This window comes from Bufo gargarizans, chromosome 2, assembly GCF_014858855.1.
Source record: "Bufo gargarizans isolate SCDJY-AF-19 chromosome 2, ASM1485885v1, whole genome shotgun sequence".
Lineage (NCBI taxonomy): Eukaryota > Metazoa > Chordata > Amphibia > Anura > Bufonidae > Bufo > Bufo gargarizans.
The window spans coordinates 168,600,560-168,744,738 of NC_058081.1; the positions used below are offsets into that span (position 1 = coordinate 168,600,560).

The 144,179-nt window shown below is 40.8% G+C and overlaps 1 protein-coding gene across 1 annotated transcript; it reads right to left on the reverse strand.

Moving 5' to 3' along the window:
• Nucleotides 1-205: 205 nt before the first annotated feature.
• Nucleotides 206-111,006, reverse strand: PRTG (protogenin). Its single transcript, XM_044277081.1, has 20 exons — nt 110,931-111,006; nt 101,826-102,128; nt 59,673-59,817; nt 57,513-57,646; nt 56,228-56,365; nt 54,718-54,876; nt 53,248-53,407; nt 52,557-52,804; nt 49,882-50,046; nt 46,271-46,576; nt 44,009-44,197; nt 16,014-16,109; nt 14,630-14,816; nt 14,185-14,312; nt 13,459-13,629; nt 8,474-8,656; nt 3,984-4,098; nt 1,033-1,198; nt 626-724; nt 206-535 (listed from the first exon to the last, which is right to left on the reverse strand). The coding sequence occupies exons 1-20, from the start codon at nt 110,998-111,000 to the stop codon at nt 206-208; spliced, it is 3,492 nt and encodes a 1,163-aa protein (XP_044133016.1). The 5' UTR covers nt 111,001-111,006.
• Between the last annotated feature and the right edge of the window lie 33,173 nt (nt 111,007-144,179).

Sequence of the window (144,179 nt, forward strand, 5' to 3'; positions counted from 1 at the left end):
ACCTTCAATGTCAATAGATTTACTCAGTGGAACGTTCTGCAGAAAAGTGATATATTTGATGGGAGAGACCAGATTTGACAAACATTTCTTTCTGTCATTGTCCTTCGAACAGACATCAATGGCTGGAATATCTGGCTTGAGGGAATTTTCTTCTTGAAATGTTCGGGGAATATGGATCATCTGACATATAGCAGAAATGAGCTCCTCAAGAACAGACAATGGAAGGATTTTCGTGTTTGTTTAAGGCAGGCTCCTTTTCACATTCCAGAACACTGAATGATTCAGCTGTGGATGGCGAGGTACTGATAACAGAGCAGAGGTGAATTTCATCAGTAGACTCGTGAGAATAGCGCCCAGAATCACTGGTTTCGTGGCTCTCTTCACTGTTCCCAGAATGCTCTGTGTCGGCTGTTATGCTATGTCGCATCTGGAAAGTGCCAGGATGACCAGGCGAAGTTGGAGACCCATCTTCTCCCCTCAGTACAGTTGTGCCGGGCTGATATAAACAAGCAGACCTAACTATTCTTCTTTTGGACTGTGTAATAAAAAAAATAAGGCATTATATTCAGATATATTCAGATAAACAGGAAAATGTTTATTTACCGCTGATATCAAAATTGCATACCTGTCCTGTATCCTCTTTAGAATTGTCCTTAAAAAACATCTTCTTTGTGTTTTTCTTTACAACTGGTCCATGACCATTAATGATAAGATCTGAACCACCCTAGAATAAAACAAGATATGTTTCACATAACTCCTAATATTAATCTTTGAGCAGACAGGGTCCAACCTGCAAATGACATGCATACTATAGACCAGAGGTCCACAACAAGTTGCTGAGAAGCCACGTGTGGCTTGTCATCCCCAACTTTGTTTCTTGCCATTGTGACCTTGAAGATCTCATTTATGACCATATGCTCTGATTACAGTACAACATCCACCAAAACGACACTGCATACAGTGCTTCAAAGCTATTAGCGTTAGACCGTGCTAAAAAATTGCTGCATTCTTTTTAAGAAATCAGACATTTACCTTTGTATCTAAGTAGTTATTTACTTGAACAGTAGGGATTAAGGGATCTTTATTTTCTTCCGTTTGATGTATGGCTTTGCTCTCTTGAGTCTCATGAGAAATTAAAGTAGCTGAACTGGGTATTCCATTGGTTCCTTGCTGAGCAATCTTTGCAATAGACGCTTTCCTGCAGGTCAGAAAGATACAATACCTCTTACTAGTGAAAGACCAGATTTTATGTGCGGACTACACCTAGACTTTTTGCAATACTTTAGATTTATTTCTATTATTGTGGCATGACAGCAGCAGGCACAAGATCATATACAAGTCACTTTACTGCTTTGGACTGCAGCTGTAGCTCCATAGTTAGAACCATTTAAAAGTGCTACAGAAAAGTAAACGTAGTTTTAATGGTATCTGGAGATCTGTCTCCGTACAGCATCAAAATGTATGGGCTCCAGCGAAGGAAATTCATTATATATAACTTGGGGATTTGATTTTTCAACTTGAAAACCGTAGTCGGCTTCAGTACCGATGTACCAGCTGGTACCGAAGCCAACTTCGGATTCCTTCAGAATCTCCGTACGGTATTCAAACGATGTTTGACCGAAATAACTTTGCTTCGCTCATTATTAATAGCCACCGCAGAGCTTTCCTTTCAGCTTTCAATAGACTCAAAAATAACAATAAATTTAAGGCTACTTTCACATTAGCGTTCGGGGCTCCGCTTGTGAGTTCCGTTTGAAGGCTCTCACAAGAGGCCCCGAACGCATCCGTACGGGCCCAATGCATTCTGAGTGGATGCGGATCCGCTCAGAATGCATCAGTCTGGCAGCGTTTGGCCTCCGCTCCGCTCAGCAGGCGGACACCTGAACGCTGCTTGCAACGTTAAGGTGTCCGTCTGGCCGTGTGGAGGCAAGCGGATCCGTCCAGACTTACAATGTACAATGCCTTTCAATGTAAAGTCTGGACGGATCCCATCGTCTGCATTATATGAGCGGATCCGTCTGTGCAGACCCCAGATGGATCCGCTCTGAACGCAAGTGTGAAAGTAGCCTTACTCTGTAAACCCTGCATTATGCCTTTGAGTTGGTTACCATCTAGAATATCAACCTAATTTGACATGAGGTTAAAATGGCTGATTAGATTAAAACACATAGGACATAGTGGGCAGATTTACCATTAAAATGCAAAATAAATGGCGTACATGCTGTGCACTGCATTTATAAAGTGTTATCGACACTTTTATAACCTTTTTACGCATAGTCCAACAATGCGGTGTGACTTAATGAAAGGGGAGTGGTTTCACTGGAAATGCGGTGTGATTTAAATGCACAATTGTGCGTCAAAAATGCTCCAAAATTTTGGCGCACTTTTTGATTAAAACTAAGCCAACTGATAGGTGGCATGAACTTAGACTAAACAGGTTAAAGATGCAACGGATTTATCATTTGGAATCAGCCACTGTTTAAGACTAGGGTACTTTCACACTAGCGTTTCTATTTTCCGGTATTGAGATCCGTCATAGGGTCTCAATACCGGATTTTTTTTTTCCATTTTGTCCCCATTCATTGTCAATGGGGAAAAAACGTAACTGAACAGAATGCTCCAAAATGCATTCTGGTTGCGTTCTCATACCGGAGAGCAAACCCATAACATTATGAGATGCGGATCCATCATGACCCCCAATGCAAGTCAAAGAGGACGGATCCGTTTAACACTATCTGACACAATAAAAAACAGATCAGTTCCCCATTGACTTTCAATGGCGTTCATGACAGATCCGTCTTCGCTATGATAATACAACTGGATCTGTTGTATTATCAGTAACGGAAACATTTTTGCTGAGCCCTGCCGGATCCAGCAAAAACGCTAGTGTGAAAGTAGCCTAAGTTTATAACATCTTACTTTTAGACAGCAGTAAATTTACCCAGTGTGTATATTTTCCTTTTTCAAACTGAGAAAAAAATAACACTAACCTAGAAAATAAATTACATTACAGATTTTAACCTAGGTACAAAGAGATTTTGGGACATTTGTAAACTTATGTATGGTAAAACAACTGCATCTATATTTACAATAAGGCTACTTTCACACTGGTGTTTTGGCTTTCCGTTTGTGGGATCCGTTCAGGGCTCTCACAAGCGGTCCAAAACGGATCAGTTTTGCCCTGATGCATTCTGAATGGAAAAGGATCTGCTCAGAATGCATCAGTTTGTCTTCGATCAGTCTCCGTTCCGCTTTGGAGGTGGACACCAAAATGCTGCCGGCAGCGTTTTGTTGTCCGTCTGATGAAACTGAGCCAAACTGATCCATCCTGGCACAGAATGTAAGTCAATGGGGACGGATCCGTTTTCACTAACACAATCTGGCACAATAGAAAACGGATCCGCCCTCCATTGACTTTCAATGGTGTTTAAGACGGATCAACATTGACTATGTTACAGATAAAACAAACTGATCCATTCTGAACGGATGCAGACGGTTGTATTATCTGAACGGATCCGTCTGTGCAGATCCATGACAGATCCGCACCAAACGAGAGTGTGAAAGTAGCCTATCCTATAATTGAAATGACACTTTATGTTACATGTTTAGGCAGCTATATTAGTGTAACATACTCTCAACAGAAGTTGAAGATGTTTTTTTATATCATATTGGAATATCTCGAAAATCATCAATTGCACATAAAAATGTTATTCTTAGAAGAACGTTAATAGCAGACTTCACTAACCAACAAAGATGTCCATTGCACAAAAAGCTTAAGAAGCCATATTAAGACAGTTGGTTTATTTCTGTATGTGATTTACTTTGTACTGTCACTGTTGGCTATAACGAGGTAAGCAGTGGAGCATGACCCTACAGCATACAAAATACTCATACATACAATCATTCATTCATTACACTGAAATGGGACAAGGCCATAAGATTCCATCCAAATAAAATTATTTTTCAATATTGCTCATACAAACCTGGCTTTGCTACGGTATATCAATATAAGCACACAAATGAGGATGCAAGTCAGCGCGATGCACACTCCCACAACAATCCCTGTCATTGATTTCTGGTCCAGGTGATAAAAGTAATCTGCAAGAAACAAATAAATTAAAAGCGTTAGGCCTCTTGCACATGAACGTGTGCGCCCCGTGGCCGTGCAGCGGGCCAAAATGCACTAACACAGACCGTGGGGCAGCCGCAGTGGACCAATTCACTTTAATGGGTCCGCAATCCGGTCATTCTGCAAAAAGATAGGACATGTTCTATCTTTTTGCGGAACGGAAGTACGGGACGAAACCCCACGGAAGCACTCCGTAGGGTTCTGTTCCGTGCTTCCGTTCCGCACCACTCCGCATCTCCAGATTTGCGGACTCATTGAAATGAATGGGTCCGCATCCATGATGCGGAATGCCCGCGGAACGGTGCCCGTGTATTGCGGATCCGCAAATGCGGTCCGCGATACGGCCACGGGGCGCACATGTTTGTGTGCAATAAAGCCTTAATCAAACAAAAGTAGAATTATAGTACTGTGCATCTCTACAGTGTCTATTACTTAGTTCAGAATCCCTGCAAATGCTGATGACAAAAATACTCCTGAAAATGTACTCCTAGGTTTCAAATAGTTTTATAGTACAGTATCTTAACATATGGAAGAACTGTAAGTTTTTCAAGTAAACTAAGACGAAGTAGAGATTCTCATCCATTCTGTTGTATTATAATATTAGACACAAAAATATGGACCAGAAATGATACTCAGTATGTAAATAACAGGAACGTGTGACATATTTTAAAATGTTAGAATATTCAGCTGCCCAGTGTTACCAAACAAAGGCTGGGTTTTCTCATTCAGGATTCTTGATGCAGTTTTGAAGCCAGAACCAGGAACAGATACAAAAAAGAAGACAGAGGCCCAAATTTACTAATGTGTCTGCACTGAAACTCTGTCTAAAAAGTGGTGCAAAATGGTGCATCTAGGGTTTCTACACTGTTTTCTGACATGCTCAACAAGGGGTGTTAATTAGCCAAAAATAGGCAGGACTTCATGGGAAAGGGGGCTCTGACTAAGGGTCCATTCACACATCCGTATGTGTTTTGCGGATCCACAAAACACGGACACCGGCAATGTGCGTTCCGCATTTTGCAGACTGCACATTGTCGGCACTATAATAGAAAATGCCTAATCTTGTCCGCAATTGCAGACAAGAATAGGACATGTTCTTGTAATTTCACTGATGTATAAGCAGGTATTATCTGATATTTCATGAATAGACGGAGGAACAAGAAGATTGGCCAACAAGTTTTCGAGTATTAGTATCCTCCTTTACATTTTTTCTGTTCCTCTGGCTTTAACCTTGTCTAGTACCTTGAGGTCCTGAAGTTTTTTGTATTAAATAAATTTGCCAATCCTACATAGTGGGAGATGATCTGGGGACATTTAATTTAAGGTTCCATATAATAACCGTAATCAGATAGTCTCTTACTATTGGGAGATCCTTATTGGATTTATCTAAGATTCTTTGAATTGTTGAGACACCAATATTATTGTAATCCTGTTATTAAGTTCTGATATGACTACGCTTTGTACTTAAATAATTTGTCTTAAGGTATAGGGTTAGGGAGACACTATTTGTCTGTGTTAGCAGACTGACCTTCAAGTTATTTTTAGGATTATCTACTTCACCAATAATCACCCTCACTTGGGGGTATTAGATTATTTGAATGTAAGGCCCCTTTCACACGGGCGAGTTTTCCGTGCGGGTGCGATGCGTGCGGTGAACGCATTGCACCCGCACTGAATCCTGACCCATTCATTTCTATGGGGCTGTGCACACGAGCGGTGATTTTCACGCATCACTTGTGCGTTGCGTGAAAATCGCAGCATGCTCCTCTTTGTGCGTTTTTCACGTAACGCAGGCCCTATAGAAATGAATGGGGTTGCGTGAAAATCGCATGCATCCGCAAGCAAGTGCGGATGCGGTGTGATTTTCACGCATGGGTTCTAGGTGACAGTCTATTCACTGTATTATTTTCCCTTATAACATGGTTATAAGGGAAAATAATAGCATTCTGAATACAGAATGCTTTGTATAATAGTGCTGGAGGGGTTAAAAATAATAAAAAAGTTAACTCACCTTCTCCTCTTGTTAGCGCAGATGCCGGTCTGTTCTTTATCTGTGGGCTAAAGGACCTTTGATGACGTCAGATCACATATAAAACTTACATTTACAAGAATAGGACATGTTCTATTTTTTCCAGTAACGGAATTGCGGACACGGAAGTGCGGATCCTCATTTCCGGATCCGGACAGCACATAGTGTGGCCCCATAGAAATTAATGGGTCCGCAATTCCGTTCCGCAAAAAGTGTGAATGTAGCCTAAGATTCACAATTTTGCACGAAAAATGCACCATAATTCTGGCATAAAAATTTGCCTTAAAATATGCCAACCAGTAGTTGGTATAGAGACAGAGAAAAGTGTCTAACCTGCACCACATTTATCATCCAGTCGGAGCCACTGTGTTAAATCTGGTGCAGGTCTAGCCGGCCTGTCTTAGCTTATGCCATCGATGTGACATCAGGGGAGAAAGCCTTGGGAGGTTAGGTGAGGAGCAAACAGTGGGGTTGGGCAGCAGGCTTGGGCACTGCCTAGCTGGGCATTCGGGGGCTATTTTTCATAGGAATAAAAGTGCTTTTCCTGGACGTGGCATAAACACCCAGATGACAGGTATGGCTATAATGCTTTTACAATGTTCTTATGGTCATTGCTGGTAGTTATATTAGTGAAATTTACAAGACAGACTCCCTTTAATAGAAGAGTATGGCAACAGTAGGAGAGAATGTGGAGTGACCATATGGGTGTGAGCATAGCAGGTCTAGCACAGGCAGAGGCAGCGTGATGAGGAGCATGAGATGAATGCTGCTGTATGGCTCAATGAGCTGTCGGTGGACCAGAGTGAGAGACTAGGGGATCCATGGTAATGCTGCACAAGTAAGCTCAAGTGTTGTCATTGGGAATGAAGTCAGTGAGTGGTGAGAAAGACAGCTGGTTAACATTTGGGAGCTATTGCTGGGTCAATGTAGACTGTGAAAGTGCCAGACCACAGTTTGAGAGTGAAAGACTGGCATCTCTGAGGCACAGGAAGAGGCCAGCAGAGTCAGTAGGCTGCTGTTGTAAACAGGCAGGGTGACAGTCCGTTTGAGTTCTTGCAAGCTAAGCCAAGTGATGGATATGAACTCCCTCCTTCCGAATCACAAAGTGAAGGTTCAATTGTTTACTATACTAAGTTCTACAAGCAAATGTTTACCACTTTTTAAGGTAAAATGATATGGTGGTTATTGTAGCTCTTACAAGATAAATTGAGCAGTCCACAAAGAGCCCTTTTCTAATAAGGACTTAGACTTGAATGTGATAGGTACATTGCATCCCAGGGACTGAACTGTTTTATATGCACATAGTATTGGGGGGAGGGGGGGGTGCACACAGAGCCCTCAAAGCCATGGGTAGTAGTAGGAATCTCTGAAAGGTAGTGGGGTAGCAGCGACAAGGACTCATGGAGGTTTGACCGACTGGTGGAACCCTATGAATGGCATATTGGCAGGAAATGATGTGACAGGGGGTAGCCTCCCAGAGACCCACAGTGACGCAACAGGGTTGGCATAACCAGCCGCTTTGGCAAAATCCAACCCTGGTGTGACCTCAGGCATACTGTGAGCTTCTTGGCCCCAGTCTAGGACCACTCTGAAAATTGTCAATCCACTTGTTGTGGTGTGAAAATAAAAATAATTGATTATCTGTAACAATCTGTGTGATTCCACCAATACTTCCCCAATATTTCTAGGACATTAGGTCTGGCTCAAACGTTCATGTTACACACAGCAAATCACTTTAAAACGATGCAAGAGGGAAACCTAGAAATTGGTCTGTTTCTTCTTTGCTGTATGTCATCTATTGCTTTGAGTTCAGATCACTATTCTACCCATAGGAACAAGACCAATCAAGCCAGAGCAGGAGCAGAAGTATTCTGCTGTGTAAATGTCGAGTTTAACAGTACCATAAATTATGGAAGAATACAAGGTTGCAAATAAAACATCTAAAAATTCTAAACAAAACCTGAAAAGTGTATAAAAATCAATAAGGCGTGGAATAAATTAGAAAGCTTTCCATTCACCACTGCTGATCTGTAACATGCAAATTCTGTGATGTACGATTTAGACTTCCACTTTCATCTACAAATAAATCACTGTCATTATTTGTTTATTTTAAGTTTATTACAATGACAGTGTATCACCTCCATACAGTAATTCGGAGGCAGTACGGTTCTTCTCAGTCTGTGGTTTTTTGTCTTTGCTGAACAGAGTAATGCTTTGCAGACACAAAGCCACAGATGGGTGTCTAAAAGAATTTACACTCTCAAGTAAATAATGAAACAGTTTCGCTTTGTTTACTGTAAGTATTCCAAACTGACCTTGACTGTTGGCAGAGTTTAACTGGTTAGACTTCATGCTGCTGCGCATGGTCTCCTTGGGTTGAACAGCCAGCTCCACTGTATTCGAGAATGGGCCTTCTCCTACTTCATTGGAAGCCGAGATCTTGACCAGATAGGTATTTCCAGGTATAAGATTTTCCAGCAGAGCCATAGTGATCGCCCCTGTGAATTAGCAGTTAGTTTAGCTTACATAGGTAATACAACCCCTTACAATTTATGCACAACCTTAACTACAAATGTACTTCATTGAGTATCTTAAAGAGGTCCATACTACTGGCATGAGCTCGTATAAATGAGAACAAAGCATTATGGAACTTTGCAATTGATACTACATATCTATGCAATCATAAAGTTGTATGCTAGTTTGATCTTTTTTGTTCTTTTCCCCCCCACATAAGACAGTTTTAAAGGTGCCCATACACCATCAATAGATTTCGGCCAAACAGCTAATTCTCTTGACTCCTGCATACACATACATGATCAGTTCAGCCAGTCACCATGTATGCAATGTAATCTGGCAGCAGCATGCTATAGAGTAATAGGAGCTGGGCAAATGTACATATTGTTTTGTGTAAAAAGATTCAGCATAACTTGTATTTTATTCATTTAAATTGCTGCTCATACTGGGCTGTGAAGTCTAGGAGACGGTCCTATCAGTGACTGACAGCTGTCTGTATACACAGTCATTGAGGTAATGCTGTAATCACTGATAGGACCGTCTCCTTGACTTTAAAGACTAGAATGAATTTAAATGAATGAAATACAGGTTATACTGAATCTTTTCCCACAAAACTATATATTAATCTGCTCCTCAACTCCTGCTCTATAAAATGTTGCCTACAGATCTGACACCACTTACAACATGACAGGTTCTCTTTAACCCCTTCCCGACATATGACGTAATAGTATGTCATGACGTCAAGTGACTTGCCGCTTTTTGACGTACTATTACGTCATGGTGATCGGGCGGGCACAGGAGAGATGTGCGCCCGATCACTGCAGAGGCCTGGCAGTCCCTAATAGCTGGGCCACTACTGTATCCACCGGCATCGCTGTAAAAGTTGATGCCGGTGGATTAACCCCTTCTATGCCGCGGTCAGCCGGTGAATTAACCCATTCTATGCCGCGGAGTGCGGCATAGAAGGCGCATGCGGCGGTTGAGGGAGCCTATCGGGTCCCCGCGCTGCTGTGGCGGGGAACCGATGGGTGACAAGGCAGCACAATGCCTTGCACGGCATCAGGACCTGCCTTCTACGGGGGCCGAGGAGATCCAGCCTCAGGCTGGGTCTCCTAGGCAACCTGTTAGTATATTATTCAGTGTAATACACTAACAGGCAATGCATTACAATACAGATGTATTGTAATGCATTGCAGAGGGGATCAGACCCTCAAAAGTTAAAGTCCCAGAGTGGGACAGAAATAATATTTTTTTTTTCTAAATCAAAAAAGGTGTTTTTAATAAAAAAAAAAAAAGTTTGAAGTAAAAGCTTCTAAAATTCTAAGCCTTCTAACGTCCTAAAAAAATTAAATGACATTTACAAAATTATGCCAACATAAAGTAGACATATGGGGAATGTTAAGTAATAAATATTTTATGAGGTATCACTTTCTGTTTTAAAAGAAATTTAAATTTTGAAAATTGCACATTTTTCAAAACTTTTGGTAAATCTGGGATTTTTTCATGAATAAAGGTGAACTATATTGACTCAAATTTGTGACTATCATAAAGTACAATGTGTTACGAGAAAACAATCTCAGAATGGCTTGGATAAGTAAAAGCGTTCCAAAGTTATTACCACATAAAGTGACATATGTCAGATTTGCACCAAATGGCCTGGGCAGGAGGGCGAAAACTGGCCCGGGGTAGAAGGGGTTAAAGAGATATTCCAGTTTTTATTTATTTATTAATGTGTTTATATAATAGGAAATCATACAATGTTCTAATATGGCCTCATGCACACAACCGTTGTTTTGGTCCGCATCTGAGCCGCAGGCTCCGCTCTGTTCCGTGGTGCGCAAAAAATATATAACCTGTCCTATTCTTGTCCGTTTCGCGGACAAGAAAAGGCAGTTATATCAATGGCTGTCTGCGCCATTCCGCAAATTGCGGAACGCACACGGACGCCATCCGTGTTTTGCGGATCCGCAATTTGCGAACTGCAAAACACACAACGGTCGTGTGCATAAGGGCCTATACATGTATTTAAATTCTGCATACATACCTTTTTATATCAGGCAGTTGACTCCTATATGCAGTAGAATGGTATAACCCATGTATCAGTCCTGTATAATACATTCATGGCCTAACTGACATTCAGTAAGCAACACTGTTACAGTGTGGGTCGGCACACAGGACACATACATGTGATAATTAAATAGGACTAGTGTTGAAATACAGATTTTATTGTGGTTACTACAGTAACTAAATTACTGTGTGTATTCACATGTCCGACTGACTCTGGGTGATGTAAAATGGCTGCCTGTCTCTAGGTGATCTTAATATGTTGTTATTAAAGCATAGTGTTTAAAAAACAACAACACACATATCTACTTATACACAGGCACTGACAGACATGATGAGATACTGCTGCAGGTAGTAATACTGCATATACTGTATATGTTCTGCTCCTCAATACACTACTATTCACCTGTTAGCTATCTAGGCAGTAAACTGAAAGCCAGGTCACATGATACTTATGAGCGTCACATGACGGTTCACATGACTGATGCCATGTGTAGTCCTATCAAGCTCTCTTATAGATGCATTTTACAGGACTATAATGGGTTTTACCATTTTTTTTCATTAGGGAAAGGCTACTGTATGGAAATAATAAAGGTCTGCAAGCTAAATTTTAAATTAATGTATATTAGAAAATTGTTAAACAGCCTATTCTCTACATAATTAATTGTAATAATTAAAAGCAGAATACCTTAAATCATTAATCGTTAAATACTGAATGTGCATATATGAACAAAAAATGTCAGAAGTACAGAATCCTTTTGAATGTTATAATGAATGATCTTGGTAAAACTACAATTGTGAAATTAATTGGATGAATTAGTATGATCATCATTAATAGACTGCACATTATTGGCAGCCACTAAAATCAGGTGACCCCTGGCACTGGTCAATAATTAGCTTGTTCTCTGTCCTGATCGTTTTTTATTCAAGAACTAATGTTTGCCTAACAATAAAGATAGGTCGCACACACTACAGGTTTGTATTATTCTACAGGGCCAAAGGTTGACACATTCCCAAGAGCTGCTCACAAACTTCCCACAATCATGTAAATGTTTGAAGACACTCACAAGCTATTGAGAATTACAGCAGTTAACACCATGCAGGCCGCACAGGCTCAAGCTTACTAAAGACAGGCTGATCTCTTGCTGGTTTGAACACAAGGAATGAGCAGGTTACAATACAACCTGTTTTACTTTTGTAACCCCTTAGAGCAGACATTAGTAGGAAAGTAAACCAGGCCTAGATAAAATCTACTTCATTTTGCCTCATTTTCAGGGGCGCATCTAGCTTTTCTGCTGCCCGAGGTGAAAACTGAAACAGCGCCCCCCCTCCCCAATAGCAATTTCTTAACCTAACCACTTCCCTTCAGCCCATGGCCATTCGGCTGCCCCCCCCCCCCCTTCCCCTACCTGGTGCTGCCTGAGGCGATCGCCTCACCTGGCCTCATTGGTAGTGCACCCCTGCTCATTTTCTAAACAGTCAGAAAAACACACAATTCTTTAATAAATATACACAGGCTCGGACTGGCCCACAAGGGTACAGGTGAATCCCCCGGTGGGCCCCTAGTTTCCCATCCCCTGCACAAGTAGCACATAACACAGTACACTCATTGCACTACATATATATATATATATATGTAATGTACAGTACCTCAACCTGCCTATGTTCATATACAAAACTTATAGATTATTAAAGAAACTCCCCAGTTTATTGTTATAGACACGATCAGAGCTGAGATGACTTCTAGCTATAGAGGAAAGCTACCAGTGTCCTCTTCTCACCAGGACCTACCTGCTCAAAGTTGCTGCAGGGACCCCCCATATTCAGTCATCTGGTAGCATCTTGCTGCTGTGTGAGCAGTTAATATTTGAATGTATCCAAAATAAATTTTAATGGTGGGCCCTAAGCACCCCAGTCCGACACTAAATATACACACCTTACACAAAGAGTACATTTTCACTTTGGACTTTTATCATGTGTGCAGCATTCAGCACTATATTTCAAAGACATCTTAGTGGAACCTAATGAACTGCAGTGAAAAGTCAATGGGGACCGCTTCCATAAGATGGGGACTGTCCAGAGAACTCCCCATGTTACGAGGTGCTAGCTGAGCGTGGCTCTCTTTGTAGCAGCTGTGTCTTGTCCTTTGTGACATAACCTTTGCGATAGAGTTATAAAGCTGTCAAGGTTCTGGATACTTCACAGACTTTCACACTATAAAACACTGATCAAATACTAGTAAAGAGACGGCAAGTCTGATTGACTCTCAGTGAAGTCAGATTTAAGGTTACCATGCATAACTTTTAAATGAAAAAAGACGCATGTGTGCAAACCTCCAGAGTGTTTCAGTCCACAGGAGTCCATTAATTCATTAATGAATTCACCGATCCAGCATTAATGGCTCTTAATGACCTCACATCCTAATGATTTCAAGACCAAAAGCCAGGGAAAGTAGCAAAGTAATAAATATTTAATAATTGGTGTAATAAAGCCTCTTACTAATGAGGTGTTATATATGCTCCCATTCACCGTGTCAAAGCAGAAAATGAGCTATGGTGAATCTCAATGCTAAATCTGGAGTATAGCTGTCTTTTTTTCCTTAATGCTATTGCTAAGAATACATGGACATACTGCTGCTGGCCTCAGCAAAAGGAGCAAGACCCAGGCATGTATATAAAATATCATTAGTACAGATACAAGAAGAAAGCAGCAAGTAAATTACCTTCTCTGTGCATAATCTGCCACTGGTTAGCAGCCCAGTCTCTTCTAGAAGCATATAATATTGTATAACGGGTAATAGTTGACTCCAGGTCCTCAGGAGACTTCCAGGAGACCAAAGCAGTGTTTTCTTCAATCAGTGTCACCTTGATACCCACAGGCGGGCTATTTGGAGCTACATGAAAATAAAAGCATAAATCGCAACATGGGTATAGTTATCAACAGCTCACAGTTTTCTACAGACAACATCGGGACGTTCCCATACGAGTCAAAGATAAAGATTACTCAAAATGCGTAAACGTAAAACAAATACTAAAGACGGGCACATTTCACATATGGGTCCATCTATGTTGACCTTTACATATTAATATATATTACCCTGTAAAAACCTCTTACTGAGAGTACTAGGGAAGCAATGGAAAAGGCTGTGTCTGCTGACCTATGCTATGTCTGAGGCCTGTGATAGATTTGCATTGCAACAGCCTGCTATCCTATTATCATTAATGAAAGGTAAAATGACAAATATTCTGTGCAATTCCAGTGAAAGAGCTTCTTTACCCCTTACACAAGTAAATCTCTTGATCCTCATATCACACAACAGTGTTCAGCTTGTATACTTAAAATAACTGCTCTATGTCAATGTAGCCAGCAGCCAAAGGAGTCACACTTTTACAAGGCCTGTGGGACTATTCAATACGCTCTAAACGTAAATGGCTTTCATAATTCATACCTTCTGGAAGTGTGGAATGGTAAACCACAGGGCTCCAGGGACTAGACAACTGGTCTACATGCAGCCTCACAGCAAACTCATACTTGGTATTTGCTTCAAGATCTTGGACTAAAATATGAGGCTGAGACCTGTGGAAAGGAAAAAGAACAGAATACATATGGTTATAGCTGGAGATGATGTGGGAAATCACATTACCAGCCTGTATGTACAATGTGTGTGCATTACTTCATGAACTGTCATGCAGAAACCATACTGGAGAGTCTAACTCTTCAGCAGGCGATATCAGGCAGATATTATATGACAAATCTAAGATACCATTATATACTGTAGCATAAAGGTTGTATTGCTAAATATTAAGGCGGTACACCATTTCCTCCATGTAGTTATAGACGTAACAGAACCTACTGGAAGCAGGTTACATAGACAATCTCAATGCTTTACTTACGTTTGGAGATAAAGAACTAAAGAAGCATTCTGCAGGCCCACTGGATTGCAGCGCACAGTATAATTAATAGCTTGTCCAGAGGAAAATGCAGGTCGCCCCCAGTATAGGTAGATGGAAGAAGAGCTGTTTGCTTCGGCATAGAGATGATGAGGGGGAGGAGGAGGGGGAACTATTTGATCAGGCACAGCTGTTGGAGAACAAACATACAACATTATTTTTGCTTTAGATATAAGAAAACAACCAAATTGGAAATTTTGAAATGCTATAAACCCCCTTTCACCACAAGAGGATTCTGAATTCCATTGTTGAATTTTGTGAAATTGTCAAATTCTTTCTAATTGCGTAATGCCTGTTAATAAGATGATTTATGTACACATTGCTACCATCTTCTCCACCTATCCAATGTCAAAAAGAATAATACATCGCCTAGTAGTCGTGAGGAGTCTTATAGGCCAGTCACTGTTCTTCTGGAATTCTGGGAAGAAGGGATGCAAATGAGCTCTTATCAAGCTCTGCCTCTAATGCCACCAGATGTAAGGTAGCTATCCTATAAGTCAACGTTCAACCTTTTAAAGAGGCCTTCAGGCATGCCTTGGACAATAAGTAAGCCAGCACCTCAACTGCAGACAGCTTTTCGAGGAGATTGCCACTCATCAGTAAAGAGCAGAGAGTACTGGTTTAACTGGGTAAGAGGCCTCTGTCAGGATTTGGGGGGCACTATTATTTAGAGCACCTATTAGGTGTGAGGAGTCTTATAGGACAGGCCTCTAGATTCTGGGAGGAAAACATGCAAATTAGCTCTCTTTAAAAAAAAATAAAAAAAATCTTTCCTAGTACTGTTGAGGCTAGGTAAAAGCTAGAATAACTAACTAATAATAAGTATAAAAAAAAACACTGTGACAAATGTAAAAATGTTACAGCAATACAAAGAAGTGGTACATGATCTTTCATTCCAATAACTGTTCAAAGGAACAGGGAACATTCATGTGAAGCAAAGAGATTTTAGGAGCTACTTACAGTTAGAGAATTCTGAACTATGGAATGGATGTATAATTGATCCGAGAAAGGTTGAACTTGATGGCACGTATCTTTTTTTAACCTAAGTAGTTATGTAATATTTTTAGTGTAGATTTTAAGGCCATCCAAAAATGATGCCAAAAAAGATTTATGTCAGACAGAAGCATTTGCTACCAGATATGTGCCCATTATTTGCTAAATTCTTGGTACCATTCTCCAGTACCAGTGTTTCACATAACCTTCTCTTAGATGCTGCCTTCTAACACTAGCTGCTGATGGAGTAATATACTGCTTTGTAATAAAAATATACAGCCCATTAAATGGCTGCCACTAAAGAGTCATGATGACAAATAATTAAGTTACTTACAAACACAAACCGGTGTGCTGACTGTTTGGTCTGCTTGATACCCTTCATCCAAATTGTTATAAGCAAGTAACCTCACGTGGTACTTTTTTCTGGGATCTGAGGATTAAACAAATACAACATAAGTATAGAGAACTGAAGTTATGGAAGACAATAAACATACCCATTTGAAACATATTTCTACGACTGCAGTAATTCTATTAATAAAAAATAGACAGTTTTTTAATAAGAACTTAAAGTGGCTGTCCACTTTTTTTATACCAATAACCTATCCTCAAAAATCTAACACACCATACTCCACCGGGAGCAGCTCCTATGTTGGAAGTAGGAGTTGGAACTGCACATTCCATTGATTGTGTAATAGATGGAGTTGGTTACTATAGTGTTGCTTCCATTCACTTCTGCTCCCCAAAATCTGATACTGATGGCTTATCCTGAGGATAGGCCACCAACATAAGAGAAGTAGACAACCCTTCAAGCTCTATAATACCACAAAAATTGTATTTGTCTTCTGCTATAAGGTTTTATTTTGTTTTGAGGGAAATAATTTGGAGCTGCTTACTGGTTTCAAATATGGACATAAACAAGATGGTGAATGAATTGATTATGGGTTTGCATAGAATCTGTGGGGAAACAAATATGAGGCAAAGAGAGATATGGTTCAAGCCCATTTGGGTGCGTCTGAATGAGGCCTAAGGGTCAGGAAAATCTGCGCTGATTCTGCCCCAAGATAGGGCATGCGGCTTCTTCTGTACACGTGCAAAAAAGAAGCAAGTGCTGTTTACAGACTTTTTTTTACGTGTTTTACATGCATAAAACGCATCAAAAAAACGTGCAAAAATCAGACGTGTGAACTGACCCTTAGACTGTAAAACAGCTAACCATGGGAAACAGATTACTAGGTTTATATAAGCGATTACACATTCATATTCTCGGCAACACAATCACACTCAATCATGCCATTGGCAAGATGATATATCACGAAGGCAGACATTTCTTTACACGCAGTCACAGCTGATGAACTCACTTTGCTACTCATAGTCCGTGTGAGGAAACCGAGAATTAATCATGCTGCCTCGAACATTCATATGGAGAATTCTTAGCCCACACCAAGCCCATAGTGTGGAGAAACATGTTTTCTTAACCTTTTGATGTCCATTTATCAGCACTTCTGTTATCTTTCCACACAACTGCATGACATATAACATACCCAGTTATTGTTACGTCCCTGTATCAGTCCAACCTCCCCCATATAATTCCAACCTCCCATGGAGATCCCTGCAGATCCAGTGCTTCAGCATTCTGGTATAATCATTCTGCGTATTTGTGGTGTCTGTCAATATCTCCCAGGTTGTTAATTCTCAGTGATCAGCTACATAGGAAGTCAATCTGATCAATCATTCTATTTAACTGGACAATTACGGTAGTTATAGTTGGATGATCAGAACAATAAGAAATAATGAATTTATGTTCAATCAGAACAGTCACATCTATTGACAGCTTTAATGGGTTGCTAAAGGTGGGCAATAGTTTCATCACTCTTCAGATTTTTCACAGAGCCAACTTGAAGACACAGATTAACGTTCGGCAAATCCTGCAAACAGGGAATGGGAACCCAGTTGTGCTGTTTCAATGTCTATACCATGCTGCACAGCAGTGCACCTCCGGGCTCCCTGTAAAATCAATCCTTATTTATAAGTTCCAGTTGAGTGGCTCATCATTACCACAGGTTTAATCATGGTATCTCTGAAACCTGGAGACAACCAGGGTCCTACTTATCTGAAGCCCCCTGCGTACATAGCATTGATAGAAAAGTGTAAAGGGTTCATTGCTTGGGTTTCTGGACTCTTCTCTCAACAAACAGCTTACTTCATATTGAGGATGACAGCTGAAGGTAATTGAAGAGCATACCAAATGCCTCACTTTTCTTTTAAAAATCTCCCCTGGGGTAAGTAACAGTCAATCAGCACGAGATGGAAAATGACAGACATGATTAATATTAGCAGCAATGCTCTTCAAAATGCCTCCTCATCCTGGGGAGTTTTAATTGGCTAAAGGAAATCTTCGGGGCAGAGACTTACAAAAACGAAAAAAGTAATAATAACAAAAATGCAAGCTGTGTGCAGACATTTCATTATCTATATCTGAAAAACATGTTTATAAAGAAATTGCTTATCAGATTCTGAAGGGAAGACAAGAAACCCATAGGTACATACCTACCACTAGATGTCACTGCAAACACACTGGTCAATAGACATTCAGGCTGGTGTTCAGTAATGATGCTTATGGTGAGAGGGAGTATATTTGGGTGTCAATTACACTATTAAAGCTCATAACTTTACTAACATTTGTAGACGCTTTTCACAGGGACTCAAAGCGCAGAGATACTTGAGGGGCTAAGGTGATTCCTAGGAAGTCAGTGGCTGCCTTTAGCTGCTAAACCCCAACACAAAACGCACACTAGGGCCAATTTCATAGGAAGCCAAAATAGACAGTTTCTTGCTCTTGAGAGTCAGTGAATATAAGATGCTTGCTGCCATGCTGGGACAAAGCCATTAGCAATGCTGTAAAGTTAATGCCGCTCTTGTAATTCTTAAGTCCAAGAACCTCTGCAAGCAGAAAACCCATTTTTAATTGTATGGATCACTGTTCAATAACCGCTGGAATCAAGGATGTTCTACATCAATTTATATTTATATCTAATTTACTGGACCAATTCTGCATTCATAAAGCGAAGTGCTTTCAAGCAGACTGGAAGTGTATACAATTCACTTCAGCTCTATAAAGATCTACAATGCCTTGGGATAGAGTCATAAATAATTATGCATCTAATCCATAATTCACATCATTCAAAAATGTATTTTCTTTACTTCTCTTCCTATTTCTAGGAAAAAGCAGACAGTGAAAAATATAAAGCTTGCTTCATTTCCAAGTACTCTGGTCTTGCAGAGCAAATAGCAGTGAAGACTCTTTCATAATGATGCCCATTTGCTAGATAAATCTAGCAAATCTAATGGACTGGACTGCTAATGTATTATCTTTCACTGGCACTTCTTCACACTGTAATGTGAACCAAGCTACGACTAAATATTTCATGTGGACCTTTATCTCTAGTGGCCTAGGGGAAGCTGGAATGTCCCAGCTACGACTTTTAACATAAATGAAATAGGATACTTGATTTCACTTCTGATATGTAGTTAAAGTTCTGAAGAAGAACAAGGTAGAATGATGGCTCCATACTGACCCAATGTAGCAAATCAAGACCTAAAAGGTCTCTATGGAGAATACAAGTTGTACAGTAATACTATAAAATTCAGTGGTCAAATACAGGACTTCTTTTTCCTAAAGTGTTTTCCTAAAAAGAATTACTTTTCATTCTAGAAAATGGGTCACTGGACACTAACCTTGAGTATATATCTAGTTTCTTTAAATGTATGGATTCATAATTTCTACTTAATTGCTGAACTCTAAGTTGAAGAGTTGACCTGAGGTGCTAAGGTTAGACGGATGGTGTGGTCAAATGTACATTTTTTACAAGCTCTTTTGTATTGTGCAGTTTTTTGTATGTCTTACCAACTCATTGTTCTCCAAGAGTCCGGCTGGGAAGCTCATGGTCCCGATTTCTAGGTTGAATGCACTGCCTTCAAGACCAACCCCTCAAAACAATAAAGTCTACATCATCATTCAGCCAAAGGGGGCAGCAGTATGGGCCAGTGTGACATCTGGGTCAAGACCTTTGCCATAAAACCTGGGGTTGACCAAAGTGTGCTTGGAGCAATTGATGCGCAGAGCAACTGATACAGGGGGATGGGTGGGAAAAGTGAAACTCTGCAGGCACCAAAATGTAAATGATAAAAAAAACAAAAACAAAGAAAGACAACAGATGTAGCAGTCTCGGAAATTAGATAACAGACACAGCAATAAGAAGTCTGCATAGTATTATTTCCCTATGTTAATAGTGGCAAAAAAAGTCTCTAGGAAATAGCCATGCTTTCTGTGTCCACTGCAACCTTTATTACCCATAAGGGCCCATTTGACACATGTTCTGCCCGATAAAGAAACTACGTTCCAAGTGCTTCATCTACTAACAACATGGAATAAAAGAGAAATCTGCTGGGCCTAAGCATTTATATGAATTTATATGACCATGTCCTGTTAGGCAAGCGGTAATTATCACACCTCTCTAGCCCACATTTAACCTCTCCAGTGCCAGAGGGGAATCTCATGCAGAACAGATCAATGCATTTATTTTCAGGTTGGCTCTTGTAATAAGGAGTAGTGTCTAGAGGTTGATCTAATATACTGTGCAAGCCTGGGGCATTGTAAGGTGCAAATACAAAGAAACAGGATGTATTATTTTTCTGATTTAGTGGCATAATCCGACTTCCAATACACCATCAATCCAATGCCATAATATTCAGGGAGGTCAAATGCAGGATACAAATGTCTATTATCTGAAGCACATTTATACTGTGCTATTAAAAGCTAAAATGGCTAGTCCATAAAACGATCAGTGTATGAATACTATGGCTCATATGGCAACTCTTCACTTTCCCTACAGGCTTATGAACAATGTATTCTTCTTCTAGTCTACATACTGTACAAGGTATATCTCTTAAATAGTTTGCCTCATCATTACTTCCACTTTTTGGAGTGAAGCAATTCATTTTTAGACAACCCATGTAGTATCGACATATGGAGAGGGGCTGTTCTTGTCAGACAGCCACTTTACCATTCTGATGACATACAAGTGTATTGTCTAGTGTAATGAAATACCTACACTTTTTTACACCATTAATGTTATATGATGTGCATTACCCTAAGCAGTAGGCTTCTAGATAGCCTTTGAAGTCTTGGTCAGAATACATAGTCATTTTATTTGTAGGACACCACTGTTCTAAGGTTCTTAAAAGTTTGAACAGGAACTTATAGGGAATCACTTCCAATAGGTGGCACTAGAAAAACGGTTCTCTTTCTCTGGAGATATCTTGTTGCATAGGACACCAATGAAAATGTCTACAGAATGCATTCCTTTACCATTGTAGGAAATTCCAGTTTTCCTTACCAAATATCGAACTTTAAAGTGAATTTTCATTGAAGATGCCTTTGATGCACAAGAACAGATTGATGTGAAGTTGATGCTCTCAGAGATGATTAAAGAAATACAACTGCCAGTGGCTAGATTTATTGGAAGCCATTCACTAACCCTCTGCAGTTGCTATGTTACGTGATAGTGTCATTGTACTAAAGTATGTAATTATGTTCTTAGAAAAACGGACTCTCCTCCTGAGCTGTAATTTTCTAAATCATCAGGTTAATAACAACATACTTCACATAGACGTTTAGGTAAAGGTGTCCAGTCAAAAAACCTTGCATGTAAAGCAACTATACACGTAAATAATGGATAACTATGGCTAACGTGTTCAGCCCTGTGGATGCATCCTCTAGACGGTACAATTACTGATGATGATAAAGACAGTCATGCCATGAAAGGCTGCTGACTGTTTCTTATTTATGGATTGCTTTTTAGTCCACGTAGGGAAAGATGATTATCATGATTACCTTTTCTTGTACTTACATACCCATGTCTATACATAGAATGCACGCATTCCATTGACGTTGAAATGGAAATACACTGAATGCTTAGTTTTTAAACCAGTTAATACGAGGCTGGTGATTTTTTATTTTATCCTGTGGCTAATGGTTGAGTTGCATATCAACTGATGGAGATGTCCTGGTCTAATAGTTGGCATAAATTATGTAATATTTTGAAGATGACTTGTATGCACTGGAATTACAGTATATTATCCCAAAACAAGCAATTCTCTGGCCTCAATGATTATATCTGAAAAGTTAAACGCTATCAGACTGAGCAATCATTGTTTAAATTTATAAAGAATCATTCCAATTTGAGAAATTACCGCAGTGTGTAATATCAGCAATGGAACAATCAGCAGCAAATAGTTTGCTTTCTGTGGATCGGACAAATCTGCCTTAGTCACCACCACATGCCCTCTCCTAATCAGAATTCTGCCAGTCATTAGCAGTGCAAATGCTCTGACTGCAATAGCAAGCAAACAGTGAAAAATATGTAGGCTACTTTCACATCTGCGCTTTGGTTTCCAGTTTTGAGAGCCGGCAGAGGACCTCAAAACCAGACCAAAACGGTTCAATTTGGTTTCACACATCAGGATGCATCTGTTCCATCAGGATGCGGTTGTTTAAAATTGAAATGGAACAAACCGTATCCATCACTAAAAACAATGTAAGTCAACGGGTGACGAATCCAGTACATACAATGCTACCGGAATGGAATGGATCCTGATGCATCCTGAACAGAGCATATCTGTCAAAATAAATTGGCCCTAAATGGAACTGTTGGGGCCTGTTTTTGAGGATCCTCTGCCGAATCTTTTGAACTCAAGCGATTCGCTAAATTGCCACTAGTCGCTCATTAATGCGAAAAAAATGCGGCCCGTCTAATAGGACCCTTAAACATAGGTTTGAAGTAGATGCTGACTCCCCCATAAACATCAACATTTAGATCAGCCAATCACATCATTTCGATAAGGGAGTTGGGGACATTCAGGCACCCCCATAGACTTTGGATTGTTGCTGGATCACTCCAGCTTGCATTCATATAATTCTGTCTAAGAATTTGAATAGATGTTTTAATTGCTGCTCCTCCTTTATTTTACGAAAAACTATTTCCTAAAAACTGGAGATCAGAAGAAATTTCTTAAATCATTCACAAGCTATAGGTGCACTTCTATGCTGTGGACACCAGAACGAAGCAGAGAAATATTGAATTTACTGCAAATACTAGTGCATAAGAAAACGATATACTTCACCAGTTTTAAGACTGACTGATTTTAATTAAAGTAATATTCTTTTTGCTGGTTTCTGTAGAGCTTTCTGCAGAGTTTCAACAATTTTAAATGTACAGGAGAAAAATAGGTAAACTACTGCAGTTTCTTTAAATTCACCACTACTGAACTTGCCATTCTTCTTAATGTTTTTCTTTTTATTCCCAAATTTTAGCAAAAAAAAAAAAACAGGAAGAGGTTGAAGTGACTGATCCCACAGCTGAAGGTGCCTGGCTGCTGGCAACTAGTGAATATTTATGATAACTCTCCGATTTCCCGTGGTTTCCTAAAATAAGAGCTTTTTTCTTAGAGGGCATGACATCAGGAAGACAAACGCCACAGCAATTAGTTAATATTATAATACTACAGCAGCCAAAGTAAATTCTCATCATCATTATGTTAATCTCCAGTTTGTTCTCAATGGTTCCCATGTAACTCAAAGAATCGGGTCTTCTAAGACTCTTTTTCAGAATATGTTGTGCTTTCCAGGATCTCAATGGAGCTGGCAGATGCTGCCATTACAGCAGCTTACACAGGTACAATCAGCAGCTGCCAGTGCATTTGTAATGATCTGACCTTCTTCTGAGCATATCTGAGAGCCACTGATCTAGGACTTTTAAGTTTTACCAACTGGTCTGTGACTGTCTTTGTGATTGTCTTTTTTTTTCTTTGCTATTTAAAACACCCCAATATTTTTGTTAGAATAAAGAAGCATATGGACACATCCTCATTGCACCGAGCTGATATTGTACCTTCAGACTTAGTAAGGAATAAATGTATTGTCTTTCTGCAAAAAAAACATACCAACTTGTATTTTTGTAAATCTTTTCGTACTGAGAAAACGTGAACGTGTCTTATACGGGCTGCATGTAGATTATCATGTAAAAGGATGTATGAGCAAAAATAGATGCAAATTAGATGGAAATCAACACAAATCCACTTTATCCTTAATTTCAGCCCTGCAGATATAGTCTGGCTCTTGTTCACATGCAGACAATGCATCTATGTGACTGCAGCTAAAAGGAAGAAAAAAAAGTTCTTTCTGAACATGTCATAGTCCAAACTGAGGAACATGCAGCATTAGATACTCTCAATAGTGTCATGTAACAATAGCATCAGACACTCTTGTTGTTCCATACTCCATGACTTTGTAACATATCTATAAAATGTCGTGCTCAATTTTTTTGCAATTTCCAGTGCCGGTAAGCCAAAACATTGTGACTGGGACATTTGCACCACTTCTTGCCATACTTAAATTTAAAGAAATCCTGTCACCACAAAATACAATGCAATCTGAAAGCCCCATGTTATAGAGCAGGAGTAGCTGAGCAGGTTGATATAAAGTTTTGTGGCAAAAGATTCAGTAAATCTGTAATTTATACATTTATATCTCTGCTTTTTCTACCTCATGTCAACAGTTATCAGTACAGGAGGGAGGAGTTACCACTGGTAACCCCTCCTACCTGTACCAATGGGTATTCACAGGAAGTGGAAAAAGCTAAGATATAAATGTATGAATTACACATTTTACTGAATCTTTACCCATAAAACTATATATGAATCTGCTCAGCTACTCCTGCTCTATAACATAGTGTTGTCAGATTGAATTGCATTTTGATGTGACAGGTTTTCTTTAAATTTGACTCCTGCTTTGTCAAAACTCATATATGTGCATTTTAGATAACACTGGCTATCAGAAAAATGCCAGATAACAAGTATCTTCTTTTGAGACATTCAATGAAAGTAAATAAATGTATGTGTTTGTGGAAACTTCTAGATAAACATATGTGATCGACCACAATACTATACACATACCACTGCAGATAATGAATGGAAAAAATAAAATAAAATTAAAAAGTATTGTTTTCTGCAGATGTTTTTGGGATTTTTGATCAAGGGTGCAATAATTCCACAAAATTAGGTGGTTGAAATCAGGCACTCTCAGTCAATTTTCATCTAACGTTTGTGAGTAGTTTTAAAGGGAACCTGTCACCATGAAAATGCAATGTTATCTACAGGCAGCATGTTATAGAGAAGAAGGAGCTGAGCAGATTAATATATAGTTTTATGGGATTAGATTCAGTGTAACTTGTTATTTATACATTTAAATCCCTGCTTATTCTGGGCTGTGAAGTCTAGGAGAGGGTCCTATCAGTGATTGACAGCCTTCCCTCTATGACTGTGTATACAGAGACAGCTGTCAGTCACTGATAGGACCCGTCTCCTAGACTTCACAGCCCAGAATGAGCAGCAATTTAAATGTGTAAATAGTGAACTTTTTCCCACCTAACCATGTATCAATCTGCTCAGCTGCTCCTGCTCTATAACCTGCTGCTTGCAGCTCAGACATCATGTTCAAAGTGTGAGGCTTCCATTAAGCTGTTGAGACATTAAATGAAACCCTGCCATCTAGTGTATGACCATTCTGATACAAGACTGCAGTTTTACCTGATACTACTACAAACATTTCCAAAATCATGATACAACTGAGCATTCTAAAATCCAACCTTAAAGATCAAATATTCTTTTGGGAGTTAGCAACTAATTTAAGGGGGGAAAAAAGACCTACAGCATGTACGGTGTTAGTCATGCAACTTGGCTTATAATTAGAATATCTTTCAGCAGTTTAAAAAGGTACCGTATGTCATTTTCAGAAAACCCTTCTCAAATTACTTAAAGGTCAATATTCTCTCCTCCCCGTATAGCACTCGCTCCAATGAATGCCGACATGCACATATTAGTCAGAGCACATTTAATAATGCTGAACCACTGTTCTGGCATGAGAAGACAAGGCTAAACAAGATGTCTAGCCCTGTTCGCATACAGTATAAGGAGGGGGGACTTAATAGAGCACGGGGGAGTGGCAGTACCAGTGCTCCAAGTGCTGCAGCTGGACTCTTGGTGCTCAAAATTCCATATTTGCATAAGTATAAAAAGTATATACTTGGCAGCAATTCAACCCACAGACAAATGTAAATTTAATCAGCATGATCAACCCTACCCCCTAATATGATTGGTTTAATAGGGTTCATCATGCTGACAGATGCTCTTTAAGGTCCTATTAGATGGAGCACTTGAATTCTGATCAAACAACGAACGACTAATTGTTTGTTTTCTGTGGATCAGTCACATCCTCTCATCTAATCAGAAATCTGACGATAGTTAGCAGTGTAGATGCTACAGGGGTAAACAAGCAACAATCATAGTAACGTGCAGACAGCAAAAAATATTTAGCAATCATTGTTTTGTGTAACTGAATATTTTCTGAATGCAAACAACTCGTTAAATCTTTAATCGTTGCTTGCTAATGAAAAAATATCTTCCTGTCTGGTAGGAGCCTGTGTCAAGAACTATCGTTATTAGCTGACACATTAAAATTCATAGATTATGTTGTGTTTTCTATAATTTGACAGCAAGACTGGAAGCGGAAGCTCCTTACAGTGGGACCTGAAGATCATAGGTTGCAGCTCTTGGCAATAATATTTGGAGCCAAGATTTGAAGGGAATGTGTCACCTATCATTTTTTATTTTACAAATTAAAACCAAACAGTGAAACATATTTCTCTTTCTAATAATTTTTTTTTTTCTGATTGCAGATTTTGTAATATATATATGAGGCAGCAACTAGGCATATGCCTTACAGCAGCCACAAGGACATAGGCCACAATGCATTTTGCTCAGTGATCATCTTGCTCTGTGATCTGTACAGAGGTCATTGTACAGAGATGGGGAGTGACCATTATCTCTTGTGATTGGTGGATCCAGTGTTATCTATACAGGAGTCTCTCATTGTAATCCTGCCTGTGATAATGAGATGACTGTTGAAAAGTGATCTGTACAGAACAGAGGTGCCTGCCCATTATTAGGCTTAGTGGCTAGTGTGGGAACTGCCACGTTTAAGTTTTTCTTTTTTATATATAGATTGTGACAAGAAAAAAGGAAAATAACTCTAAAAAATACGTTTAACATTAAAACTTAAAGGGGCTTTCCAAGACTACTACTAATGATCTCTCCTTTGGATTGGTCATCAGTATCTGATTGGTGGGGGTAAGATACCCAGCCTTTTCTCAGTTTAGTCTAGCCCACGTGTCATCACATTCATGGGGCTGAGCTACGATACGAAGTACAGCCGCTATCATCGATAGTGCTGTGCTTGGTGAGCATGGAGTAGGCCTCTGCATTACTGTGAGCACTGCTGCCTTCTCAAACAGCTCATTGGTGGGAGTCCCAAGTGTCAGATCCCCACCGATCAGATACTGAAGACCTATCCAGAGGATAGTAAAAAAAAGTCTCGGAAAATCCTTTTAAGGTCTTTTCTGGTGACATATAACCTTGCACATTTTCAGACACTCTGTAAAATTCCTCCAGAGGTAGCGGCTTTGAGTAAAAGCTGTTCAATGGACAATTCTTCATAACTTTGTACATTTATGTGGTGATATGGAAAGCTATAAAGATATGGTATATAGAATACAGTACTAATATATCAATTAAAGAGGTTGTCCGGGCTTTTAATATTGATGACCTATCCTCAGGATTGGCCATCAATATCAGATCGGCAGGAATGGCGGGTTTCGGACCAGCAGGGGTGCCGGGTGTCAGATTAGCTGTTTGAGGAGACGGTGCATGCAGTGTGAACTTGCCGTCTCCCTTCTCTCTTCCTGCTCTGCTGCTGTATGTTTATGGAAGAGAAAAGGGAGACAGCGCGTGCAAACTGCATCTCCTCAAACAGCTGATCGGCAGGGGTGCTTGGTGTCAGACCCCCACTGATCTGATATTGATGACCTTTCCTGAGGATAGTTCATCAATTTTTAGGGCCTGGACAACCCCTTTAAAGCAGCTACAATGGAAATATATGAATAATATCAAGAGTAATCTGTCTTCTATTCCTTTGGGTCGATCTTCACGTTATACATCTACCTCTTAAGCTTCATAAAATCTAAACCAACAGCATGTGTAATATCCCATAACTGCAAATATGCATATTAGCATAATTAAGATTGCATCAGCAACAATGTGCCTTATCAGTTATGCAGATCCCTGCAATCCAAACCCTTCTGATCTTAAGCCTGTGTGACATAATCTCTTGATGACCATTACAGAGGTCAAAGACGCAATGAGATCATGCAAGACTACACTACTTTTTCCCAAGCACAGTAAATGTTTTCCGCTGTCCACTCTCCATGCTTTCATGTGGTAATAGTACTGTTTTTTCAAGTCGTCCCCTTTGACTTTTCAAGACCTTAGAAAGGCCCCACACATCTAAATGGTGACTTCCATTCACAGAGAACAATTGATAAAGGCCTAAGGTCTGGCATGCACTATGATTAATGAACAATACTGATTTAAGGGGATTTTTGTTAAAAGTCTTCAGCAGAGATGTCTCAAGTTGCCATTCATTATTTTTTCTTACATTTTTTTGGGGTCCATTTCAAGTTTTATGTGTTTTCCCACTGGGAAATGAACTTCAACAAAAAGTGCTTTAAATGTTATATGATGGATTAATATTTTTTTTTAAATGTGCATAGCCTGAATATCATTCTTAACCCTGTGGGTGTGATAAGTTATTTTATACCACTATAAATTACATACTTTAAGCAATAGGGTTAGGGATGACTTGGAAAATAATTATACTAGTATTGTAGAAAAGATCACAGCTGCAAATAGCCAGCACTTCAATGTTATCTGTAGGCTATATTTTTCATGCTTACAGTATGTGGGCGAAAAATACAGCAATTTATAAAGAACATGTATTCTGGATGTACAAATACTTATTTATCTCACATTTATTAAATGAAATATAACATTGTTTGTAAGGCTTAAAAAAAAAAAGACATCAGTCTGTCCAGTTCAGCCTGTTCATGTAACTAACTTATCGAACTTAAATGGGTTATCCCATGAAAAGTATTACTATGCAATGAATGGGGCATTTGAAAGTTTTATTGCAAAATACATGTAACAAAAATATTCTTCTTCTCTATGTTCATTACATTTTCCTCTCTGGTAGGTCTGATCAACCTTCCGCATTCAGAGGTGGACAAACACGCATAGTTGATTTCCTCCTCCCTTCTCAGTCCCTCATTCATTTATCCCTACTTCTAAATGCCTAAAAATCTAAAGATATATCACTCTCTAGAAAAGGGAGAAGAAAATTGTGGTTGAGCTGCTGCCCAACCATAGAAAGGTGAGAAAGTTAGCAAAAAAGCTGATAAGTGTATTAAAAAAACAGATGTAAATTTGTGAGATAACCCCTTTAAATTTCTATGTGTTGTTTAAAGGAGTTCTAATCTTTGGAGGATACAGTTGAGTTTTAAATGGGTTGTCTCACTTCAGCAAATGGCATTTATCTTGTAGAGAAAGTTAATACAAGGCACTTTCTAATGTATTGTGATTGTCCATATCGCCTCCTTTGCAGTCTTGATTCATTCTTCCATCACATTATACACTGCTCATTTCCAGAGGTTATGACCAACCTGCAAATTATAGGACAGTGATGGCTAACCTCTGGCACTCCAGCTGTGGTGAAACTACGACTCCCAGCATGCTCCAATCATTTCTATGGAGTTCTGAGAACAGCCGAGCAAGTGTACATCTTGCGAGTTTTACAACACCTCAAGTGCCAGAGGTTAACCATCACAGCTGGCCTTTCACACATGCGCAGCAGCTTCCCCCCCCCCCCCCCCTTGTATGTGCTGCCGCGGTGGCAGTAACCCCTGGAAAGCAGTGTATAATGTGATGGAAAAATGAATCAAGCCAGCAAAGGAGGCAATATGGACAATCACAGTACATTAGTAAATGGCTTGTATTAACTTTCTCTACATGATAAATGCCATTTGCTAAAGTGACACAACCCCTTTAGAGCTTATTAATAATATATTTCCACGGCAAAAAAAGTATATAAATTATGCTGTCATTTATATGTACCCCAGAACAATGCTAAAAATATCATTTATCCTGCATAAAACAAGGCATCAGGCAGCCACGTCAATGAAAAATTAAAAAAAGTTCTGGCTGCTGAAATGCAAAGGTGCAAAAATGAAAAGATTTTGCCAGTCATTAATGCATTTTCAGGTCTGGTCAGCTCCAAACAGAAGTTGTGCATTTATTGTGCAAAATTAGAAACTTGCATCATGAAAATGTTTCCTCAAAAATCATTCCCAAAACAGGATCCAATCCATTTTTGGCATGAATAATCCAACTAACAGAACAATTCTACTGTATATTATGAACATTCCCCTGCAGAACTCAAGGATCCCCTCACATACTTTGTTTACATCTTCATAATCACTTGCCCACGCAAAGAAACTGCCTCTTGAGATATGTACAAAAAAGTCAATTATACGTATCATGTTCAGGGATCTGCTCTTTGTGGACAAGCAACACTGCTGGGAATAGAGCTATACAATAATGACTTTGCACATAAGGCATAATATGACTACCGTATTTTCCGGCGTATAAGACGACTGGGCGTATAAGACGACCCCCAACTTTTCCAGTTGAAATATAGGGTTTGGGCTATACTCGCCATATAAGACTACCCCTCCAACAACATTTACTTTGGCATCAAGATCTGCAGGTAATTGTTGTGCAATTTTCGTCTTTTGCCTCAGTACCATACTATGCCTTTCCAAGAATCTAGTACACCAGGATGCAGTGGCCTTAAATCTGTTGCTGTGATCTGGGTTAGATTTAGCTCACTGAAGTGCAAACAAACGTATTTTATTTTGTGTCACTACATAACCGTTTTGGCGATGCTCATTCACCATGTCTGCTACATGTTTTTCAAGTTCTGGCCAATGTGGGGTGCCTCTCCTTAATGCACACTTACCCTTTGGCATACTCTTTAATGCTTTTAATTTGCTTTCCAGTCGCAAACCATCTTTTCTGTTACTCCATATTGTCTTGCAGCAACGCAGTTATTATGTTCCATGGCAAAGTTTACAACTTTAAGTTTGAAACTGACTTCATATTTCTTTCTTCTTGCTGGTAGAGCCATGATGGGGTCTTGACTGTTAGCCATTTGTATAATGTACTGTATGTACTGGCGCTATACTGTATGAACCGATGCAGATACTGGTGCTGTACTGTATGTACAGATACTGGTGTTGTACTGTATTCACCACCACATGTATCTGCTCCCCAGATAGACTCTGCTCCCCAGATAAGATGCACACCAAACTTCATTAGAGATCCGCCAACATTAGAATTGGCTGAAGTGCAGATGCTCCTGCTCCCCCCCTGCCTTCCCTCAGAATCGCCAATCCAACCCAGTATACAACAACCAGCCAATCACAGCAAGCGATGTACCAGTATTTTCTGTGCACACTGCATACAAAGCCTGCTTGGATTGGGTGGGTCAGCTCTCCCTGCCTGCCCAGCCCTCCCTGTCTTCAAGGCGATCTGAGCGGTAGTACGCAATGTGATACTGCCGGCATGAGAAAACCACTGAGAGCAGGAAGAGGGGGCTGCTTCAGGAGCGGCTGGCCGGGATGCAGCACACGGTGGCTCAGCTAGAGGGCGCCTGTCCCTGAAGCTGGAGAAGGACAGCTTCTCCAGTCTTGCTAGGAAGTAAGTTTCAGCACGCTGTATACCGGCATATCAGACGACACCCGGCGTATAAGACGACCCCCGACTTTTGAGAAGATTTTCATATGTTAAAAAGTAGTCTTATACGCAGGAATATACAGTACTTACTACTGAAAGTATATCTGTTACAGAAATTATACATACTTCTTGTACTTTTAACTAGGCCTATACATTACCGTAATAAGAAATCGGTGAAAACTATGGATTATAGGCAATAGGGTGTCTTTACTTTAAAATCAATTAGTACCACTATCAGGAAAGTTGATGAGAGCCTATATATGTCCATACACATTCAATAGCTGATGTCTGACCACTTTTCCACAGTCAGTTTTCCCCAACTCCCACATACACACACACATTCAGGATGGCCGAGCTTTTAATGGGGAAAGATAAGAAAGATGTTGCCAGAGACTTTTGATGGCGGTGTATCGCCCAACAGAACTAAAGCATCAGGTGCTTTGAATTTTAATGCTTGGCTTTTTGTTTCAGCCAAACCTAACATGTGAAGAGGAGTTGGGAGACATCATCGGCCTTCACTGGCTGGATTCAATTTTCCATCACATTATACGCTGCTCGTTTCCATAGTTACATCCATACTGCAATCCAACAGTGGTGGCCGTGAGCCAACAGAGAGGCCGGCACTTTTTCCTACAGTGTGCAAGCACGGCCATCACTGATGGATTGCGGGGTGGTCATAATCATAGAAGGGAGAAGTGTATAATGCAATGAAAAAAATTAATCAAGCCAGCAAAGGAGGCAATATGGACAATCACAATACATTAGTAAGTGCCTTGTATTAACTTTATCTACATGATAAATGCCATTTGCGGAAGTGAGACAACCCCTTTAAGGATTTAGCATGAACATATTTCCTCTGTTGTTCAGCTTAAAAAAGTGCCACATGACTGGTGGGCCCGGAACATCGCTGTATCATTAAAGACGCGTTTTACACAGCTGGAATAATAAATATTCATGTGCATTTGTTGAGTGCTGTCTGAGAATCACAGTAAGTAAAAGTACAGAGCTGCTGACAGGCAGTAGCTATCGATCTGCTGTACTCAACCCTTCCATGTATAACATGGCCACCACTCATCTGAAAACCACCATGCAAAAGTACGGGATTCCTGTAAGTAGCCATGATACCAGAAATGTATGTTGGTCGGACCTTACCCTGGCAAAACCAGCTGTTTGCTAGGGGGGTCTCAGAAGCTGGACACCTATCAGATTAACGTGCATATCATAATATGCATTAACTTTTAATATTTGTCAGGAACAGTAAAAAAAAAAAAAAAAAAAGAAAGCTTTAACTTGATAGATTCAGTCTGTGGCTAGCATGAAGTGAAATATGTCTACATTAAACTGTCTCATGAGATATAATAATATTATGTAACAGCAGCGTACGGGACCAGTGCCACAGAGAACTGCACTGGAGGAATGGGTTAGTATACAGTATAATGTTTTTTTTTAGATTAATTTAAGACATAGTAGGGGCTGTCCGAATTTTAGAATTATGTTGCAAAACCCATTTAATGTTGCAATTGTACAGACAAAAATTAACACTGAGCCAATGTGATATGATGAATTGCCATGCTAAGTTCACTTGAATATGTACAACAGGAGTAAACTAATTACATTTAATTGAGAGATAAAGCACAACAGAGGTGAAGGGGAGGGGGAATAATGCATGTTTAAAATTCTGGCCACCGCTAGGTAAGAAGCTCCATATTTTGCTAGCAAAATCATGACCTTGCATTTAATTTAAGTAAGCCTAGAGCTTTACTCAATTTTTTTTATTATGCGTGTTTGTCATGTTCTGTCACGTGTAACCCTTTGATCAATAGAAGCATAGATATGTTGCCTGTAGAGATGCCTACTAAACCTGATTACTATCTAAGCCAGTAAATTATTGGAAAGGCCACTGCTCCATAATTTAAAAAATTGACCCAGTCGCTAAGTCTTCATTAGTTCACTAGTGCGATTATATATATATATATATATACACACACATATACTCCGTATATAACTTGGTCAGATAGTTTTTTACCTTAAATGAAATAACACTAGGTACTTAATTTTCACATTTGCCTCATTATGTTAATTAAACCTGAGGATCATTGAGGGTTTTAAGATTGTACAGATTCTCATGCATGTTAGCAAACATGGACGAGAATCGTGTGATGTAATAAGCATGAACAATTGAAAGATGAGCGATAAATCGCTTGTTACTCGTCCATTGTGATCTTTCAGCATGCTAGAAAATTATCGTTCCTCATTAATAGATCTGTTTGTATAATATGGCGTCGTCTCGTGGCTAACGATCTAATACATGGCTTTGGGAGTGGCAATGTGTGAATTTACATGCTCTTTTCCATTGTCACACCTACCGTTCCACCTGAAGACCAACCTCTTGACCAAGCATCTGTCCACCATATTCACATGTAATAACAACAAACTATTTAAAAGCAAACGAGTAACGACCGCATGTACGAACGATTATCCATGTCTATGATAAGCAACATTTTTGTCGCTAACGAGTTGCTAAATCTTCGATTGTTTATCGTGATCTGGATGAAATCTGCTAGTGAAATAGTATATATACAGTAGGAAAACCATGGACTGTTATATTACTGCTTACAAAAACAGTATAACCAAAATCTACCAAATTATTTGCATTATCTGATGATTCATCTGCATAGTGGTCTTAAAAATAGTCAACCTTGTAATCAGACAGTGGTTTAGCCTCATCCCACTGACAGATATGTGACCAAACAGTATTCCTGGTAAAACGATACCACTAGAATTATGAATTTGGCTTTGGTTGTTAAAACATTCAAAAAAGGGGGGGTTTGTCTCGTCTCAGATATTGATGGCATATCACTAAGATATGCCATAAATGTCAGACAGGTAAAGGTTCCTCCCCTGGGACCCATACTTATTTCCAGAAGGGGCCCTGAAAGTGAAGAAGAGCACAACAAGCAAGTGCTGCCACCCTCCATTCACTGCTATGAAACTGAGAAGCTGATAGCATCACGATGCAACACGAACTCCAGTATTCTTGTAAGGATGTGGGGCGCAACCCTCGGTCTTTCAGTCTGCTCCCTTCCAAACAGCATAGCTGGATACTGCTACAGACCGGCAGATCTCTATTGACTATAATGGCATCCAATGGGGATCCAGGTGTTTTCTGACATAAATGCATGCAGTATTTTTTGTCCGGCCAAAAGCCATCGGATCCCATTGTAGTCATTCATCTCTGCTGGAATAGAATACCAGAGTTTTTGCCTTTATAAAAGATCAGGAGGTCACAGAGAGCTGATAACACACATTTAGCGGTATGTCAACTACATAAAACCTGTATAGTTCTTTCTTTCTGAATTCAAATGTTACATGAAAAGGTAAAAGTCTGTACTCCCGCTGTACTGCAGTCACAATGTGAGGTCTGAGAATAAACATATGCTTCACTGACTACAGAGGTCAATGTATTAAATCAGTCAGTGGCAAAGGCTTCTCATCCAGCCAACCAATACCCTACTCTGTACTGAAGAGGGGGCAAGTACCACAACACAACTCTCTAAAAGTGTGTACCTCTCCTTTTTGGGGGAGATTCTGGTTTGGTTATAAGGAATAGTCATAATTTAAGCCTCTTTACCAGGTTGGACATTGACTTACAGGGTTTGAGAGTAACATTTAACATAGTTTGTAAGGTTAAAAAAAATATAGACGTCCATCCAGTTGGCCAACTATCCAAAAAAGTTGATCCAGACAAAGGTGAAAAACCCTATGAAGTAGAAGCCAATTTTCCTCATTTTAGGGGAAACAAATTCCTTCCTGACTCCAATAAGAATAACTCCCTTTGGAAAAGCTAATCGCCTGCACGACTTCCTAGTCCAACTAGTGGTCTCCACAAAGAAAACCCCTAAGAGCTACGTCAAAGGCTTCACACCCAGCCAACCAGTACCCTGCTCTGTCCTGACAGGGGGGAAGTACCCCCAAACAGCTGACTACAGATATGTGCCTTTTTATTTTTGCAAGAACTAAATAAAGGTTTGGCTAAAATCCATAGTTACGCTTCAAGGCTCAGTAGCGGGTCAGACACTGACTTACAGAGTAGCTCCGCACAGGTGGATTTTCTTCCTTCTGGAGAAGAGAAATTTGTTGTGGGACATGTCAGTCATTTTTATATTCAGCTTTGTTGTTCTCAGGTTTAAGTTTATTAGGTAGCCTGCTCTAAAGTCCCAGCATATCAGCAACAGAAATGCTAGAAAATCTAAATAGGAACATTTCCCTACTACAGTAAGAGGAAAAATTTAATTCCAGAGCCTAGATTATTACTGACTTGCCTCACTGATATTTTGCCATCTTTATTGTGTAAGTATAAAACCAGGGTGGGGGGCCAACGATACAATGGCATTTGGTTAACCAGTAACTGGGAAATTAAAGGTTAAGCCTTATAGTCCCTCAGGGGACTTAAAATATATTTGCATCATTGCAATCACTTGTAATAAATAGCAACTTTGTGTTCCTTGCTATTTATATGACATGAAGACTTGGTGTCTCACATCATGTATGGCCATAGCAACAATGACCTATTAGTAACAAGCACATTTACATTTCACAGGTTTGGAAAATACATCCAGAAGTCTTTTCACAGCTCCGCAGTTACTGGCATCTTATAGATGGAAGGACCTTACAGCTTATCTTTTTCTAAAGCAGTGGTCTGCTATTATTATACAGGGGTCACTGAGTTTAGCTCTTAAATTCCAGCTGCTCAAATATAAATCATCTCAGGTAGGTGCTTTGTCTTTTTAGGTCTTTCCCTTTTCTTACAGTGACAGTGTTGTCCATGAATACGGAAGCCATATACTACCCAATATTATACCCAATACAATCAGTCTGTCTCGAAAACGGATTTAGATATGTTAAGCCATATATGAGAAATATAGGGACAGGGGCAGACTGGGAATTTAAAGAGGCCCTGGAAAAAATAAAATATTGGCCCCATGCTGTAGACTGACAGATGGTAGGGTGATAATAAGTGGGCAAGGTCAAATCAAGTAGGTGGGGCCAGCAATAGAGGGGCAGTATATACAGGTTTGTATTTGGTTCTGCAGCAGAACCAAAGTGCAGCACAATATATTGCCCTAGCAGAACTAAATACCAAAATGCAGCACAATATACTGCCCTAGCAGAACTAAATACCACAGTGCAGCACAATATATTGCCCTAGCAGAACTAAATACCAAAGTACAGCACAATATACTGCCCCAGCATAACCAAATACCATAGTGCAGCACAATATATTACCCTAGCAGAACTAAATACCAAAATGCAGGACAATATACTGCCCTAGCAGAACTAAATACCACAGTGCAGCACAATATATTGCCCTAGCAGAACTAAATACCAAAGTACAGCACAATATACTGCCCCAGCATAACCAAATACCATAGTGCAGCACAATATACTGCCCCCGCATAATCAAATACCATAGTGCAGCACAATATATTACCCTAGCAGAACTAAATACCAAAATGCAGGACAATATACTGCCCTAGCAGAACTAAATACCACAGTGCAGAACCATATACTGCCCTAGCATAAGCTAATACCAAAGTACACCACAATATACTGCCCCAGCAGAGCTCAATACCAAAGTACAGGACAATATACTGTCCTATCAGAAGTTCTCCTGAGGCAGTATATTATGCAGCACTGTGCTATTTAGTGCAGTACTGTGATATTTTGTACTGCTGGGGCAGTATATTGTGCTGTACTTTGGTATCTGGTTTTGCTGCTGAACCAAATACCAAAGTGCAGCACAATATACACTGTGAGGAGCTAGTAGTGTTATACTATACACTGTGAGCTCCTGCTCCGTACAGTATTAGAACAAAGTTTAATGCGAATCGACTTCTGATGTTTTATCCAAAGTCGATTCGCTCATCCAGATATATATAATATGACATAAGTCATGACATCACAAGGTGACGTCAGAAGCTGGCCAATGACACACTAACCACCAGGTCAAGTCCTACACAGAAGACTTCACTATGCTATAACCACTACTTACTCTTTCCCACCACCACTTTCAGCCCAGATGGCATAATCTTCTCCTGCCCCACCACATTCACTAAACTATGGTCCCCTGAATTTTCAGTTACTTCCGCATAGTGGCGCAGCAGGGCAGGCGGCTTGTGATGTGTATTACAGACTGTAACACACATAGCAGAATGCGGCTATCATCATTATATACAGTGTAGCATAATGACAGCAGAGCCAGTGCCGGGCTGTCGAAGACACAATGGGGGAGATTTCTTAAAACTAGTGTAATGAAAAACTGGCTTAGTTGCCCAAAGCAACCAATCAGATTCCAGCTTTAATTTTTCACAGCACCTCTAGAAGATGAAGCTGGAATCTGATTGGTTGCTATGGAAAAAAGTGAGGTCAGGTGCCACCGGCCAACTGAACAGTGAAAGACAATCAGTGCCCCGGGGAAATTTTTTGATGGGGGCATTCTTAAGTCTAAATGGTGCAATCTGTACTTAAATGTTTATGTCTTAAATAATGTCTTAAGATGTGATTGTGTTGAAAAAAAAGTGCCACAGGCTGAAACTAATGAAACCTTCACTGCATATTGGATTACTACCCTGTGTGTTAGACGCAAATTAAACTTCATCAAAAATACAGATAATTATTATTATTGGCTATCTGAAACAAACCTTATTAATAAATGTCAATGGGTATTGATGTAAACCTATCCATATCATTTTTCAAACGATTACATATGCAAAGTAAAATGCCCTGTCTACTTGACATTCACATTCTCATTATGGCAAGAGCGATAATGGGAACAAGTAACAGACAGAGGAAGGGAGGTAAGAGAAAGAGAGAGAACGTAGCAAGGAGATAGACTGAAGAGGGAAAAGAAGACAGACAGAGGGAGAACCTGGCTCTACACATTGGGATATTGTGTAGGATACTTTACAAAACACAGTACTTCACTCTATAATACCGCCCAGTTATAATGTATTTCCAAGTGGTGATTATTAGATTTTGCCATCCACAATACATCATTGTCACACAAAGCGCTGCAGAAAATGTTGCCGCTATATAAATAAGTCATAAATAAAATAAATCTCTTTCAGACGACCACCCAAAGTGCATTGAAAAGTCCAGTATATATTATATATGGTGAAACATAAAATCTGTCATAAAAAATCTGATCTGGGTAAAAGGGAGGTGGTCTTTTGGAGGTTTCACTGTGTCTTTTTTTCTGGGCCCTACGCAAGACCACTGGGCAATTGCATTTAGACACCATCATTTTATGATCTTCAATCAAAATCTTTAGCACATCAGAAGACTTGTGATGGTAATTTCGACAATCTGAACCAGTTACAGTGGTCCCTCAAGTTACAATATTATTTGGTTCCAGGACGACCATTGTATTTTGAAACCATTGTAAGTTGAGTAATCGGTTCCAAAGCCCCAAATTGTCATCGAAGATAAGAGAAAATGAAGAATTAAGTAAAATAAGCAGATAACTAAGACAGATAAAACGAGTCCTTACATATAACAGTCAGGAATAGCTGCTAACCAGCAACTAATACAGTTATTTTACCAGAGAAGTGGCCTTCAATGGTTGGATCTGAGTCTGAGACATTGTATGTTGAGTCTAGTTTCAACTTACGATGGGTCAGAAAAGACCACTGTATGTTGAAAATATTGTATCCTGAGGCCATTGTATCTTGAGGGATCACTGTACATGGCAATGTTAACACTGCTGAGAGGGATAGTTGTAATGAATCAAATCATATGCAGCATCACAAAATTTTAAGCCATACTAACTTCAACGGGAAAAAAAGCACATACGCAGGCTCTACACAGATTATTCTGTGGTAGTCAATAGTTGGGACATATATACGGTAGTTATCTTACCATGTTTGCTAGTGCTCATTCAAAGAGGTATTAGCAAAGTTTGTAAAATGAGGCTTAGGTTTTATGACTAAAGCACATGATTTGTCCTTTAAGGTAAACCAGATTTAGGGGACATGAGAGACTTCAGTCTGCCTACCCAAGATTATCATCTGCAGAGAAGGAAGAACGAATGCTTCCAGCCAGGAAGCAAAGCTGCACTTTTTCTTTGCTGCCTCTCCATCACCTTTCACCTACTGGCCTCTTCAATCCCAGGAGATTTTACCCTTCTTTTAACAAAAATGTCATTAAACTATGTGCTTAATATCTGTTCCTGCCCTGAAGGAATAAAGGAGGAGGGGGCTTCCCAGGCCCCTCTGTAATCACAAAAGAGCAGAAGCACAGCCTGCAAACAACACAGTCATAATTCAACTAAATGTTCAAGGCTAAAAGGGATTAGATCCAAATTATTCTTGTGGAGAAGTCTAATGATTTAGAATGACTTATTTTTTTTTTACCAACAGAAGCTTTACATAGGAATAAAGGAAAACTGTGAAATTTGGACTAGTTTGCTGATACAACCTGTAGATCTAGGTTGGCGATTAATGGCAATGTATCTAGATATGTCTATGGATCTCTAGACTCTGCCACCAGCCAGCTGGATTTAGTAGTGGAAAGCCTAGATATCAAAGGACACTAAATGCACAAAGGCCCCAAATTCTGACTGAGATTCCTTGATCACTTGATTTTGTTCACTCTATTGTACCAGGCACAAATGGATTCTCTACATTGCACCCACTAGATAGATATTAGATAGATAGCTAGATAGATATGAGAAAGATAGATAGATAGCTATGAGATTTGTGTAGATAGTTAGATAAGACAGATATCAAATAGATAGATAGATAGATATAAATATGAGATAGATAGAATATCTATAAAATAGATAGATAGATATTAGGTAGATAGATAGATAGACTACATTGTGCCCACTGAGATTGTTTTATACTGATTTGAAAATAACAATTTCTAATAGTGCTACATATGTTTGTGTACATAGATAGAGAAGATAGATATGAAATAGATAGATAAATAGATAGATATATAGATAGAATACACTATATAAGCAATAGAGCCTAAACAATGCAGAATGCTACAATAGAAGCCTTTCTTCCCCTAATCCAACTTAAGAAGCACTTGAAATAGAATGCATTTTTTAATTGGCAATCCCCAATGTTTCACTATTAAGTAGTCTTTTTCTGGGGTCATCAACCCACCTTCTTTCCTCTCCCTCCTCTGAGTAGCACTTCATGACCTCTGCTTCCAAGCTCCCACCTGACACTGAGAACTCTGCATAAATTCTCCAACAACAAAAGCTATCTTGAACCTCATGAAAATGGCCACATAATTCATTTTCCTCTAAACCATTTAATGAAATCCGGACAACTCGATCTTCAAAGTGCTTGCCACAAAGAAACCCATTAAAACACTGACACATTCAAATTGAAATGAAAGAATGAAAAACACAACTTCCGGAATCTGTAATAAAGGTTCCTGGTCCGTCAAGTGGAGACTTCACATCACACTTCAAGCAAGGGACTAGAGCTTATTCTGTCATATATTATCGCCAGCACAAGACATCTGCTTTATATTTAGCAAAATCAATTCATTTTGATTTCATACTAATAACATTTACGAGAATGAAGAAACTGCTAATATTTTTGGCACCACGTAAGCAAAAAGAATAAAAGGGGATTTTATTGAGACCTGCACCCAAAAATTCTGGCATAAAAAAAAAGTGAAAATTGAGCTTTATGACTTCTTGGGCTTATTTGGTCACACAACATGTTGCATTTTTACACCACTCACTCTATCCATCTCATTTATCTAATAACCATCCATGAAATGTCTGTTTTTTCATCAGCACTATATACCGAGAACATAAAAAATCTTTACATGCAAATTAGGTTTTTCATTATTCACCACTCTAGACATTAAAAGGTAACGTGCTTTTGATATCAGCCGCATGTGCAGATACTCTCAATAAAACATGGTCCTGCTTTGAATCTGGGCAATTATAGAGAGCTGACAGATCTGACACACAAAGTCTGTATGTAGACGAGCACAATCAGGCTTTCCATAAATCAAGGTCATGCTGAACATCTCTATAAGGGTTTTTTTTTGTCTTTCATAGGCAGCACATGAGAAACAAGAAGGAAGATCCTGAATAATAAAAAAATCACAAAAATCTTGCACTTTGTTTAATTTTCCTATTAATCTAAGGCTACTTTCACACGAGTTTTTTTTGAGGATCCGTCATGGATCTGCAAAAACACTTCCATTCCAATAATACAACCGCATCCATCTGTCATGAACAGATCCGGTTGTATTATGTCTTGTATAGCAATGAACTCCATTGAAAGTCAATGGGGGATGGATCCGCTTTCTATTGTGCCAGATTATGTCAGAGAAAACGGATCCGTCCCCATTGACTTACATTGTGTGCCAGGACGGATCCGTTTGGCTCCGCTTCGTCAGGTGGACAGCAAAACACTGCAAGCAGCATTTTGGTGTCTGCCTCCAGAGCGAAACAGAGACGGAACTGAGGCAAACTGATGCAAACTGATGCATTCTGAGCGGATCCTTTTCCATTCAGAATGCATTAGGGCAAAACTGATCTGTTTAGGACCGCTTGTGAGAGCCCTGAACGGATCTCACAAACGGAGACCAAAACGCCAGTGTGAATGTAGCCTAAAATCTTTGAAGAGTAGGACTTACTGTGTGGCAAGCATGCTGCAGCAGAAGGTGGAAGGTGCATTTATGAACTGCAGACCTTGTGGAGGAGCTAGGCATTACCAGGGATATGGAGTTAGAAACCTTACTCTTCTAAATGTAATATGCTTTGGCTGCAGAAATCCCTGCCATGTCATCCCTTCAACATGTGCAGTCATCTCCTCTTATTATCTCATAATCTAGTATATTTGGAAATGGCGTAACAATTGTAAATTTTTTTTTTTTTAAAGGCCTAACTAATGTGGAATTACAGAAGTTCCAATTGCACAGATTGCTATAAGAATGCAGCATGTAGCCTGAAGAATGCTCTTCACCGCTGTGAAATGTAAACATAAGGCCTCATGCACACAAAAGTATGTATTTTGCAGTCTGCAAATTGTGGATCTATAAAACACGGGCACATCCATTTTGCATCTGCATTTTTTGTGGACCCATTGACTTCAATGGTTCTGTGGTCCACACTTTGCAGACAAGTATAGGACATGTTCTATCTTTCTGCAGACTGGACATATCCATGTGCTTTTCTGATACATATGCCCATTCCCAAAAAAGATAGAATAGGTCCACAAATGGAGACTATGGACACACTGAAGTCAATGCGTCCACACCAACAACAAAAAAAAAAATCCGTATTTTGCGCATCTGCGGGTTGATGACTGCAAAACAGACACGGTCGTGTACATGAGGCCTGAAGGTGTAGATTTACTATTGCAAACACGCCAGAATTCTGGCACACAGGCCACATTAAGTGTTGCAAACCCTTTTTTATCTCGGCTGTCAAGGGAAGGGAATGAGGCATGGCTCAGTGGCAGAATGGCACAGCTTTAGAGGCTTAAAAATTCAGGCGGCAAAATTCAGGCCACTTTCTGGCAGAAAGTCAGCCACCTAACAGGTGATGTAAATTAAGACTAGACAATCTTAAAATGCACCAGATTTTCCCCCCAGCATCAGTCCCTCTGACACATCTGACGCTTTTAGACTGTTCAGATTGCACATAGACAGTAAAAGTAAATCTACAGAAATATGCTCAGGATTTAACATTTTAGAAATAAAGTACGGTCGGATGCTTGTAGCCCAAAACATTAACTGCCCACATCTCCATTTAATAAAGTTCAGAAACCCACAGACGACTGTTGGAAAGCTGATTAATCGTCACCACTGATTTTCTATGATAGTAATCCATCAAGCTCAAGTTTGTGTTCGCTTGGCCATTTTTCCTGTAATGTCCATTGACCGGGGTGGCATCAGCCCCATTAGTCTTTAATAAAGATTTGTGATTCACACCTTCTCAGTCTCATTACTGGGAGAATTCTACTTCACAACTCTGACCTGCAATTCTCAAAATTTCAGCACAGAATTAAAATGCCTGCTGGAAGTTAATGGAGAAACAATCTCAGGATCCCCAGGTTTGTGAAGGCAGAGTCTTCTTTAACGGTAGGATGCAGGAAACCAATCATTTCTTTTAGATTATAGATGCAGATTCTCATAGGATAATATCCAAAAGACAAATTCTCTACTGCAATCTACTACTGTACTCTACTACTACTCCAATGTCAAGATTTTCAGTGTGAGTCTATATTAGATTCAGGGGTGCGCCACCAATGAGGCCAGGTAAGGCGATTGCCTCAGGCAGCACCAGGTAGGGGCAGGAGGGGGGCAGCGGAAGGGCCATGGGCAATGAGAGCTTTCATTGTGGCAGAGGGGTTAGGTTAAGAAATTGGCATTGGGGGGGCGCCGTTTCAGTTTTCGCCTCAGGCAGCAAAAAGGCTAGGTGTACCCCTGATTAGATTACGTGGGGGAAAAAAACAGACCATTTAGTTTACCAGTAAAGTTATATGCACTTACCTAATCCACCAATGTTGTAATCAAAGTCTTTGACATCCAGAAGTATAGGCCCGCTCTCCTGCTGCCCTTCCTCCTTATAGTACAGTTTGTAGCCTTGAATTGTTGCGGTGTCCTCCGGATCCTGTTGCCACCTGACAGCTATGGTTGTGCAGTTCAATGGATCCAAGCGTAATTCTGGAGATCTTGGTGCTATAAAATAATGTTATATTTTCAGTACTGGTTTATTACAATGTACTGCTGCTGAGATTAATACATTGTGCAATATATATTTCATGTAACTGTAGAGGTACATTCCTTATGGAGGGAATTTATCATTCCTCCCACACCATTTTTCGGCATTAAAAAGTCTAAAAACCTGTTTTTTAAACCCCATTTCAACTTTTTTAGATGCAACAGGCATTTTTATGCCGCCGTTGGCAGGTTTCCAGAAAGCGGCTTGGCGAGGGCAGAGTGTGGGGAGGGCCATTGTAATTACAAATCTACAGCAGTTCCAAGCTGCCGTACATCTCCGTCTGGAACACGGACTGCCGCAGGAGGCATTTAAAGGAAATTTGTCAACGAAAATGTTTTCTGCTAGTTAAGACCAGATAATTATCAGTTTTAATTTCATGATCGTAGATGATTATGGGGGCCTCCAGCTTGCCTGATCTGTTCTTAACAGCATTTAGAGATATGCTTTACAGCAGCCACCATGAGCCTGTAAATGGACAGGAGCGGACTCACTGACTTCTATGGGAGAGTTTTCTGGGCAAGCTCTGTGAGAAGGTCAGGAGTAGATGAGCCATGATATCACCTATTTTCAATAGTGGATATCTATATATATATATATATATATATGTATATATATATAGGTGATATCTGTCATTGTAATCCTGTCTGTAATGATAAGCATATAACTACAGTACAGTGATTTGTATAGAACAAGACGTACCCCAACTATTAGGCTTAAGGGCCCTTTACAAGGGCTGAGAATCTGCCAGATAATCGCTAATGAGCGTTCATAGGAACGCTTGTCAGCGATAATCTGGCGGTGTAAAGGTGCCGCTGATTACCCAATCAACAAGCAAAACACTTGTTCATCAGGTAATAGAACAATCGCCTGCTGTATCGTTCCGCCTTTAGCGGCCAGTGCAAAAACTCCAGGCATTTCGTGTTTTTTTTTTAAACAGTGTATAGATCAGAAAATGAAAAATAACATCACCAAAAATTCTTTCAAAATATTTTTAACATAAAGACGCTATTTAAACAAGAGGTAATTTTCTGATAACACATTCCTTATTCAGGAGAAGCTGAGAAAATATGTATAGTTTGATTTGAAATAATTTAGCAAAACTTGCAATTTATTCATTAAAACCACTGTGGGGGACAGCTATCTCCATATACACACTTATAATGGGAAGGCTGGCAATCATTGAGAGGACTGCCAACTTGACTACTGAGCTCATAAAGAGCTGAGATTTTAGTGAATGAAATACAAGCTGAAATATACGCCATAAAACTATGTATCAATCTTTTCGGTCCCTCCTGTCCTATAATATGCTGCCTGCAGATTGGACTGCATCTTCGTGGTGACAGGTTCCATTTAAATGGTCTGCAAATTGTTTCAGGCTACTAAATCAGACTGCATGAAGTCTTGGGAACTTCTCATACTGGAAATGTATTAATTTAAAATTTTACAGATACATACTCTTTTTAAGCCATATGAACTTTACATTCCTACCAGATTTAAACATGTAATTACAAAGAAGGAACCGACTGGTATATCAAGTCTGTCCACTTGTAGGATTCTCTGTAAAAAGTGAAAAAATTGAAGCTACGGTCTTGTCTGCTCAGGCTATCACATAAGAGTGGCTCCAGTTTAACTGATTTCATCTTAATAAACAGACATCATGGTTGTGTATTTCTGTACTGCATTATCTCTGTAGACTTCTCTCCACTTCTAGCTTTCCTTACCATAAAACTCTTACAGGACAAAATTGAAACCCAATAGTGCATGTGACTGCACCAATTTTAACATTCCCCCTCTTTAGGTCCATGAGACAAATTAAGAAACTAAACACAGAAATTAAACTTTCAGAACTGAAAATGTTCTCATGAGTGGGGTGAGGAGATTACACTTGCCCTATGTCTACTGACAGGCGTACATAGAAACCACAGACAGTTTGAATTCACTGCTGAAGCAGAGACTGACTCTCCTAAAAGAAGCATTAGAGAACTGCTTGTGGCCAGGCAGAGTGAAGAATGTTTCGATAAAGCACTTGCCTCTAATGCTGCTTGCTTTGGGCGTCCTGTGCGAGGTCCAAACTGAGGATTCTCCCCAGCCCACTTTAGTTGCTGCTGCGATGCGAACCAAGTAAACACTGTCAGGGTTCAGGCCTTCCAGGAAATACTCATGTGTTGCCCCTGGAAGTTCTAGAACTTGGACAGAGCTTTCAGTGCTTATTCGGAAGGATAAGCGATACAAGATGATTTTTCCCCGCTGGAATTTAAGTGGAATGGGAAGCCATGAGATCAGAACATCTGTTGGACTGCGACTTGTTAAACTGATTTCTGGGGGACGGAGTGGCACTGAAAAAATAATAACATAATATTGTAAAGCAACCTTCAAACTTTATTTTCATATCTATGTACAGTGCAACCTCTTTAAAATGACCACCCAAACTTTAGTGATAAATACAGTGGTCCCTCAAGTAACAATATTAATTGGTTCCAGGACGGCCATTGTATGTTGAAACCATTGTAAGTTGAATAATCGGTTCCAAAAAGTCATCCAAGATAAGAGAAAATGAAGATTTAAGAAAATAAGCAGATAACTAAGACAGATAAAACAAGTTCTTACATATAACAGTCAGGAATAGCTGATAACTAGCAACCAATACAGTTATTTTACCAGAGAAGTGGCCTTCAATGGTTGGATCTGAGTCTAGTTTCAACTTACGATGGGTCAAAAAAGACCATTGTATGTCAAAAAATATTGTATCCTGAGGCCATTGTATCTTGAGGGATCACTGTAGTCTTCTAGAGGTGTCAATTTACATAAGATATAAGGGAAATATAAATTTACACAGAAAAGTCTAGTCTACAAATGGGAAGATTCACTTGGATCATATTCTAATAGGATTAATTTAACACAAATTGTGGTCGGCTTTAGTGAGTTCAACTATTCCAAGTGCCAAATGAATTTTGTGTAGCCAGATTTTAACAACTCATAGACATCAATGCAATAATTTAGGCAACATTATTTGTGTGCTTCCTAGGATCTTCCCTGATTTATATCGGGCTATACATTATATATACAGTTGTGCTCAATATAATAGCAGTGAAACATCACTAACCTGATCAATCACTGTTTTTGGTAGAAATTATATTTCTACATGGCAAATAATTTTCTAGCAGGTGTAGTAGAATAATAGAAATCCAACAGACCCAACAGTCATGACATGCATGCTGCTGATTCGGTGTAATTGAATCACTAATTGAAAGGTGCAAGTTAAAAATAATAGCAGTGTGGAGTTCAATGGGTGAGGTCATTCATTCTTTGAAAAACAGGTGGCAATTATTGCCCTTATTTAAGGAAGGAAGGCAGCAAATGTTGTACATGCTGGTTACAGTGCATTTCTCTCTGAAATTCTGAGAAAAAAGGGTTGTTCCAGACATTGTTCAGAAGAACAGCGTACCTTGATTAAAAAGTTGATTGCTGCAGAAAATGATAGGCTGCTCAGTTAAAATGATCACAAATGCTTTAAAATGGCAACCAAAACCTGAAAGACGTGGAAGAAAGCGAAAAACTACCATTTGAATGGATAGAAGAATAACCCAAATGGCAAGGACTCAGCCAACAATCAGCTCCAGGAAGATGAAAGAAGGTGTAAAGTTACCTGTGAGTACTGTTACAATTAGAAGACACCTATGTGAAGCCAAGCTATCTGCAAGAAGCCCCCAAAAATTCCCACTGTTGAAAAAAATACATATGCTGAAGAGGTTACAATTTGCCAAAGAGCACATTGACTGGCCTAAAGAGACATTTTGTGGACTGATGAAAGTAAGATTGTTCTTTTTTGGGTCTAGTGGGTTTGTCAGACGACCCCCCAAACACTGTATTCAAGCCACAGTACACTGTGAAGACAATGAAGGATGGTGGCGCAAGCATCATGATATGGGGATGTTTCTCATACTACGGTGTTGGGCCTATTTATCGCATACATGGGATCATGGATCAGTTTGAATATATCAGAATACTTGAAGAGGTCATGCTGCCTTATGCTGAAGAGGAAATGCCCTTGAAATGGATGTTCCAAGAAGACAACGACCCCAAACACACCAGTAAACGTGCAACATCTTGGTTCCAGACCAACAAGATTGACGTTATGGAGTGGTCAGCCCAATCCCAGATCTTAATCCAATAGAAAACTTGTGGGGTGACATCAAAAATGCAGTTTCTGAGGCAAAATTAAGAAATAGAGAAGAACTGTGGAATGTAGTCCAATCAACCTGGGCTGGAATACCTGTTCACAGGTACCAGAAGTTGGTTGACTCCATGCAACACAGATGTACAGCAGTTCTCAGAAACAGTGGTTATACAACTAAATATTTGTAAAGTGATTCAAAGGAAAGCAAAATCTTTAAACACTTTTCAGTTTATAAAGTGAATGTGTAAGTTTGTAAAGAAGAATACAAACACTGCTATTTTTTTTTAACAGTCTAATATTCACTTTTCTTCAATTTTTTTAGAGGAACAACACAAATTTGATATATTTTTCTTCATGTTTACTGGTAGGTTGTCACAGGTATCTGGAACCATGCTGACTGAATTGCATTCCACAGCTGCTGGAGGGTGAATGGGGGAGGATCCACAGAACGGACAGGACGATTGAGGTGGTCAATTGGGCTCAAGTCTTGTGAATCCAGGGTAGTACTTGCAAGTCTTGGTCATGCTCTTCTAATTAATGTGGGACATTTCTAGCCATATGACATTTCACATTGTCTTGCTGGAAGATCCCATCTGCTGCAGCGAAGACAATCAACATGTATGGGTGTTGGTGATCTTCAAGGACGGATTCATACCCAAATCGGTTGAGAGTGCCTTCAACATGGATGAGTGGGCACAGACAATGCCACAAAAACACTCCCCTGACAACAATGCTGCCACCAATGGTTTGTGTTCTTCCAGCAGAGGTTGCAGGGTGTTCGTTCTCTGATGTTTCTCGTCTGACATGCCAACATCCATCCATTTGATGAAGCAAAAAACATGACTCATTAGAGAAGGCAATCCTTAGCCAATCAGTGAAGGTCCAATTCAGATACTGCCGTGAAAACTGAAGCCTTTTCCACTGATGCAACTGCGTCTGTTTCAGAGCCCCATAAACATTAGGGTTTGCCAAAATGTTGTTTTAGACACATCTGGTAGCCCTCTGGTTCATTTTGGTGGTGAACTGCTCCACTGTAGCATGTCGGTCCGCTCTTGTTCCCCTTTGTAGATAATCAATGGCATATGGTGCTCTGCAGTTTCCATGTCGTTTATTCACAATAGTGGTATTTGTCCGCTGGGCACACTAACTATACACTTTCACCACAGCAGCAAGTGAACAGTTCACAAACTGCACAGTTTCAGAAATACTGCCACCCTTGGTCCGAAAGGAAATAATCATCCCTTTTGCAACTTTGATAAATCCCCCCTTTTACCTATGATGGCAATCACACACCTTATATACCCAAGAACCCAGCTCACCACACGTGAGTTCCTTCATGAGCTACGTGCTGCCAAGGGTGAACGTAGGAAGTGGTCATAATAATGTTACTTACACTGTGTATATAGTATCATTATGTGAAAATTGTGTGGCATTAGTATTAGATACTGTAAAAAAATATCTTACCATCTTCAAGTGTATTCTGTGTTACATGGTCTGACATCTGGCTTGCACCCATTGGCATATAGGCAACAATGTAAAACGTGTAGTTGCTGGCAGGTTCCAAATCATCAATAATATAATGATTTGTGTCATTTCCAATAACCACCTGATATTCCTCATTATTTAAACCTATAGAATGACAAAATAAATACAGCATGTAATCTCACATATGTATTTGAGGTGAACATGAACTAGAACATATTTAATCTAAATCAGTTTTTAATATTATATATCTACTTTAAATATAATTTTATGAATTCTCACTGCAGTTGAGCTATGAATGATGAAGTGATAAATACTTGCCTCTGATTTATATTAACTCTACTCAAAAATCCAGACATGTCAATTATTCTGTTAGGAATTTCTATTTAATAGCTATAGTGATATAACCCAGTGCCCTTCACATACATATTAGATGGTAACTGTTCAGGCACCAGCTATCAGCCACTAACAGGCACAAACATGAAGAATGTGTCTGAAAATGGAGGAGATAAACAGCTGCCAAACACTCTTGGATATGATAAAAGGGTTGTCTGATATTGACAATCTTTTTTTGGTTGAATGGTTTCTTGAAAATTAGCTGATCACAAGGTGCCCTGTTTCTGGAATCCCCAATGGTCATCTTAGACTGAAGAAGAACCTGGGAAAAATAGTTTCTTCTGCAGTACCATCACAGGGCACATAAAGCATCACATTGTTTCTAATTCAAATGTCATTCAAGGACATGCCTGACTAATAGATAAGTGTCTATTAATAGGGGACCAAATCTATTAAATCAGAGTTCTCAAATTGGGTAATTGAAAATGGGTTTTCAAATTCAGACAGTATATTTTAAGACCCTATCTAATTTAGAGAATTGTCTAGCATCCCCCAAAGACTTTATGTTATTAGCATGATCTGTGGACTAAAACAAAATGTCAGTTTAATGTCAAAAATCTGCAACACAATATGTTCCTCCTCCTAACTTTTGTGTTATAAAATTGTCAGGAAGTAGAACAGATGGTAGCTGAAAAAACAATGCCTACAAAGCGTGGTACTAAACCAAATGAGCCCAAAACCCTTGATGGCATCTTCTCAATACAACTGCTAGACAGAATAATGACACACAGGATGCTTACTGTGTCCCCGAATCATGTGTCCTGTTACATTTAACTCAAGAGCATTACAAGTAACAATCGGCTTGTGTTCCACAACTAGTCACAACAAGTTTTAGTAAACTGTTTCATTGAAGGGGAAAAAAACATGGCTAATCGATGGACCATTTACCCACTTATAATTCCTTCATCCTAAATCCTTGTGATTAAACGTTGGGAAAAACAAACCACGTTTTCTGAGCCGCGCCATTCAAGAACAAGCCGTTTTATAAGAAACAACAACTACACAGAAAGCTGCATTGTAAAAGGGGCGATTATATAGTTGAAATCTATTCTAGACATTGGGTAGGATGAAGGCAAGGGCACTGAGGGAGAATGCACTCTATAAATGTGTTGTGTCTTAATGAGCTTAGGAAAAATTTCAGCAATTCATATTGAAATATACAGAGGGTTGCATTGCTGTGATTCTCTTTGTTGCGCTTTAATTCCTATACATAGAAACTGGTAAGCGGAATAAGGATGTTCATGGCTGTCGTGGTTCAAGTCCATTTCACACCAAAATGCATGTCAACTTATTCAAAACTCCCCCACCGCCCATTACCATTAAATTTATAAACAATACCCAAGACCAAATTCCACTATTAAGCTTTCCCACATTTCTGAATTGACTAAACAGCATTTTAATTAGACAAGATTACTGGCATCTCACAACAGAGCCGTTGATGGTTTGTTAATTAGGAATGTCGTGGCACGATTTTTGACCCGCTAAACAAGATCCTTAAGCTCAAATTAAAAGGCCTTGTTCTTGGAGTGAATGAGCCACTGGGCCTCATGCGGAGGCCTGATGAAATGGTCATAATAGGGGGTGAGACCAGCCTACAAACAGAATCACTACTCCCTTTGTAGAGCTCCCAAATTGCTAACAAGGAATTAATACACTCATGTACTCTCATCAGACCTTTCGTTTACCCGATGCTCTAACCCGCTAATTTAAATGCAAGATCTGTCTCTTTTTAAAGAACACCTGTTGGTTCTCTTTGAACGGCATCTCTTTCTATTACACACTAACTACTTCTATATTAAGTTGCCTTCATCTCTATAGAAAATATCATGATGCACAAGTTCACTAGACAGAGTTACAAAAGATGTTTGCTTTTTCCTTTACATATCTAAAGAAACAACCATTCAGCAGATAAAAGCATTGTAACAAAACAAGGCCATCTGTATACTTTTATATACTGAATGCCATTACTTTACTTTACAGTCTCTAGCAAAGACGCAAACCTAATGTCTACAGCTAAACATGCATGCAGATCAGGGTATGAATATATCAAACGTGATATTACAAATACAAAGCAAATGCATTGCTTGGTTAAAATCAAGTATGTGAAATATTTGATATAATAGCACAGTGAAAGCTAAGCTAGAAAATCTTATAAAAAGGAAAAAAGGTATATAAATAAATATTATTATTAAAAGTCCAGTGCAACTGTCAGAAACCTATTGGCTTTTCATAAAAGCAAGCTGCAATTCACTTATTTTTACCTTCCGCCTTCATGTAATGCACAGAATAAGCAATGACTTTTTCTGAGTTATACAGCGGCCGTTCCCACGATAGTATAATGGCTGAACTGGACATTGTCTCCGCTCGGAGGTTACGAGGAGCACTAGGCCTGTCTTCAGACATCACAACATGCAGCCTAGCCCGGGACATGGAAGAGCCCTGACTATTTTCGGCCATGCACTGATACACTGCATCGTCTTCAGGGATAATCTGATTGATTACAAGTTTACTAGAACAGAAAGAAAAGATGAGAATCAGTTGAAATACTATATAAACTATCATGCTTCTAGCAGTATTTGCAGTAATTGTAATAAATGTACAGTCATACTCTATGGCAGGCATGTCCGAACTGCGGTCCTCCAGCTGTTGCAAAACTACAACTCCCAGCATGTCCTAATAGCTGTAAGCTGGTAGTTTTGCAACAGCTGGAGGGCCGCAGTTTGGACATGCCTGCTCTATGGGATACATAAGCAATGCTCTAAAGTAGCATTACCCCAGCCCCAGTATTAGCTAGGGCAGACCTGATCATTTTTTTGACCAAGGCAAATTCAATGTCCTTATCCTTTGTCCTTATCTTTTCCATTTCAACACTAGCTGCAGCAAACAATTTCACTGCTCGATGCGAAAGAACAGTACTTATACCAATCAGCCCAATACTGCGGCGGTATTTACCTGCTGTACATTTTTATTCTCCCATTAGAATGCATCTTTCTGCCATTCTTCAGCCAGGTGATTTTGGGGGTTGGAATTCCTTCTGTCTGACATACAAAACGAGCGGTTCCTGCACGCGGTCTTGTCAAACTTTCTGGTCGCTCAATAAATGAAGGTGGTGCTGTAAAGACACAGAAGTAGACCCATGTAAGATATTCTGTGAACCCTGCTTTTAAATCCACTCTCCCCGAGTCATCAGAGTGTGAAGACTAAAGATCTGACAACGGATGCTGTGTGGCTCAGTTCAGTGTTTCTTTAGTAATCTTAGCCACGTGTGCTCTAGAATTCATTTGGTGGTCTAGGAAGTAGATGGCTGACCAGTGTCATGTTAGCTCTCATCTGAATGCTTTTTATTACTTGGTCACCAATAGACCTCTCTCCCCATTCTAAAGCGAGTCATGCACTTTAGATTGTTTGGCCAACAGCTATTCTTCCTTGTGCACCCGTGCATGTGATCTGAAGGGGGAGAGTGAAGTGGCAGCTGGCCACCTCTGGTAGCAGTTTATCTCCCTTAAAGGGGTAATTCCATGACTAAAGTAAAAAATCAAAATCAGATATCATATAGTACATGACAATCTCTTTCTACCACAGCTAGAACCAGCCCTGTACCTCACATGGAACCAGAGATCTCCCCATTCATTGCTCTGCTAGATTTATATCCAGCTGAAAACGGGAGTATATTTTCTGCTGTAGATAAGGGGGCGTGTCTCAGCTCTCCCTATCACAGCTCAGAAGGAATTTGAAGGATGAAACTGAGCATGTGCGGCCATCTCAGTGAGCAGGTCAAAGAAATAAGAAAAGAAAAAAAAACAACAGGTGGTGCTATACAGATACATTTTATTGAATAAGTGGCTATACGAAATTTTGAATTACATGCAATTACAAAAGTATTCAGATCTAGGTGCTGTTTTAAAAACTGAAGAATATTTTTCATGGGACATCCCCTTTAAGAACAAAAGGATCACACAGGTTGAAATCCCAAAACCTGATCCTGCTTTCTCCCAAGCATTGGGAAACCTTGATGAACATTGAAAACAAAACTGGTGGGTTCGGCCCTCAAAATTGGTAGGTTTTGCTGACATTATTGCAATGCATATGGACACCTTAAAAGGGTACTCAGGGAATAATGTAGTTTACATAATGTCTGCAATCTGTAAATAAAAAAATGATACTTACCTGCTCCATCCATTTGACTGTGAAACATGATCTAGTATTAATGACCACAGTTTGTTTGTTTGTAATAAATGCATCAGGCGGACTAGAGCCATCACTATGTTTTATTATAACATATTAAAAAACGAAAAATGCTGGCAACCAAAATGGTGAAATTTAGTGGGAGAGCAAATAATTATTTTCTGTCCTCCTTAATATACTATGTCACACAGAGAATACACACACAGCCAATGACAGGGAACCAATTTTAAGCCTTACCCAAGACTATAACATTAGCCATTGCTACAGTGTAATTGCGAGTTCCTGGTGTAGTTGCTCGGCAGATATAGACCCCTGCATGTTGCTGCTTCACATCAGATATAACAAGATTTCCATTTCCCACAACTCGCGTGTTGAAGACGTCAATGGGTTTTTGGTCTAGAAAATAAATTTTGAATATATATATTTTTTTAATTAACATTTAATCTGATGTTTAAGCAACTTTCTGCAATATCATTTACAGTGGCCTAAAACATAGCAGTTTTTGAGAACAATTTTTTGGGCCAGATGTCTAATTAATATCTACAAGGAAATGCTTTTTGTGGTGCTTTGATGGGTTTATTTTGATGAGTGGCATTTTTTTTTTTTTTTTTTCATTTTGATGAGTGGCATTTTTTTTTCTTGCAATTTATTTCCATAAGCTTCCATATACAACTTGAAAAACAGCAGAACACAGGTAATAAACTGAACACAGCACCACCACAAATACTTTTTAAAGAGGACCTGTCACCTTTTTCCCTCTATTTTAGTAACTACTTGCATTCCCTATACAATAATAATTCTGGAGCATCTTCTCTTATTGCTGTGTGTTGTGCTACTCCTCTATTATTTCTACTAGGAAAGTTATGAATAAATTACCAACTGGGTTATACCATTACACTTGTCCTGGGGTGTGTCCCTGCACAATCTACAACTGCCAGAACAGACAGCAGAGTGTCAGTCTGTGTAGGGACACACCACCAATTGGTAACACTCAGCTGGCAATGTATCCATAAACTTCTAGGAGGAGAGACACAACATAGAGCCATAAGAAAAGAATTGCTTAAAGGAAACCTGTCATCAACTTTATGCTGACCTCACTGAGGGCAGCATAAAATAGTGACAGAAATGCTGATTTCAGCAGTGTGTCACTCATGAGCTAAAAGTAAGTGGTTGCTGAGAACCAGCATCATAATTATTGCAGCCAAGGCCTTGAAAAGAGTCAAATCTACCTGAGAAGAGTCCTGGTTATACATAATCTCCTGCTCTCCTGTCCATCTGCTGATGATTGGCAGTTCTCTCCTAGAGAGAAAGGGAGAAAACTAGGTAGAAGACTGTCAGCCATCAGCAGGTGGGCAGGAGAGCAGGAAGTCATTAATAACCAGGACTCTTCTCAGGTGTCCGGGACTCTTTTCCAGGCCCAGTCTGCATGTTGGTTCTCGGCAACCACTTACTTTTAAATTATAAATGACAGACAGCTGAAATCAACTCACCTGTGTCTACTTTATTCTGCCATTAGTATGGGCTGCATAAAGTTGACGACAGGTTCCCTTTAAGAATTGTCATTTCAAGTAGAATACATTTACTAAAACAGGTATGTCATGAGAGGTGAGAGATCCTCTTCAAAAATACAATTTAAAAAGCTTGAAATTCAAGACATTGTATACAAGCCAAGAAAATGCTAAAAAAGTGTATGTGAAGGCGGCCATATGGAGAATAATTTTTTTAAATTTAATAGTGAGGTGCTTACCCAGCCGGCTCCAGGATACTATTGGTTTAGGGTTGCCTCTAGCTATGCACTCCAGTGTAACAGTTTGATGCACAGAGGTAGTTGTATTCTGAGGGGGTGCAATGATGACGGGCTTCTGGAAGGGCTCTTCCTCTATGGCTACAAAAAGGCATTAAAAAACTTCAAAATTTGCTGTCACAGGGGCAGATCAATTAATAAATTTGCCCATACACTTCAAATGGCACAGAAGAGTTACAACTTAGGAACGTGTAAGTTGCAGAAATGTTTCTTCCAACTAGAAGTTATTTGGATGTTATACTACTACTTTTCTACACCTGGCTCGTGAAAATTTCTTTCTTGTGGCTACCGCCTGACATCCATATTAGGTCTATCCAATTGTATATTCTTAAAAGGTGTTATCCCATCTTGCCATTTCCATGGGTCTAGATCGGACTAAGTGCAGGCCCTAGGTGGCCTGGCTTACGGAAACAGCCGAGCAGGGAGTCATGGAGGCCTTGTAGCTTCTTCTGCTATGCTGCTTGAGTAGCGCCCATTCACTACAATGGAAATTACAGAAACTCTCCTAGCCCGCTCATTTGTTTCCATAAGCCCGGCCACCTACGGCAAGTGCTTATTTCCATCTCTCCCCAGAAACAGTGACAACCCCTTTAAAGGCAATCAGTCACCAGTTTTATGGTACCCTATCTGAGAGCAGCATAAACTGGCAACAGATACCCTCAGCAAAACACTGGGTTACTCATTTACTTGAATTAACCTAGTTGCTTTGCTAAAAATCTGCACTGAGGAGCTTCAGCACAAGCCTAGTCCTGGGGTCTGCTCAGTACACAGCACGCACTAGGAAGTCCTCATATTCCAAACCTTTCGAAGAAAGATGTCAATCAGCAGTGTGGGTGTGGGGGGGACATAGAGACCTGGGAGCTCATGAATATGAGGACTCCCTAGTGCGTGCTCTGTACGGATCAGACTCCAGCTCTCAGCATGAGTTCCTCAATACAGATTTTAGCAAAGCAACTGGATCAATTCAAGTAAGTGACAGCGTTTTTACTCATGGCCACTTGTTACCAGTCTATGCTGATCTCAGATAGGAAAGCTAAAAATTTGGCGATGGATTCTCTTTAAGGCAATGACTTCACGTGTTCAGTATAACTGGAAATTCACAGTCGATGTGTAGTTTTAGTCGATATGATTTTGCTCCACTAAACAAGTGTTGACATCCACTATTTCAAGGGATTATTCAGAGTAAGATTGCAGAGCTGTTCATCAATATAAAAATGTTAAAACATACCTGATAAAACTGTCAATGTGGCTTCGGCGCTCTTCCGTCTATTTAGCTGGTTGGTGGCTATACATCTATAATTTCCACCATCTTTTTTAGTGATGCCGTAGATCTGAAGAACACCTTTTGGTAGCACAGTAATCCTTTAAATAATACATGAAAAATATAGTAAATAATACATCATGCAGGGTTGTATGTACAATGTGTAAGGCTGTCCCTATACTAAAGAATAAGCATGACTATTTGTATATTCAAAAATGCCTAACTGAGCAAAAATATAAGCGCAACACTTTCGGTTTTGCTCCCATTTTGCATGAGCTGAAACATTTTCTACATACACAAAAGACCCATTACTCTGAAATATTGTTCACAAATCTGTCTAAATCTGTGTTAGTGAGCACTTCTCCTTTGCCGAGATAATCCATCCCACCACACAGGTGTGGCATATCAAGGGGTTGATTAGACAGCATTAATATTACACAGGTTTGCCTTAGACTGCCCACAATAATAGCCCACTCTGAAATGTGCACAGTTTTGCCTTACTAGGGAGGCGGGTGGGGGGGGGGGGGATCAGAAAACCAGTCAGTATCTGGTGTGGCCACCATTTTAGAGTTGATCAGGTTGTTGATTGTGGTCTGTGGAATGTTGGTCCACTCCTCTTCAATAGCTGTGCGAAGTTGCAGAATATTGGGAGGAACTGGAACACGCTGTCGTACACGCCGATCCAGAGCATCCCGAACATGCTCAATGGGTGACATGCCCGGTGAGTATGCTGGCCATGCAAGAACTGGGATGGTTTCAGCTTCCAGGAATTGTGTACAGATCCTTGCAATATGGGGCCGTACATTATCATGCTGCAACATGAGGTGATGGTCGGGAATGAATGGCACAATGGGCCTCAGGATCTCATCAAGGTATCTCTGTGCATTCAAAATGCCATCAATAAAATACACCTGTGTTTGTTGTCCATAACATACGCCTGCCCATACCATAACCATACCGCCACAATGGGCCACTTGGTCTACAACGTTTACGTCAGCAAACCGCTCACCTACACTACGCCACATACGCTGTCTGCCATCTGCCCTGAACAGTGAAAACTGGGACTCATCCGTGAACAGAATGCCTCTCCAACATACCAGGCACCATCAAATGTAAGCATTTGCCCACTCAAATTGGTTACGATGACAAACTGCAGTCAGGCCCAGACCACGATGAGCACGCAGATGAGCTTCCCTGAGACGGTTTCTGACAGTTTGTGCAGAAATTCTTTGGTTATGCAAACCGATTGTAGCTGTCCGGGTCGCTGGTCTCAGACGATTATGGAGGTGAACATGCTGGATGTGGAGGTCCTGGGCTGGTGTAGTTACACGTGGTCTGCGGTTGTGAGGCCGGTTGGATGTACTGCCAAATTCTCTGAAACGCCTTTGGAGACGGCTTTTAGTAGAGAAATGAACATTCATTGCATGGGCAACAGCTCTGGTAGATATTCCTGCAGTCAGCACGCCATTTGCAGGCTCCCTCAAATGTTGCGACATCTGTGGCATTGTAAAGTGTGATCAAACTGCACATTTCAGATATGCCACACCTGTGAGGTGGGATGGATTATCTCGGCAAAGGAGAAGTGCTCACTAACACAGATTTAGACAGATTTGTGTACAATATTTGAGAGTAATGGGTCTTTTGTGTATGTAGAAAATGTTTCAGATCTTTGAGTTCAGCTCATGCAAAATGGGAGCAAAACCGAAAGTGTTGCATTTATATTTTTGCTCAGGGTATATTGACAACATACTAGACAGTGTATAATATAATATATATATAAACAATATATATGGAATTTTGGCAAAAACAGCAATAACCATATGTTAACTTGATATTGATCAGATCCTGTAAGAAGCAGGCACTGAAAGAAAAAGCAATAGTGAGGGAAAAATGTATTATAGCCTATTAGTGATCACATGAACAAGTCAATGGGGCCATCTGTGGTCATAAGACCACTAAAAACATTCTATTGATTTTTACAATGCAAAACCTCCAACATCAATACTCAATACTGTGTTGCCAGCCTGACTGATCTCAGAAAACAAATTTATGACATGTCAGCCTTAGCAGTACAATTATGTTACACCCTGTATCTAGATAAAACCCTCAGAAGGACTGTTCCGTTACCTGTCCATAGCAAGAGGTAGAGCTGTGCGATTCACTTCCCAAGTAATGACAGCCTGAGGGTGTGCAGTAATTTTACAAGAGAAACGTGCCATCCCTCCTTCATGGACCTTTATGGAAATTGGTTGTTCTTCAAAGCCAGACATAGCTAAAATGTAAAAACACAGTCTTAAAGAAAATGTGTCACCAAAAACTTTACCAGACAGTTAAAACCAGATAGCAACACATATCTTTTTTTTTTTTTTATCTGTTTTATCTGTTCAGTTATTACAGATTTTTTATTCTATTTCCTGAATATGATTATGGTGGTGGCCATCTTGCCTGAGCTGTTCTTAACAGTACTTAGAAAGCATTAGGTAAATTGCTTTATAGCAGCCACATGGTTCATAGACAAAATGGACAGCAGGGGACCCTATTGAATTATATGGAGAGTTTTCTAGGCATGCTCTGTGACCTGTGCAGAGGTCAGGAGGAAGTAGATAAGCTTTAACAATCACCTAATGTGAATGGTAGATCCTTATCTATACACAGAGGTGATATCATCACAGGCACTATTAGGATGACAGATAAGCAGATAACTGCAGTAAAGTGATCTGTACAGACCAATAAGTGGTGCTATTATTAAACTTAGTGGCCAGTGCGAAAACTTCAGAATTTTATGGGTTTTGTTTAAACATAGATACCGACATGGAAAATTAAAAATAGCATCACCAAAAATACAATAGGTCATTTTCTCATGATGCGTTCTCTTTAAAGGCATATTCTGCCCCCCAAAAGCCCAAAAATATATTATTCAAATATTTGTGCAAGATTCATGTATTTCACTGTTGGCGGTATTTTTAGAACAGGAACATTCCCAGTGGCAAGTGGAGATATTTTCATTGTACTGTTGCAAATGGCAAATTTGGTTGGCTCGGAATTTATTATCTGACCTATAAGTGTGCGGTCTGACTCAGTTCACTGAGATGGAAACGTGAATGGTTACAAATACTAATTAGAATACTGTGTACAATGGAAAGTACCCCGGTGAAAGGTGAAAAGTGCATATACGTAAGAGCAAGATAATTTACGTGCCAGCGCCATGAACGATAACATTGAGTCCTTAGTGGAGTATTAGCAAAATGTCTTCATGTATATTCAACAAATCACAAGACACAAGGTTGATACATGTCACGTGTCACTGGTCTTGGTTTCATACAAGCATTTATTTCTGCAATTCCTGGATAATGGATATTGTTGACAATGGGCATAAGAGCAAACAAAATTCTATTTCCAGGGAGATGCACAAATGAGGTTTCCAAAGAAAAATATGGTTTTCCTTATTCACAACTGATCTAAACAGTCTAGGAAAAATATTCCCATACTTCTGTTATTTGGGATCAACACTTTCCGTTTGTCAAAGAACAAATGAACGGCAGTAAAATAAACTATGGGGCGAGCATGTATGTGTATCCTCTGGAAACACTTATCTCTTGGAAGAAAAAAAAATGAGCATCTTAAAACCAAACATGTATGAATTTCACTTCCTTCAACATCTGCTGACAGTCTGAGGTCTCCATACACTTTATACGGTTGGATCTGCAGGACTGCCAACAATAGTCATGTAGGGGCTGCCTATACAGAACAGATTTTTTTCCCCCTAAACTTGAGGGAACAGAAAGCTAAAAGACATTTCATTAACTGGTCTTTTTTTGTTTTGTTTTTTTACAGATGGAAATGCTCTTTCAAGGAAACAGGTAAGAAGGACTCACTGTAGACTTACACAATCATAACATATGTCGGTAGAATATTCCTAGATGGAGTTCATGTTTATCTTCTGCTGCATTTCCCATTTCAGCCTAGGACTGTTGGCTCATCAGCTGTAATGTCATTTCCAGAGCCACTGTTACCTTTTGTAGCAGCACAATCTGTTTCTGCACCTTTTTAGTCAGTGCTAATGTCAATTTAAAACCCAAACTGTAAAAGCAATGCCGTGATGGGAGGAACAAGCCATAAAAAAGCCGACACATCAAAGTCTAACAGAGGCTTCTGTTGTTCGAGAAAACAGGTTCCTCCACAACACCATAAATGTAATTGCCTTTTTATGAGAGGTTCACCCCTTTCTATTAGTATGTAGATTGTTCTCAAGTTTACAACTTGGCAAAAACCACACCGACTACTGTGTTATACACAACCTCAAACCTTCTGAAATGATGCTCATAGCAACCTGTGTTCCCACTAGTCAGGACTGGGGGTTCCCACTGAAGTGACCCAAATAAGCTCTCTGCTAAGGATAGAACTGTGATGATGATACAAGCATTAATACTACACACTCGAGTCACATTATTATGACCACTTCCTAATTTCAATGTCTGCAGCATGTAGATCATGAAGGAATATGTATGTGAAGGGCGCTGGTTTATACCGCTCTAGCTATTAAATAGAAATTTCTAACAGAATGATTGACATGTCTGGATTCATATAAATCATAGGTTAGTATTTATCACTTCATTGTTCATAGCTCAACTACAGGCGTGATTCACTAAATTACATTTAAAGTAGAAATTAGTATAATATTTTTTTTTCTTATAATCTTTTTATTTTCAAACGTGTAAAAGTATACATTGTTTCTTTTCAAATTACAAAGCATTTTTGCATCATACCATCTAGTATTGAATTTCACTCTTATTTTTAACCCCCCATCCCTCCCTTTTTTTTCCCTTCCGTGGAGTCACTGTCGTTGCCTTTTCATTACATCAGATTTTTTCATTCCCACTTGCCCCAAATCCGCACCCAGGCTACCTTTTCCCCTGCAGTTTGGGCGAGGATATGTTCATATTGCTTAACCCTGTTCATCTGTTCCTTCCACTCCTGAAGACTGGGATATTTTCCTAGAGCCCCAATACTTAACTATTATTATTTTGGCCAGGGCAATGCCCCGAAGCCAAAGTATCTGATCAATTTTGTTTTGATCTGTTTCTGGGAGAGTGCCCAGAATAGCATATTCAATACACGTTGCATATTTCATAGGCGAGCTATCCCGTAGTTTTCGAATATTTTGGTCCAGTAATCTTTTATCCCTGGGCATTCCCACAGCAGGTGTTTATAATCTCCTCTACCTTTACTGCATTTATAACAATTCTGTTCTCTATCCTTGTATATGGTATGTAGTAATACCGGAGTGTAATAAAGACGGTGTATGATTTTCAAAAGGATCCATACATGGGCGGGAGAGACCGTCGATCTTGTAATATTTCTGTAAACGATATTCCACAAAATGGGTTCCCCTTTTAGCAAAACATTTTCCCATTTAGCCTCACCTCTAAATGTGATTTTTTTTGGTGTATTCAAGTTTAAACTTTGCATAAATGTGTGATATTGATGTATTACCAGTCATATCCTGACAAAGATCCAAAAACGTGTTCCGTGCAATGTTCAAATAATTCTTATTCTCCGTGTAGTGTATAGCATGTCGTAATTGTTCATATCGAAATTTATCCATAAATCCTAATGTAATGTCTGGTAGGATTTCATTAAGGGGCTTAATCTGTCCCTTCTGAAAAACCTGTGAAATTAAGTTTATCCCATATTTCTCCCAATATTCCCCATCACCCAGTAACATAACTTGTGGAAGATGTACATTCCCCCATAATGGGGTATATTGGACTGCTTGGGAGACTCCAACCATCAATCTAAGGCTACTTTCACACTTGCGTTCGGAGCGGATCCGTCTGGTATCTGCAGACGGATCCGCACCTATAATGCAAACGCTTAGATCCGTTCAGAACGGATCCGTTTGCATTACCATGAAAAAAAAAAAACTTTTTTTTTTTTTTTGTTCATGATAATGCAAACGGATCCGTTTTGACTTTACATTGAAAGTCAATGGGGGACGGATCCGTTTGAAAATTGAGCCATATTGTGTCAACTTCAAACGGATCCGTCCCCATTGACTTATATTTTAAGTCTGGACGGATCCGTTTGCCTCCGCACAGCCAGGCGGACACCCGAACGCTGCAAGCAGCGTTCAGGTGTCCGCCTGCTGAGCGGAGCGGAGGACAGACGGAGCCATACTGATGCATTCTGAGCGGATCCGCATCCACTCAAAATGCATTAGGGCTGGACGGATCGGTTCGGGGCCGCTTGTGAGAGCCTTCAAACGGAACTCACAAGCGGAGCCCCGAACGCTAGTGTGAAAGTAGCCTAACTTGTTGCCAGATATACCCAAGCATTCTACCGAATGGGTTCCGTGTTCTTCTCTTCTCCATACTACCAGCTTCAAGGATATGAAAAAGATCCTCCCATGGTCTACAATACTTCCCAAAAATAAGCCGAATGCATTTATTCTTTCGATTCCTCACACACCATCTCAGTTGGGAAGCTATATAATATCCTTTAAGAAAGGGGATAGAGATTCCACCTTCTTCTTTATATAAATATTGTATCTTGATTCTGACTCGTTTGCGCCCCCATATTAGTTCGTTAAATAGAGTCTCTAATTTATTAAAGAACTTATCTTCTATGGTGATTGGGCTGGCATTAATTATGTATAGTAACATTGGTAATAGCGACATTTTTATGAGTGCTATGCGATTAATTTGTGACAGGGGGAGTTTTAGCCATGTTTACATTTTCTCCTTAACTCTATCCATTATTGGCAGAACATTTAACTCCATATAGTGCTCTAGTTTAGTCCCTATCTGGATACCCAGATATGATAGGGAGTCTACTGGGGTCAATATGTTAACGTGGGATTTGTAGTCAGGCGGAACCGGACGTTTTAATGGGAGAAATTTTGATTTTCCCCAGTTTATCTCGTATCCAGATAGGGATCCGAATTCGTCCAGGCTGTCCATAACCCTGGGCAGGTTCATATATCCTCTCCCCAGGAACAGTAGCATGTCGTCCGCATATAGACTTATTTTGTCCACCTCTCCCTCGCACCCAAAGCCTGATATTTCCCTATCTGCTCTAATTTTACATGCCATTGGCTCCAAAAACAGCGAGAAGAGCAGGGGGGAGAGGGGACATCCTTGACGTGTTCCTCGAGTCAAGGGGAAGGGGACTGAGTGTTCACCGTTGATTCTGACCCTTAGTAATTAACCCTTAAAAATTAGTATAATATTAAAAGCATCTACACACGTCTGCACACATAACCCTTGTTTCTGTCATGGAAAAAAGGGGCGATTTATCAGAGTTGCAAAAAGGAATGATTATTGGCTTTCAGAACAAATTATGGCAGTATTTCTGAAACTGCGCCGTTTGTGCACTGTTTGCGTGCTGCTGTGGTGAAAATTGTTTGGCCCCATTATGGATAAGCGACATGAAAACTGCGGAGCACCACATGTCATTGATGTACCAGGTGAAAGGCAGCTACAAAGGTGCGCAAGGGCGGACAAACACGCTACAGTGGAGCAGCTTACATCAAAATGAACCATGGGACTAATCATTGTTCGCAGCCGTATCTAACTTGGACCTCCACTGATTGACAAAGTATTGTCTTCTCCAATGAGTCATGTTTTCTGCTTCATCGAACGTATGGATGTATGGGTGTCAGGTGAGAAACATCAGAGAACAAACACCCTGCAACCACTGCTGGAAGAACACAAGATAGTGGTGGCAGCGTTATGGTCTGGAGAATGTGGGGGCCCAAAGAATACCATCAGGCACTCTAAGTAGATTTGGGTATGATTCCTTCCTTGCGGATCATTTACAGCCATACATGCTGATTGTTTTCCCTGGGGTAGATGGGATCTTCCAGCAAGGCAATGTCACATGTCACAGTGCTAGAATTGTCCAACACTGGTGGGAAGAACATGAGCAAGTCTTCCAAGTACTACTAATTCCCCAGACTTGAACCCAATTGAGCATCTGTGGGACCACCTCGATCATTGTGTTTGCTCAATGGATCTTCCCCCACTGACCCTCCAGCAGCTGTGGGTGCAATGCTGTAATCATGGCTCTAGATACCTGTGACAACCTACCAGGACCTTACTGAGTCGTTCCCAGCCATCTAGCTGCTGTCCGTGCTACACACGGCAGTTACTCTGGATATTATGTGACTGACTATTATAAAGGACCAAACAAAACCAACATTAACTGTTGGTTTTGTTTGACTGAAGAACTGCCAAGTGTCTACTGTAGTAGATGATCTATAAAAGCCTACATCAATGTTGAAGCCATCACTAACCTTTCATCTAACCAAATTTTGTATCCAAAGGAAAAAAGAACAATATGGAGGCAGAAATACAGAGTGAGAAGACATTACATGTAGGTGTAATGCATAAAATATCTGCTGTAATGTATTAAAGTAGCACGCCAGATGCTTTTACACTCAGTTCTGGATAACTGATGCATGGTATATTTCATTTCCTGGACACATCTTGCTAATTTGTTCTGTGGTTTACAAATCAAAATAACCTAAACACAATTGTTACTTCCCCAAGCTGTCAGGCTTTATTACTATCAAGTGTTTTCAGACCATGTGTAACCCCAGCACAGCCTTAGGGAATGAATCAGCCAAGATGAAAGTTTATCAGATTTCACATTCATTTGTAGCCTCCGCTGATAATGGATAGTCACCTATGGCTTCCTACAGGAAATTGGTTAATCTCTGCCTACAAGTGTGTATGTATGTGGCAATACTAAACTGCTCATGTTTAGACACATTTCTGCAGTTCAGTGGTAGGTGGTGTATATATATATATATATATATATATATATATATACACACACACACACACAGTGCTATCGGTAAGTCTTTAGACCTTTTAACTTTTTTCACATTTTGTTATATTGTGACCTTCTTATACAATTTTAAAAAGTTCACATTTTTCCCTGTTATTCTGCTTTCATAATGAGAAAGTGACAACGGAATGATCAAAATCTATGCCAATTTATTGAAAACAAAAATCAAAAATACTGCATTGATTAATATTCAGACCCTTTACTTAGGATTTAATTAAAGCACCTTTGGCAGCAACTGCAGCTGCCAGTCTTCTGGGTATGATGCCATAAGGTTTGCACAACTGAATTAGGGCATTTTCTGCCATTCTTCTCTGCAGATCCTCTCAAGCTCTGTCAGATTGGATGGTGACCATCAGTGGACAGCCATTTTTAGGTCTCTCCAGAGATGTTCGATCAGGTTCAAGTTAGGGCTCAAGGACATTTACTGAGTTGTCCCTAAGGCACTCCTGTGTTGTCTTAGCTGTGTGCTTAGGGTCTGGTTGGAAGGTAAACCTTTGGCACCATCTGAAGTCCAGAGCATACTGGATCAGGTTTTCATTAAAAGGGTTGTCCGAGTTATGGAAAAAAAATATATATAGCACTAAAAATCTGATGGGCAGCAATACATAACTAAGCTAAGCAAGTTTTATGCAAATATTTTTTTTATATATTTCCTCATTTCCCTGGTTCTTTTCTGGCCCTTTGTTTACATGCAATAAAAACAACCGCTGCCCCTCCCCCTGCACTGCTAAGGGAGTGAATACAAGAGCTGCCCTGGCAGACTCAGCAGCATGTTGTATGTGTAGGACTACAAGTCCCAGCTGTATAATGACACTGCTAAGGGAGTGGATACAAGAGCTGCCCTGAGTGCTAGGAGAATCAACAGCAACTTGTGAGTGTAGAACTACAAGTCCCAGCTGCATAATGACACTGCCAATACACACAGGATCTTCCCCCTACCTTCTTCTGCAATACTCTCTCCAGTCTGTCAGCTCCTGTGCCCAGAATTGTCACTGCCTGCAGCTACCCAGTCTGTGCAGCTGAAGGGGTTAAGAATCCTAGGAGAGAGCAGACAGCCGGGCAGTGAAGGGGGGTGTGGCCAGCACAGTGACTTCTAGTTTACAGGCTTGTAAACAAACTTTATCAGAGCAGGGAAAGAAGCTGACATCACAGGTCATGTGACCCTCAGTCAAATCTGATAAACCAGGCACTGCATATAAAGTGAGTTAATTAGTGAGTTAATTGTAAAGTTGTTATATTTGCCTAGTTAGGAACATAGAAAGAACAAAAAATAACTCGGACAACCCCTTTAAGAATATCTCTGTACTTTCTCCATTCATCTTTCCCTCAACTCTGACTGGTCTTCCTGTCCTGGCTGCTGAAAAACACCTCACAGCTTGATGCTGCCACCATCATGCTTCACTGTAGGGATGGTTTTCCATACATAACACTTACAAGTGAGGCCAAAAAGCTCAATCTCAGTTTTATCAGACCAGAATCTTGTTTCTCACAGTTTGAGAGTCCTTTAGGTGCTTTTTTTGCAAGCTTTCATTTGTCTTTTACTGAGGCTTCTTTCTGGCCACTCTGCCATAAAGTCCCGACCGGAAGAATGCTGCAGTGATATTTGACATTCTGGAAGTTTCTCCCAGTTGCAATCATGGTTCATTGGAGCTCAGTAGGGACCATTGGGTTCTTGGTCACCTATCTTACCAAGGTCCCTCTTCCTTAATTACTTAATTTGGTGGGGCAGCCAGCTCTCAGAAGAGTCCTGGTTGTTCCAAACTTCTTCAATTTAAGAATTATGGAGACCACTGCGCTCTTGGGAGCTTTCAGTGAAGCAGACATTTTTTTCTACCCTTCTCCAGATCTGTGCCTCCACAAAATCCTTTCTCGGCAGTTCTTTCCTCCTCCTGGCTTGGTTTTTATTCTGATATGCATTGTCAACCATGAGGCCTTATACAGATACTGTTTTCACTTTATCTAGAGGTACAAACAGCATCAACCTGTCCCTAATAGGGCTCTATCTAAGGTCCGTAACAGTATGTCTTTGGAGTGTGGGAGGAAACCGTACCCTAAGGTTTCAGAAGCTCTACAAGCTAAAGACACATTTGCTATGTCAATCACCAAATTCTTTCAAAGTTCAGGAAGTGAGGAGCAGCCCAGCAGCCATTACAACAGAAAAACATTTCCAATGAGCAGCTAAACACCCTCGCTCACATGGCAGTAATTAAAAGGTCAAGGAGCAAACAGCAAAATGTTTAAGGAGAAAATCACAAATAATAACCTGAAAAATAATTTCCACAGCAGAAAACAACAAGCAAACAAGAAAGGGGTTAGGGTATGTTCGTAGAATTTGGGGGGGGGGGGGGGGGGTTTCAGCACGGATTTGGTGCTGAAAACCAGGCCGAATGTGCTCTGAAATGGCATTCCATTGTTTTCAATGGGAGGCCATGCCACAGTTCATGCGGGCAAGAGTTTTTGCCACATAATTTTCAAGACTGCGCCAAGAATGTGCAGGTCTATTCTTGTTGCAGTTACAGTTAGGCTACTTTCACACTAGCGTTCGAGCGGATCCGTTCTGAACGGATCCGCTCATATTAATGCAGACGGAGGCTCCGTTCAGAATGGATCCGTCTGCATTATATTGTCAAAAAATGTCTAAGTGTGAAATTAGCCTGAACGGATCCGTCCAGACTTTTACATTGAAAGTCAATGGGGGACGGATCCGTTTGAAGATTGAGCCATAGTGTGTGATCTTCAAACGGATCCGTCCCCATTGACTTACATTGTAAGTCTGGACAGATCCGCACGCCTCCGCACGGCCAGGCGGACACCTGAACGCTGCTTAGCCTGCTTGTGGTTAAGCTTCATTCAAGAGCATGAAGAGTGGATCTACATACAAACCACAGCAGAAACTGCAGCACAGCAGAGAGGTTTCTGCTGTAGGATACGTGGCAGATTTTGTTGTAGCCAAAATACAACGGTCAGAACTGCAAAAAATGCGCACAAAAAATGGAAGTAACACGTGTTTAAGGTGTGTATATGCAAGGAAATCCACACAAAAAACTGCGCTCTGAGTTTAATTTCTATTTTGAACTGGTGTGTAGTTACCCTTAAAGGGGTTGTCTCACTTCAACAAATAACATTTATCATATAGACAAAGTTAATACCAGGCTCTTACTAATGTATTGTGATTGTCCACATTGCCCCCTTTGCTGGCTTGATACATTTTTCCATTACGTAATACCTTGCTCGTATGCAGGGGTTATGACCACCCTGCAATCCAGCAGCGGTAGCCATGCTTGCACACTATAGGTAAAAAAGCGCCAGCCTCTCTGGTGGCCAGGACCATGGGAGTTCACGTAGGCATGCATGTGCAACAGATCCCATTCCAGCCACCACGTATCGGTGCTGCAGCAGTGTCCGTAACCCCTAGAAACAAGCAGTGTATAATGGGATGGAAAAATGAATCCAGCCAGCAAAGGAGGCAATATGGACAATCACAATACATTAGTAAGTGCCTTGTATTAACTCCCTCTACATAATAAATACTATTTTGCTGAAGTGACACAAGCCTTTTAAAAGCATCAAGATTTAATCTCAAGTACTGTCAGTGTCACCCGGTGCTAAACTATGAACCAAAGAATGATTGCCAGTGAACCAAATAATTTATAGGATTGATAATTCTATACATTCCTACATTTTTATGTGGGTTTTCCTCTGGTTACCATCCTGCATGTAGCAAATATCCCATGTGGCGTCCTATAACACTCTTTTCAGTAACAATTCATAACTACAAGAGTGTGTTTTAATGTGTACAGTCGGGGAGACATCACTGTGTAATGACCGTGACGACTCTACACAGTTGGTAGTTATCTCGTATTTCTTTCTGTTAAGAACATCAGCAGTACATTTGCATAACTAATAATTGGAATAAGCCAATATTGCCAATTACGGTACGTGTTTCATCAAAGAAGTGAAACTAATCTCTATAATGACACTTGGGTCCGATTTTAAAAGGCCAGCATGTCTGATGGGCTTAGGGAATGGATTAAGTTACTACCAAAGGTGCTACAACTAAGTACTGAGTAAAGGATCTGAATACTTTTGTCAATGTCATATTTTAGTTTTTCCTTTTCAATAAATTAGCAAAGATTTTGAACATTCTGTTTTCACGTATATATGTTTTTTTGTATTCTTTTAGCACAAAGCCAAACATAACAAAATGTGAAAAGTGTAAAAGGGTCTGAAGACTTTCCGAATGCATTGTCATTTTGAGGCACCTCACAAGACAGAGGGTTCACATACAGACAAAATAACATAACACAGTAATGAATTCATCAGCAAATTAAGCAATATGAATGTGGGCTCAGCCTGCTTACAATCTAGAAGAAAATAGGGGTGACAGAAGAGGTCCACTTGGTGCTTGAATTGCACAATAGTCCAGCCATTTTTTTTTACTCTTGTGAGTTAAAACACTGGGTGATGGATAAAATGCAAGTGATAAGTGCTCCTGGACAGTCAATGTATTAATTTCCCACCAACCAAATGTATAATGGCTATAGTGGTTGGGTTTCATAAGATTTAATGCCGTCTGTGCCCGTTCTCATGGTTTTGCCAAATACTTTGTAGAATTAATATCCTGGAATATCAGATTGTCAATCCACCCAAAAACCAATGATCAGTGAATCTCAATGATAACTGCTGCCACATAATGCAAGTACAATGCTAAATTCTGTCATATTACATCTAAACATACTGTTCTAAACCAATCGCTTAATAGATATGTCACATACTAGTGTAGACAGTCAATGGGTTAACAGTTGTAATTAACAGCGAGAGCGTCATGTGCCCCATCGCTTATTCCAAGTGCTGTTGACAGAATGTATTTGATTTTGCGAGCTTAGCAAGTGCGATTTGATCTTCTCACTTTTAAAGCATCCCAGATGGGTTCCCCTTCTCAGATCATCTATCATCCAGGCTGCAGTGTGTGGCCAGAGAAATGCACAATAAATGCTAATACACTTATCGAGTAGCTTCCCTTGGCACCTTCCAGTTTTCAGCAAAGGAGAAAAAGTACCAGGAAGGCAAGAAACAAGCCACATTAAACAGCTTCAAAGCTCTTCATCCTGTGTGGCCACAATGCTTTTAGGGGCCAAAGGGCACATAGATTCCCCCTTGCCAGGGGTGCTTTTCCTGAACACTCTGCCAAGTGATTGGCTTCTTGCGTTGATAACTAATCCTACACATACCTTTTCCCAGGGTTTGCTTCCATTCCATAAAGTATTAGCACTAATAAGTAGCTAAATAGTCACATGAAAACCACACAGAATCAAAGCAAGTATTCACAAGCAATTAAATGTTAGGGAAATAAAATATGGGAAATAGATTTTCTTCCTCTCATCTGTCTGCAGCCTTTGGAAATGTGACAACACCTATTAACTTTCATTGTATCGAGTCTACAAACGCATCTTTTGGAACTGTTGTGTTGTCCGATTAGCTTATTAATTCCAATCGAAGTGACAGGGTAGTTATTAAATATTCTAAGTCAGGTCTCTATTGCTAAGCATCTATTTCATCAAACTGACTACAATTAAATGTAGTCATAGATTTAACTTATAAAGGTCTCGGGGTGAAATATTTTTTAATAAAAGGCCAGAGTGGTTTATAAAAAAAAAATATATATATATATATATATATATATATGAGTTTTACTCACCTCAGCAAATCACTGGCCATACCACTGACTGCAGCAGCAGGGAATCGGTGAGGTGAGGAATGTTTATTTTTTTTAACACATTCTGCTCCTTTTTGCTATAATGTACAGCATGAGTGTAGTCAAACTGTATCAGTGTAATCCACACTATTCCTTTTACAAAGGATTGCATAAAACTGTCAGCTGAGGGAAGCATTAGGTCTGCATCAGATTCAGCCTCGGAATATCAATAAAGATTTGCAGGATGTCAACAAAAATGTTCACTGACAGCAAACAGAGATCTTGAAAATTATGAAGATATACAGAAATGTGTAAGGAAGTTGCATAGCATTTTATTACCCAAATATACATGAAAATGGAAAACTCCTGTAAACATTTCTTGTGCTCATATTGTTGAGTTGCCCCTACACCTTCAACAGCTAGTACGCTGAGTTCAGCTGAATGGGCATGAGATGACGGGAAGTACACCGCTGCTAGAAACCTCTGGTGGCTTATCTCCCTTGGGAAAAAAGGATTGGGCGTACTTAATATACTAGTGATAACTGGGGAACCTGTCACAGTGCAATCTGCAATTGATATTGACAGTTTTGTGGGGGAAAATTCAGTAAAATTTGTAATCTGTATTTACATCTCTGCTCTTTATATGCTTAGGAGTCACGGGGGATGAACAACTAACTAACTGACAGCCTTCCCTATATACATAGGCATGCAGAGTTAGTTGTCAATCACTAACCCCCCACATGACTCCTAATCATAGAAGAGCAGAGCTTTAAAGGAATACACTACAAGCTTAACTGAATCTTTTCCAGTAAAACTATGTATCAATCTGTTCAGCTTCTCCTGCTCCATAACATGCTGACTGCAGATTACACTGTATTTTCATGGTGACATGTTCTTTAGGAGTTAAAGGGGTTCTCCGGGAATTATTCCAAATGGCTGCAAGAAACTTGTCCTAGAATATGAGTAGAATGCATTGCCTTCACTTACAAAACTGCCTGGAGGGCTGAGACACACTATGCTATGGCTCTTGCATATACTACACATTGACTCATCCCCTCACTCCCCTAGACACCTCTGCAAGTGAAGGCAATCAATCCTGCTCACATTCTAGGACAGGTTGCTTCGGCCACTTTAAATTATTCCTGGAGAATCCCTTTAAATACGAATGACCTATCCGATTAATATTAAATGCCAGAACACTCCTTGGTTCTTTGTCTTAAGATATTATCTTGGGTTCCTACAATCTACTAACATAAATTCTATTGCCAGATTCCAAGAATAAAGACAGCATGGGGGGAAAGTTGACTTTTTTACATCCCTCTGACAGGGTAATTTGAAGCCTAAAGGTGCTCATTTACATTAGATAGGAGTTGGTTGATGGTTGCACAGCAGGTGAACAAAGTCATCTGGTGAACGATCATTTCCTAGACACGGCCATACATATTTTAGTCCATATTGGCCGTTACAGTTACTTAAATTGGCCATATATGTTCAATGAAACCAGGCAATGAACAAATCTTGCTTGGAATGATCTTTCAAAGAAATATCTTTCATCCACAATCTTTCTCTGAATGAAAGAACTTTTGTCTTACTATTTTACGAAAATATTAAACACGGCAAACTTCTTTTCAACTGATAATAGTCTGTCATTGGTCGGCTAAAAAATTTACTCCGTTGTTAAATTTCAGCCAACAAAAGTATCAACCTTAGATTAATATGTATGACCAATTTAAAGAAGAACTCCCGCCAAAAATGTTATTCTCTGACCTGTTAGAAATGTACATGATGTAATGTAATCTTTCAACTGACTTCCTGTCCTGTATAAGTTGGAGATCAGAGTGTTGGTCACATGACATCACTTTCTAGCAGGTCAGAGAATAAACATTTTGCTGGGAGTTCTACTTTAAGGTAAAGTATCAGTAGAAAGAGGGAGGTGCTCATGCCGCTCTACAGAGCACTAGTGAGACCTCATTTGGAGTATTGTGCGCAGTACTGGAGACCATAACTCCAGAAGGATATTGATACTCTGGAGAGAGTTCAGAGAAGAGCTACTAAACTGGTACATGGATTGCAGGATAAAACTTACCAGGAAAGATTAAAGGACCTTAACATGTATAGCTTGGAAGAAAGACGAGACAGCGGGGATACGATAGAAACTTTTAAATACATAAAGGGAATCAACAAGGTAAAAGAGGAGAGAATATTTAAAAGAAGAAAAACTGCTACAAGAGGACATAGTTTTAAATTAGAGGGGCAAAGATTTAATAGTAATATCAGGAAGTATTACTTTACCGAGAGAGTAGTGGATGCATGGAATAGCCTTCCTGCAGCAGTGGTAGCTGCAAATACAGTAATGGAGTTTAAGCATGCATGGGATAGGCATAAGGCCATCCTTCATATAAGATAGGGCCAAGGGCTATTCATAGTATTCAGTATATTGGGCAGACTAGATGGGCTGAATGGTTCTTATCTGCCGACACATTCTATGTTTCTATCATAGGTCTGCTAAGGTCCCTAAGAAATATATGACATCATCTTAGATGCTGAGTCTCAGGCATTTTTAAATTCAACATGTGAAAAGGAAAACGAGACATTCTCTTTTTACTTTACCAATGCACAGACCTTTTACATTTCAAATAACTCAAGTTCTTTGACTGATGCAGGTTACATATGAAGCTTCCCTAAACTAAGTTTTATACTTCAAAGGGCTCTGTCTGTGTTTTTCTTCCAGCTGAGTAACGCACAAGCTCTCCTTCTGAGCAAGGACTTCCTGACACATGTCCAGGCAAAACTCTTCTCAGTAAAGTTCATCAAAGTGACATTTTTCTAGACCTCTGCACACACCATGTGGACCTCAAGCAAGTAATGTTACTGGTAACTAGATTAACAGACAATTATTTGCATTAAATGCTCGTATCCACAGAGCTAAAGGTTCCCTTATAAATGAGTCATTTTCTAATGTCAATTTTTATTGAGCTTCTATCATGAATACTTTTCTGTCTAGCCGTATGCATTGTGGTTGCAGAATGAAGCACTAAGAGACATATCAACCTTTGTAACTAAATTATGGCCTGGTCCATTAGATACTCCATCGAAAGAAAAGAGCAAGTTTGGTGGGGGGATTTACAAAGGATTAACTTGAGCAGAAGAGAATGGGTCACGCCAGTTTGAGAGTTTCAACTATACCAAATACTCAAATTGTAATCTTGTTATAGGTCCTGTCATTTAGGCTAGCGTTTTAGTTTTCCGGTATTGAGATCCGACATAGGGGCTCAGTGGGTTCAGTACCGCAAACGCAAAAAAATGCTTCAGTTTTGTCCCCATTCATTGTCAACGGGGAAAAAACTGAACTCAACTGAATGGAATGCTCCAAAATGAATTCCGTTCCGTTTAGTTGCGTTCCCATACCAGAGAGCAAACCGCAGCATGTTGTAGTTTGCTTTCCGTCTTGGGATGCGGAGCAAGACGGATTCGACATGACCCTTACTGCAAGTCAATGTGGACGGAATCTGCCACAATAGAAAACGGATCCGTTCTCCAGATAATACAACAGGATCCGTTCATGACGGATGCAGATGGGTGTATTATCAGTAACAGAAGCGTTTTTGCTAAACCCTGCCGGATCCAGTAAAAATACTAGTGTGAAAGTAACCTTAGCTGGTCAATTTGACTGAATATGTGAAGAACAAATATGTATAAGAAATACATCAAAGCTGAACTCTGGATCCCCTAGTCACACACTATCTTCACTTCTTAGGCTACTTTCACACTCGCGTTTTGTGTGGATCCGTCATTGACAGATCTGTTCAGATAATACAACTGTCTGCATCTGTTCAGAACAAATCTGTTTGTATTATCTTTAACATAGCCACTGAAAGTCAATGGGGGACGGATCTGTTTTCTATTGTGCCAGATTGTGTCAGTGAAAATGTATCTGTCCCATTGACTTACATTGTGATCCGTTTGGCTCAGTTTCATCAGACGGACACCAAAATGCTGCAGGCAGCGTTTTGGTGTCCGTCTCTAAAGCGGAATGGAGATTGAACGGATGCAAACTGATGCATTCTGAGCAAATCATTTTCCATTCAGAATGCATTAGAATGCAAACTGATCCATTTTGGACCGCTTGTGAGATCCCTGAAGGGATCTCACAAACGGAAAGCCAAAACGCGAGTGTGAAAGTAGCCTTACATATTCGAGAGTACTTATAGAAGTACACCAACCACAAAACCAACAGCAGGTTTAACTCGGTCACACATAAGACTCAAAGTGTGACATACTGGCCCTGAGCCAACTGGAAATCAACCATAATGCTTGGAATAAGCCATATCAAAACAATTTGTGGTTTATACAAGGGCAAACATGAAGATCATATTTCATCTGTGAAGTTACGGTATGAATGTTCAGACAGTGGCAGGAGGTTAACCATGAGATCTACATCCAAAAGCTTATTATTTCTAGTGCAGTAGAAACCTCTCTCAACACTTCCCAATGATCATTATCAGGGGGTGTGAAATAAAACCACATTGAAGAAATAAAAGGCAACAGACACCAGAAAAACATAGTCAAACACATCACATCTTAAAGTGAAACTGTCACCTCCCACAAGGACTATTAAGTACAGTACTACATAATACTACTGCCATTGACTCCAGATCATATGTCTATCGCTACTAACCTGTATCCTCACTGTGTGCCCGAAAACCGGCTTATAAACAATGAGAGGACTTCTCCTGGAGTTATTCCATGGCCAGTCTGTAGGGGTTGGCCCATGTCAGATATTGATAGCATACCACTAAGATATGCGGTCGATATCAGATAAGAGTGGTTATAACCTTTGGGACCTGGTCCTATCCCCAGAACATGACCCCCGGAGTGAAGGAGAGCATGCCGTGCATCCCCACTGTGCTCTTCATTAATAGCTATGGGAGATCTGAAAATAGTCGAGCAAGCGGGCTCTGCTATTTTCAAAAGTTCTATTGAATAGAGAGCACACTGCACATCAATGTCTTGAATGGGAATACCCTTTGAATAGGCTTGAAGAAGGTGACAGATTCATGTTAAAGGGGTTTTCTCATCTCAGACAATGCGGGCATATCGCTAGGATATGCCCCCATTGTCTCATAGGTGCGGGTCCCAGCGGTGGGACCTGCACCTATATGGAGAACGGAGCTCCAAAAGAGAAGGAGAGCGCACTGCGCATGCACGCTCCAATTCACTTCTATGGGAGAGGCGGGGATTAGCGCTTAGTGGTGGACGGACCCCGGGAAATCTGGGGTCCTCCAGCCACAGCGCACCCCGCTCCGTTCTCAATATAGACATGTCTAAGATGGGAATACTCCTTTAAGGAGAAATTCTATGTGTTAAAGGGGTACTCTCTAAATAACTAATGCCAACTTATTGTATGCCCATCGTTGCTACTGGACATGTCCACCAATAGTTCTTTACTTTGTTCCCTTCTTTCTTCCTATTGAATTGCTGTCTCTCCCTGAGCAGATAAACCACACATGTGCAGTTTCCCTATCCTCTCTGCTTTCAGTAGTTGATGCACAGAGGATGACACAGGGTGCTGCTGGGAAATGTAGTTTCTCTGTGTAAAAGGGCAGTCACATGGGGAGCAATGCAGGACTGCCCACTGTCCTCCATGCAGATAGGCAGGTGAACAGAGGTAGGATAGCAAAATGAACAGAACTAAAGTTATTTAGCAACACGACTTTCTAAAGAAAAATGTTTTATTCTAGGATACCTCCTTTAAAGGGGTTGTCCAGTATTTAAAAAAAAAAAAAATTGGGAAAAGAGCTATACTTAACTGCCCCCCGCCACTCCATTTGGGCTTTGTGTCTCCCAGGCTGTCTTCACCATATTTCTGGTCCAATATATAAACTTTGTGCACAGTTGGGGTTTCATGTACCACTGCAGCCAATAACTGGCCTCAGCAGCGTTGTGTCCCAGTAGTGACATGCCGTTCGGGGACATGTCAAAAAAGAAAATCCTGGACAAACCCTGTAAGGGGTTCGCACTGATGTTAATGGGGTCTGTCAGGGAATTGATCTTACCCTATGGAATTATGATGGCAAGAATAGTGCAGTCTGAAGCGCTATGCTTGACATCTAAAATACTGAAACTGTGAACCAATGGAGGGTCAGGATTTAGTGGCATCAGTTTGAAAACAGATCCCGCATGGGTGTCATGGCCCTGCTATGAAAAGGAAGTCATGGTGCTTTGTGTAATCATTCTTATAACAGAAAAGCCCATGTACAGTGGTATCAAATAAAGTCCAACAAAAATGATCTTTTTTCTAGAATGTGGGCAGTAGTGATTACAAGAAATAAACACACGTCTATACATAGTACACATATACACTAGATGCCACATAAAAAGTACAGATGTGTTAACCTGGGAAAATCAACAACAATAGGCCTTTAATTATTAAAGATAATGTTACATGACCTTTGCAAAGGCACAAGTCCGTGGGGGAGCAGAATGACCACTGCAGCAAAGCATGGTTAGAGGCAAGTGAAACCTCCTAAAGTTACTGTATTTGGGGATTTATCAAATTTCCAGTCCTGGGGGGAAAGCAATCTGCCTTTGTAGTGACCAAATACTTGCCTGCTGTGGAATTAAATTACATTTTAACGCAGCATGACTGAGATGTTAATGGATAGGTCTGAAAGCCGGCGCAGAGGGAGCTGTAATTTTAAAAAATTAAAGGGTTATTGCTATCATTTAGAAATACTGCTGAGTACCTTAATCTAATGATAGGAAACTAACATTAACCCATTAGTCACTAACAGTGCATTCTCTGTTTTTCATGTCGGTGCTTTGTAAATTAGGAATTTCTTGAGATTATATAAGTGATCCTAAGTCCTTTAATACTGTAGCTGTTACAGTGAGTCAGGCTATGAAAGGGAAATCCTCAGGGGAAACATGAGGGATAGGAATTAACCCACAGCAAGAAGTAGTGCAATTAATACACTGCCTGGAAATGGCTGTTGTAAGTCATTATGACAAAACTCATTTATACACTAACCGGGTTATTGAGAATCTGACCTTGATATTTAAATGAGCAGGAGGGGACATGAGGAGGAAATGTGTCTTTTGTTTGCCAGGGCCGTTTTACAATGCAGATCTTTGTTTGAGGTGCAAACACACAAATTCAATAAAATCCATCCCACTGCCACCAGATGCGCCAGGAGGAAAGCAATGCAATTTCTCAAGTATTAACCTGACCATAAAAATAAGATTATTTGTCAATGGATCCAAATCTCATGTCAGTGAGGGCTGCCAGTCAGATGTTACGTGTATGGCAGCCACTTATTATCTGACCGCCACAGTAACATAGCTGTCACCAAATCATATGGCATACATTAGGCTTCAGTTTGAGAAGGAATATGTGGTGATTAATCCAGCTTCAGATGAGGTCAAAATCTAAAGTATAATCCCAATATTGTGTGCTACTAAACTAGATGGTTACTGCAGGGCAGTACTCTTTTAAAATGTAAGGCCATTAAGCGATTGCATTTACACACTTGATTCATTCATGATCTCACTAGGTGCCTGTGAGTCTTTACATGTTAAGACAAACTTAGTTTTTTGGCAGAAATTTTTTGAAAACCCTGTGTATGACACTTTTTAAACACCTTTGCAGGTGGCATTTCTATGCCACCCGCGACACTTTCCAAGTAGGAGTCGGGGTCAGCAGGATAGACACATTTATCTTCTTTCACAGGACAGGAATCCGCGAGGGAAAAAACGCACAGATTCCGGTACATGTGCAGGCACCATAAGGCTGATTTCACACGGGCGTTGCGGGAAAAGATGATGGTGCGTTGCAGGAACATGCACGATTTTTCCCCTCGAGTGCAAAGTGTTTTAATGCGTTTTGCATGCGTGTGAGAAAAATCGGCATGTTTGGTACCCAGACCCGAACCCGGACTTCTTCACAGAAGTTCAGGTTTGGGTTCAGTATTCTGTAAATTTTATTATTTTCCCTTATAGCTTGGTTATAAGGGAAAATAATAGCATTCTTTAATACAGAATGCTTAGTAGAAGGTTAATTAAGGGTTAAAAAAATTATTTTAAAAAATTAACTCACCTCCTCCAATTGATCGCGTAGCTGCCGATCTCCTGTTCTTTCTTCAGTACCTGTCAAAGGACCTGTGGTGACATCACTGAGCTCATCACATGGTCCATCACCATGGTGATGGATCATGTGATGAGCACAGTGATGTCACCACAGGTCCTTTGACAGGTCCTGAAGAAAGAACAGGAGACCGGCAGCTACGAGATCAATTGCAGGAGGTGAGTTAATTTTATTTATTTTTTTAACCCTCAATTGACCTTCTACTAAGCATTCTGTATTAAAGAATGCTATTATTTTCCCTTATAACCATGTTATAAGGGAAAATAATAAAAAGGTACCTGTGTTGCGTGAAAAACGTACAATATAGAGCTTGCTGCGATTTTCACGCAACGCACAAGTGATGCGTAAAAATCACCGCTCATGTGCACAGCCCCATAAAAATGAATGGGTCCGGATTCAGTGCGGGTGCAATGCGTTCACCTCAAGCATTGCACCCGCGTGGAAAACTCGCCCGTGTGAAAGGGGCCTTAAGAGTCTAAAAATCATTCAAATTATAAAACACTAAAACACCAATTAAACAGTGATATAATGAACATAACAGAACATAAACTTCCAAAGGGGTGAATATCTGTATGTATGTGTATACAAAAGCACAAACCCCATGGACCAATTTCATGAATCACGTTTAGACAGCCAAAAGAGGTTACATTTATTATATTTAACTTAAACTTGTAATATCAACATTAATAGAAGGCATGTAAATTATGTAATGCTTTTTAAACAGTCTACATATAATAAAGAGGCAACGCCTTTAAAGTTTTCCAAGGCTTAGACAGCTTCAATTTGGAAAGTAATTGTCCTTATAGAATGCAATAATTTACTCCCGCCTTGAGCAAACATTTTGTAGTTTTTGCCTAAATCCGTCTTTGATGGCTAGTCAAATTAAAACCCGGCAGCAAAGAGACGTCTTTTGACCCAAAAGTAATCCACTCAATCATATAATACGTTGCCTCCATTTTAAGGAAATGAATGGCTCTCCATAGAGCTGTTTTGTCTCTTGACAGGCTCTTCTCTGAAGAATGTGGGGCTGGATATCTACACAAATCAATCTCCAGCTGCTAGCCTGTGACCTATATGGTTAGCAAAAATGCCTTTCAGGGTTCACTGACCAGTGGTCAAGCTCTTGCAAAGCTGCAGACCTTCTGAATAGACCAGTCACCCTAGGGTCAGTGAAGATGCCCCTACAAAGATGTTCACATTCATTCTCCTCAGATGTCCTCCAGCTAGGACTATTTGGGGGTTTCCTTATTTTTGCATCTATTGATCTAATGTTCGACCAGACAAAACAGACTTGAATCACTTTTAGAGCATGAAAAAAACATGATCTTACAGATAGTGTGAAAAGATGTACATTAATAGTGATATCATAGCAAAACAGTATAGTCAATACTGGACACAATGTACAGACACTCAGAACTGATAAAGGAAACTGAAATATGCTAAAATCTTGACAAAAAGACCAACTTTCTTAAAACCTGAGTCTGCCAGAGAAGATATGTATGTCTTTATGAAATAAGCTGATGCCAGACATCTCTAGCAGTGGCTTATCCCCCTGAGAAGAAAAGGATTGGTACTGAACATGCCCAATTCTTGTTTCCCAGTCTTGGGTTTTGCCAATGTTACTTGTCTGTATGGGCACCTTTAATGTTTGTGTTAGACTATTAATTGTCCGTTTCTCTGTCTATAAACCTTACTTGACTGAGGAGTCATAATGAGCGTTTTCCATGATCTTTTTACTAGTGAAGACCTTATTGAAAACTACAAGTACAATGTTAAATGGCCATAGGGTTACATAAGCCAGGCAAAGATCAAAAGAGTGCTCTTTTGCCCTCCATTTGGCCAGTATGTCTCAATATACTAAAAAATGGAATAGCATAGTAGACTATACTATTCCATATTATGGCAGTGAAAAAATGTATGTGATAAATGTATACTTTTTTGTCACAACAGGACCCTATGTATGACAGATACACCAATTTTCTGCATTAGGTCTCAGGCAAAACGGTGATTCCGGAAAATATAGATACCGGCCAATTTTCTCACTCCTTTTTGTCCACAAAATCGACAATTATAAGGTATGTTCTATACTTTGCATAATAGCCATACAAATGTGCTCATGTCATCAGTGTGCTGTCCGCATATTTTCCGGACTAAAAGAAATGAATGGGTCTGCGTGTGATTTGCAAAAAATGCGTATTGCACACAGACCAAAGGTACGGTCATGTGCATGAGGCCTAAACCAAACATATAACTTTGCAGATCATCAAATTTACAAGATTAGACAATGTATCCCACAGCGCAGTACTTTTTCAGAGGTCAATTAACAACCTATGTCTTTAATGATCAATTTTCTTCTTGTCATAATGTAAAATATATAGCAGCTGTCTGGGTAAAGGGTTAAATCTGGTTGCCTATATTCTTTCTGCCCTGTTACTCATGGTCGATAAGATGCCCTACAATTCCCCCTGTCTGAACATGGGCATTGAGTGATAATGTGTGAAATGAAATTGTTTATTGAACAGTGGATCTTGTACAACGGTATTATTATTAGACCCGCTGATCGTGGAAACCTACATAGTGATGAGGAAAGTAGGACGTATCCTGTCAGAGAAATCCAATCATTTGCACTGCCTTACAGCGCATTTATTTGCATTTCCATGACATACAAAGATTGGGAAAAGTAAATATCACTGGCTATTGAGCAGCTTTAGGCAGATTACCATGAAATGAATGAAGATAAAAGGGAGCATATGTCCCCAGCACAAAGGAGATGCCCATTTCCCGTCTATAGTGAATCAGTACCAGTGAGCTGTGCAGCATACAGCTAAGCAATGTCATCCAGGTCTGAAAAAACCTGAAGCTCAAAAGAAAACATAGCAGAACCACAAATGTTCTGATGTAAAGGAACATTACCAACAATAAAAAATAATAAAAAGGGAAATCACAAGCAATGCTGTAGCTGAACTAATGAACTATGTCCAACTTAAAGAGGACCTTTCACTACAATAAAAAATCTAAACTAAGAATACAGACATGGAGAGCGGTGCCCAGGGATCTCCCTGCACTTACTATTATCCCTGGGCGCCGCTTCGTTCTCCCGGTATAGGCTCCGGTATCTTCAGATTTTCGGCTCAACTGGGAGGAGCCTGCCGGCGTCTCCTTCTCCCAGGCTGTAGCGCTGGACAATCGCAGCGCTCAGCTCATAGCCTGAGAGCAGGGCCGGTGCAAGGATTTTTGCCAACACAAGCGAAGCTACATTTTGGCGCCCCCCCTCGCAGCTCACTTGCGAGGGGGGGCGCCCACCTCAGGTCAGACCAGCAATCAGACCCCCAATGTTAATCAGACCTCAGCTCACAGCCCCAATCAGACCCCCAATGTTAATCAGACCTCAGATCAGACCCCCATGTCAGCCATCAGCCCCCATCCATCAGCCCCCCATGTAAGCCATCATTCCCCCCTGCAAGCCATCAGGCCCCCATGTCAGTCATCAGCCCCCCATGTAAGCCATCATGCCCCCATGTAAGCCATCATGCCCCCATGTCACATTTCTCCCCCTCCATGTCAAATCACCCCCCTATGTCACATCAGCCCTCCATGTCACAATAGGCCCTCCATGTCACATTTCTCCCCCTCCATGTCACATTTTTCCGCCCTCCCCCAGGGTGCGCCCTAAGGCAGCCGCTTGGTCTGCCTTATGGTAGCACCGGCCCTGCCTGAGAGAAAAAAAACCTCCCAGTTGAGCCGAACATATGAAGATACCGGAGCCTATACCGGGAGAACGGAGCGGCGCCCAGGGATAACAGTAAGTGCAGGAAGATCCCTGGGCGCCGCTCTTCATGTCTGTATGCTTAGTTTAGATTTTTTATTGTAGTGAAAGGTCCTCTTTAAAGGGTTTCTGTCATCAGATTTAACCCTATTAAGCTAGCTGACATTAGCGATGTGCTAATGTCAGCTAAACCTAACTAGCCTATTCCTACTTTTATCTATGCCCCCGTTATGCCAGAAATCTAATTTTTATAATATGCTAATTAGCCTCTAGGAGCAGGGGGGGGGACGTTGTTCATGCTCCTAGAGGCTCCCTTCTCCCACCTTTGTCGCCTCCCTCCAAGTCCTGATTGACAGGGCCAGGCAGCGCTTGCATCTGTCTGCCAGCCCTGTGCTCTGGTGAAATCTTGCGCAGATTTCTGGCGTAACGGGGGCAGAGATAAAAGTAGGAATAGGCTAGTTAGGTTTAGCTGACAGCACATAGCTAATGTCAGCTAGCTTAATAGGGTTAAATCTGGTGACAGAAACCCTTTAAGTACAACGTAAACCATATAAAATATAAATTGTTTCAGTTTTGGTGCATTGTCCCAATCTAAATATCTAATGGATATCTCCCTTTTGATTGCCTCTTCGGGGGGCCATTCACGGGTGCAATTGCATAGAACAGATTAAAGAGGACCTTTCACTGATTTTTACACTGTGAACTAAGTATACAGACATGTAGAGCGGCGCCCGGGGATCTCACTGCACTTACTATTATCCCTGGGCGCCGCTCCGTTCTCCTGCTATTCTCTCCGGTATCTCCGGTCACAAAGTTATGGTAGGCGGAGTCTGCCCTTGTTCTTCTGTAGCGCTGGCCAATCGTATTGCAGAGCTCACAGCCTGGGAGAAAATAACCTCCCAGGCTGTGAGCTCTGCGCTGCGATTGGCCAGCTCTACAGCAGAACAAGGGCAGACTCCACCTACCATAACTTAGTGACTGAAATCTCTGCCTACTATAACTTAGTGAGCGGAGATACCGGAGGGCATAGCGGGAGAACGGAGCGGTGCCAAGGGATAATAGTAAGTGCAGTGAGATCCCCGGGCGCCGCTCTACATGTCTGTATACTTAGTTCACAGTGTAATAATCGGTGAAAGGTCCTCTTTAATTTTGATTGAACATTTTATACATATCCCAACCTAAAAGTAGTCTATTCTTGAAAGTATTTTTGCAACCTTCTGTTCACCCCTTTTTTTTTTTTTTTTTTTTTTTTTTTTATAGACAAAGAAAATTTAAATTGCCTTATTCCTGTCAGGCACAGTAGAAAATTGGAACAGCAAAGTAAAAAAAAAAAAGTGGATATATAAAAACAAAAGATCAAAAGCATCAAAAGAAGAAAATACATTGGTACAGGTCACTCTTTATTATTACACTAATATTTTTATAGTATGGCGACACTTATAATACCTAAATATTGACTGCTATGTATGTACTGTAAATCAACACAATATAAAATAATCAGAAAAAGATATTTTTGGCTTTGCTGGACCTGTACAGATTGTGAACAGGGAATGATGCATTTTCAGCAGGTGCTAAGTTCTTCAAAAGTTGTATTCCCCAGGCAAAATGTCATGTCCAAACTCTTCCAAAATATTTCTATCATTAAGATGCCGGATGTCAAAGATAAGTTTAATGAAGCGAGAGATAAATATCTGTGTACTGGAGTTAGGGCAGCAGATATAATACATGAATATGTTTAGCCCTAGGCGGTTGGTACTGTCATTAAGGTCGTTTTGGAAAGATAACAAAACTAAGCAGAACAATTTAACTAATTGTAATACTTAAACTAGTGTTAAGCTATTATATGTGAAATGAATAGTTCTGCAAACTGCAAAGGCTAGGAAATTGTAAAAGTATGTACACATGAAGGATGTAACAAAATCATACACATACACAAAAGAGAAAATATGTACACATAAAGGACAGAACACACTCAATGCAGACATACACAAAAGGTTGTCCAGGACCTTCATATTACATAGTTACATAGTTAATATGCTTGAAAAAAGACTTAAGTCCATCAAGTTCAACCAAGGGATAGGTGGGGACGTGAATCCCAGAACGAAGTGAGACTCAGATTTCTACACATTTTCATAAGCATTATTGTTGTTTACTTTTAAGAATTCATCCAAACCCTTTTTAAAACTGTCCACTGTTTCTTCCGTGACCACATCCTGAGGAAGTCTATTCCACAGATTCACAGTTCTTACAGTAAAGAAGTTTTGACACTTCTGGAGACTGAACTTTTTCTACTCCAGTCGGAGACAGTGCCCCCTTGTCTTTTGAGGCCACTTTACATGGAACAGTTTTTCTCCGTATTTTTTGTATGGCCCATTTATATACTTGTATAGGTTAATCATGTCCCCCCTTAGACGTCTCTCAAGACTAAATAAATTCAATTATTTTCATCTTTCTTCATAACTAAGACCCTCCATGCCTCTTATCAGTTTAGTTGCTCTCCTTGGTACTCACACCAGCTCCAGAGCATCCTTTCTATGGACTGGTGCCCAGAACTGAACTGCATATTCCAGATGAGGCCGCACCAACACTTTGTAAAGTGGTAATATTACATCCCTGCCCCGCGAGTCCATGCCTCATTTAATGCATGACAATATCCTGGTGGCCTTAGAAGCAGCTGATTGACATTGTATGCTGTTATTTAATCTACCATCTACAAGGACACCCAAATCCTTCTCTATAAGTGACTCTCCCAGGGTTACATCCCCTAGGACAGTGATGGCTAACCTTGGCACTCCAGCTGTGGTAAAACTACAACTCCCAAGATGCCCTGTCTTGCTTGGCTGCTCTGAGAACTCTGTAGAAATAAATGGAGCATGCTGGGAGTCGTAGTTTCACCACAGCTGGAGTGCCAAGGTTAGCCATCACTGCCCTAGGACATATGAAGAACAGAGATCATTACTACCAAGATGCATAACTTTACATTTATCCACATTGAACCTAATTTGCCAAGTTGGTGCCCAATCACTCAGAGTGTTCAAGTCAGCTTGTAGTTTATGGACATCTTCCATAGACTATACAGTACTACATAGCTTAGTGTCATCTGCAAAAATAGAAATGGTGCTATTAATCCCATCCTCAATATCATTAATAAATTAAATAGAGGACCCAGCACTGATCCTTGGGGTACACCACTTATACCCGGGGACCATTCTGAATAGGAATCATTGACCACAACTCTCTGGACACAGTCCTTCAACCAGTTTTCAATCCAATTACAAACTATACTTTCCAAGCCTATAGACCTTACTTTACCTATTAAACATCTATGAGGGACAGTATCAAAAGCCTTTGCAAAATCCAGAAACACTACATCCACAGCCACTCCTCTGTCCAGGCTTCTACTCATCTCCTCATAAAAACAAATCAGGTTAGTCTGATAACTTCTGTCCTTGGTAAACCCATGTTGGTTTCACTTAAACTAACTGGTCTATAATTACCTGTGAAGGACCTAGAACCTTTTTTGAATATGGGCACCACATTTGCCTTGCACCAATCACTTGGCACTCTACCGGTTCCTAGAGAATCTTTAAAAAATACAGGGGCACAGCAATGACTGAACCGAGCTCTTTAAGCACTCTTGGGTGTAATCCATCTGGACCGGGAGCCTTGTTCACATTTACCCTATTTAACTTGTCTTGGACCATATCTACAGTTAGCCAATTGAGTATATTACTGGATGTACTAACAGCCCCAGCACCACAGATATCAGCTCCTTTCAATTTTTTTTGTATATACAGAGCTAAAAAAAAACATTTAGTAAAGCTGCCTTTTCCTTATCTTCAGTGACTAACCCCCCTTTACCATTATTTAGGGGACCTACCTGGTTAGACCTTGGTTTTTTAGCATTTATATATTTAAAGAATTTTTTCGGGATTTGTTTTGCTCTATTTTGCCACCTGCTGTTCGTTTTGTATTTTTGCTAATTTTATCTCCCTTTTACAGATCTTATTAAGCCCTTTGTAAACTTCAAACGCTACAGCTGACCCCTCAGGTTTGTATTTTTTAAATGCCCTTTTTTTTTTGTCTTTTATTGCCCTTTTTACAGTAGCTGTAAGACATGGGCGGTTTAATTTTAGCCGTTTATACTTGTTACCTAAAGGAATAAATTTTTTGTGTGCAATTACTCAATGTGGATTTAAAGCTCTCCCGTTTATCCTCAGTATTGTTATGTGACAGTAGCTGCACCCAGTCTATACCCTGAAATGCTGCCTCAACCCAGGGAAATTAACCTTTTTAAAATGCAGTGCTTTTGCTCTGCCTGACAGAGTTTGCTTCTTATAGTTTAGGGGGAATATAATTATATAGTGGTCACTATTATCTAGTGTTTCTCGAACAGTAACATTTCCAACAAGCTCTGCATCATTAGAGATTACCAGATCCAACAGAGCATTGTCCCTAGTGGGACCTTCTACAAACTGGCCCATAAAGTGGTCCTGCAGCAAGTTGAGGAATTTTCTCCCCTTTGCGGTTGAGACAGAACCATGACCCCAGTCAATGTCTGGGAAGTTAAAATCTCCCATTATGACCACTGTACCAGCCTGTGCAGCCCGCTCTATTTGGTTATACAGTAGCGTTTCTATTTCCTCTGTGATGTTAGGGGTCTATAGATTACACCAAGTGTTATTTTTTCAGTGTTTATATCTCTTTAAAATTCAAACCATATGGTTTCTACATCCTCACCCACAATTGCCTCTTTCACACTTGTCTTCAGATCACTCCTCACATACAGGCACATGCCATCTCCTTTTCTATTGACCCTGTCTTTCCTAAATAGTGTAAAACCCTCAATGTTAACAGCCCAGTCATGCGAAGAAAATAACCATGTCTCAGCCACACCAACTACATCTAGTCTCCAGCCCCCCCCCCCCCCCCCCCCCCATTTTGCTAGCTAGACTTCTGGGATTTGTGAAAATACATTTTAAATTACTATTACCTGTAAAGTGAATATATAGGATTTTTGGGTTACTTTGGTTGATGTTTGTATGTATCAGGTTCTTGTTACCATCAGTTCTATTTTTCATCGGTGTATTGTTATGCCCAGTATTCTCCCTACTTTTCTCACTAACCCCAGCCCCCACTAAATCCCCACTGTCCCCTCCTATATCCCACTCTCTATTTACACTATCTACCCCCTTATTAGTATGACCCCCATCCTCCCCCCATAGCCTAGTTTAAAAGCTCCTCCAGCCATCTAACCATTTTTCCCCCAGGGCAGTTGCACCCTCCCCATTAAGGTGCAGCCCGTCCCTACTGTAGAGCCTGTAACCGACAGAGAAGTCTTCCCAGTTCTCCATTAACCCAAACCCTTCCTTCCTGCACCAGCTTCTGAGCCACTTATTTAACTCCCTAAGCTCCCGTTGTCTCTCTGGTGACGCTCATGGGACTGGTAGTATTTTTGAAAACACTACTTTGGAGGCCCTGGACTTGAACCTCTCTCCTAGTTCCCTAAAATAATTTTTATGGACCTTCCATCTACCCCTGACTTTGTCATTGGTTACAATGTGTACTATGACCACCAGTTCTTTTCCAGCCCCATCCAGCAATCTGTCAATCCGATCCGCAATATGCCGAACCCGAGCACTCGGCAAACACTGTTCGGCATTCAAATAGAGTCCCCTACCACAGCATCTGTCTGGCCTTTGCTGCACTCCTTTTCCCATACCACTGGGGTCATCTTCCTGGTTGCTAGGAAAAATGCCCTGCTGCAGTGTTGCTGGCCCTGGGCTTTCATCCCTATTATCAGCCAAACAGGCATATTACTAGGGTGTTCCAGCTCAGGACTAGCCTCCCTCGCACTTTTCCCTCTACCCCTTCTTTCTACATTAACCCAACTGCTGACCTGATAATCCTGATCTTGCCCTCCTCCTCCCACCTCCATTTCAGTGACCCCAGTCAGTGCCTGCACAGTGAGGTCTAAGCCTCTCTCCAGGTCTGCAATGCCCCTAAGTATTTCAAGCTGGCTATTTAGATCCAAGATCTGGGCTTCCAAATATGCAACATGATTGCATCTAGTGCAAATGTATTCACCCTCGACACATTGCACAGGACACACAATTGGTAGAATTGTCCATGGAGCACATGTTTAGATTGGGATGAACAGTAAAGAAGGAAAACAGTAAATAAGAGTTAAGAATTAGACCCTGTCTGCTGTAGTTGGAGAACCAGCTAGAATTAGGCCAACAATACACAAGAAAAATCTAGCAAACCATAGTTTCTTGCTCCTTGTCTTAAACTCCGGTTCTTTTAACTCCACTTAGTGCCGCAAGCCCAGCAGAGCGAGCATAGGCCATCAATCAATCAGATTGGCAGTGGTCCAAAACAGCGCAATCCTAACAATCAACTGTTATGATGTAGCTCCAGTGTCGGAGTACTGGACAGAGCTGGTAACTGCATCGCTGCTCTCATTCTCTTAGCTGTTATCAGCTCCATCCACTATAACTATAACGGACGGAGCTACTACAAAACAGCTGATCGTCGGGGGTGTGGGGTGTTAGAGCCCATCGATTAGATATTGTTGGCCTATCCTGAAGATAGTCATATATCAAGATTCAAGACAACCCCTTTAAGCTAATGATCATTGATGCCAGAGTTGTTTTATTATAGACTAGCCGAAGGACCCTGCTTTACACTGGTATACTTAATCTATTTCATTTAATGTTTGTATGTCGTTAAAAGATATTGACAGTATCCACTATAACAGTGACCTCCACAGCCCCCCACCCCTTAACACTGCCCCCTGCCCCCACAGTGCCCCGTCTCCTTAAAATGGGACCTCCACAGCAGCCCACCCCCTTAACTTTGACCTCTACAGCAATCTTCCCCTTAACACGGACCTCCATAGTACTTTTAAACAGCTTACTCTCAGACAGCAGCACTGTGCTGTCTGAGTGTGAGCTGCAGGGAGAAAGTGACCCTCTCTCCCACCCCTGCACAGCTGACAGAAGTTGATTTTTACCTTCATTTTTTAAATCCCCATCGGCTACTAGGGGGTATGGACTAACCGAATCGGGGACGTGGTTTAGTGGGACCTGGGGGTGGGGTTTTAAGTCTGTCTTTTAAGGGTGGCCTTAATGGCCAACCTACCTGCCCCCTGAACTGTGACCTCCACAGCACTCCGCTCCCTTGACAGTGTCATCCACAGCGCCCTTCCCCTTTAAAGCTGACCTGCAGCAGTGAAGAAAAATGGCTGGGTTGTTATGGAAACCTGGTGTAAAAGGGTCCTGTGACCGTGTGTATGGCAGTTTGGATATGAGGAGAAAGACCTGCAGGCTTCTATTGGCTAATGTAGGTCATGTGATGTGCCGTATTTTCATTTTTTGGGAATATCTTAGGAACAGTATGTCCTAGAGAGCTGAGACCAGATCTAAAACCTTCCCGGACACCTGATGTACCTGTGTGCTAAATTTCGTGATTGTAAATTCGACGGTCCGGATTCCTTTAGCGGACATACATACACACACACACACATGCGCTCAGCTTTATATATTAGATCTAACCTTCCAGGAGCCTGAGGAAATAAAGCTTACTTTACCTTCCCGAGCCCCATCCAATCCCCTGCTGCCCACCCTGTTCCCTTCTTTGGGCTGCAGTTGTGGTGTTTTAGCTTCCAGCAGTGACACCCCATATACCATGGCATCCAATCCTTTGCCTCAGCAGTGAATTTCTTGAGTGCAGTAAAATTAGTTATTCTGATTGCCAGATTTGAAGCTGGGAAGGAATTATTTTTCCATGAGATAAGGAAAATTGGTTTGTACTGCATGTTTATTTCTGGATCAATGTTGCAGGATAACAGGCTGACCTGGATGGATGTCTTTTTTCAGCCTTACAAACTATGTTAAATTCTTTGTACATGGTACAAACCTATCACCGTGCAAATGCAGTGCAATCTGCAGGCAGCATGTTATAGAGCAGATGGAGCTGAGCAGACTGATATATAGTTTTATGAGAAAAAAATTCAGTAAAACTAGTTTTTTTGCTAATTTAAACCTCTGTTCTTTTTATGTATCAGTCATGCAGAGTGGTGACTGTGATGCATAAAAGTGCAGAGGTTTAAATGAATAAATCACAGGTTTTACTAAATATTTTCCATGGAACTATATATGAATCCCCTCAGCTCCTCCTGCTCTATAACATGCTGCCTGCAGATTGCACTGCATTTTCATGGTGACAGGTTCCCTTTAATCGTGTTTGTCACATTAAAGTTATTGCTCACATTTCACAATATGCCAAAAATGTTTGATTCTCAGTATTCTGACTGTTGTCACCCCTAGCCAAGAGCTAGAAAAAGTGTCAGCAGCAGTTGGAAAGTACCACACTACCTTACCTGCCTTCAGCTCACATTAATGTATTGTTGGCACAATAGGCCGACAATCTAAGGTGTATGGGGCGCTGACAGAATGTTGGGGGAGAGAAGGATTGGGCAGGTCTAATTTTTTAATCTGATCCGTTTTTTTTTCATCTGATCGCCTCTAGGAGTGTTGGGCAGCGGCTTTCTCCTCTCTCCCCATTTAAAATACATACACACTCAGCCAACCAGAACCTGTATGTGTATGGGGGAGTCGGGAGAGATAGCTGTCGGCCAAACAAGCATTCCTCTGACAACTATGGAAGGGGTATGGACACCTTAATGCAAGAATATAGCAATCATGCTTTCAGTTAAGAATATCCTAGTAATCCTGTTTGTATAACATCTCAGATAGCATACCTTGAAATCCCAGGAAATGTGATATGTACCTAAGCACACATTCTTCCTATTCACTTGAACAATGACACTATCAGGATGATCAACAAAAAAGATTTATATTAACTCAGCACAGGACTCTTTTGTTTGCTCTTGATAGAAGCCATAATTACTTAGATTATTAGGAAAACAGAGTATATTAGATGCAAAATCCCTGCTTGCAATCTTCAGTGATAGAATCAGACGTAACTTAAAGGGGTTGTGCTGCCAGTAATCCTTAGGGCTGTATTACACCAACAGATTATCTGACCAATTTCTGTCCAATCAGACCAATAGTTGGTGTGTGTAACATAAGATCTGTGTGTGTAAACGGCCACTTGACCAACGATTGGTCAGAAAATCTGTCAGGTAATCTATTGGTGTAATACAGCCCTTAGGGTAGGTCATCAATATCTGATCGGTAGAGGTCTGACTGCTGGCACCCCCACTGATCAGCTGTTAGAAGAGGAGGCAGCGCTTGTGTGAGTGCTGCTTTCTCTTCAAGATTACACTGTGAGGATAGGTCATCAGTATTAAAATGTCAGAAAACCCTTTTAAGCCTCACTGAAGACATGAAATTGTGTGGACCTCATTTACTCATCGGGGCTCTAATACAGTCTAGGCCGATGGTACGTCATGTTTTGCTCTTTATAATAGGTGGTTAGCACTTTATTTTACACTAAGCCGTTCTGGCATTTATTTAGCCTTCTGTATTATAGTGCACAAGCTGTGCAGGAAGTACTCATTACATTTTATTGAAATATCCATCCAATAGGTCAACAGGAAAAATTACGTCTTGTAAATACTAATTGGGGACGTCTGTATCACATGCACTGCAACTAGTGGATTGCTTTGACAGGAATCCATTTTCCTTACCCTGTGTCCAGGTTAACAGTATTGATGTTCACATACTCAATACTCCCTCATCCTCTATAACCCTCTATAATTTACACAACCACCAAAGGTCAGCCAAAATTGCAAGCTTGATTGCACAGAGTGATCAAATCTCATCATAATAATGTAGGTATATGGGAAGAGTCAGACCAGAGATTGGCCTGTTTGGTTATTTGTATAACAAAATACAGAAGAATAATTTATGATATTAGTTTTATTTCCTATCTATTCAATTTCTTAGGCCGCCCTATGAAGAAATCATACTGGTCAATTGGTGATTGTGATGTTTGTTTTCCATCAGAATGATGACTGGGGGTTTCCTCTTCTCAGCGGGCAGTGTCTGGTGATGGCTCTGGCAACATCCAAGCACTTGTCAGCTACAAGTATCATAAAAGTCACTACAGACGGCACTTGCATTTCAGGACAATGGCACGGACAATGCGGTATTTAGATATGCACATTAGATTTCTAACAAGGACAAAAGATGGTACATTGTACAATTACTGCTGGGATTTGTTGGTTTCCGGTAACTACTCTGAAGGCCATACTCTGGATATATATATACAGGTAATTGACCAGAGCGATATACACTGCTCTGATCTAAAACTACCTTATACAGTGATCCCTCAAGATACAATGGCCTCAGGATACAATATTTTCAACATACAATGGTCTTTTCTGACCCATCGTAAGTTGAAACTAGACTCAACATACAATGTCTCAGATCCGACCAATCATGGCCACTTCTCTGGTAAAATAACTGTATTAGTTGCTGGTTTGCAGCTATTCCTGACTGTTATATGTAAGGATTCGGTTTATCTGTCTTAGTTATCTGCTTATTTTACTTAATTCTTCATTTTCTCTTATCTTCGATGACATTTTGGGGCTTTGGAACCGATTACTCAACTTACAATGGTTTCAACATACAATGGTCGTCCTGGAACCAATTAATATTGTAACTTGAGGGACCACTGTACTGCAAAACACTTGGCTTTCCTTGACTCACCTTCCTGAAATGGTCCTGATGAATCTAAGACTTGCTTTCTATTGTCACGTGTAAATCCTTGCATAAAGAAATGGCCTGTCTCTTTGAGTGATTTCTATTACAATTGGAAAGAAAGTGCCACAGTTTCCTTTTAGAAAGCAGAGAGGAATCAAACCACTTGAGAGACACGTATTCAAAGAAAAGCTAGCAACAATGATATAGCTTTTCATGTCATCCAACCCTTTCTACTGTTCAATCACAGTATTAGCACTATTACCATATCTACCACACAGAGATTATTTGTAGCACAGCAACCATGGCCACTTTAGTAACTGTATGGATGTAAAGTACACGATTCAAATGCAGAAAAAGGCACAAAACAATGAGAAAAGCACAATGTAACCACAATGTAGATATTTATACAATAAGTAATAAATATATATATATATATATATATATATATATAAAAAAATGGCAGCACACAAATAATAGCAATAAGTGAGTGCAGCGCCCTATGGGAATAAGCGATTACCCACCATATAAAACACCAAAGAAAGGGCAGCACTCCAAAAATAGAAAAATAAAAACCTTTCATTCACCCATGTGGTACAGCAATGTTTCAGCTCAACATTAGAGCCTTTCTCTGGTATTATATATATATATATATAGATACACAGACACACACAATATATATAATATATATTTATTAATGTTCGCCAATAGCGTTATAGAGTAATATTTATTTTTTATGCCTTGTAATGCAGGTTTATTATGTTACATATAACAGTATAGCTACATGTAGCTTGTGCTGTCTGAAGTATATATATATATATATATATATAATTTATATGGTAATGTTATAAAGTTTATGTTTTATGTCTGGGAATGCATATTTATTATGTTACATATAACGCTATATCTACTTGTAGCTTATGCTGCCTCAAGCACAACATCAACGTAAGAAGCAGCCAAAACATACCCTAAAAAATCATAGAGGTCTGTCTATGAATAGCAAATGATTTAACCAGGATATTACCATAAAGGGGATGAACAGAGACATTTATTAAAAAGTATTCCGTGAATGGGAACCACTTCTCTCTTGGTCATAAATTATTCTCCATTCTGCACAATAGGCACAGCTGCAGGATGGAACACATGACAACAGACTTTGAGATAGAAACCATTATATAACAGTCATGGGGTGCAAACAAAAGACATAAAGTGAATACCTCCATCAGCTAGGTATTAAGAAGCCATGGAGGTGGCCAGCTCAGAGGGTTACTCCTTCCATATCTGTGCTGTCCAGCATCTTCTATAGGAATGCTTCAGGCATAGCCTCTCTGCTGAAAATAGCAACTGACCACAATACACCTATACAATATTAGAAGCCACGAAGAATTTTCATGTCTCTACAAAAATATGAAAGCTCTTTGAAGAAGATAAAGGAACCCTGACATGGCCTCCGATACCCTATTGAAGTCATTTGAAGGAAAAGATACCAAGCTCACAAAATGGTGCTGTTTATACAGGGGCGTTCCTATTTTGGTCCACTGGACAGTCTACATACTGTCTACATATGTTACACACAGTCGTCGTGTGATTTTATTAAACCTGTGCCCTGATGCTTTTTGATTACAGAAGAACAGAAAACAAAACGGAGATGTGACCAAAGCCTTAATGTCTACAAAAGAATGGTTACATTTGTCTCATATCCCAAAAACTCTGATACTATTTGATGAAAACAGATGGGGAATAAACCAAGGGAGCGTGTTATGAATTCAAAATGAAATACAAATCACTCGCAATTATCAGATTACTGCCACTCATAACTTCACTGGTGTCTCCCAGAAGAAGCATGGAGAATGGATAAAGGCACTTCAACTGCATGACTAAATAGAGAAGTCTAGGGAGAGTCTGCTGATGGACCTGCTGGGAACAGGAGATAAGGTTCTAAGGGACACCAGAAAAAGAGGTCTGCCTGCTTTCCAATCTGTGCATTCCTACAGAACAATTCCTGGCAATCACTCTTTGCAGAGGACAGACATGAAAGAATTGGCCAAAGAATCAGGGTCATCTGCCCTTTATCAGGAGGGTAAGCCGCGCCCTGGCCAGTTTCTAACCTTTTAACCCAGTGAAGCCTTCATTTGCACAGACATAATGACATTCCGGTATGGAGTGCAACCTCCAGTTTCCACTTCTTAAACTCTAGAAACCTGGTCCTGATCTACTTGTGTGTTCAGCCCCTAAAACCAAAGCTCTTCACATCTCCAAATGCAAAACTCTACATTGTGATTCTGAAGGTAATGGCAATCTTACTTGTCAATGCTTTGGTCAGGAACTGAAAAAGAACATCCTTGCCCCCTGCTGCTGCCACTGGCTAAGATAGCACTTGCTCTTTGACTAGAAAGAATGCCCATTTAATGCCTATTCTCCACCTATTTAATATGTATAGCTCTCCCAAAATACACCAGAAAAGTCATCTGGGTTTCCACAAGCTCACATTAAAAAACCCCAAACAAACGGTGGCTAAATCTTTGCATTCACTTCTAAATATCTAAGCATTGTCTGTGCTATTAATTCTGTTACACACAGTTTGTGGTAAAAGAAGAGCTTTAGGAATTAGAAGATTTGCTTGAATTTCCCTGGTGAAAGAGAAGCAGACCATCTGCATTTTATTAGCTTATAGCTTAGTTGGGAAAAATGTTGCATGACAAAAAATAAATAATCTGGTGGTAAGTATATGAATATCACAAAAAGGGGCACATGCTGATAAAGCAATCACTGCCGTCCGCAATTTTTTTTTAGAAGGATTTGTGCCAGGATAAATTTGACCCCAACTCCAATAGGCGTGTGTATTTGTCTAGAAGATGTTCATTTAAGACGTTCAGCTCTATTGCAGATGTCTCTAGGCGACTCTGAAGAGAAGTTTACATGGGGCAAACAAAATGAAAAATGCCTTAAGCCTGAGTACACACTGCCCCTTTTCTCCTATTAACTATTCTATCCCCTGTGAAAAAAGGCTTTGGGATATTCTCAGAGCTACCCACTGATGTCTCTATTAGGAAAGTGATTAACAATGTATTTGATATTCAAAGCAGTGTGTTAATTCCATAGAGCGCCCCAATGCTAAAGCATGTATCTGCTTACACGCAGTGGTGCCCAGCACTATACATATACTGTGGGAGCGTCTAGACTCATTAAGCCATCATCATTTCAGGAGAAACCAGGACAACCCATGCGGTCTAAAGACTAGATTGCTACTTTACCTGACAGACCCCGTGCCACCGCTCCGGTTCTCCAGGCCGGACTCTGTTTAACTGGCTGCAGGGGTGACGTCACATTGACACCATGTGACAACTGCAGTCCATGGCCTCTTCAGTGCACCGCTGAAGTCACTGATTGGCGCAGCAGTCACGTGTTGTTGATGTGATGCTCCGCTGCAGCCAGGTAAACAGAGCCTAGCCAGAAGAACCAGAGCAGCAGAAGCTGGAGCAGACTTCAACTAAAACTTATACCAGTTTCTGGTGTAAGTTATAGTAAAGCCCCACCCTTTAATTGCCACTCTAGAAAAGTGTCAAGAAGCTCAAAATTCACAAATTATGACCCAAATCTGGATTAGTAAATGTCCCCCATCATATATCACAGTGGGCTGACCTGTATTGCCCTACATTTTTTTCAAGTTGAACATAGACCATCAACTTAAGAGTTAATTATCCAATGTTGCTGCCACATGTTCAGTTTTTTTTAATTTATTTTTTTATACAAAATCATAAAACTTCTCATCTCTTTTTTTAAGCCACTCCTGGTTTCGGCTTCTAGAACTGCATCAATAAACCTGAATGTTTGGCAGTAAGGAGTCTTATAGGACCAGACCTCTGCCCCTTGTGTCACCAGTTGGGGGTTAGCTATCCTATAAGTCAAAGTTTGTCCTATTAAACAGGCCTTGAGATATAACTTAGGGCTGGCTATAATCCAAATATTTTTATATTCTGTAACAATTCAAGGTGCCTCCAAATCCATATTTTTAGTTCTTCAATTCAGGTGAATTGTGGAGGGAAAGAGAGAGAGAGAAAGCCGGGAGGAGAGGGAAAGAGACTTTCAATTCAGATTAATCAGCTTTTGAGCAATTCACTCATCTCTAATCATGAATTATGCCTCAAGGTCTATTTAAAAGGTTGATCATTGACTTATCTGACAGCTACCTTCCAACCAGTGTAACATGTTTCCATTATTTTTTTGGAAAGAGCCACACTGTCACATTGAGTGATATTCTGTATCTTGATTATTCAATACGATCTGCAGCTTAATGGACACGATATTGTCCATCCTACTGAAAGTCTTAGACTAGATGACACTTCAGAAATGGACATGTCATATTCATAACTAACGCATTTGAAGTACGGTAAGTGTATGGACCAAAATGTAAAGTACTGGAGAATCCTACTTGAGTAACCACCAGTTGTAGATATGGGTGGGTGCTGTCGTGCCATGTTTCCCTTTATTATGGAGTGAGGGGGGCTGCTGGCAACCGTCCTGAGCACATTTTGGCTCGTAGCAGCAATGACCTCAGCAGCCATTAACAAACAGCGGTATTGATTTAACAGACTTTAAGCACATGATGGCTCATTCACCATAAATTTTCATCAAGACAACTCCTTTCTATATGCCCTATTAGGACACGAGTGTCACAAAAGGGTACCCCCATGCAGGACCCTCCATCTATTAGCCATAGGAGAAAGCAGCTAACAAAGACCTCCTTTCATTTGACCAATGCACAAAGGAGATGTATAGCTGATCCAAGGCTCAAATTGTCTAATACTTGATATAGCCAAATGGATCTGGGGGGTGCAGCCATAATGCTGGATTAGTAGATGCATTAATGTCCAGCAAGCCATGAGAGTGGATTATAGTAAGTCAATCTAAATAAGACACATTTAGCTGAGAATGCACAATGGCACGAAGACATGTACTCATGTCATAGGTAGGAGGCACCGTCGAGAGAATTGCTTGTCTTCGATTTACCCCCCTTTCTGTTTATAGCTAACAATAATAGGGGATGTGAAAAGAGAGATGTTATCTGGTACAAATATGAAATGCTAGGCAAAAAGCTCGCCTTGGAAACACAGCCTAATGGGAAAATCAATTGGTTCACAGGCTAGCTTTTACAACCGCAGATAAATGTTTAATCCTTAAGGGTACTCTATACACAGGTGTCAAACAGAAGACCCATTATGCTTCAAAAAACTGAATGGAGGGGATGATATGTGGCATATCACACATGCTTTGGACTGGAAGGCCAAGCAATTAGCGAAAGCAACAGTTCCAACATACAGTAGATACGAGGAAAACGCAGTGTTTAAAGACAGACGTATGGATCAATGTAGCGTTTATACCATTGTAACATATTGGTTCCTTCTACTTCAATACATTTAGGAAAGGGATGGCCTGAGAGCCGGGAAGACGACACATGGCCCTGATGTGATCCTACTACAAAGTGAGTGTGATTATTCAAAGGTGTCTGCAGTCACGTCTGCACCCCCTGGACTTGCCTCTAATGTATTAGGCATGTTCGTTTCCCTTCCCCTAGTCAATTGATAGACTCTGGTGTGAAATAAATTAATCAGACAGCCCTTGATGTGTACTCACACGTCTTATTAAAAAATAATACCTGTTCAATGCTGAAATAAAGGATGCATTTTACACACCTGACCTGCCTCACATATATTAAATATGCATGTAGTGCCTCTTTTCATTTCCGTTAAATGTCTTAACCCTCATATGTTCCCAAATCTGAGATATTCTAAATACGATCATCTTCTTGAATTGATCAAAAGCAAAGGTTGACAGTTACCATGGTAACACCCGGCAGAGGTTTGAGGCCCTTTATAAATATTCTTATTTCATCCATACCCTTAAAGGGGTTGCCCCAGTGTTTAGTACTGATGACTTCTCCTCAAGAAAAGTCATCTGTATCTGATTGTGGGGGTTCGACTTCCGGCACCCCTGCTGATCAGTTGTTTGAAGAGAGCGCAGTGATCACGGAGGCCAGTGACATTCATCAGACACATGGTCTAGGTGCAGCTCAGTCCCATTCAAGTGAATGGGGCTGAACTGTAATACCAAGCACAGCCGCTATCTAACAGGTGGTGTACTTTTTTAAGCTGTGAGAAGGCTGCGGATCTCCCTAGAGCGCTGAGGCCTCTTCAAACAGCTGATCAGCAGTTGTGTCACGTGTCGGACCACCGCCGACACAGTATTAAACACTCGGCCAACCCCTTTAATTTAAACTGAAGGGAGTCACAAAGACCAAGGGGGAGATTTCATTGAAATTCTGTCTCAGCTTGCGGTAGAAAACCATAGATGTACACGTCTTGCTCCATATCTATGTATTTTAGACACTTTGGGGGAGATTTAGCGAAACTGGAGTAAAAGAAAACTGATTGTGCAGGCAGTGTATATTGATGACCTATCCTCAGGATAGGTCATCCATATCTGATAGGTGGGGGGTCCAACACTTGGCACCCCTGCTGATCAGCTGTTTGAACAGGAGGCGGCATTCATGCACTGCACGTCGTCTACCTTGGTGTAATTACAAGTGCTTGTTCCATTAAAGTGAATAGATCGAGTCCTTGTAATAAAACTGCGGCACCAAGACTTCCAAAGCGACAGGCATTGTAACGAAGAGGAAGTAGTGCTGATCAATATATCTTGCACAATGCCTGCACAACCCCTTTAATTGCCCATTGCAACCAAGCAGATTCAACTTTTTTTTTTTCCAAAGGAGTTTTAAAAAATAGAATGCTATGATTGGTTGCTATGGGCAACTACATTAGTATTCCTTTACACCAGTTTTGATGAATCTCCCCCTTTATTGTTAATGGCTAACCAAAATGCTGGTGCAAAATATTGGTCTATAGTAAGCTAACCAAGCGCGGTCTAAAGAGTGTCTAACACGTCTAGAAAGCTGCGCCAAATCAATCGCACAGTGTGAGCCACTGCAATCAATCTGGCGCATCTTCTGCCTGCTTGGTCTAGTCTGAAGCGTAATTTAAGACATTAATAATAAATCTCCCCAATGTCTTCACTTTAATTTAATTTGTGTGAATGCAGTTGCATTGTTCTACTAAGTCTATAATAAACCTTGCTTGAAACTAAACACCAAACTTACTTGCTAATGAAAGATGAGCCTTTTGACTTAAGATGGTACCATATTTGTTCAGAGCCAAGCACTGGTAAAATCCTTCATCGGACTGCTCTCCTCTTCTGCCCTCCACCTCCTGGATGTACAAGGAGCCATTGTGTAACGTTGAGATTCGTTCACTCTCGGAAATCTTTGCTCCATTTTTCAGCCATGTGATTGTGACCGGAGGTTCCCCTTGAGCCAAGCAATCTAATATTGCTGAATCTTTCCGAATAACGACTACATCCACAGGTTCTTTCACAAACAACAGGTCGCTGACACACCAAGATCCTGGGTGAAAAGAAATGACACTGGTCAGAAGAAAACAAAGGGAGCAAGCAGAAGAAATTCAGCCACTATGAAGCAAATGTCTTCAAAAAGTGCAACGCTCTGCAGTGAATCAGGATGTCGGGATGGTTCCTACTAGGGATGAGTTCGGGAAATCTTTTTTTACAGTAGAAATGAATTTTTTACGTTATTACCCGAAGTCTCGCGAGTAATAACTTTGGCTCATCTGAGCCAATGCATTCTAATACTGTATGGAGCGCTCGCTCTGTACAGTATTCTAACAAAGTTTTGTGCAATTCGCTCTTCCCTATTTGCTACCAAAGTGGAACTTACAATGTACACATTGGTCAATGCCAATCAGAATAAAGCAATTTTGGGGATAGTGGAAAACAGTAAATGTTGCGTCTAAAATATTTAACAGTAAAGAGACAATCAAGGCTCTCTGCGGGAATTAAAGGGGTTTTCTGTGACCTAAAAAAGATAAAAGACCATAAAACGTGGTTACCTTACCGCTGATTACCTGCTCCTATACTGCCATTCTCCACAATCTCCTTGTTAAGAATCCAGTGCTATGATGTGTACCACCTTGATGGGCGTCATTGAGCTGTTATTATTATTGCATTTTAGACAATTATTTTAAAAAAAGGACCCCTTTTTAATAAAAAATGTATCAAAAAATTTCAAATACGCTGCATAAATGTAATAAACCTTATGACCACACAAAGCGAATTGTCACTTGTAGCATTCACGTACCACCGGTCCGCAAGAAACAGATCCACAAAAAATCTGGATGACTTCCGTGTGCGGAATGGAACAGCTGGCCCCTAATAGAACAGTACTATCCTTGTCCGTATTGCGTACAATAATAGGACATGTTCTATTTTTTTGCGTAACGGACATACGGAAATGAAATGCACACGGAGTAACTTGACCCATTGAAATGAATGTTCCGCATACGGTCTTCAAAAAAATGGAATGGACACGGAAAGAAAATATGTTCGTGTGCATGAGCCCTAAGGGAGAGTACACATCTCCATTTCATTTCATTCATTCATCTGTCTTTCTAAAGAAAAAAAAACTGATCACAGACAGAAATGGCTCTAAAGGATGCCAAATGTGCATAACTGATGCAACAGGATCCGTTTTTTTTACAGGATCAGAACAGAAAATTAAACGGAGATGTGAACTCTCCCTTAGGACTCATGTACATGACCGCAAAAAATACGGTTGACGTCCATGTGCATTCCGTATTTTGCAGAACAGAACACCTGGCCCATAATAGAATAGTACTATCCTTGTCTGTAATGCGGACAATAATAGGACATGTTCTATTTTTTGCGGAACGGACAGGTGAACATACGGAAACGTAATGCACATGGAGTAAATTCCGTTGTTTTTGCGGACCCTTTGAAATGAATGGTTCTGCATATGCTCCGCAAAAAAAACAGAATGGACTTGGGAAAAAATATGTTTGTGCGCATGAGCCCTTATTCACACAAAACAGGTAGATATCTGTGACTCCCCCATTCATCTGAATATGGAGTGCACAAATCCATGCACTAGCTGGCAACATAACCCCATTCAGATAAGGCCTCATGCACACGACCGTTGTTCGGATCTGCATGGCTTGGGTGCGAACCCATTCACTTCAATGGGGCCGCAAAACTCAGTGTGCTGTCCGCATCAGTTGCACCGTTCTTTGGCCCCGCAAAAAAAATATAGCATGCCTGTTTCTTGTCCGTTTTGCGGACAAGAATAGGCATGTCTACAATGGGCTGCCCGTTCCGTTCCGCAAATTGCAGTACAAATACTGATGAGACATACTGATCAAATACTGACAATCTGAAAGTGGCCTATTGGCGGTTTTAGAAAACGCCACAGATTTTCAGACAGTTTTGTAAACTGCAGTTCCGTTTTCCCTCCAAAAAACGTTATGTGTGAAACCAGCCAAAGGTTTTCATGTATCCTAAATAAGGAAAGAAATTGCCCTTTCTGCCAATAAAAAACAATCAGTCGCTAAATGTGGACTGATTTTCGATAAAACAATTCTGATACTGAGATCCTATATGTGCACCGATTCAGGCTGTAAACTGTAAATGAACCCAGTGTGTCACAAAGAGAAAACCTTCTTGGCTTTCTACAAACGCTCTCATATTTATTCAGCAAACACTCGTAAACCGGGACACTTTCAAGAAAATGACAAGTCACAATGTGAGGTTTCACCGTCATTAACAGGAGGTAAAGCTGTTTGCTAATTTTACAAGCTTGTCGTAGAGATCCTAAACCAGGAAAGTCATAAAAGTTTGATTTTACAAGAAATCATTAACATCCCTGCCTCTTCATAAACAAGCAGGTTCTTTACCCGGGGGACATTTAGTACTTCCACACCCATGGTGGTTGAGTTTGAATCCATAACTGCACTCCTGTCGCACCTCATACCTTTTATTGGAGGGCCTGAGTTATTCTTAGCATCTAGGTGAATGGTAGACCGATTGTTTCTCCTCTGCTGAATATTATTCAGGCCTAGGCCCGAAAGTGTTTAGGGTCTGTTAACGCTCCGCACTTTTTATGTCGCCTCCACTGTTATACTATGAGATTGCTGCTCCGCACTTTTTCTGTTACTTGCACTGTTATACTATAAGATTGCTGCTCCGCGCTTTTTATGTCGCCTGCACTGTTATACTATGAGATTGCTGCTCCGCACTTTTTCTGTTACTTGCACTGTTATACTATAAGATTGCTGCTCCGCGCTTTTTATGTCGCCTGCACTGTTATACTATGAGATTGCTGCTCCGCACTTTTTATGTCGCTTGCACTATTATACTATGAGATTGCTGCTCCGCACTTTTTATGTCGCCTGCACTGTTATACTATGAGATTGCTGTTCCGCACTTTTTCTGTCACTTGCACTGTTAGGGTACTTTCACACTAGCGTTTTTCTTTTCCGGCGCTGAGTTCCGTCCTAGGGGCTCAAATCCGGAAAAGAACTGATCAGTTTAATACTAATGCATTCTGAATAGAGAGTCCGTCCCTCAGGATGCATCAGGATGTCTTCTGTTCAGTCTTTTTGACTGATCAGGCTTTTCAGAAAAACGTAGCATGCAGTATTTTTACCTCCGGCCAAAAATCCTGAACACTTTGACTGAACGCCGGATCCGGCCTTTTTCCCATTGACTTGCATTAACGCCGGATCCGGCGCCGTGTGTTCAGTCAAAACGGATCCGGCTTTTGCATGTTAAACCCGAAAAATAGGAAAAAAAAGTTAAAGTCCATAAATGGCGGATCCGTTTTTTCCAATGCATTTTTCCATTGTGATCGAAAGCCTGATCAGGATTCAAATGTAATCAGTTTTCACATGTTTTTCCGGATCCGGCGGGCAGTTCCGGTGTCGGAATTGAACGCCGGATTCAAACAACGCTAGTGTGAAAGTAGCCTTATACTATGAGATTGCTGCTCCGCACTTTTTATGTCGCCTGCACTGTTATACTATGAGATTGCTGCTCCGCACTTTTTATGTCAATTGCACTGTTGTACTATGAGATTGCTGCTCCGCACTTTTTATGTCACTTGCACTGTTATACTATAAGATTGCTGCTCCGCACTTTTTATGTCACTTGCACTGTTATACTATAAGATTGCTGCTCCGCACTTTTTATGTCGCCTGCACTGTTATACTATGAGATTGCTGCTCCGCACTTTTTCTGTCACTTGCACTGTTATACTATGAGATTGCTGCTCCACGCTTTTTATGTCGCCTGCACTGTTATACTATGAGATTGCTGCTCCGCACTTTTTATGTCGCCTGCACTGTTATACTATGAGATTGCTGCCCTGCACTTTTTATGTCACTTGCACTGTTATACTATAAGATTGCTGCTCCGCACTTTTTATGTCGCCTGCACTGTTATACTATGAGATTGCTGCTCCGCACTTTTTCTGTCACTTGCACTGTTATACTATGAGATTGCTGCTCCACGCTTTTTATGTCGCCTGCACTGTTATACTATAAGATTGCTGCTCCGCACTTTTTATGTCGCCTGCACTGTTATACTATAAGATTGCTGCTCCGCACTTTTTATGTCGCCTGCACTGTTATACTATGAGATTGCTGCTCCGCACTTTTTCTGTCACTTGCACTGTTATACTATGAGATTGCTGCTCCACGCTTTTTATGTCGCCTACACTGTTATACTATGAGATTGCTGCTCCGCACTTTTTATGTCGCCTGCACTGTTATACTATGAGATTGGTGCTCTGCACTTTTAATGTCGCTTGCACTATTATACTTTGAGATTGCTGCCCTGCACTTTTTATGTCGCCTGCACTGTTATACTATGAGATTGCTGCTCCGCGCTTTTTATGTCGCCTGCACTGTTATTCTATGAGATTGCTGCTCTGCACTTTTTATGTCGCTTGCACTATTATACTATGAGATTGCTGCCCTGCACTTGTCTATGTCACTTGCACTGTTATACTATGAGATTGCTGCCCTGCACTTTTTATGTCGCCTGCACTGTTATACTATGAGATTGCTGCTCCGCACTTTTTATGTCGCCTGCACTGTTATACTATAAGATTGATGCTCCGCACTTTTTATGTCGCCTGCACTGTTATACTATGAGATTGCTGCTCTGCACTTGTCTATGTCACTTGCACTGTTATACTATGAGATTGCTGCCCTGCACTTTTTATGTCGCCTGCACTGTTATACTATGAGATTGCTGCTCTGCACTTGTCTATGTCACTTGCACTGTTATACTATGAGATTGCTGCTCTGCACTTGTCTATGTCACTTGCACTGTTATACTATGAGATTGCTGCTCTGCACTTTTTATGTCGCGTGCACTATTATACTATGAGATTGCTGCCCTGCACTTTTTATGTCGCCTGCACTGTTATACTATGAGATTGCTGCTCCGCACTTTTTATGTCGCCTGCACTGTTATACTATGAGATTGCTGCTCTGCACTTGTCTATGTCACTTGCACTGTTATACTATGAGATTGCTGCCCTGCACTTTTTATGTCGCCTGCACTGTTATACTATGAGATTGCTGCTCTGCACTTTTTATGTCGCGTGCACTATTATACTATGAGATTGCTGCCCTGCACTTTTTATGTCGCCTGCACTGTTATACTATGAGATTGCTGCTCTGCACTTTTTATGTCACATGCACTGTTATACCATAAGATTGCTGCTCCCCACTTTATATGTCGCTTGGACTGTAGTACTATGAGATTGCTGCTCCGCACTTCCCAACTTGCTTGATTTCACAGATTTTTTAACATTTTACCAGAAGCATTTAAATGAAGGACAAAGCAGCTTCCTAATATTGGTGACTCGTGCTGCTAGATCTCAGTGGGAGAGGGATTAGGGAACCTTTATTTCCACGTTTGTGTATTGCCAACTGTTACAGAAATGCGGAACTAATTGGCTGCTTACTGTCTCATGCAGTGGGGATTACTTAATTACCCAATACACATTTTTGGAGGGGAACAGGTCTCTCTCAAGGAAGGAACATGCCTTCTTTAACACAACAATCCTGGTTTCACCATTCATCACAGGACCAGAGATAAAAAGAAGCCAGAGTCCCAGCCTAAAGACACAACCTCTGTGCAAGCCACTTTATCAGTCCCTTTAATCTCTGCTCTGCTTTTAAGGACATTAAGGTGACATATAGAAATAGTTTGGGACTCCCCATCAACAACTGGTTTTTCAGATCAGGCTTAGCATAGGTGGACTCTGTTATCTGATACATTACACATCATGAGCTGTTTCACTGTTGGCCCAAAAGTGTGAAATTCATCACATACAACCTTTATCTGATCTCAGGTCTCAATAATGGCACACTGATCTGCTGGACAATACACATCCCTATGAGCCGGGACATCAACATTTTCTCTACAAGCTCAAGTGTTAATTGCTATGATGCAAAGCTAATGTAAGGCATGCGGCGACCGATGTGTAAACCCAGTGATTACCTAATATACAATTCAATATACACAAAATAAATATCACAAAGCACCAAAGACTGAGTGCCAAGACACCATAAAGGGCTCAGGATCAGTCACACTGGCATCAGTAAGGGGTATGGCCACATGTTCTGGATTTCTGATGCGGTTTTTGAAGCCAAAACCAGGAGCAGATTTAAAAAAAAAAGTTGTATCATTTCTCTCCTTTTATGATCCACTTTTGAGTTTGGCTTCCAAGACTGCATAAAAAAACCTGAACGTGTAGCCGTACCGTCAAATGATTATCAGAGCGGTCACATGCTCATAGTGATAACTGAGCTGGACATTAAAAAAACCTTCCTATAGGAAAACATGAATGATCTCCATGACATGGATGGAGGTTTATAGTTCTGCTTGCTGGTTGTAAACAGAAGTTTTACCAGACTAGAAGAAGACTGTGACAATCCCATCATGTAAATGGACACAATGTCCTGTGGGGATTATCTTTACCTTCTGGCTACACTACTGTGAGCGCGCTGAAGCAAACTATGCTGCCACGCTACTCCGTCACTTCATTCTGCACATATCAACAACAAATGGAAACTGCTTCAGTAATAATGTATAGAATGTTTATAGGGTTATCCTTTCTGTAATGATATACTAGATACAGAAAAACGTACAATCATCAGCTGAGAAATAAACTTCATCTTTATGGGTATGGGTGACAAACACTTGCATGGTTCTGCAAACATTGAGGTGGAATAGGAAGCCACCAGAGAAAATCCATTCTAAACAATCAGGATTGTATTGGGAGAGGTAGACAGCGTTTTGTGTGAAGGACGTGTAACGGTCCTTCTGACTTTTCTTCTTCTATTGTATTCCAGCCCTTTAACCAGGGGTCTACAAAACATCATCATAACAGTTATCAACCTATTTGTCGGTGCGGCCACCTTAAGCTGATCGAAGGCATCAATGGCAACATCTGTATTTGCAAAACCACCTTAAGCTGCTTACAGGCATCAATGGCGACACATGTATCTGGTACGACCACCTTAAAATGCTCCCAGGCAATAATAGCAAAGCCTGTCCCGGTACAACCAAATAGAACTGATGGACCACCTTAAATTGCTTACGAGCCTCAATGACAACATCTGTAGAACCACCTTAAATTGCTTACGAGCCTCAATGACAACATCTGTAGAACCACCTTAAATTGCTTACGAGCCTCAATGACAACATCTGTAGAACCACCTTAAATTGCTTAAGAGCCTCAATGACAACATCTGTAGAACCACCTTAAATTGCTTACGAGCCTCAATGACACCATCTGTAGAACCACCTTAAATTGCTTCCAAGCCTCAATGACAACATCTGTAGAACCACCTTAAATTGCTTACGAGCCTCAATGACACCATCTGTAGAACCACCTTAAATTGCTTCCAAGCCTCAATGACAACATCTGTAGAACCACCTTAAATTGCTTACGAGCCTCAATGACAACATCTGTAGAACCACCTTAAATTACTTACGAGCCTCAATGACAACATCTGTAGAACCACCTTAAATTGCTTACGAGCCTCAATGACAACATCTGTAGAACCACCTTAAATTGCTTACGAGCCTCAATGACAACATCTGTAGAACCACCTTAAATTGCTTACGAGCCTCAATGACGACATCTGTAGAACCACCTTAAATTGCTTACGAGCCTCAATGACGACATCTGTAGAACCACCTTAAATTGCTTACGAGCCTCAATGACGACATCTGTAGAACCACCTTAAATTGCTTACGAGCCTCAATGACGACATCTGTAGAACCACCTTAAATTGCTTACGAGCCTCAATGACAACATCTGTAAAACCACCTTAAATTGCTTACGAGCCTCAATGACAACATCTGAAGAACCACCTTAAATTGCTCATGTGCATTAATGCCACCTTCTGTATCTAGGTACAGAAAGTCAGAAACGCAGCGCTCACTTGCGTATCGTATCCGGGGCACGGATGTGGCAAGGACAAGGCCGACATACACTGTGCAAAAAGTAAGAGGATCCAGCTTCTGATAAAACAATATCCTTTATTTCATGCAGTGCAAGAAAAGTGCAAAATCAAGGCGTTTTGGATCTGCTTACTCATGATATGATATAGGATCGTTAACTTGGGATCCGAAACGCGTTGATTTTGCACTTGCCTTGCACTGTATGGATTTTACCGCCTCAAATAAAGGATATTGTTTTAGCAGAAGCTGGATCCTCTTACTATTGGCACACCTTCTGTATATGTATGAGCCCCTTACACTGGCATCAATGGCAACATTTGTATTTGAAAAACCACCTTAAGCCGCCACTTACTGGCATCAATGGTGACACAGGACCACCTTAAAATGCTCCCAGGCATCAATGGCTAAGCCTGTGAACTTAAATGGCATCCGTGGGAATGCTGGGACCACCTTAAATTGCTTAAAAGCCTCAATGGCAACATCTGTATATCCACCTTAAGCTACTAACGGGCATCGATGCCAACCTCTGGATCAGTTTGACCCCCTGAAATGCCATATGTGCCTCTCTGGTGGAGCTTGTCCGCTGTAAATCCCATTATAAGTACACAGGGTCTGAGAGGAACTTCCATCCCCTGCAGGATATTGAGAACTTTAGAGGTAACATCAGGACTTGAGGGACTTCTCTGCCCACAGCAATACATGGCCATGTGACTGGCACCCCGGGCATGCAGAGGAGAGACCTATCTAAGGTGGGTACTCCCAGGTAGAGCTATGTGAGGGGCACATACAGAACAGCGAGCCCCTGGTGCTCCTCGCCGCAGCAAAGTTTAGTCAGAAATGCCTATGCGCTCACCTGGAAAGCTGACCAGCGCTGCCCACAGCAGCAGTGCCCTCCGGGCCATCCTCCCGCAACTCGCTGCCATCACCGGGGACGGGCACACATGCCTAGCTCCTCTCTGTGTCTGTAGCCCGCACTAAGCGCTTCTCAGAGCCCTACAGGACTTTTTTTCCTAGCGCTCCTGCGCAGGCACACGAGGTGGAAGAAGGCGGAGGGAGAGTGCACAGAGGTGGGGGGCGCTGGACACGGGGAAACCTTGAGTGGCCGGCACTACATAATAGTGCATCCTCTTGTGAGGTGGGGGGGAGGGGAGCTCAGGCATGTGGAGAGAGTGTGTGTCACACAACTGGGCTCTGTCTGCGGGGTCAGGGGGCTGGGGTGTCACTGTGTGCCTGCAGCTGACGTGCCCGTCCCCCATCATTAAGGGCTGTCCTGTGGTGCCCTGAAATGCCCCTCTGTCTGAGGAGCTGCCTGCACCACAGTAAAGCATGTTAGGTACCATGTAATGATGATATTTTTGGGCTTCTCCTTCAGATACAATTATTACTTTACTGGCATTAGGGAACATTGGGAGGCCCTGCGTAGATCTGTGTAATCTATGGCTGTGTAAATAAAAATACCTTTAATATCCATGTTTAGATGTTATCTGGAACTTGGAAGTACCCAGGGGCGGCCTGGCCATATAATAATAATAATCTATATTTGTATAGCGCCAACATATTCAGCAGCGCTTTACAGTTCTGGGGTTCATGTACAGTCATAAATAACATAGCAACAGACAAGTCAATAATTACATGAGGACCCTGCTCACAAGAGCTTACAATCTAGGAGCATAGACCCTACATAACGTCACGGCCACTGTCCAGGTACATCACGATCTGATGCTCTCAGCATTGATTAATGCTAGGAGTATCAAGTACTTATGCACTTGGTCGGCGGCCGCAGGTCCCGTCCTGAATTCAGCTGTATCACCGTCCTCAGTATGGTGATAGGGCAGTATTTAGTGCTGCACTGGGGTATTTGGTTCTGCTGGGGCGGTATTGTACTGCACTATGGTATTGCTGGCCCCGCCTATTTCTATTATACCTGCCTACTTGTGTTGCTCCGCCTTCTGTCAATTTGGACTTGCGTAGAACATAGGGCCGTTTTTTTTTTTTTTTCCTGGGACACTTTAAAGGGGTTTTCCGAGACTTAAAGAGGACCTTTCACCGCTCCTGACATGTCTGTTTTAATAGCTACATGCATTCCCTGTGTAATAACAATTCTGGGGCATCTATTCTTATGTCTGTATGTTGTGCCGTTCCTTTATTATTTCTACTAGAAGTTATGACTGCATTGCTACTAGTCTGCAGTAAGGGTACAGAGGGGAGGTTGGGGGTATATACCTGCACAGACTCACTCTATCCAGCCAGTGCTGCCACTGTCAGACTGTGCAGGGACACCCCCCTGACTTGTCACCACCCCTCTGTACCCTTACTGCAGACTGCTAGCAATTCATACATAACTTCTAGTAAAAATAATAAAGCAACGGCACAGCATAGAGCCATAAGAATAGCTGCTTCAGAATTGTTATTACATGGGGAACACATGAAGCTATTAAAACCGACATGTCAGGAACGGTGACAGTTTTTTTTATTACTGATGACCTATCATCTGGATGTCATCAGTATCTGATCTTTGGGGGTCCAACACTCAGGACCACTCTGATCAGCTGTTTGAGAAAGCACCGACACTCGCAGTTGCACCGTGGCCTTCTCTCAACTTTTCCTAGGCCGGTGATTACATGTTCATCGGTCACGTGGGATCAAATTAACTAATCAGAATCAAATTGGATATTTGGTGTCTACTGTTAAAGGGGTTGTCCAGGCTTTTACTATTGATGACCTATCCTCAGGATCAGCTGTTATACAATCAGCTCTATGAAGAGATGGCGCGCTCAGTGCGCAAGTGCCGTCTCCCCTCTCTCTTCCTGTCCAGTGCTGCTGTCTATGGCAAAGACCATAGACAGCAGCGGTGAGCAAGAAGACGGAGGGGAGACGGCACTTGCGCACTGAGCGCGCCATCTCTTCATACATAAATCACTGATTATGTCAGATTACATAAATCACTGAAAAAAGGTGCACCACAATAATATGCGACTGACCATACTGGCTAGACCCTCACGCTAATGTTAAAAGCTGAGACTTTAGCCAATATTTTCCAGTCAGGAACATATCGGAGCCCTGCGCACCCCGTCAAGGTATCTCACTGTGGCGGGGGTCCTACTGCTAAACTACCTATCGTGTGTGAACACAGTCTGATAGGTGCTAAGGACCGACTCACAGCCAAGCTCCCACATACCTCCATAGTGAGATCACTAATACAATGGGAGGGAGGAGGAGGCTGCGAGCCCCCACCTATAACAGGCCATGTATCACAGGCTACCAGGTGCATCAGAATGCTACCAATGGCAAGCATTCAATACATGTAAAGAAAAATCACTGAATAAACTGGCCTAAATGGGAGGAAATGCTCAAAAACCCCAAACACCGTGGCGTGTTTATAATCGGGGGAGCAATTCCTCTGCAAGTGATCCGTTGCTAGCGGTAATCCCCAGCAAAAATGCATACATGTGGATGTAGTGTTTCTGGATTTTGCAAAGGCTTTTGATACTGTCCCTCATAGACGCCTAATAGGTAAAGTAAGGTCTATAGGCTTGGAAAGTATAGTTTGTAATTGGATTGAAAACTGGCTGAAGGACTGTGTCCAGAGAGTTGTGGTCAGTGATTCCTATTCAGAATGGTCCCAGGTTATAAGTGGTGTACCCCAAGGATCAGTGCTGGGTCCTCTATTTAATTTATTTATTAATGATATCGAGGACAGGATTAATAGCACCGTTTCTATTTTTGTAGATACTGTACAGTCTATGGAAGATGTACATAAACTATAAGCTGACTTGGACATTCTGAGTGATTGGGCACCAACTTGGCAAATAAGGTTCAATGTGGATAAATGTAAAGTTATGCATCTTGGTAGTAATATTCTTTGTGCTTCATATGTCCTAGGGGATGTAACCCTGGGAGAGTCCCTAATAGAGAAGGATTTGGGTGTCCTTGTAGATGGTAGATTAAATTACAGCATACAGTGTCAATCAGCTGCTTCTAAGGCCACCAGGATATTGTCATGCAGTAAACGAGGCATGGACTCGCGGGGCAGGGATGTAATATTACCACTTTACAAAGTGTTGGTGCGGCTCATCTGGAATATGCAGTTCAGTTCTGGGCACCAGTCCATAGAAAGGACGCACTGCAGCTGGATAATGTACAGAGGAGAGAGAGTAAAAAAATTGTAATGTATTTAGTCTTGAGAAGAGACGTCTAAGGGGGGACATGATTAACCTATACAAATATATAAATGGGCCGTACAAAAAATACGGAGAAAAACTGTTCTATGTAAAATGCGCTCAAGAGGCAAGGGGGCACTGTCTCCGATTGAAGAGGAAAAAGTTCAGTCTCCGGAAGCGTCAAAGCTTCTTTACTGTAAGAACTGTGAATCTGGTGAATAGACTTCCTCAGGACGTGGTCACGGAAGGAATAGTGGACAGTTTTAAAAAGGGTTTAGATGAATTCTTAAAAGTAAACTACATTAATGCTTATGAAAATGTGTAGAAATCTGAGTCTCACTTCCTTCTGGGATTCACGTCCCCACCTATCCCTTGGTTGAACTTGATGGACTTATGTCTTTTTTTAACCGTATCAACTATATAACTATGTGTCTCTATATCGACACAGCCGCTCAGCAGTTGAGTACCACGTGGCCATACGGGCTGCAGCGTGCTCTAATTAAAACTAATGGTGAACACTCTGCTTAGGCTACTTTCACACTCGCGTTTTGGGTGAATCCGTCATGGATCTGCAAAAACGGATCCGTTACAATAATACAACCACATGCATCCGTCATGAACAACTCCGGTTGTATTATCTATAACATTGCCAAGACGGATCCGTCATAAACTCCATTGAAAGTCAATGGGAGACGGATCTGTTTTCTATTGTGTCAGAGATCCGTCCCCATTGACTTACATTGTGTGCCAAGACGGATCCGTTTGGCTCAGTTCCGTCAAGCGAACAGCAAAATGCTGCAGGCAGCGATTTGGTGTCCACCTCCAGACCCCATGACGGATCTCACAAACGGAAAGCCAAAACGCGAGTGTGAAAGTACCCTTAGTCAGTCTACACTGTTAATGGCCATGTGGCATTGAAGGTGCCCCATGGCCATTAACAATGCAGACCAACTAAACCGCTTACTTAGAGCCTGCAGCTTCCCATACAGCAGTTTGGTACTTGACCATAGCGCAGCCGCATTGCAACCATGCTGTGTGGTCGTACCCTAACATAGAATAAAAATTTCTGTTGTAATTGTACATTTTTTCCCTCTGCGACTAAAAAACAATACCACAAATGTTTTTGTTTTGTTTTTTAAAAAAAAGGTTCTATTCATGTCATATTTTACAAGCCTCAGAGTTAGTTCACACACAGATTTGGTGCTGAACTTTCAGCAACCATCCCACACATCTGAAAGGGGGTGGACATATTCATTTTCAGAAACAGTCCCATTCAGAACTATGGGACAGATTTTCAGTTGCAGGAATTTTGGCGACCAGTGGTGGACATTACCTCTAGAGATGAGCGAATTTCATATTTTGAAATTCATTCACGCTTCGTTTGGTGGTAAAAGCAGAATTGCGTTATGGATTCCGTTACCATGGACCATAACGCAATTCTATGACGAAATGCATTCCGTTATTTACTTACTCATAATAGAAGTCTATGGGCTGCAAAACGGATCCATCCAGTTTCCATTATGCAGGCCGTAGACTTCTATTATGACGGAATAAAGAGGCATTCCGTTATGCATTCCATCATAGAATTGCGTTATGGTCCGTGGTAACGGAATCCATAACGCAATTCTTCTATTACCACCAAACGAAACGTGAACGAATTTCATAACATGAAATTCACTCATCTCTTATTGCCACCATGCAAACCAAGCCAATGATTGGGGCCCCAAAGATCAAGGGATCCCCTGATGGCTACATGCGATTGGCTGAGTAAAGGACATACCGCCTATGCAGCCAGTTAAGCAGCACAGGGGCCCAAAGAAAGAGAGGGGCCCTTCCTAGCTGTTTTTTTTTACTTTTCTAAGGTGCCTCCATTAAGCATCCTAGACAATGGCCATGGTGAACCGCGTGTTTTCGTGATCCTCACCTACTGTAATGCATCTTTGTCTTTGTCATCATTGTCTGTGCACATAAGGCATGAAACTATTGTGATAAGACTTTGTAAACTGCACATGATAACGACTGATGGAAAGGTCTGTGGGCACATAAGTAATATATACTTTTTTTCGAGCATTGTCTTGCAGCTACACTGCAATTTTGTATATCCACGCCTCCGCCAAGAGGCCTATCATGGCCACAGTCTGTGAGATGTGCATGAACAGCTTTAGCTACCTTTCTATGAAAACAGGCGTAGATTATCTGCATCTCAGGTTTCCTAAAATGTTGTAACATCTGTGTGCAATAATAAGTGCTTCCAAATGTCAGTATCATTTACTATATTCCCCTTCCTGGCTCTAGGTCACTGCATCACACCATAAGACTGGGCTGGCAATGTATGGCCAGCAAGAGGAAAGACTTCAATATCAATACTACATGCAGTTTATCCTTAGTACTCATATCGCCGTTTGCTCCTTAGTCTCGTTCTCATAACCAAAAACGACCGCTAGAAGTACAATCGGGAAATCCTTGGTGTAGTGTGCGTCGATGTGTGTGCAATTCCTCCAAAATAACATCACAGAGACGTTCTCAAGTAGGATCCAATAATGTGCCTGCTTCCAACAGCTAGGCGAGGTTTATTTATACCAGAAGATGGAAGGCGGTCTTACAATCATGACCAATGGGGAGACAGGTTATGGTATGAAGTGATTGGCTGGAAGGCGGTCTTACAATCATGACCAATGGGGAGACAGGTGATGGTATGAAATGATTGGCTGGAAGGCGGTCTTACAATCATGACCAATGGGGAGACAGGTTATGGTATGTGATTGGCTGGCGAAGATGTGAATGACCGCGCAAACTTATGTTCGCACACTTATTCGCGCCTTTTCCGTTGCCGCGCTTATCATCGTGGATGAGGAAACCTTTGTTCGATGGTCCCCATTCCTCCCGCCTCAGCCGGCTCCATGACACTGGTATCCTGCAGTAATACCAGGCCATGCACAAATAAGCAACCGGTTGGGACGACCAGACCATTGTGCGAAAGTTTCTGCGCAATGTGAACGAATCTGCGCATCTCCATAGGATAGATGGCGACCATATGGCGAACAATAATTTTTCCACAACAGTACTGCTATAATACTTCTTTGAGACGACCACCCAAAATTACATTGTAAGAGTCTTCTAGGGGGATGGTCTTCTCAAACAAAATGGCTAGTATGCACAGCTTAACCACTTCACATCCGGGCCATTTGCCCCCTTCCTAACCAGGCCTAATTTAGCAAATCTGACATACGGTATGTCACTTTATGTGGTAATAGCTTTTGAACGCTTTTACTTATCTAAACCATTCAGAGATTGTTTTCTCGTGACACATTGTACTTCATGACAGTCATAAATTTGAGTCAATATATTTTACCTTTATTTATGAAAAAATCCCAAATTTACCCAAAATTGGGAAAAATTAGCAAATTTTAAAATTTCAATTTCTCTGCCTTTAAAACAGAAAGTGATTCCTCATAAAATATGTATTTCTTAAAGGGATTCTGTCACCTCCCCTAACCCAAAAAAATGATTTTAAAGCAGCCATGAAGCACAGCTTACCTGGATTAGGCTGTGCTCTTTTATCTTGAAATCCGTCCAGCAGTTACTGCAAAAAACGACTTTTATTGATATGTAAATGAGTCCTGAATGTGCCCAGAGGGGCGTTTTGTTCCTCTTAGAGAGCCCAGTACCGCCCCTCTTACAGTGCCCAGCCCGCCTTCCTTGTACTGTCTAACCGCCGCCCCCAGCCTGCCACAGCCTCTCCTCCCCCTCCCTCACACCGAACGAACTCTCGCACAGGCGCAGTACCCACTGAGGGCTGCGCCTGTGCGATCTGCAGGAGACTGAGGGCAGGAGCTTCATCCTCGTCACTGGGCATGCGCCGAGCCCAGTGACGTCCGATGCTCGCTCTTCCCTGCTGACTGAGGGAAGAGCGAGCATCGGACGTCACTGGGCTCGGCGCATGCCCAGTGACGAGGATGAAGCTCCTGCCCTCAGTCTCCTGCTGATCGCACAGGCGCAGCCCTCAGTGGGTACTGCGCCTGTGCGAAAGTTCGTTCGGCGTGAGGGAGGGGGAGGAGAGGGAGGAGAGGCTGTGGCAGGCTGGGGGCGGATAGACAGTGCAATGAAGGCGGGCTGGGCACTGTAAGAGGGGCGGTACTGGGCTCTCTAAGAGGAACAAAACGCCCCTCTGGGCACATTCAGGACTCATTTACATATCAATAAAAGTCGTTTTTTGCAGAAACTGCTGGACGGATTAGAAGATCAAAGAGCACAGCCTAATCCAGGTAAGCTGTGCTTCATGGCTGCTTTAAAATCATTTTTTTGGGTTAGGGGAGGTGACAGAATCCCTTTAACCTTACTCATATGTCTCCTTTATGTTGGCATCATTTAGTTAATGTCATTTAATTTTTTTAGGACGTTAGAAGGCTTAGAATTTTAGAAGCAATTCTTAACATTTTTAAGAAAATTGCCAAAACCCACTTTTTAAGCACCAGGTCAGGCCTGAAGTCACTTTGTGGGGCTTACATAGTGGATACCCCCATAAATGACCCCATTCTAGAAACTACACCCCTCAAGTTACTTAAAACTGATTTTATAAACTTTGTTTACCCTTAGGTAAACAAGAATTAGGTGTTCAACAAGAATTAAAGGAGATCAAATTTCAAAATTTCACTTTTTTGGCAGATTGTCCATTTTAATCCATTTTTTTCTTTAGCACATCGAGGGTTAGCAGCCAAACAAAACTTAATACTTATTACCCTGATTTTGCGGTTTACAGAAACACACCACATGTGGTCGTAAACTGATGTAAGGGCACACGGCAGGGCGCAGAAGAAAAGGAGCGCCATATGGCTTTTGGAAGGCAGATTTTGCTGAACTGGTTTTTAGATGCCACGTCTTATTTGAAGCCCCCCGATGCACTGTTACAGTAGAAACTCCCAAACAGTGACCACATTTTGGAAACTAGGGGATAAAGTGCCAGTTTTATTGGTACTATTTTGGGGTGCATATGATTTTTAATTACTCTATATTACGTTTTTTGAGGGGCAAGGTAACCAAAAAATGGCTGTTTTGGCACTGTTTTTATTTTTTACAACATTCATCTGATAGGGTAGATCATGTGTTTTTTTTATAGAGCAGGTTGCTACGGACACAATGATATAAAATATGTCTACTTTGTTTGTTTGTTTCAGTTTTATATAATAAAGCATTTTTGAAACAGAATTATGTTTTTGTGTCTCCATATCCTTAACGCCATATTTTTTTATTTTTATGCCAATCGTCTTGTGCAGGGGTTCGTTTTTTGCAAGGAGAGTTGACGTTTTTATGAGTTTTTTGATTATTCATTATAACAGTTTATGGGGCAAGGTGACCACAAAATTTGTTGTTTTAGCACAGTTTTTATTTATTTATTTTTACAGTGTTCATCTGAGGGGTTAGGTCATGTGACATTTTTATAGAGCAGATCGTTACAGACATGGCGATACCTAATATGTATACTTTTTCTTATTTACCGTATTTTTCACTTTATAAGACCCACCTGATTATAAGACGCACCTAGGTTTTTGAGGAGGAAAATAAGAAAAAAAATATTTTTAACCAAAAGGTGTGCTTTTGGTGGATTTTGAACTAATGGTCTGGGGATGACACTGTTATGGGGCTCTGTGGATGACGCACTGTTATGGGGGATCTGTGGATGACACACTGTTTTGGGGGGGAAATCTGTGGATGATGCACTGTTATGGGGGGGATCTATGGATGATGCACTGTTATGGGGGATGTGTGCTGTGACACATAAGGCCATGAGGGGGGCCAGCATAAGATGCTGTATGTGTGGGTGACACACATATAGCATCCTATGCTGGTCCCCCTCATGGCCCTATGTTTCACAGCATTAGAGTACTTTATTCTTTGTATGTAAAATCTTTCTTTAATCCTGAATTAATCGCTCTCCTTTTGATAAACTAGCTGACATTGATATATCGCCGGCCGCTATGCTGCACAGTGTAGCCGGCGATACATCAGTCACAGTGCGGGGAGGGACGGGGGGCTGGAGACAACTCACAGTGGGGCCCGGTGCAGTCACTGTAGTACACCGGGCCCCGCACACAGAAGTCTCTTTGTATGTAAAATCTTTCATTAATCCTTTATCAAATCGCTCTCCTTTCGATAAACTACCCTAATCGCCTGCATCAGTACTCACTATGAATGTAGCGTGCGGTCCCTCCGGCGCATGACTTCATCCTGCTCCTGCTTCATTAATGAAGTGGGAGGAGCGTGACGTCAGTCACACACCGGCCGGACCGCACGCTGCATTCATAGTGAGTACTGATGCAGGCGATTAGTGTAGTTTATCGAAAGGAGAACGATTTATAAAAGATTAATGAAAGATTTTACATACAAAGAGACTTCTGTGCGAGGGGCCCGGTGTAATACAGTGACTGCACCGGGCCCCGCTGTGAGTTGCCTCCAGCCCCTCCTCCCTCTCCGCACTGTGACTGATGTATCGCCGACCACACTGTGCAGCATAGCGGCCGGCGATATATCAGTGTCAGCTAGTTTATCAAAATGGAGAGTGATTGATTCACTGTGCAGCATAGCGGCCAGCGATATATCAGTGTCAGCCCTGTAAAAAAAGTCAACCATCGTCTTTACAAGACGCACTGTCATTTCCCCCCCTCTTTTGGGGGGAAAAAAAGTGCGTCTTATAAAGCGAAAAATACGGTATTTAAGTTTTACACAATAATAGCATTTTTGAAACCCAAAAATGATGTTTTAGTGTCTCCATAGTCTGAGAGCCATATTTATTTTATTTTTTTAACGATTGTCTTAGTTAGGGTCTAATTTTATGCGGGATGAGGTGACAGTTTTATTGGTACTATTTTGTGGGGCTTATGCCTTTTTGATCGCTTAGTGTTGCACTTTTTGTGATGTAAGGTGCCAAAAAATGCTTTTTTTTTTACACAGTTTATAATTTTTTTTACAGTGTTTATCGGAATGGGTGGATCATGTGATACTTTTTTTATTCCTTACTTGTGGAATGATTATTTTTTTTTACATGTGAAACTTTTTTATTTTAACACTTTATTATTATTATTTTTATTTTACAATTTGCATCCCCCATAAGGTCATACAAGACCTCTGGGGGACATTTAACTTCATATTTTTTTTTCCACTATTGATTTCTCCTGTAACAGGCTGACATAGTTACAGGAAATACACCCCCCAGAGAGGCTGTACATCGCAATACAGCGCTGTACAGCCTCAGTGCAGGGCTGATCGAGGTCTGTAGAAGACCCGACAGCTCCTGCACTCTCCCGGCCCCGGCTGGGACAGGAAGCGCATAGTTCTTCCTGATCTGTACACACAGCACTCGTTGAGTGCTGTGTATACAGTGATCTAGAAGGCAGGGACACCTGGGAACTGTCCCTGCCTTCTCTCTGAGTTGCCCTGTTGTCACTGACAGCGGGCAACCCGCTCTGTAGCTGCACGATTAGCATGCAGCTGCCATCTCTAAATGGATGTTCAAAAACTTCCATTCAGAGATTGAGATCCACCTCCCTGACGTTTATAGTCAACGGGCAGACAGGAGGTGCTTAATAGAACGACCCCAGAATTACCATAGACAGCAATACTAAAGTTTTGCAGTCTATGGTATCAGTCGAACAGTTGCATGTTCAAGTCTCCTAGGAGGACTAAAAATAAAAGTAAAAAAAGGTAAAAACTTTATATATAAAAAAAGTATTAAGAAGAATTAAAATCGCCCCCAATTTTACATAAAGAAAAATAAGCAATAAAAAAATTTAAGTAAATTATATGGCCATGTATGAAAATGTCCGTGCAAAGGGGGGAATTTATCATCCTCCCCACCCCACTTTTCTGGCATATAAAAGTCGCAAAGTGTGCATGACTTTTTAAACGCCACAGTAAAAGTGGCATCTCTACATCACCCTCGCCACTTTGATAAGGGGGCGTGGTGAGAGCAGCTGGGAGCACACCTACAGTATATGAAATAATAATCACATGATTTTATTAGTATCCCCTATAGCATAATCACGCAAAATTAACCCCTTCAGCCATTTTTTACCTTCCCGACAGAGACTATTTTTGCAAATCTGACGTGTCACTTTATGTGGTAATAACGTTGGAACGCTTTTACTTATCCAGGTGATTCTGGGAATGTTTTCTCGTGACACAATGTAATTTATGTTATAGATAAGTTTGAGTCAATATGTTTTACCTTTATTTATAAAAAATCCCAAATTTGTGGAAAATTTGGAAAAATTTGCTATTTTTTTTATGTTAATTTCTCTGCTTTTAAGACGGACAGTGATACCTCAAAAAATAGTTAATAATTACCATTACCATATGTCTACTTTATGTTTGCATTACATTTTGTGAATGTCCATTTTTTTTTTTTAGGACGTTAGAACTTAGAAGGCTTAAATTGTTAGAAGCAATTCTTCAAATTTTTTAAGAAATCTCCAAAATCCACTTTTTTAAGGATCAATTGAGTTTTGAAGTCACTTTGTGGGGCTTAGGCTATTTTCCGTTATTGAGATCCGTCATAGGGTCTCAATACCGGAAAAAAAACACTTCCGTTTTGTCCCCATTTATTGTCAATGGGAAAAAACATAACTGAACAGAACGGAGTGCTCCAAAATGCACTCCATTCCATTTGGTTGCGTTCTCATACCGGAGAGCATGGGATGCGGAGCAAGACGGATCTTGACCCACAGTGCAAGTCAATGGGGACGGATCAATTTAACTCTGACACAATAGCCGTCTTCTCTATGTTAAAGATAATACAACCGGATCCATTCATAATGGATGCATTTGGTTGTATTATCAGTAATAAAAGTGTTTTTGCTGAACCCTGCTGGATACAGCAAAAATGCTAGATTGAAAGTAGCCTTTACATAATAGAAACCACCCAAAATGACCCCATTTTAGAAACTAAACCCCTCAAGTTATTCAAAATAGATTTTTTTCAAACATTCTTAACCCTTTATATGTTTCTCAAGAATTAAAGGAAAGTGGAGGCAAAATTTCACTCTTTTTGCACATTTTACATTTCAATAAATTTTTTCCTGCAAACAGTGGCGTACATAGAGAAGTAAGAGCCCCATAGCAAGGATCAAACCAGGCCCCCCACTAAGGACAGAAGGGTTTCTGCCTAAATCCTTTTCAAAGACCCTTTGGCCATTTCTCCACTGCCTTATTTGCTAAAAGTTGTTCATTTAGAGAGTAGAGTCCCGAGTTCTGACCAAGTTTTCACCTCCTGTAGAAGTGAAGATAATCCCAACTAAGACTGGGCCCCCTCTTGCCCTGGGCCCCATAGCAGTTGCATGGTCTGCCGCTATGGTAGTTACGCCCCTGTCTGTAAGGCAGAAAGGGTTAACAAACCGCAATATTTATTAACCTGATTCTGCTCTTTACAGAAACATCCCATATGTCAGGGCTGGCCAACTTGCGGCTCTCCAGCTGTTATAAAACTACGACTCCCATCATGCCCTACTTTAGGCTGATAACTGTAGGCAGACTGGGCATGCTGGGAGTTGTAGTTTTGCGGCAGCTGGAGAGCCGCAGGTTGGCCATCCCTGCCATATGTGGTCATAAACTACTGTATGGACACACAGTAGGGCTTAGAAGGAAAGGAGCACAATATGATTTTTGGGGGGCAGATTTGAATGGTTTTTGGGTGCAATGTTACACTTGAAGGCAAATTAAGGTACTCCCACAGTAGAATCCCCCAAAACATGACCCTATTTTGGAAACTACACCCCTCAAGGAATTTATTGAGGGGTGTACTGAACACTTTGACTCCAAAGGCTTTTAATATAATTTAGAAACAATTGGGTGTGAAAATGAAAAGTTTAATTTCTTCCAATAAAATGTTGCATAAGCTCCCCATTTTTCAATTTCACAAGGGGTAACAGGAAAAAAAGCAACACAAATTTTGTTAAGCATTTTCTCCCGAACACTGCAACACCCCATATGTAGTCGTAAATTACTGTTTGGGTACATGACAGGGATCAGAAGAGAAGGAGCGCCATGTGGTTTTTAGAGGGTAGATTTTGGTGGAAAGGTTTATTGATCAGCCACTGGACACCAGTACAGTCATTTTCTGACAACCTTACATTTAATTTTTCTCTCAACTGAGCTTTATCATTGGTTCTATTTTGGGGTACATAACTTTTTGATCACTTTTTATTTAGCTTTTTGGGAAGCAAGCTAAAGAAAAGGCAGCAACTCTGCTATGTTATGAATGGCCTGTATTGGATTTTAACTTATGAAATAAAGAAGTGATTTTACTCACTAAAGGCTACAGTGCTGGATTTTCCGGTTTATCGTTTTGGATAAGAAAAACTGTATAAATTTGGTATTGCTGTAATCTTAATGACACTCACAGTCAGTCAAGTAACGTATCATTTCTAGCGCATATTTTTCCCCATTTTTAAGTGCATGATATAGTAAATTAAATGGTGAAATAAAAAATACAACTTGTCCTGCAAAAAAACAAAACCTCGCACAGCTATCTAGTAGTAATAGGCATGGAGGAAAAAAGAGAAATGTTTACAAGAGGTTAAACAGCAGAAGATCAGAGATGAACTCGTACTGATACTTAGTGACAGCTAATAACAATGTCTTGACTATAATGGTTGCAGGAACTGTACTAGAATCACTTCATTTGAACTGCAATGTAACTTCTTGCACGTCTCTTGGATACTTAGCATGTCTTTCTGAGTCTTGGAATCTTCACCTCCATTTGCATTCAACATCTCCAGGTGCCCCTTTGTAGTGTCTGCAGCTCTTCTGGTCTGTTATGTTAGAGGGCCACTGTGTCTCTCTGCTTGACTTGCTCACTGTGCTGATTCCCTTGAGCCTACCATCTGTTCCTCAAGCTCTCAGATATCCATGGACTTACAGTTGGTCCAGGCTACACACTGATATACTTCCTTTTTCATAGCTCCTTTTATCATTTTTGGTTCTGCAGTGGGACCTATTGGCCACAAGTAATACAGCAGGCGTATTCAATACATGGAGTTTCATCAGTGTCCAAGTGAACACATCATGGGGAGAAAAAACATATCAACTGAACTATAAAATGTCAGTGCTATATAAGTGCTTGAAATAAATAAATCAGTTATCCGCTCTTGTCCTCTGCACTGCCTCCGCTGTGTCCATTTTCTGGCAGTGTTGACATCCGGCACAGCATGGTCATGGTCACTTGCTTCTCTGCAGCCAATGACGTGCTGTTCGTGGCCACTGCTATTACGGACTACACAGACAAAACAAACAGCACCATAGTTCCCCATAAATCTGTCTAAATGAGGCCTAAGGTTTATTACTGATGTACCAATAGTGGCCGCAACAACAAGATAAAGGGGGCATGCCTTACCATCTCATCATTGATGGTAGCTTATCACAACCCAACAGTGGCCCTCCACATGGCTACCATCACAAAGGGAGGCCCAAGAAAGTTGCCAGTCAGTTTTAGACTATTTAAAAAAAAATGGATTTCAATGTAGATTCAATGTAGAATGGGTTGTCTGTTTGCTGAGTTTGTTTTTAGTTTGTCTTGGTTGGGTTGTATCTCAGAGCAGGGTCCGTTCAGTGTATCTTTATTTTTGATTATTGTCATTCATCCTCTCTTAACCTGTATATCATTACCATTTTCCATCTGCTCCAATGCTGGATTCCCATCTCTTTCATCCTTGACCATCATCATTTGGGTCCTGTCATCTATTGATGAGTTCATTTCATTACTTTTTTGGTCTGCTGGTGCTGAAACATGCTTTGTATCTTTATTTCGACTGTCCATTTTTTGTTCCTTTCAGTTACTGTAAGTCCTGGGGTATCTGAGTACAAAGAGATACTGTACATTGTTGTACTTGGGTTGTTGCACATGTATGCACAACTGGGTTGTTGCACATGTATGGAAAATACTGAAGGGTTTGAAAGGATCAACAGGATCTCAGGGATAGAACACCCAGTAACCAAGCATTGATGGCCTATTCTAAAAACATTATGGCCAAATTACCATTTTTGTTCTTTTAATGTAATATTTCAGAATAATAGGGAATATAGCAAAGGGGGTGAATACTTTTTCCTACCAGTGTATACTAATTTTTCCGGTTGCCCTTGGTGACCAAGCAAAGACCAAGAGGGAAGGACACATTTTAATGCTCCCCATCATTGTATGATATTTTCTATCCATTATTTCAAATAATGTAACAACAAAAAAATTGAAACTATTACTGAATAAATCTGTGAAACCGATAATGCTAGCCCGTTTGTCCAATAGTAATAACATTAGGTTCCCTTGAGTTTTCACAAGGAAGAAGGAGATGTCTTGTGATCAATTACAAACACACAGAGAGATTTAGAACTCATATTGTAGTCCATGGATGCATATCAATCAATAGTTATGATGAATACAATGGTGAATACTAGTTACTACCTTTAGAATGCCACATAACTTTGTTCTGTATTAAGGGAAATTCTGTATTGCTGTATTGTGTCTTGTTATTATAATATAGGAAACCTCTCATTCTGTTACTGCATAATAATCCATGAAACGAAAAAGTTTATCCCATTGCCCAGGGATGACATCTTCAGACATTGAAGAAAGACTGAAAGAGCTTAACTTTAGTAAATTATGTTGGTTACATACACTTAGCAATGAGATCACTGTGCTTCAAGAACTCATTTTAGTTTGTATCAACATCATCAATGCAACATGTGATGGGTCAGCCAAAATGGTCATAATACCTTGGCACATACCGGTATTTGTTGTATTTCACTTGCGTTTTATTGTTCAAGTACTAAGGCGCAGTTACACATTTCGACTGTGCAGGCAGTTATCAGGAGGGAACCGTTTTTTTCCCAATAATTGCCTACTCGTCAGTGGAGGCAAAGAGCTGCATTTACCTACAATATATGGGGATGAGTGATGGCTACTGCAATCACTTGTCCTCATACAGATACATTGCTTCTGTGCAGCAGATCGCTGTTCACACAACACAATCTGCTGCCCAGAAATGATTATCTAATGTGCTTCATAAACAATTAATTCACTCAATGAACAAGCATTTTGCTTGTTCATCAGGTGAGCGGCGGCACCTTTACATGGGCCGATTATCAAGAGCTAGCTTTAATACGAATGTTCTTTCCCAATACACAACCACCAAACCACAACCAAAATAGGAACTATTTCAATGGAGACTGTTGGTATACAATTGTTGCTATACAATTGATCTCTCCTGTTAGTTATGAGAGCAATCAGCGATTTACCACTCCTGCTGCAGTTCATGCAGCTGGTAAATCACCAAAACAGTCATCTCTATGAAATGTTACTAATAATGTAGCAATTTGCCCTCTTTACTCTAAAAGGCCACACATTAAGGGTACTTTCACACTTGCGTTGCTTGATTCCGGCAGGCAGTTCTCTTGCCTGAACTGACTGCCTGATCAGGCAAACTGTATGCAAACGGATGTCATTTTTTCTGACTGATCAGGCATTTTTCTGACTGATCAGGATCCTGATCAGTCAGAAAAATGCCTGATCAGTCAGAAAAATGCATTGCAATACCGGATCCGTTTTTCCGGTGTCATCAGGCAAAACGGATCCGCTTTTTTTTTTTGTTCATTTTTAAAGGTCTGCGCATGCGCAGACCGGAAGGACGGATCCGGCATTCCGGTATTTTGAATGCCGGATCCGGCACTAATACATTCCTATGGAAAAAAATGCCGGATCCGGCATTCAGGCAAGTCTTCAGTTTTTTTCGCCGGAGATAAAACCGTAGCATGCTACGGTTTTCTCTTTTGCCTGATCAGTCAAAACGACTGAACTGAAGACATCCTGATGCAAACTGAACGGATTACTCTCCATTCAGAATGCATGGGGAGACGCCTGATCAGTTCTTATCCGGTATAGAGCCCCTGTGACGGAACTCTATGCCGGAAAAGAAAAACGCAAGTGTGAAAGTACCCTAACTTGTAATTGCTGCTCAACGCGTTTCCACATCTATAATGATGTCTCATCAGGAGCCTAGAATGTAACCTAATATCTAGAGCCAAATCTAAGTGTACATAGGCAATAACAATGCGCAGCCCCTCTCTCACAGAGACCACGCTTTGGCGCTATGATTGCAACCGTCTCTTATTTTGCTTGTGGTTTGGGACGTTAAGGCATATATTATAACTCAAATAGGCTGCCTACGTCCGCTTACCAGTATTATTTCACCATTGCTGACTCAATTTGGTTTGAGGCATAGTTGCCCTGAGGGTCGTTCTATCTCAACCTTCGGGCTTTGAAAAACAAAAGGTAAACCAGATTATTATATGTGTAGTACAAACCGGATTCCCAAAAAGTTGGGACACTAAACAAATTGTGAATAAAAACTGAATGCAATGATGTGGAGATGGCAAATGTCAATATTTTATTTGTAATAGAACGTAGATGACAGATCAAACGTTTAATCCGAGTAAATGTATCATTTTAAAGGAGAAATATGTTGATTAAAATTTTCACGGTGTCAACAAATCCCCAAAAAGTTGGGACAAGTAGCAATAAGAGGCTGGAAAAAGTAAATTTGAGCATAACGAAGAGCTGGAAGACCAATTAACACTAATTAGGTCAATTGGCAACATGATTGGGTATAAAAAGAGCTTCTCAGAGTGGCAGTGTCTCTCAGAAGCCAAGATGGGTAGAGGATCACCAATTCCCACAATGTTGCGCAGAAAGATAGTGGAGCAATATCAGAAAGGTGTTACCCACCGAAAAATTGCAAAGACTTTGCATCTATCATCATCAACTGTGCATAACATCATCCGAAGATTCAGAGAATCTGGAACAATCTCTGTGTGTAAGGGTCAAGGCCGTAAAACCATACTGGATGCCCGTGATCTCCGGGCCCTTAAACGACACTGCACCACAAACAGGAATGCTACTGTAAAGGAAATCACAGAATGGGCTCAGGAATACTTCCAGAAACCATTGTCAGTGAGCACAATCCACCGTGCCATCCGCCGTTGCCAGCTGAAACTCTACAGTGCAAAGAAGAAGCCATTTCTAAGCAAGATCCACAAGCTCAGGCATTTTCACTGGGCCAGGTATCATTTAAAATGGAGTGTGGCAAAATGGAAGACTGTTCTGTGGTCAGACGAGTCACGATTCGAAGTTCTTTTTGGAAATCTGGGACGCCATGTCATCCGGACCAAAGAGGACAAGGACAACCCAAGTTGTTATCAACGCTCAGTTCAGAAGCCTGCATCTCTGATGGTATTGGGTTGCATGAGTGCGTGTGGCATGGGCAGCTTGCATGTCTGGAAAGGCACCAAAATGCAGAAAAATATTTTCAGGTTTTAGAACAACATATGCTCCCATCCAGACGTCATCTCTTTCAGGGAAGACCCTGCATTTTTCAACAAGATAATGCCAGACCACATTCTGCATCAATCACAACATCATGGCTGCGTAGGAGAAGGATCCGGGTACTGAAATGGCCAGTCTGCAGTCCAGATCTTTCACCTATAGAGAACATTTGGCGCATCATAAAGAGGGCCCAAGACGATTGAACAGTTAGAGGCCTGTATTAGACAAGAATGGGAGAGCATTCCTATTTCTAAACTGGTCTCCTCGGTCCCCAGACGTCTGTTGAGTGTTGTAAGAAGAAGTGGAGATGCCACACAGTGGTGAAAATGGCCTTGTCCCAACTTTTGGGGGATTTGTTGAGACCATGAAATTCTGATTCAACATATTTTTCCCTTAAAATGGTACATTTTCTCAGTTTAAACTTTTGTTCCGTGATTTATGTTCTATTCTGAATAAAATATTAGAAGTTGGCACCTCCACATCATTGCATTCAGTTTTTATTCACAATTTGTATAGTATCCCAACTTTTTTGGAATCCGGTTTGTAGCATTTACTGTTTTTATTCACTTATTCCTACATTGATAATAGTTTAATAAATATTTTTGGTCCTGTTTAGCATCCCCCCCCTTTTGTGATTAGTTCCCTAACTATTACTGAATTTATTCAGAACTATTCGACAGTGGTAATAGCCCTAACTGACATGACTAAGAAAAGGACGGATGTCTCAGTGTGGTCTAATTCGGCATTGCGGAGTGCTTCACTTCTGCCCCTATATTGGTGCAGCCGGATGTTTCCCAACCTTTCATTGTGGAAGTGGACGCGTCCGAGGTGGGGGTAGGAGCAATTTTATCGCAGGGCCCGTCACCAGGTAAATGGCATCCATGTGCCTTTTTCTCTAAAAAAAACTCTCTGCCGCAGAGAAAAATTACGATGTGGGTAACAGATTGCTGCTGGCCATTAAGTTGGCTTTTGAGGAATGACGTCATTGGTTGGAAGGAGCGCTTCATCCAATCACTGTGTTCACTGATCACAAAAATCTGGCCTACCTGGAGTCGGCTAAAAGACTGAACCCGATGCAGGCTAGATGGTCGTTGTTCTTTACTAGATTCAATTTCACTGTCACTTATCATTGGGGGATTAAGAACGTCAAGGCGGATGCCTAGTCACATAGTTTTCCTGGAGGTGGTGATTTTGAAAATCCGAGTTCTATACTGTCGGAAGGGGTGGTAATATCCGCTCTATACCCTGACTTAGAGGTGAAGGTATTAGAGGCTCAGGGAGAAGCACCGGATTCTTGCCCCACTGGGAAATTGTTTGTGCCAGCAGAATTGCGGCGCAAGGTGTTTGAGGAACATCACTGTACGGGACACCCTTGGAGTAGATCCACTGCTGACCTCTTCTCTCGTAGATTCTGGTGGCCAGGGTTGCTTAAGTGTGTTGAGGACTATGTATCGGCCTGTTGTACCTGTGCATGCGCTAAGGTCACACATACTCGGCCTTCCAGATCTCTACTTCCGTTACCCATCCCGTCCAGACCATCTATCCACTTATCTATGGATTTTATCACAGATCTGCCTAATTCATAAGGAAACACAGTTATTCTGGTGGTAGTTGATCGTTTTAGTAAAATAGTGTTGATCGCAAATATTCTATTCGCAAATTTTTATTGCGAATATCGGCACTTCGAGAATTCGCGAAGATCTAGAATATAGTGCTATATCTTCATAATCGCGAATATTCTAGATTTTTTTTTCATCAGTACCCTCACTGCTTCTTGATTGTGGGCCAATGAGAAGGCTTCAATATATTTGTCTTAGCTTAGCCACATCCCTAGCAACTAATAGGAAAGCTGCCTACCCCTTACTATATAGGAAACTCCCTAGCAGCCATTTTCTGCAGTTTTTTGCAGTTCTGAGAGAGAGAGAGAGAGAGAGAGAAGTGTAATTATTGTGCTCTGTGCTTTGCTGTGTCATCTGGATCCTTATTCAATTACATTAGATAGTTAGTTAGCTCATATATATTTAATAATACAGATAGTTAGTGGGAGATAGTCAGTGTAGGTTAGATCGTGATATAGTGTAGCTGAAAGGTTCCAGTGCAGGTAGTGTGATAGGAATTACTGTGCTGTGATAGGGATTAGTGTCTTTGTGCATCATTACTACCGATTTGCGCAATGATGTTTCTATGTTCTGCCATGCATGCAAAATGTAATAAAATACAGTGCTGTAATGTAAAATTACTTACAGTGATCAGGAGTTCTTCCTCACAGTCACGAAAGTTGCTGCCAACCATTTTCTCCAGTCTCAGGAAACTTCTAGAAGCTTGAAAAATGTAGCAAAATTGAGCCACACCTGTATTGCGCGCGCAATCCGCGCATATTACATTGACTGTTTCACAATCAAGAAAATGACTGGAGATCACAAATTCTAGAATTTATGGCGAATATTAGGCCAAATATTTGCGAAATATTGCAAAAACGAATATTGCCTATACTGCTCATCACTACTACCTAATGCTAAAACACTTGCACAAGTGTTTGTTGACAACATTGTGAAACTTTTTCTTTTTTAGGTTTTTATTTGTCATATTAAGAAATAAACATTTAGAACAGTTTAAAGAACCAGATTCACACAAATCAGTGAAACATGTTGGCAACAGTTTGGTACATTAAACAGATGTCATAAAAGTCTGAAGTGTGATTCCTTCAGGGTTGCCTTTTTGCCGTTGCTTCATAATAATTATCTTATACATTTTAATATCATTCACTCTCTCATACACCCCCCCCCCCCCCCCCCCCCGCAGGGCTCCCGCATTCGTTTAGACCTCAGGATTATTTGTAGCCAAATATGTAATTTTATACATTGGTAAGGCTTCATCTATAAGTTGCATCCAATGTTGGATTGACGGGTCTTTCAGGGGCTTCCAATTCAATAGGAGATGGATTTGGTTTGCAACAGATCATCCATAAGTCCTAACAAGCTATTTTCAGGGGAGCATACCGCCGGCAATCCCAGTTTCAAGTTAAAAAACTCAAGAATTGCTGACCAGAATTCCGCAATTCTCTGACATTCCCAAATCATGTGCATTAGTGCCAGTCGCTCTATTACATCTAGAACATACAGAACTATTAAGTTGACGCATTCGTTCCAGTCTGACTGGAGTCAAATAGACTAACATTGTGAAACTTCATGGCATTGTCTCTAACGTGGTCTCGGATAGGGTTTGTGTCCAGATTCTGGAAGGCGTTCTGTACTCGGCTGGGGGTACAACTGTCTTTTTCTTCGGCTTTTCATCCTCAGACGGAGCGGAGCGCACTAATCAGAGTCTCGAGACTTACTTAAGATGTTTTGTCTTTGAGAACCAGGAGGAATGGTCCTCGTTTATTTCTCTGGTAGAGTTTGCAATAAATAATCGTAGACAGGAGTCCACTGGGAAGTCGCAGTTTTTTGGGGAATATGGGTTTCACCCGCAGTTTGGCACATTTTCTGGTTCAGATACTTCTGGTATCCCTGAGGAAGGACGTTTTTTGTCGTCATCAATGTCATCAAAATCAGAAGGCTGTGAGCTATCTCTCGTCCTCTTACATGTAAATGCAGCGCTTTACCTTCTGTTAACAAGCAGCTGACTGTCGGAAAGGAGCGCTTCCTTCCCAACAATCTGCTGCTACTTGGCAGGTGTAAATGCACCTTTATCCATATCCACTGCAAAGCTTCAGGAGAAATTATATTAAAATGTCCTGCTACCCTTCAGCACAATACAGACAATACTGCCTACAGACCACCTAAAACTGTGGTGTGTTATCTGCAAGAAGATTCTCAGGAAAATTGCAGGTACTTTTTTTCACTAAGCAATTTAGGCTCTGTTCACATCAGCGGTATACACTGGAATTATTTCCCAACATATCCCTCTGGCATACACCACTCTATTTTCTGCCACTATAACAAAGATAGACATTCAGCTTTATGACTCATTTATAGTACCAGATCAATGCAAATGGACTCAGTATTAGAAACAGTAGTAACCTCTAAAAATGTATTGTACAGTTGTGTTCAAAATAATAGCAGTCATACATCACTAACCTGATCAATCACTTGTTTTGGTAGAAATGATGTTTCTACATGGAAAATTATTTACTAGCGGGTGTAGTAGATTGCTGCTGATTTTCTGTATATTCAATCACTTATTGAAAGGGGCATGTTCAAAATAATAGCAGTGTGGAGTTCAATTAGTGAGGTCATTCATTCTTTAAAAAACTGGTGGCAATTATTGCCCTTATTTAAGGAAGGAAGGCAGAAATTGTTGTACATGCTGGTTACAGTGCATTTCTCTCTTAAATTCTGAGGATTCTGAGAAGAACAGCGTACCTTGATTAAAAAGTTGATTGGAGAGGGGAAAACATATAAAAAAGTGGCTCAATAAATTAAGGAATGTCGCACTAAGACACTGAAACCACACCAGGTGCTCCTGTGAATTGAGACCACTCTCTCAATACAGTAAATTATTTAAAATGAATAAACAGGGCACTCAAGGATAACAGAGACCAGGTACTATAAGCAAATATTAGCTTTTATTACTACAACGAAAAAAGTTGATAAAACAATGTAGCACAATGTATCACAAATATAACAGATAAAACTATGTATCATAAGGATTGTAACATGGGTAAGCTGTAGACAGAGTAAATTGTGTTTGATGACCAGCTGATAAATGTTCAAAAATGCGATCTAAATAGGCCTCTTAGTCCAATGGGAATGACTCCGAAAATAATGTCAGTATTTCATTAACTGCAGTATTTCAAATAAATATGGCGACGTCACGCCAAAGCAATCTAGGTAGCGGCGTCCCGCTCCTGAATAGCTTGCAAAGAGAGATAATCCGTTACCTTTCCTTCGACCTGTTGTTCATCCGATGATATTACTTTGAGCCTTCAGGTGTTTTTACTCCCAGAATATGCCTTTAGTTGTTTTTAGCACTATTCCATCAGGATGTTGGGGTCGGCTCGTTTTTTCGGTTGCGGTCGGTTGGTTGGTAAATTCAATGTTTCAGTACAGCAATGGGGTGTAGCACCAGACGCGTTTCGGGGTTCAACCCCTTCCTCATTGCCACTGAGGAAGGGGTTGAACCCCGAAACGCGTCTGGTGCTACACCCCATTGCTGTACTGAAACATTGAATTTACCAACCAACCGACCGCAACCGAAAAAACGAGCCGACCCCAATATCCTGATGGAATAGTGCTAAAAACAACTAAAGGCATATTCTGGGAGTAAAAACACCTGAAGGCTCAAAGTAATATCATCGGATGAACAACAGGTCGAAGGAAAGGTAACGGATTATCTCTCTTTGCAAGCTATTCAGGAGCGGGACGCCGCTACCTAGATTGCTTTGGCGTGACGTCGCCATATTTATTTGAAATACTGCAGTTAATGAAATACTGACATTATTTTCGGAGTCATTCCCATTGGACTAAGAGGCCTATTTAGATCGCATTTTTGAACATTTATCAGCTGGTCATCAAACACAATTTACTCTGTCTACAGCTTACCCATGTTACAATCCTTATGATACATAGTTTTATCTGTTATATTTGTGATACATTGTGCTACATTGTTTTATCAACTTTTTTCGTTGTAGTAATAAAAGCTAATATTTGCTTATAGTACCTGGTCTCTGTTATCCTTGAGTGCCCTGTTTATTCATTTTACATATAAAAAAGTGCAGAAAATAATAGGCTGCTCAGCTAAAATGATCGCAAATGTTGAAAATGGCAACCAAAAACAGAAAGACGTGGAAGAAAGCGGAAAAACTACCATTCAAATGGATAGAAGAATAAATTAACTATAAGTACTGATTAGGGAGGTCAAACCAGGTGAAGATCTGCGCTACAGATTACCAAAAGTAAAGGCCTGATTCAGGAGGTGGGTAATCTAATGGATAGAAGAATAGCCAAAATGGCAAGGACTCAGCCAACAATCATCTCCAGGAAGATGAAAGAAGGTCTAAACTTACCTGTGAGTACTGTTACAATTAGAAGACACCTATGTGAAGCCAAGCTATCTGCAAGAAGCCCCCACAAAGTCCCACTGTTGAAAAAAAGACATGATGAAGAGGTTACAATTTGCCAAAGAGCACACTGACTGGCCTAAAGAGACATTTTGTGGACTGATGAAAGTAAGATTGTTCTTTTTGGGTCTAGTAGCCGGAGACAGTTTGTCAGACGACCCCCAAACACTGTATTCAAGCCACAGTACACTGTGAAGACAGTGAAGCATGGTGGTGCAAGCATCATGATATGGGGATGTTTCTCATACTACAGTGTTGGGCCTATTTATCGCATACATGGGATCATGGATCAGTTTGAATACATCAGAATACTTGAAGAGATCATGCTGCCTTATGCTGAAGAGGAAATGCCCTAGAAATGGATGTTCCAACAAGACAACCACCCCAAACACACCAGTAAACAAGCAACATCTTGGTTCCAGACCAACAAGATTGATGTTATGGAGTCATCAGCCCAACCAAGAAATAGACTATGGAATGTAGTCCAATCATCCTGGGCTGGAATACCTGTCACAGGGGCCAGAAGTTGGTTGACTCCATGTAACACAGATGTACAGCAGTTCTCAGAAACAGCGGTTATACAACTAAATATTAGTTAAGTGATTAAAAGGAAAGCAAAATCTTCAAACATTTTTCAGTTTATATAGTGAATGTTTGTGTTTGTAAAGAAGAATACAAACACTGCTATTTTTTTGAACAGTCTAATATTCACTTTTCTTCAATAGATTGTCCTTGCTTCTTGGTTGTAGGTTGAGTCCCGGAGAAGGACATGATGCAATAGTTTTTCCAGTTGTGTTTCTCTTTGTCCCAAATATTTTACTAAACTCAGTACTGAGAACAAGAATGATTACATTTCTTTTTTAAAGTTTATAATTATAAAAAGGCGGCATTTATAAATATGATAGATTAGTTAATAAATAGATAATTAGATGTTCACCTGTGAAAACTTCATCTCCTCTGTATGGGGATGAGTGATCTTTACTGAGATTACCCATATACAGATTCATTGTTTCTAAGCAGCAGATCTGTTTACACAAGACAATCTACTGCCCATAAATGATCTAAGATGCTTTCCCCCTTTAAAGGGTTTCTGTCACCTGAAAAATGGGTATTAAGCTGGCTGACATTAGTGATGTGCTAATGTCAGCTGAACATAACTATATTAGTGCCATCTCACTGCCTGCCCCCGTTATTGAGAAAAACAAACTTTTATAAAATGATAATTAGCCTCTAAGAGCAAGGAGGGCGTTGCCCCTGCTCCTCGAGGCTCTGTTCTCCCACCTCTGGCCACGCCCTGCTACACTAGATTGACAGGGGCAGGCATCGTTGGTCCCCTACCTCCGCAGTGTAAATCTCGTGCCGTTCAGTATTCATCGCAGGCACAGTGAGGAAGCCGGCAGTTGGCGAGCGTCCTTCACTCACTGCGCCTGCACCGAATACTGAACACATATCGAAAAGCCCACAAACACCCCCCCAACTTGGCCAACTGCAGTAATTTTTGCATGTTTACAATGATTTTTGCTTAGTTCTCTTCTTAGTTATAAAAGTAAAAAGTGTCAACATCTATCATTTGTGTCTAAAAAACAGGCATGATATGTAAGTATGCTAACTAATTGATGGAAATAAACTTCTAAACCCCTAAATCTGAGCCAAAACACGATTTGCATTTAGATATACCCAAATCCTTGACATTGATGCTGACAAGTTATGTTTCCTTGACTATTAATCCTATTCAATTTATTTACTACACCAGAGCATAAAGTGAATAGGATCAATAGAATGGGTATACTGTTTGAAGACCCAAACTCCTGAGGGGCACAAATGGGGGCATTATTCTAACTGGAGGCAGTAATGGGGGCATTATTCTAACTGGGGGCACTAATGGGGCATTATTCTAACTGTGGAGCACTAATGGGGGAATTTTTCTAACTATGGAGCACTAATGGGGGGCATTATTCTAACTGGGGGGACTAATGGGGGCATTATTCTAACTGGGGGCAATAATGGGGCATTATTCTAACTGGGGACACTAATGGGGCATTATTCTAACTGGGGGCACTAATGGGGGCATTATTCTTGCGGGGGGCACTAATAGGGGGCATTATTCTTGCGGGGGGCACTAATAGGGGGCATTATTCTTGCGGGGGGCACTAATAAGGGGCATTATTCTTCCTGGGGGCAAAAATAGGGGCATTATTTTACCTGGGGGCACAAATAAGGGGCATTATTCTTCCTGGGGGGGAACTAATGGGGGCATTAATTCTGGGGTGCACTAATGGGGGCATTATTCTTACTGAGGAACACTAATAGGCCCATTACTCTTACTGGGGGCACTAATGGGGTGCATTAATTCTGGGGTGTGAGATGGGGAAACAGCTCTCATTGTCTGAACACTGTGTAGATTAAATTAAATGTTCTGGACTGACATTCTGCAGTTTGGCCACAAGTTAGTTAGTTAATTAGGGTTTCTGTTTGTGTCAGACCACAAGTGTTACTTCTGCTCATTTAAAGGACTCCATAACTTAAAGTGACATTACACATTGGAGAGCTGATAAAATTCTCACAAACTCAAGCCAGGCTAACGTTGTGTGCTCAGAAGGAATACTCAGGCATGTGCTACAGGACCAGTTATGGGAGGGGAAATACTGTAGAGCTTTGTAAGATTGTAAGCTGTTGTGCTGCACCGCAGGATAGCCAGTAACACACACCAATACAGTCGTTCTTGTTTTTTAGGGTAATAACAGGTAAGGTGTGGCAGTTTAATTGTGCCCGCCAGTAGGTAATTTACTTCACTTTCCTCCTTCATCCATCAGAGGGTGCCGTAATCTGCAGCGCAGGGGTCTCAGCCTTCGGGCTGGGTGTATGTAAATTTATTCTATGTTCCCAGCATTTGTGGTTGTGCTTATTGCCACATTTAAGTAATATTCTGTTTTGGCAAAAAGCTGGTGTTGGGGTTGCTTTCCTCGTTCGTGACTTCACTGTATCCTGAGGAGCCCACCCCGGTACATGGTTTACAGGGGCATTACTATTACTGGGGGGCACTAATGGGGGCATTATTAATTCTGAGCGGCACTAATGGGGGCATTAATATTATTGGAAGCCACAGTTTGATAGTGACTTAACACCCTGTGTTAAGCCACGCCCTGCAGCCACACCAGTTTGGGTGTGCCTTAACTTGGCCGGTATTTGTTGTTGGGAAAGGTGGCAACCCTAGTGTTGTATGATGGACCAGAATTACAAGGTAGTAATTCTGGTGCATCTGCTGGAGTTCTGTGTGCCAGAAAAAGAAATCTATACTAGAAAGCTAGCTGGTTTAGATTTCTGGTGTAATGTGTGTGCCAGTTTTCATTCTGTTAAATGTGCCAGACCATGGAGGTACGCCCACCCACACCTCAGTAGCACAGGTGGTTAAGATCATCAGAAAGTCACAAATTCTGTCACAAAATGGCAATTCGCAGCTTTTGTACTCCCCAAAACTGGCATGGCTCATATTCCCCTGTGTGATATGTGTGGTATAGCCTACATTATCAAATAATCTATCAATTTGATAAATCAATGCTTATAGCCTATCTCCCCGAATATTAGTCTTCTATCCTTATCCAGTCTATAACTGTACAATATAACAACCCTTACTAAAGTAAGCATACAGTTGAATTTTTAGTTGCTGTAAATTGATCACCACTGCTAACCAGAATAAGATTTTTTTCACCAATATACCAGACTTACATTGCTCATGTAAGAATCATATTTTTGTGGAATAATCCCTTTCATTTTCAATGACATAGTACTGATGAAATGAAAAACAGACATCCAAAAATTCTAAAATAATATTTTTATAGTAACCCTGTCTGATGAAAGTGTCCCTTTAAACTTGTTATTCTGTAGACTGCATATGCCTGTCATTCTCATCTGCATTTTTACAAACATGGAAATTCTGATTGCTACTCTACCAATACCACCTCCTTCCTGTGATGTCAACCTAACTGGTTGGTCCCATGACTGATGTCATCAAAAAGAGTGTATGATGTAGGTCTTACATTCACATGCTGTCACAGCCTCTTGGCAGCAGTGTGATAGCCACCAAGTCTGTGGCACCATACGTACATAGAATTGAATGATATAAAAAAATACTTAGTAAGTTATTTCTCAGACTGTCACATTACTAATACTGAAATGGCAGAATGCTCTTGCTGGACTTTTTATGTATTCTGTTTTTCAGTTACGCCCTAATGAGGGGGGAGTCCCAGTTCCAATTATCAATGTCTGAACCAATGACTTTTTTAGGACAAGATTGCATGGTAAATTTCTGCTTTATTGCACGTACTTTGGACAAAATGTATCCTACTTGAATATCAGTTTTCTGGCTGGTTTGCGGCAAAATGTTTATCTGTTTTGAACTTTTTTTTAGCATGGGTAAAAAGGAGATAGGCTGCATGACTGGGTCCCCCGTGGCCAAAAACATTCACCAATATGTGTGCCGGAAAATCTACACCAACTTCCTTGCTGCCATAGGTTTTATTTTTCAGCGTACATGACTCGTGTCCTTCTTACTAATTCTAGCGCATCATATGCCGTTAATGTTTGTTTTTAAGACTGGTGTATGAACCCCCCATTGTCTTTTATTATATACTAGCAGAAGGACCTGGCTTTGCATGGGTATATTTCCATTATTTCATTTAATGTTTGTGTGTGTCATTAAAAGATATTGACAGTATCCCCCCAAAACAGTGACCTCTACAGCACCACGTCCCCTTAACAGTGACCTCCACAGCCACCTACCCCTTAACACTGACTCCCCCAGTGCCTCGCCTCCTTAAAATGGGACCTCCACAGCAGCCCATCCCCTTAACTTTGACCTTCACAGCAGCCCGCCCCTTTAACAGTGACTTTCACAGCACCATACTCCCTTGACATTGACCCCCTCAGGGGTCCGCCCCCTTAAGAGTGACCTATACAACATCCCGCCCCTTAACACTGACCTCCATAAGGGACCGTCCCCTTATCTGTGACCTCCACTGTTCATTTCCCCCTTAACAGAAACCTCCACAGCACCCGTCTCTTTAACAGTGACTGCCACAGTACCAAGTTCCTTTAACAGTGACCTCCACAGTACCCCACTACCTTAACAGTGACCTCAAAGTACCCTGCTGACTTAAATTGTGACCTCAATAGCAGCTGCCCCTTTAATAGTGGCCCTTGCCCCTTAACAGTGACCTCCACAGTACCCCACTACCTTAACAGTGACCTCAAAGTACCCTGCTGACTTAAATTGTGACCTCAATAGCAGCTGCCCCTTTAATAGTGGCCCTTGCCCCTTAACAGTGACCTCCACAGCGCCCTGCCACTTTAAGGCTAGGGCTACATGACGACATGTGTCACATGACATTTTGTCGTACCAATGTCGCGCAACAATTTTTATAATGGTAGGCTATGGTTTCGCATTGCAACATGGGACATGCTGAGACTGCGACACGACAGTCGTCCAAAATCCATCCAAGATGGATTCATGTAGCAGTGTAGTTGTGCCCTATGTGTCGTACCACGTTATTGGCGTCGTGTAGCCCTCTAAAGATGACCTACAGCAGTGAAGAAAAATGGCTGGGTTGTTATGGAAACCTGGAGTAAAAATGTGTGTATGTGGAGACTAAGGGCCTGCAAGATTCTATTGGCTGATAAGGTACATGTGACCATGTGCATGGCAGTTGGGATATGAAGAGAAAGACTTGCAAGCTTCTATTGGCTAATGCAGGTCATTTTTGGGGAATATCTCAGGAACGGTATGTGCTAGAGAACTGAGTCCCGGTCTAAACCTTCGCGAACACCTGATGTACCTGTGTGCCAAATTTGGTGAAGATCAGTCTAGTCATTTGGTCACGCATAAAGAACAGAACCACAGACAGACTTTTTTACTTCCAAAAATAAAACTTATATATATAAATAAATAAATAATATATATATATATATATATATATATATTTTATTCACTACTTTCCAGGATTACATGGTTACAATAATGTTATCCTGCGTTCCTGTTTGGCTAAACAAGAAGTTGTTGACGATGCTGGAAGAATGGCAGGGTAGGTTTTACCTGGTCTCGCTGCATATGCAGAATAATTTCAAACTGGCCATTGCAGAATGACATCTCTATTTCAAATAGACATTTCTCTGCCTGCATCTGATCTACAGGCACCTACTTAAGAGTTTGCCTTCAGTTCTACAAATATTTGTTACGTTTAATAAGACATCATCACTCTGTGAATTGTAAGCAGATTTAATCGTTGGAAACAGACAAGAACAAAATGCAGCAAACCCATCACCGCCTACTGAACACACAGCAAATATATCATAGTCTTTTTATTTATTACCTGCAGCCGGGCCATTTTTGCCCTGTCTGTTCTGAGAAATGGTGTCACAATGTTTCTGAAGCTATTTCATACATTTTAGGGATTTTTTTTAGCACCTTGACTTCCTTCCTCTATTAGCTCATTTTGAAAATGCCAAAATGATATATTAGTATAAAATATCCTAAGCTGTAATGGCCTGAGAAGACTTGTGGTATCAGCAACCACCGAATGATAAGCTGTTTGAATTGGCTAATGATCTCAGGATGCCGCACGTACGTACCGTACAATATAGCACACACATAGTATGTTAAATTGTGCCTGCTCCGTGAAGCTTATGTAAAAAAAAATCTAATAAAATTATGTATTTGAAACTATTCACAATTTCATGAGATTGACAATATGCCTAGGATGTGCACTGCAGGCTTCTGTCTTTCTGCACAGTATTTTGAACTCCCTGGTGCCCAATTATATAGTCACCAACTATGTGGTATGAAAAGCCCCTGTAAATTTAGGAACATAAGCAAGATGATACAATTATATAAAAACACACTGGCGAGATTTATTAATCATAATGTACCAGAATTCTGGGGTACAGGCAACAACGATGAGCTGGTTACAGAAAATGGTCTGCTGCTTATTGAAGACCTGTTACCAGGAAAATGCAGTGCAGCATGTTATAGAGCAGGAGGAGACTGATGTATAGTTTTATGGGAAAACATTCTGCAAAACTTTCAATTTAGGCTGCTTTCACACTAGCGTTCGGGTTTCCGTTCGTGAGCTCCGTTTGAAGGAGCTCACGAGCGGACCCGAACGCAGCCGTCCAGCCCTGATGCAGTCTGAATGGAGGCGGATCCGCTCAGACTGCATCAGTCTGGCGGCGTTCAGCCTCCGCTCCGCTCGCCTCCGCACGGACAGGCGGACAGCTGAACGCTGCTTGCAGCGTTCGGGTGTCCGCCTGGCCGTGCGGAGGCGTGCGGATCCGTCCAGACTTACAATGTAAGTCAATGGGGACGGATCCGTTTGAAGATGCCACAATGTGGCTCAATCTTCAAGCGGATCCGTCCCCCATTGACTTTACATTGAAAGTCTGGACGGATCCGTCCCAGGCTATTTTCACACTTAGCTTTTTTTAGCTAATATAATGCAGACGGATCCGTTCTGAACGGAGCCTCCGTCTGCATTATTATGGGCGGATCCGTTCAGAACGGATCCGCCCGAACGCTAGTGTGAAAGTAGCCTAATTCATTCAATTTCTGCTCTTCCTTTGCTGAGAAGTTATGTACTTGGTCCTATTGACTGATTAACACCTAACTCTATGCTTAAACTTGATTTACACTGCCTGATTGTCTAGACATGCTTAGTCACCTGAGCAGAAGTCACTGTCCAGGGGGTGGGGAGCAGATAAGCCGTGAGCATTATCTTTTGTGAATGGTGGATCATGGGTTATCTGTGCAGATGTACAGTATTGCCTGTAATCCTGTGATGATAATGAGATGACTGCTGAAAAGTGGTCTGTAAAGAACAGGAAGTCTCAACATATTGTTAAACTTAGTGGCAAGTACAAAGCAGGCAGGGTTTTAGGATTTTTAAATACAGAAAGTGACATGGAAAATTTAAAAACAGCTAATAGGGCAAAAAGATATACTGTGTATGTTCCTAAAAATATAATTATCAGACGAGCAGGGCGTTCTGCTTACCAGAGAGGATTTATTAGTTATCTGTCAAATTTTTGGTGTCCTATAAGGCTATTAGCACAACAAAGTTTTTTTAAACGCCATCACGCGTCCTTTTTAAGACCAATAGTAGTCTATGGGGTTATTCACATGGCAGTTTTTTGACGGCCAGTGAAAAACGGATGTAAAAAAATAGAACATGTTCTATCTTGTCCGTTTTTCACTGACAGACTGCCCCCTTACAAATGAATGAGTCCGTTTTTAACGTCCATTTCTCAGGAAGGCATCCAGTGAAAAAAAATCAGTTAAGGCAGCTTTCACACTGGCGTTTTGGCTTTCCGTTTGTGAGATCCGTTCAGGGCCCTCCCAAGCGGTCCAAAACGGATCAGTTTTGCCCTAATGCATTCTGAATGGATGCGGATCCGCTCAGAATGCATCAGTTTGCCTTCGTTATATCTCCATTCCGCTTTGGAGGCGGACACCAAAAAGCGTTCTGGTGCCCG

Coding starts and splice junctions, on each gene's coding strand:
- PRTG (XM_044277081.1), bottom strand. CDS start 111,000: ATGGCAGCGAGTTGCGGGAGGATGGCCCGGAGGGCACTGCTGCTGTGG. Junction 102,129..110,930: donor AGCGCTGGTCAGCTTTCCAG/GTGAGCGCATAG, acceptor CTTTTCACCCAG/GATCTTGGTGTGTCAGCGAC. Junction 14,313..14,629: donor TTAGTTCTTTATCTCCAAAC/GTAAGTAAAGCA, acceptor TCCTTTCCACAG/GTCTCAGCCTCATATTTTAG.